The sequence below is a fragment of the Schistocerca americana genome, chromosome 5 (genome assembly GCF_021461395.2).
Source record: "Schistocerca americana isolate TAMUIC-IGC-003095 chromosome 5, iqSchAmer2.1, whole genome shotgun sequence".
Taxonomy (NCBI): Eukaryota; Metazoa; Arthropoda; class Insecta; order Orthoptera; family Acrididae; genus Schistocerca; species Schistocerca americana.
In genome coordinates, this window is record NC_060123.1 from 430,643,305 (window position 1) to 430,787,483 (window position 144,179).

At 43.2% G+C, this 144,179-nt stretch overlaps 2 protein-coding genes across 3 annotated transcripts; one reads left to right on the top strand and one right to left on the bottom strand.

Annotated features, from left to right (window-relative positions):
* Nucleotides 1-23,509: 23,509 nt before the first annotated feature.
* Nucleotides 23,510-75,129, top strand: LOC124615720 (venom toxin OcyC11-like). 2 transcript variants are annotated; one of them, XM_047143785.1, is made up of 3 exons: nucleotides 23,510-23,624; nucleotides 69,608-69,728; nucleotides 74,956-75,129. In XM_047143785.1, exons 1-3 carry the CDS (start codon nucleotides 23,525-23,527, stop codon nucleotides 75,047-75,049), a joined length of 315 nt encoding a protein of 104 aa, XP_046999741.1. In that variant the 5' UTR covers nucleotides 23,510-23,524; the 3' UTR covers nucleotides 75,050-75,129. The 2 variants fall into 2 exon arrangements, with proteins under 2 accessions (XP_046999741.1, XP_046999740.1); XM_047143784.1 differs by lacking the exon at nucleotides 23,510-23,624 and adding an exon at nucleotides 48,097-48,258.
* A 53,385-nt stretch (nucleotides 75,130-128,514) lies between these two features.
* LOC124616413 (piggyBac transposable element-derived protein 4-like) lies at nucleotides 128,515-130,167 on the bottom strand. Its single transcript, XM_047144719.1, has one exon. It carries the CDS (start codon nucleotides 130,165-130,167, stop codon nucleotides 128,515-128,517), a length of 1,653 nt encoding a protein of 550 aa, XP_047000675.1.
* Nucleotides 130,168-144,179: the final 14,012 nt, after the last annotated feature.

Below are 144,179 nucleotides of genomic sequence, written 5' to 3' on the forward strand. Positions count from 1 at the left end.
TTTTTGTTTATCTCGAAGAAAACAAATATTTCGATTATTTGTCTTCATAGAAAGCCCACAGAAATCTATGACTGAATAATGCATGGCGTGCATTATGGTTGTGGTTATTTCGATTATTAGCAAATTACTTAGTGACAGATACAGAGGGTGTACATAAAGTCCAGGAACACTTTCAATTATTTACTGCACAAGAACTAAACATTGTACTTATGTCATACATACTGCATTTTGAAGAGAAACTCGGAAAGTTTTTTAAAAACATTCGATATGCGAAACATGAATGACCCAGCAAACGTCAATACAGTAATCGAATTCTTGCCATACCAGTCCCAGCATGGCATCGTCGACTGTGGCAGTCGCTTCCCGTATTCTCTCCCGAAGCTCTGCTACATTTGTGGTAGAGGCGTGTCCCCACAGAAAAAAGTCACACAGAGTGAGATCTGGGGATTGGGGAGGCCATTTCATGAAACAGCTGTCCCCTTCTGTAGCACGGCCGGTCCATCGGTGGAGCAGCTCCGTGTTCAGATGCCTACGAACTTCATGATGAAAATGGGGTGGAGACCCATCCTGCTGAAAAGATGAACGGAGAGTCCGGTTGCATTTGAGGCATCAGCCATTGCTGCAACATGTCCAAATGGGAATATCCTGTGACAGTGCTCTCAGCGAAAAAGAATGGCCCGTACAGTTTTCGACGTGACAAGGCACAAAAAACATTTACCTTTGGGGAATCACACATATATTCTATGCATTCGTGTGGATGGTTTGTACTTGGTTCTAAACATCCGTTGAACAGCTGTAGCACACTTGTTTTTGTCTAACCCCAACACACGAAAGCTCGCTCCGCAACTGAACTCGCCATGTTTGCGACTAGCGCTGACTATCGGCAAGTTACCAAAGTACGCTACGGCGCAATATGAAAAAAAAAAAAAACTTTCAGAGTTTCTCTTCAAAATATGTATGTTACCTGTACAGTGTTTGGTTCTTGGGCTACAAGTAATTGAAAGTGTTCCCAGACTTTATGTACACCCTGTATTATCGAGAGTCGTGCTTTGTCCACATGTGAAGCCGTACTTACGTGGGACGTGTTCCTCATCGGGAAGCCCGCCAGGTGTGCTGTCTGTCGTGGTTGCTGCACAGTGCCGGCCGAAGTGGCCGTGCGGTTAAAGGCGCTGCAGTCTGGAACCGCAAGACCGCTACGGTCGCAGGTTCGAATCCTGCCTCGGGCATGGATGTTTGTGCTGTCCTTAGGTTAGTTAGGTTTAACTAGTTCTAAGTTCTAGGGGACTAATGACCTCAGCAGTTGAGTCCCATAGTGCTCAGAGCCATTTGAACCATTTTTTTGCTGCACAGTCTAAAATGACCTGCTACATCTCAAGGAACGTCATTTGCGGTCTCAGCGCTCTCCAGCGGCAGCTGACGGTTGTGTCTGGCGCGTAAACCACACAGTTTCTGTGCGACAATGGGCGTTTGTAAAATAGTTGCTTTCTGTTAGCGAAAGTAGAAGAAGAGCGGAGAAAATCACGAAGAGGATTCTGAACCCATCGATGGCTTGAAAAGAGAATTCTTGGTAGAGGAACTCTACATGATATTGTACAACGATCTGAGATACTTACATACTACTAGAAGTTATTCGTTAGTTCGATTATATCTTCGTCTCATTTTCGCTTTTAAATTGTATGTTGTGAAAGAATAGAGTCTAATGTCAATTTGCTCATGCATAATTATCCATTTTCTCGATAGTGCATTGACTACCAACACCTCTGAACTACTTCTTAACACAGATTTCAAGATCGAAATTGTTTCGTAATTTCATTTGAATAGGCGAGGAAGCTGCTCACTATAAGTGAAAAAGGTATCTCCCAGGAATACACAAAAATGAAACAGATCATACAACCAAGAGACAAGTATATATACCTTACACAAAGTTTCATAATAGCAAAAACTTCGAGCATGTAACTTTTATTTACTTTCCGAGATAGACTAGCAGTCACGTTAAGACTCCTTGCCACTGGGGAAACATTTCTATCATTGTATTATGCAGTTAGAGCTGCACTGTTTATGATAATTAACAGCGATTGTTGCATGTAACACGTGTATTAAATTATTAAGACAGACCCAGAACCTTTTAGAAAAGAAAAAGTGAAAAAGAAGTATTGTTAGGGGATGTTCATGTCATCTCTTCATACCTCACGATGCTATCAAATTACATTACGTCTTCGACATGGGAGCGAGGCATCTGTATGCACTGTGTGAAGATGATATTTAATTATGACCAATTGTACCAGAACGACGCGCTTTTGATCGATTTTCATTGCGCCGCAGCACTGAAACGGCGTACTTTGATAGCAGGCAAGTTATGAGACTAAAAACATCAACATGGGAAGCTTTTAGGTACCGATACGTATTTCCTTCTCATTTTATTGTTACAAATCGTATGTAAAACGACGCATTTTCGGGAGATCCTAAATTTGCAGATGCTTCGAAACAGATTATATTTTTATCACGTACTCTGTAATGAAAAGAATATATACGAAATATGAAGGTAAGCTTCATGCAATATGGTGGCTCATAATTTCCGCTTGTGAAGTAAAAACGATGTCGTTTCTCTGCACTAAGCAAAAATCTGACACGCCAAATTCGTCATTCCACGCTTCACAGTGTAGTGGAACATGGAATTCCTCGCTTTGACGCTGCCAGCTCCTCGTACAAGTCTCTTTTCAGTCCATTGAGGACGGCTATGTGTTACTGTAAAATCTTCTCAGATCTTCCGGTGTCTCCGTATCCCTTCCACAGATGCAAAATTCTCCCATGACTCTTATACCAAATTTTCGCAATGAAAAAATTGTGCTGTGGCCATTATTCAACCAGTTGTTGGATGTCCTCCTGAGGGCTATCGTGCCAAAGTCTGTAAAATTGGTGCGTTAGATCGACAAAAGCTGGTCGGAGCTGGTCGGAGGGCCCTACTACGTAACACAGGTGCTCTCCATTCCATCAATTGTGGCGAAGACGATCATGTTCACATTAACAAAGTTCTTGTGGAAAGGAGAATTGTTTCGAGTGCCGGTGAAGACAGCAGTTTTGGATCCAAGTAATGGTGGATTGGGTCTAACCGACATCAAGTCTAAAGCGATGGCACTGTATGTCAAACGAACATGGAGCATAATGTGTAACGATCCAGGGTGCATTACAGCAAAACTATACGACACTGTCAGGCCAGGAAGTGTAGAGCCGATGATAAATATACAAAAAATAAGTTTTAAGCTAAAATACATTAGGGAGTATTATCTTGAACTAAGCTATCTCAGCAAAAAGCTTTTAAACTCCAAAAATGTTACAGCAAAGACGATCTTGGCTGAAAGACGGAAAATAACATAGAAACTAAATATGCTGGAATAGCAAGGAATGTGGTCTAGAAAAACATCAGTAGTGATCTTCTTTCGTCTGACGTGAGAAAAGCGTAGTACAAGGTAGTCAATAGCATCATCAGCACTAATGAGCGTCTCTTTGCCATCGGTTTAAGTGACACCAACCTTTGCAGCAAATGCAACCTCGTTGATAGTGTGCCTCATCGTTACACATGTGGAGATCGGATTATCAACTGGGAGTGGACCAGGGAGAAAATTGCTCAAGCAACAAGAACTTAAGCAAACAATGTACCGACTAACATTTTCTTCAGAGCAGAAGAAAGTTACTACCCTCAGGCAAAAAATAACGCAGCGATTTGGTTAATGGGAAAATATACAAGATACGTTTTTATCAATATTGAGAGCGATGAACATATTGAATACAAGTATCAGAATCACAATAAGAAATATAGTAACATGCTCAGAATTGTCTTCAACAGAATTGGTATAGGTTAGGAACTGGATTCCTCACAGAGAGGGGATGGCTTGGGTCACGTTCCCGTCCCTAACCTCACCTGCAAGTCACACATGAAAAATAAATCAGAAGTACACCAGATACAAGAATATGACGGCAAACATCTGGTGTCTGATATAAAGGAAGACCTTGAACTCCCTAAGGATGCTTGTAGAAGGCTGGAACTGACAAAAAATATGAAGGCAGGAAGGATTTTGCGATGTCATTGTTCGGGACTGCTTTTCTGTCCACGTAATTTACCCTGCAAGGAACACACATCAAGGATTTACTGAATGATTAATTTGGGTCTGGGAAATGATGATGAGGAACCGGCTGCAGAAGAAGAAATGTGCATGCTGAACTGCCACCAGTTGAAGGTGACAGTGGAGGTGCTAAATGTGTGCTGCTGCTACAGACTGAATATGATTCCTCATTATTTGAATGCTGTAATTTATGACTGCAATTATCTGTCACCTTATTTATGTCATTTCATTGTAGCCATTTGTGTTACTGTTTTTGTGGAATAATAATAAAAAAATTGCTCTGTTCTCATTTGGGGAGAGATCCAGAGACCTTGCCGGCAAATGTAGGGTTTGGCAAGCATGACTACAAGTAGTAGAAACTCTCGTGGGGGGAATACGAGCCCAGGACGCCTCATCATGAAGGTCAACAAAACGGCGTGTAGAATTTTATCGACTTACCGCTGTACTGTAAGGGGGCCGCGGAAGACAACCAAAAAGATCCTGCTACGAAAAGAAATGGCACCCCGGACCATCACTCCTGGATGCCGGACTACATGGTGGACGAGAGTCATGTTGGTGTCCCACCACTATTTATGGCATCTGCAGGCACGTCTTCGACGTGGAATTTCATTGACTGGAGGAGAATTGTCTTCAGTGATGAGTCCTACTTCGAACTGAGCCCTGATGTCTAGCAAAGACGAGTCTTGAGTGCCCCAGGACAGTGGTGGCATACAAACCTGACTGTCGCCCGCCGCAGGGACCGACAACCAGAAATGGTCTGGGACGCCATTTTCTTTTTCATAGCGGAAGCCCTTTGGCTGTCATGTGCGGTGCCCATTTTGTTGTCCGTTACGGCAATCCATACTGGGCTTACATTACAGCAAGGCAATGCCCGTCCTTACATGATGTGAGTTTCTACTGGTTGCCTTCGTGCTGGCCGGCCGGAGTGGCCGAGCGGTTCTAGGCGCTACAGTTTGGAAACGCGCGACCGCTACGGTCGCAGGTTCGAATCCTGCCTCGGGCCTGGATGTGTGTGATGTCCTTAGGTTAGCTAGGTTTAAGTAGTTCTAAGTTCTAGGGGACTGATGACCTCAGCAGATAAGTCCCATAGTGCTCAGAGCCATTTGAACCATCTGCACCATTTGTCTTCGTGCTTATCAAATCCTACCTAGCCCACCAAGATTTCTGGATATCTCCCCATCGTTTGGAGCATTATGGGCAGCGCCCTCCAACAAAATCGTGATTTTGACTGTCTATCGTGCCCAATTGGACAGAAGTTTGCTCTAAATCCCTCCACGGGACATTCAACAACTCTCACAATCAATACAAAGCCGAATAATTGGATGCGTAAGTGCCAGAGGTGGATCAACACGTTATTTACTTGCTCAGTTTGTGAAGCTCTTTGTATTGAAAAGATCATTCTGTTTTTCTGAGTTTGTAATCATTTGTTTTCCTGTACGTGTACGTCATGTCTACCGATTTTCGTCGCATTCGGGTAATTCCTTCGTGATGCGTCGCTTCTTTTTGCCTGACAATGTATTTCTGCTGTCATATATTTTTTCCACCTCTTCATCATTTGCAGAGATAGTAAGCATGCATACACGTAATACACAGCTAACCAGGGCTTTGTGTCTCCTCTCTGTTCCCACTTTCCTGTTTGGTTGTGTGTGTGTAGGAGGCTCAACGGCGAAGTTATCAGCGTCTTGTTTTCTTTTTCATTATTTGACATATTAATGCATTACTTCTGCTCAGTTTTGACCTGAACAGAAATCCTGTTTTTCCTGCCACTAATTCCCACTACATACAACTTCTAGCTATCCACTTGTTTTTTGAAGTTCTCCAACCTATCTGCAAGATTAAGGCATGTAGCACTTCACGCCAAATGTTTTCTTCCGAAGACGTCTCCCTGAGCAGTATCCGCAGTGAAAACATCAGACTGACGTCCGCATAATGTGTTGTTTGTGGAAGAGCCTTACGATAAGTGACTAACCTGAGAAACTGGCGCCAAATGGGTAGCGGTCCTCTCCCTTTCGACCGATACCGAACGAGAAGTCAGTGACCGACACTGAGAATCAATAGCAATTCGTGATACAAATGAATATCTCGCGACTAATTAAAATTTGTGCCACAGCGGTACTCGAAACAGTACGTTCTGCTTTACACGCGCGGTAGCGTTAGACGTTGGCAATATCTGAAGGAAGGAAGGAAGATTGGGTTTAACTTCCCCTCGACATTGAGGTCATATGAGTCGGAGCACAAGCTCGGATAGTGACAGGATGGGGAAGCAAATCGGCCGCCCTTTCAAAGAAACCACCTCGGTATTTTCCTAGAGCGATTTACGGAATCAGGGAAAACCTAAATCTGAACGCCGGATGCGAGTTTGAACCATCGTCCTCCCGAAAGCGAGTCCAGTGCGCAATATCTGAGGATGTTTCCAGGCCTTATTTACACTGCTGTTATCACTGAAGTTCAGCATTTTTGACTGGTACTCAGTGATACTTTGCTTTTTTGTCTTCTGTGATTTCATCCCGTTCCAGTCATTCATTTCAGTGAATTACGTTCAAGAGGCTTTTATTCCTTAGGGCATATAACGCCACAGTCTTCCACCACAGTTCATTTCCATGGTTGTGCCATTCTCACACAATTTCTGGGTGATTTTCCCTTTATAATATTCAGAAATCATTGGTGATTATTTCGATACCTTCCATTTTATTTCAGAATCTTCCATTTGAGCGTTGTTTTATATGTCTTATGACTGATTTGATGCAGCGCGTCACGTATTCCTCCTATGCCAGCCTCCTCCAGCTCAGAATAGCATTGAATTATTTGCCAGATGTATTCTAATCTCTGCTTTCTCCTTGCAATGTACACCTTCTACAGTACCCTCATGTATCACGGAAGTTATTCCTAGACGCCTTAAGACATTTACTATCATCCAGTCTCTTCGTCATCTAAATATTTTCCACATGTTCCTCTCCTCATCTATTCCATGTAACAGTCTTTCTTTGGTTTACTCCATGTCCATAGTGTCAGCATATTAGACTGTTCATTCGAATCAGCATGTTCTACCATCTTTCTCGCTTTCACAGAGGATAGCAATGTCACCAGGGAATCATATCATTGGTATATCTTCACCCTGAATTTTAATCCCACTTCTTTTATTTTATTTTTGTCAACCAGTACGTCATTCTTGGTCTTCCGTTGTTATTCTCCCCTCTTGGTTATTGTACACATACAGGATAATTAGTCTGAAAATCTTTTAGGGGTGTTGTTGGATAGGTTGTGCCGAGAAATAACTGCTAAGAAAGAAATCGATAAGCCGTTTCCGAGTTAATTAGTACTGACGTTAGCCAAACAGGTAGTTTCGCGCACAAATTCAAGCAGCCCGCCGGAGACGGTGTCACCAAGTGTCTTCGACTGATTTCATAAAACCGAACAGCAGTCGCGTGCTCTGTCATTTGCACAATGAGAACAGCAGACACTTACTGTATCTGTAGCGTCACTTTAATTTGAGCGCGCAACGACCTGATTGGTTAACTTCAATGCTAATTAACTAGGAAACTGAGCAACGTATCGAATTTTTTTTCTTAAAAATTATTTTTCGAGACTACGTACCCTGCATCACGCTTAAAAGCTCTTCAGACGGTTTCCGACCAACCTGTGTTTTACCCATGTTCCTGCATAGCTTACACCTACTTTCTTGAGAATTTCGAACATCCTGAAGCAAAGACGTAATAAAATGAAAATCAATAAAAGCAAAACCAAATTACATTAGGAAATGAGACGTAAAAGTAATACACCAGTTTTGCTGTTTAGAGAGAAAAATAACTTAAGACGAAAGAAGATGAGAGAATGAAAACTGTAAAATGGCAATAATACGAAAATCTTTTTCGGGAAAGAGAAATATGCCAGCGTAATATGTAAATTTAAGTGCTAGGAAGTGTTTTCCGAACGAAATTGTCTGCAGTGTAACTATATATGGAAGTAGAACGAGGCACGTAAACAGTACGGATAAAAGGGAAACAGAGGCCTTTGAAATGCGGTATTACGGATAAATACTATAGATTAGATGAATAGTCAGTTAAGTAATGAAGAGGTGCTGAATTGAATTGGGGAGAAAACAGCTTATTGACAGAACGGAATATGATGAGAGTTCACATGCTGGTGCATAAATGATGGGATCGCTATCTTTCCCTAAAGTGACGAGTGTATTGAATGGAACACTTCAGCTTTTGGGACTCGTAAAAGCAGAAAAGGCCCCGCTGTTGAACTGGATGCAAACTGATAAATAAATATCATGTGACTAGGGCCTACCGTCGGGTAGACCGTCCGCCGGGTGCAAGACTTTCGATTTGACGCCACTTTGGCGACTTGCGCGTCGATGGGGATGAAATGCTGATGATGATTAGGGCAACACAACACTCAGTCCCTGAGGCAAGAAAATCTCCGATCTAGCCGTGAATCGAATTCAGGCCCTTAGGATTAACATTCTGTCGCGCTGACCACTCAGCTACGAACTACAGCATAGCACTGGGCAATGGAAGGCACGTATGCAGGGTGCATTACAAGGTCCAGGCACATCTTGTGACGTCAACATCCAGTAACTACTCACAGAGACAGCCGATGGGTGGGGGGTGGGAGTATCTGTGGTGGCGGGGGGGGGGGGGGGGAGGAAGCGGGAAACAATGCAGTCGTTGTCATAGAGCGGAAACGGAGCGATTTATCAGACGTCGAAAAAGGGCATGATCATTGGCTTAGGGGTCGAGGGCGGAAGCAGCTATGTTTGTAAACAATTCCCGTGCCGCCGTGATTAAAGTATACCGTGCATGGGAAAATGGTGATATCCAAACTTGTGCTGAGGCCGCTGCGGTGGAAAAAGAGTTTGTACCTCTTTAATTCAGACGAATTTTGCATGAGAACGAGACATGCACTCGACTCCCTCCTTATCTACAACCTAATTAATTATGCGCACAACGGTAACGGAAGAATATGATGGTGGACCCTGCTAGTTGGTAAAATAAGGAGTGCACACTCACAATAATTTAATAAAAATCGTAATCTACTCTGAAAAAAAGAGGACTTTATCATAGTAAACAACAGGAAATGGGAGTCTGCATACATCTACGAAATGATATGCGGATTAAATATTACAATGAGATTTATTATACATCAGAACATAAATGCTGATGATTACCGACACAAACAGTAGGTTAAAGGAAAGGGTATACTGAAATATTATGAGAATAAGAGTTGGGTCGACAACAAGGGGCTCCTACTCTCTGTGATGCAATAGATTGACGATAATGACTTGAGGTCCTAATGAATCAAATATTAATCTCACGACTATACAGCAGTATCGCTATTATGGTGAGAGCTCAAATGTCACCACATGGAGAAATAGGCAAGGTGGACTTTTCAAAGTGAGCGCGCTTTCTGCTGAGGGATTCAGTATAAAATTCATAAGGTCTTACAATGCCGGAGCCGCAAAATACTGTACCAGTACTGAAATCTGCAGCACGTCGTCGGTAGGCAGCGTCCTGATGATGTATGGTTCAAATGTCTCTAAGCTCTATGGGACTTAACATCTGAGGTCATCAGTCCCCTAGAACTTAGAACTACTTAAACCTAACTAACCTAAGGACATCACACACATCCATGCTCGAGGCAGGATTCGAACCTGCGACCGTAGCGGTCGCGCGGTTCCAGACTGAAGCGCCTAGAAGCGCTCGGTCACAACGGCCGGCCCTGATGATCGCTCTGAGCACTATGGGACTGAACATCTGTGGTCATCAGTCCCCTAGAACTCAGAAATACTTAAACCTAACTAACCTAAGGACATCACACACATCCATGCCCGAGGCAGGATTCGAACCTGCGACCGTAGCAGTCGCGCGCCCTGATGATGTAGGCCCCGGCTTCTGCCATGCAGCAACTATGTGTCAACCCCTGGCCTCGAGGGCTGTCCGAGAATTCTAAGTTCTTCCGAAAACGTGCGACTAAGTCGCAAGACTGTACGACTCCGACGTAGGTAAGATCCTGAATTCTCACTCTGTGATGCGATGCAAGAGCGAAGCCAGCATTGCTCAACTCCCTACTCTCCTAGAAAACCGCGATTCAGCATTCAGTTCTGCTTCCAAAATTCCCCCACACTGTCTCAGAACATCATTCGCGCCAATAGCGACCGTTCCCTCCAATTTCCAGCAGGGCTGTATGACGTCAAGTAGCCTCAGTTTAGGCTGACCAATCATGCCTCTGCTATTCAGCTGAGGGGATTGAATTTGCTGTTTGACCGACTACGAAAACGACATGCCTAGAAATTCGGTAAACACATAAACTGCGGTGACACTCAGACGTCTCGCAGGTCGGTTCGCCCTGCATACAATAGCCGAAACTCGACCGACGTCAGTCGTCCTGCCAGGCCCTTAAGCCTATTGTGCGAACCCCTCAGAATTCGGGGAAGTGCAGCGCCCAACCGGAAATGCACTGTGCCGCGTCCTCCGATGCTCGCCTCGCACAGGGCACACAGGGAAGTAACCCAACATGCATATGAATCAAGTGAAAAGTGTTTTTGAGCTCTCAGTGCAAATACTCTCATTACAATAACCTTATACGGTCTGTTACTACCATGCAATGACATAGAACATTAATAAAATTGATGAAAATGAGAGGTGACATGCAAATGAGGGCATCGAACCTCTGAGCAGTTCACCACGGGTCGTAGATGACGGGTTGAAAGATGGCAGCGGAAATGTGTACGGCTGAAGTGCTATTGTTGAGCAGGAAGTGCCTGGTTTATGCACTTACGCTGACTGCTGTTCTTCGGCGTTGAAGACTGGAATTTGCACGCCATTACCGCAGGTGGGTGACAATCGGTGAGTCATATTTTATGCTCCATCGGACAGATGGACTTAGGCGTGTACGGCCCTGTAACAATCGTCGATATTCTCCAACCCAAAGGAGGCAGCGTTTTTGTCTGGGAAATGTTTTCGTGGCATTCCCTGGGTGATCTATTTACACTGTAAGGCCCAATGGATCAAGACAAGTAGCCATCTATCCTTGGTGACCATGTCCACCCCTACATGGATCAACCAGCTGGACAATGCAACGTGTTAGACCGCTCACAGTGTGCGTACGTTGTTCGATGAGCATCAGGACGCGTTTACCGTACATCCCTAGCCACCTAATGTCCTAGATTTAAACCGAATTCAGAGTCTTTCGGACCACCTCGATTGGGATCTTCACTCTATGGATCCTCAACCGAGAAACGTAGGGCAGTTGGCTCTGGCACTGAGGACAACATGACTCCACATTCCTGTCACTCAGTTCCAGAACCTCACCGACTTTCTTCCTTCATGTTCGCACCACAAAATGTGGTTATACGGGCTTTTGCCACGTGATCACATTAAAGTGATTGGATTGCGTGTAATTTATAGTGAAAAGCGACACGGGTGAGAATCTGCTACAAGACCCTTTTGCAAGGTATTTGCGGACTGGGTTTAAAGTCCATGCTCAGTGGTGGGGAATGTGGTGTTTGCGTAATGGGGCATCTGTAAGATGTCAAATGCGTTAAGCAGGACCTGTACCTCGGCCTCCATCAGCACTTGACCTCAATTCTCTGCACTTTTTCGTCTGGGGTCATCTCAAAAGGAAATTCACGATTTAATCACTGGAGCAGATAATTGTAATGTAGTCGAAAAATGGGTCAAATGACTCTGAGCACTATGGGACTCAACTGCTGTGGTCATAAGTCCCCTAGAACTTAGAACTACTTAAACCTAGCTAACCTAAGGACATCACACACATCCATGCCCGAGGCAGGATTCGAACCTGCGACCGTAGCGGTCGTGCGGTTCCAGACTGTAGCGCCTTTAACCGCTCGGCCACTCCGGCCGGCGTAATGTAGTCGAGATACTCAGGATTACCCAAGAGAGTTTACTGGAATTCATAAGTCACTGACAAGTGCTGTGTTGCAACAAATGCGGGGACGACATTCGGAATGCTTCCTTCAACAGATACTTAAAAAATATTGCCGTGACGTTTCTAAATGAAGAGCAAATGGCGCATAGATCAAAGCATAGAAGCAAAATAAACACTGCAACTCTGGAGTGTACAGGATCCAGTGCAAGGACTGTGGTAGGTATTACATAGGACAGACGGGGCGAAATTTCGAAATCAATACAACGAACATTGCAAAAAAAAAAAACCGGTTCAAACATCTATGGTCATCAGCCCCCTAGAACTTAGAACTACTTAAACCTAACTAACCTAAGGACATCACACAACACCCAGTCATCACGAGGCAGAGAAAACGAACATTGCAGACACAGTAATCGGACAGCATCTGGAGCGCATGTGAAGGATTGCAGACAATCGGTTAGCGCATAATGCGAGCAAATGGAAGCGCTACACTGATCTCCGAAAAGTTTTTACCTGCCTGAGGAACTAGAAATTTACGTCCACCAAGTGAAAGACTGAGAGAAACTACGTAATGAGCGACGTGTCTTTATGTGTGGTAACTATTACGGAATTTTCAAAGACTTGTCATAGCACAGCCTTGCTGTAGGATGGGGTGGGGCGTTCTACCAGACATCAGCTGCGGCTCCCCTTAGCACACTGGCGACGCGAATGCGACACGGCACAGGAAACTTCAGCGTGAAGCCGTGTTCGGCTTAGCGCAGTAGCAACTCTACGATCGCCAAATAAGCGGAAAGGAAGAGATGAGAACTTTGGAAATTTCTACATTTCTTTTAAAGTCTAATGATATTAAAGCTCTGATTTTTTATAAGTTATGCTTACGAACATTTTCACGTATGAATAATTTCAGTCCATAGTGAGTTCTCTTGAGCGCTGCTAGCTCTGCGATCGAGAAATGGAAGGAGAAGAACATTTTTTTGAAATGTTTTTAAGTTCTTTTAAAGTTTTAGTAATAACAATGTCGTCATAGATGTTTGATTTGTTACTCGTAGGAACAGCTCTTGAGTATCATGTCTGTCCAGAGAGGGAACTTTTGAGCTCTACAAACTTTGTACAAGTTAGGATCTATATTAAAAAATTAAAAAAAAATAATAGATAAGAGTAGACATTCCGCGCAGGGAACGACAGTTGAAACTAAGGTTTTGAAAACAGCCACAAGCCGCACTTTGTATTTTGTTTTTGACCGGTTTCGCTCTTCAAATAAACACGAGCATCATCAGAATATACTGCTTTTAAAGTTGGCTGACAGACCTTAAGATTAATCTGCCTGTACTGTAGTTAAGTTTAAGTACCAATGCCTTTCGCATAAAACCACCGACCCTGTTGCATGACAGAGGCTTCTAACGGTACACTGAGGTACTTCTAAGAACGTAGTGCATTGTAGCAAACACTTAACAGTGTTCAAAGCAACAGTCGGTGCGCATATTGTGCTACGTGACTGCAGGAGATCCTGTCATGCAGTTTTTTTTATAGTGGTCACATTGAGGAGATAATTAACAGAGGAAGTAAGTAAATCTAAGTTACTATAATATAAATGTGAATTTGTACTACTGCTTTTATGCGTATAATCGAAATGGAATTACTGGGACAGCATGCAGTTATGCTACAAGACTTATTAAATTTTAAGCCTATTTCAGTTTAATATTTAGGACTATGACTTGTTTTAGCTGATATGAGTTCATGGACGTTTCGAGATGTGAGATTTTATTTAGGAAAAATGCGAATTTGCTTTCAAAGACATCACATGAGATGATGGGTATTGAAACCTGTTTGTCCCTGTTGTATCCAAATGAAACCACTTTCTTTAAACAAGCGATTGTTTACGATTTGTCAAATTCTTATTATATTCGTTGCTTAGTATTATCACAAAGATTAATTTCGTGAAAAATTTTACATTTATATTCCAAAGTACAACCACCTGCTTAAAACTACTGATCGTTTACTTCTTGGCATTTTAAAATTATATTTTTTTGAAAGGGTTAAGCCGTCTGTCCCTGAAAACACACGAAATTCACGTGTGTCCCTCTGCACCCAGACTCGCGAGGCAGTCGCATAACACCTCTCCCACGTCTCCTGATTCGTTACTTAAAGAATGCTGGGCTATGCTGCCTCTTGGTACAGTTTCTATAGTGCCCTTGGACTTTAGTCCATCGATTCAACGTGCATGTAGTATCACGTGTAGCGACTGCGTACTGAATGGTGAATCTTAATGATTTACAAAAACAATAAAAAATATTAATTTCTTGGGGTCCACATTACGACTGACATCTGAGATTGTGCAGTGATATCTACATGTGTGTTTTACTACTTCTCTTTCGCTGCAGTTGTCTTCTTACGCTTTTTCTGCAATTAAATATAAATATAGAAAAATTTCTTAGAGACTGACGTCAGTAAATACACATATCAAAAAAAGTTTAGCATCACCTAGGTTCCGAGAGTTCCGGAACCTGTACAGAAGATTGGAACAGAGATCAACATAAACATCATTTCCGCCATTTTTATTGCTCATGAAAATTACACATTGCATGTTGTATCACCATACAGCGAGACCTCCAGAGGCGGTGGTCCAGATTGCTGTACCTCTAATACCCCGTAGCACGTCCTCTTGCATTGATGCATGCCTGTATTCGTCGTGGCATACTATCCACAAGTTCATCAAGGCACTGTTGGTCCAGATTGTCCCACTCCTCAACGGCGATTCGGCGTAGATCCCTCAGAGTGGTTGGTAGGTCACGTCGTCAATAAACAGCCCTTTCCAATCTATCTCCGGCATGTTCGATACGGTTCATGTCTGAAGAACATCCTGGCCACTCTAGTCGAGCGATATTGTTATCCTGAAGGATCTCATTCACAAGATGTGCACGATGGGGGCACGAATTGTCATCCATGAAGACGAATGCCTCTCCAATATGCTGCCGATATGATTGCGCCACCGGTCGGAGGATGGCATTCACGTATCGTGTAGCCTTTACGCCACCTTCCATGACCACCAGCGGCGTTCGTCGGCCCCACATAATGCCACCCCAAAACAGCAGGAAACCTTCACCTTGCTGTACTCGCTGGACAGTGTGTCTAAGACATTCAGCCTGACCGGGTTGCCTCGAAACACGTCTCTAACGATTGTTTTGGTTGAAGGCATATGCGGCACTCATCGGTGACGAGAACGTGATGCCAATCCTGAGCAGACCATTCGGCATGTTGTTGCGCCCATCTGTAGCATGATGCATGGTGTTGTGGTAGCAAAGATGGACCCCTCCATGGACGTCGGGAGTGAAGTTGCGCATCATGCAGCATATTGTTTGAGTCGTAACATCACGTCCTGTGGCTGCACGAAAAGCATTATTGAACATGGTGGCGTTGCTGTCAGGGTACCTCCCAGCCATAATCCGTAGGTATCGGTCATCCACTGCAGTAGTAGCCCTTGGGCGGCCTGTGAGAGGCATGTCAGCGACAGTTCCTGTCTCTCTTTATCTCTTCTCCATGTCCGAACAACATTCACTCCGAGACGCCTGGACTCTTCCCTTGTTGAAAGCCCTTTCTGGCACAAAGTAACAATGCGGCTGCTATCGAGCCGCCGTACTGACTGTCTCGGCATGGTTGAACTACAGACAACACGAGTCGTTTAGGTTCTTCCTGGTAGACTGACTGGAACTGATCGGCTGTCTGACCACCTTCGTCTAATAGGCCCTGCTCATGCATGGTTGTTAACATCTCTGAGCGGGGTTAGTGACATCTCTGAACAGTCAAGGGACTGTGTCTGTAATACAGTATCCACAATCAACACAAATCTTCAGGAGTTTTGGGAATCGCTGTGATGCTTAACTTTTTCTGATGTGTGTAGTATTTTTTGTGCCTCTCCGTACATCTATTTTGCCCCATCTTTGCACAAAAAAAAGTCACAGTCGTAAGCGATCATTCACATGTTTACGTAAAACCACTGCACGATACAAAGATGTTACGTCTGTATTGCATTCCAAAGAGTTTGGAAACAGATGTGTTCCATTTTAGTGGATTACATATTTATATCAAATTGTCATTTATGGTTAAAACTAACGCCAGTGACTATTTAAATTATCATTTATGCTTTCTGTTCCATTATTACAAAAATGGTTCAAATGGCTCTGAGCACTATGGGACTCAACATCTGAGGTCATCAGTCCCCTAGAAGTTAGAATTACTTAAATCTAACCAACCTAAGGACGACACACACATCCATGCCCGAGGCAGGATTCGAACCTACGACCGTAACGGTCGCGCGGTTCCAGACTGAAGCGCCTAGAAACGCTCGGCCACTCCGGCCGGCTCCATTATTACAATCTTTTGTTACTAATATTGGAGGTCAGTGTGAATTCCAAAAATATGAAGAAATTAACTGATTAACCGTTACTGAGACCTTTTTTCTCCTCACTTTTTGTGATGTAAAAATTTCGTAGCTCCTCCGCTAAAACCATTAAATGTGATCTCCGAAAGTGATTTAGTACCTTAAGATCCTCTCTGGTTGGGAATAGGTGTCCAGTGGTTTTTTTGTGTGTTCGCATGCCTGACTTTGAGAACTGGTTGTACGTACAATAGTTGTTCCGTGTGTCTAGTATGAAAGTTCCTGCCCGGCTGTACTGTATAGTAGCTTGGGCAAGTTTTGTATGTGATTTTTCAAATTCATGAAACTATGAACTTATCTCTTTTTGTTGTTTACGGTGTGAACTAACTTCTGTTGAAGTTATTGTTTGTGGATATATCTATTTTTGATTTATGACACCAAAGTATTTTTGCTATTTTTTGGCCATGTTGTTACTCGATTTTGTCTAGGATTGAGTACGGGAAGTAGTTTAGCTAACGCAATTTGCTTTGTGATGTACAACTCCTTCTCCATGCTCCAATTTTTCAAATGAAGTTTATTTACTCTTTATTCCAAAGCTTTATATGAACCCTACTTTTGTGTATTTTAGTGACTTGAAGGGCAACGATAGTAGTCCTGGAATTTGTGTATTTCCTGTATATCTTGAAATCCATAAATATAGGAAACTAATGCTGCTAGTTCCCGCTCTTCATCTGTGAAATTAATTTCTTGTGTATATTATTAAAAAAATCACATAAGTTACTGGTGTCACAGGTGTCTAATAAAAATTACTGTACCAGCTACATATCTTTTCTAGCACACAATGTTTCATAAAGGGGGTTTCAGGCTACTCAACACTTTTTGTTCTAGACTGAGATGACGAAAGTCATGAAATAGGTTCAAATGACTCTGAGCACTATGGGACTTAACATCTGAGGTCATCAGTCCCCTAGAACTTGGAACTACCGAAACCTAACTAACCTAAGGACATCAAACACATCCATTCCCGAGGCAGGATTCGAACGTGCGACCGTAGCGGTCGCGCGGTTCCAGACTGAATCGCCTAGAACCGCGTTCATGAAATAAGATAGGCACAAATAGAGAAGGAAGTAGTATCGTGTAGACACGGTATAAAAGTGCAGTAGATCGGCGGAGCTGTCATTTGCACTCAGGTGGTTTGTGTGTAAAGGTTTCCGCTGTGGTCGTAGCCGCACTGCGGAAATTAACAGACTTTGAACGCAGAATGGTAGTTGAAGCTAGACGTATCGGACATTCCAATTCTGAAATCGATAGGGAATTCAATATTCTGAGATCCACAGAGTCAAGAGTGTGCCAAGAATACAAAAATACCAGATTTTAGCCATTGCCTCTAACAACGGAAAACGCGGCGTTTGCATAGAGTTGTCAGTGCTAACAGACAAGCAACACTGCGTGAGATAACTGTAGAAATCAATGTAGGACGCACGGCGGACGTATTCGTTAGGACAGTCGGCGAAATTTGGCGTGAAAGAGCTGCGGCAGCAGACGTGCTAATAGCACGTGGCCTACAGCGCTTCTCTCGGGCTCGTGATCACATCGGTCGGACCTTAGTCGACTGGAAAATAGCGGTTTGATCAGATGAGTCCCGATTTCCGTTTTCAGGAGCTGATGGCAGGTTTAAAGCGTGGTACAGACCCCATGAAGCCGTAGATCCAAGACACTCTGCAAGCTGGTCATGGCTCCGTAATAGTTTGGGTTGTGTGATCCCCTGGTACAATTGTACCGATCATTGACTGAAAATGATTATGTTCGGCTACTTAGACACCATTAGCAGCCATTCATAGTCTTCATGTTCCCAAGAAACGATGGAATTTTAATGGATGACAATGCGCCATATCACTGCGTGATAATAGTTCGCGATTGGTTTGAAGAATATTCTGGACAGTTGGAGCGGAATGAGTTGGCCACCCAGATCGCTCTCGAAGTGAACTCTGTTAAACATTTTTGGGACATAATCGAGAGGTCAGTTCGTGCACAAAATCCTGTATTGACAACACTTTCGCAATTATGGATTGCTATAGAGGTTACATAGCTCAATATTTCTGCAAGGGACTATCAAGGACTTGTTGCTTCCATGCCACGTCTATTTGCTGCACTACGGCGGGCAAAAAGAGATCAGACACGATAGTAGGAAGTACATCTACATGATTACTCTGCAATTCACATTTAAGTGCTCGGCAGAGGGTTCATCGAACCACAATCATACTGTCTACCATTCCACTCCCGAACAGCGCGCGGGAAAAACGAACACCTACACCTTTCTGTTCGAGCTCTGATTTCTCTTACCTATATAGGTTGGGCTCAACAAAATATTTTGCATTCGGAAGAGAAAGTTGGTGACTGAAATTTCGTAAATAGATCTCGCCGCGACGAAAAACGTCTTTGGTTTAATTACTTCCATCCCAACTCGCGTATCATATCTGCCACACTCTCTCCCCTATTACGTGATAATACAAAACGAGCAGCCCTTTTTTGCACCCTTTCGATGTCCTCCGTCAATCCCACCTGGTAAGGATCCCACACCGCGCAGCAATACTCTAACAGAGGACGAACGAGTGTAGTGTAAGCTGTCTCTTTAGTGGACTTGTTGCATCTTCTAAGTGTCCTGCCAATGAAACACAACCTTTGGCTCGCCTTCCCCACAATATTATCTATGTGGTCTTTCCAACTGAAGTTGTTCGTAGTTTTAACACCCAGGTACTTAGTTGAATTGACAGCCTTGAGAATTGTACTATTTATCGGCAGCTATTGAACGCACTGGGTGTGACCGGCTGCAGATAGTAGCACATGTCGGAACGAATGACGCCTGCCGCTTGGGTTCTGAGGCCATCCTTGGTTCCTTCCGGCGGCTGGCTGATTTGGTGAAGACAACCAGCATCGCACGCGGAGTGCAAGCTGAGCTTAATATCTGCAGCATAGTGCCCAGAGTCGATCGCGGTCCTCTGGTTTGGAGCCGTGTGGAGGGTCTAAACCAGAGGCTCAGACGACTCTGCGACTATAATGGTTGCAAATTCATCGACCTCCGTTATTGGGTGGAGAACTGTAGGGCCCCCCTAGACAGGTCAGGCGTGCACTACACACCGGAAGCAGCTACTAGGGTAGCAGAGTACGTGTGGCGTGCACACGGGGGTTTTTTAGGTTAGAGGGACCCCCCCTTGGGCGAAACGATAAAATACCTGACGGCTTACCAGAGAGGACATTATCATCGTTGATAAAGAACGTCCGTCCTCAGAGACAAAAAACAGGAAAAGTCAACGTAATATTGGTAAACTGCAGGAGTATCCAGGGCAAGGTTCCTGAATTAGTATCTCTTATTGGAGGAAATAGTGCGCATATAGTATTAGGAACGGAAAGTTGGTTAAAACCGGAAGTGAACAGTAACGAAATCCTAGACACAGAATGGAATATATACCGCAAGGATAGGATAAACGCCAATGGTGGAGGAGTATTTATAGCAGTAAAGAATTCAATAATATCCAGTGAAGTTATTAGCGAATGCGAATGTGAAATAATCTGGGTTAAGTTAAGTATCAAAAGTGGGTCAGATATGATAGTCGGATGCTTCTATAGACCACCTGCATCAGCAACCGTAGTAGTTGAGCGCCTCAGAGAGAACCTGCAGAACGTCGTGAAGAAGTGAATAGGGGGAGACTTCAATCTACCAGGTATAGAATGGGATAGTCACACAATCAGAACTGGAGCCAGGGACAGAGACTCTTGTGACATTATCCTGACTGCCTTGTCCGAGAATTACTTCGAGCAGATAGTTAGAGAACCAACTCGTGAAGCTAACGTTTTAGACCTCATAGCAACAAATAGACCGGAACTTTTCGACTCCGTGAATGTAGAAGAGGGTATCAGTGATCATAAGTCAGTGGTTGCATCAATGACTACAAGTGTAATAAGAAATGCCAAGAAAGGAAGGAAAATATATTTGCTTAACAAGAGTGATAGGGCACAAATCGCAGAATATCTGAGTGACCACCATCAAACGTTCATTTCTGAGGAAGAGGATGTGGAACAAAAATGGAAAAAATTCAGGAACATCGTCCAGTACGCCTTAGATAAGTTCGTACCGACTAAGGTCCAAAGCGAGGGGAAAGATCCACCGTGGTATAACAATCATGTACGAAAGGTACTACGGAAACAAAGAAAGCTTCATCATAGGTTTAAGAGTAGTCGAGTCATAGCTGATAAGGAAAAGCTGAACGAAGCGAAAAAGAACGTAAAGAGAGCAATGAGAGAAGCATTCAACGAATTCGAACATAAAACATTGGCAAACAATCTAAACAAGAACCCTAAAAAGTTTTGGTCATATGTAAAATCGGTAAGCGGATCTAAATCCCCTATTCAGTCACTCGTTGACCACGATGGCACCGAAACAGAGGACGACCGAAGAAAGGCAGAAATACTGAATTCAGTGTTCCGAAACTGTTTCACTGCGGAAAATCGTAACACGGTCCCTGACTTCAGCCGTCGCACGGACGCCAAAATGGAAAATATTGAAATAAACGGTATCGGAATTGAAAAACAACTGCTATCACTTAGTAGCGGAAAAGCATCCGGACCAGACGAGATACCCTTAAGATTCTACAGTGATTATGCTAAAGAACTTGCCCCCTTTCTATCAGCTATTTATCGTAGATCGCTGGAAGAACGTAAAGTACCTAGCGACTGGAAGAAAGCGCAGGTCGTTCCCATTTTCAAGAAGGGTCATAAATCAGATGCGAATAATTATAGGCCTATTTCGCTTACGTCAATCTGTTGTAGAATAATGGAACATGTTTTGTGTTCTCGTATTATGACGTTCTTAGATAATACAAATCTCCTTCATCATAACCAACATGGATTCCGCAAACAGAGATCATGTGAAACTCAGCTCGCCCTATTTGCCCAAGAAATTCACAGTGCCGTAGACACTGGCGAGCAGATTGATGCCGTATTCCTGGACTTCAGGAAGGCATTTGATACGGTTCCGCACTTACGTTTAGTGAAAAAAATACGAGCTTACGGAATATCGGACCAGGTTTGTGATTGGATTCAGGATTTCCTAGAAGAAAGAACACAACATGTCATTCTTAACGGTTCAAAATCTGCAGATGTAGAGGTAATTTCGGGAGTACCGCAGGGAAGCGTGATAGGACCTTTATTGTTTACAATATACATAAATGACTTAGTTGACAACATCGGTAGCTCCGTGAGGCTATTTGCAGATGACACGGTTGTCTACAAGAAAGTAGCAACATCAGAAGACTCGTACGTACTCCAGGAGGACCTGCAGAGGATTAATGCATGGTGCGACAGCTGGCAGCTTTCCCTAAACGTAGATAAATGTAATATAATGCGCATACATAGGGGCAGAAATCCATTCCAGTACGATTATGCCATAGGTGGTAAATCATTGGAAGCGGTAACGACCGTAAAATACTTAGGAGTTACTATCCGGAGCGATCTGAAGTGGAATGATCACATAAAACAAATAGTGGGAAAAGCAGGCGCCAGGTTGAGATTCATAGGAAGAATTCTAAGAAAATGTGACTCATCGACGAAAGAAGTAGCTTACAAAACGCTTGTTCGTCCGATTCTTGAGTATTGCTCATCAGTATGGGACCCTTACCAGGTTGGATTAATAGAAGAGATAGACATGATCCAGCGAAAAGCAGCGCGATTCGTCATGGGGACATTTAGTCAGCGCGAGAGCGTTACGGAGATGCTGAACAAGCTCCAGTGGCGGACACTTCAAGAAAGGCGTTACGCAATACGGAGAGGTTTATTATCGAAATTACGAGAGAGCACATTCCGGGAAGAGATGGGCAACATGTTACTACCGCCCACATATATCTCGCGTAATGATCACAACGAAAAGATCCGAGAAATTAGAGCAAATACGGAGACTTACAAGCAGTCGTTCTTCCCACGCACAATTCGTGAATGGAACAGGGAAGGGGGGATCAGATAGTGGTACAATAAGTACCCTCCGCCACACACCGTAAGGTGGCTCGCGGAGTATAGATGTAGATGTAGATGTAGATGTAATCGAGTTCCAATGGATTTCTTTTGGAGCTCATGTGGATCACCTCACACTTTTCGTTATTTAGCGTCAACTGCCAGCTGCCACACCATACAGCAGTCTTTTCTAAATCGCTTTGCAACTGATACTGGTCTTCGGATGACCTTACTAGACGGTAAATTACAGCATCATCTGCAAACAACTAAAGAGAACTGCTCAGATTGTCACCCAGGTCATTTATATAGATCAGGAACAGCAGAGGTCCCAGGACGCTTCCCTGGGGAACACCTGATATCACTTCAGTTTTACTCGATGATTTGCCGTCTATTACTACGAACTGCGACCTTCCTGACAGGAAATCACGAATTCAGTCGCACAACTGAGACGATACCCCATAGGCCCGCAGCTTGATTAGAAGTCGCTTGTGAGGAACGGTGTCAAAAGCTTTCCGGAAATCTAGAAATACGGAATCAACTTGAGATCCCCTGTCGATAGCGGCCATTACTTCGTGCGAATAAAGATCTAGCTGCGTTGCACAAGAACGATGTTTTCTGAAACCATGCTGCTTTGCCTGACCGTGAGCGGCGTTAGCAGCGCGTATCGATATGTTCCCTCTCGTAGTATCTTTGCTTGACTGCTATTACTTCCAGGTCGTTGTCTGTCGTAGGGAGTTCGGATCGAGGGTTCGGGTTGCGAGTTCGTGTGACTTTTGCCCCGTCAGTGTAGGTGGTTAATGAAAAAGTGTGCAATAAATCATATATCTCACACCAGGCTTGGATTTTAATTACCATACATCATATTTCGCTTCAGATCCGTACACTAATCTTTAATCGCATAACAAGCACTTATTATGAACTCGAGCCGGACGTGTTTTCACAGATGCCAGTAACGCTTAAAGTCGTAAGCGGACACAGTATGGCTAGAGAGTACGGTTAGGTGGGGGGAGCGACAGGCAGACAACTCGGCTTATCTGAGGCGGCTATCGCGGGCTGTTACCTCGGAGGGCGTTACGCAGGAGAAAGCGGGCAGCCACTGCGACGCCAGAAGACACGCCAACGCCGCAACATGAGGACCACGACATCGCTACTCACCGCCTTCTGTGTGGCCGTGCTGCTGGTCGCGGTACACGCCGCTGTCAACATCGAGATCGTGACCGAGTCCCCGCGTAAGCAACCACGCTCTTATTCGTGCCGTCCTTACAGCTAAACGGCGCTGCCATGAAGGGGACCCAGGTTCGCTTCTCCTCCAGATCGGTTCTCCTCTCGACGACAGGGTGTTGTGTTGTCCTTATCATTATTTCATCATCTTTGACGTACAAACCTCCAAAATATCAGACGAGCTGTGTGGCTGGACTGAAGAGTATTTATCAAACAGAACACAGCATGTTGTTCTCAATGGAGAGACGTCTACAGACGTTAAAGTAGCCTCTGCCGTGCCACAGGGGAGTGTTATGGGACCATTGCTTTTCACAATATATATATATGACCTAGTAGATAGTGTCGGAAGTTCCATGCTGCTTTTCGCGGATGATGCTGTAGTATACAGAGAAGTTGCAGCATTAGAAAATTGCAGCGAAATGCATGAAGATCTGCAGCGAATAGGCACTTGGTGCAGGGAGTGGCAACTGGCCCTTAACATAGACGAATGTAATGTATTGCGAATACATAGAAAGAAGGATCCTTTATTGTATGATTATATGATAGCGGAACAAACACTGGTAGCAGTTACTTCTGTAAAATATCTGGGAGTATGCGTACGGAACGATTTGAAGTGGAATGATCATATAAAATTAATTTTTGGTAAGGCGGGTGCCAGGTTGAGATTCATTGGGAGAGTCCTTACAAAATGTAGTCCATCAACAAAGGAGGTGGCTTACAAAACACTCGTTCGACCTATACTTGAGTATTACTCATCAGTGTGGGATCCGTACCAGATCGGGTTGACAGAGGAGATAGAGAAGATCCAAAAAAGAGCGGTGCGTTTCGTCACAGGGTTATTTGGAAGCGCGATAGCGTTATGGAGATGTTTAGCAAACTCAAGTGGCAGACTCTGCAAGAGAGGCGCTCTGCATCGCGGTGTAGCTTACTCGCCAGGTTTCGAGAGGGTGCGTTTCTGGATGAGGTATCGAATATATTGCTTCCCCCTATTTATACCTCCCGAGAAGATCACGAATGTAAAATTAGAGAGACTGTAGCGCGCACGGAGGCTTTCCGGCAGTCGTTCTTCCCGCGAACCATACGCGACTGGAACAGGAAAGGGAGGTAATGACAGTGGCACGTAAAGTGCCCTCCGCCACACACCGTCGGGTGGCTTGTGGAGTATAAATGTAGATGTAGATGTAGAAAATGACCTCAAATAAATACATGTGTGAGCCGTGCGTGGCTCGTGTTCCCGCCATCATGTATTTTCCACCCTGGTTTTAACGTACTTCCACCTCACTACGTTAGTTTAAATTACTACTGTCACTGAGTTGCTGCTTTGCCTGACCGTGAGCGGCGTTAGCAACGCGTATCGATATATCCCCTCTCGTAGTATCTTTGATTGACTGCTATTACTTCCCGGTCGTTGCCTGTCGTAGGGAGTTCGGATCGCGAGTTCGGGTTGCGAGTTCGGGTCTGCCAGTCAGTTGGAACGCGTCTGGAGCGCAGTCCGGACCTGCCAGTTGGAGAGTTGGAATGCGGCACTAGTGCAGTCGGGTTGGAGCAGTAGTGAGGTCTGCGTCGACACGGTTCGCCCGACCATTGCCACCACGGATCACTTGACCCGGGCTACGGTCTTGGTGGATCGTCGGTCGGTCGTCCTACTGGACGACGCGTTTTGGCTCGCCGATCGTTCGTGAGTCGGCTGTGGGTGTGTGCATTCTGGCGTTAGGAACTTGCTTATTAATAGTAGTGATGCTGTAACTGTTGGTTGGCAATATTTACTAACAAAATGCAACCTAACGCTAGATTGCGTACTTACGGCTATCCTGTGTCGCCGTTTTTTTAGTATGACTTTAAAAGAAAGAGATCACCGATGCGTCGGTTCTCGATTGTTTTCAGGAGACGTACGGATTGCTTACGCGAATAATTGACCTTTTGAGCCGGATTGCCTTCACGCAATCAGAATCTTCGATGAAAATACCTAAGCGACCTATTTGAACACAAAAATGGAAATGAAAGCAAATTCTTGGAATTTCGAAAGAGAAAGATTAACAGATCGGAAGTTGAACACATTAGTGGTCTCCCAAATACAATCGAGACACCGCGGTAAAGAGCGAACCTGTAACAAAGCTCATATACAATTTGAACATCATTTTTGGTTAGTGAAGAAAAAGAACAAGAAGAAAATTACTGCACTGCAAAATATTAATATAGTTTGCACAAATTGGCTTTAAACTTCTACACATCGACAAATACACAATAAATGCATGACTTAGATCTGATATTTCTTTTGTAAATGGCGCCGTCCAATAATCGCTGCTTTGTCTGTCCGTTCCTTCTTAAAATTAAATGTCCTTGCGTGTGCGTAAGTACATTGTATCCACACCCGAGTCCGTCGTCGTTTCAAATAGTTTTTACACAAAATAAAAATACAACTTGTAGCAATGCTGTGTAGTACGTCTTAACATGTCGTACGTCTTAAAATGTCGGCGACCAAATGTACAAGGCATAATGAAGTCTCTAGAATATTTCTTAACAAAAGATAGATTGTTCTTTCTTCTGTTTCGCAGCTTCTCGCTATCAAGCGCTGCGGCAATGATTTTAAATATCTGCGCCCAGCGGGTCATAGTTTATATTTAGAGTATTTAAACGCTGGACGCGCGTCTTGGTATAGGCGCACATTATAAAAATATTTCGTCTCTTTACTATCGCGCTGTGATGCTTAGCATTTTTACGAACTACAGCACGTTGGCTGTCCTTTTCTTATGACAAATATCTCATATGCAAAGTAGCTGAAATCCAGTAATATTGCATTGCTTCCCGCGTGAGGTGTGATGACTCCGCAAGGATCATCGCGACTCAATCGTAATCGTAATATTATTGCTTTCGTGAATCAAATTAGTATTACTTGCTAAAATTCTTTACAATAGATTTCATATATGACATTAGACAAAGGGGTTGACATAAAGTATAACAGGTAAATATATTCGTACGCCTGAAATTGATGCTAGCTTGTTTATAGGGTAATTGGATGACAATTGAGCTGTACTTTTACTAATGCATTATATAAGATAACAAAAGTTCATTTCTCGATAAGAGACAAGAATTATTTGACTTCGCAGGAAGTCTGGGTGCAGTGTGCACACTTGGAAAAATATATTACAAAGAATCGTCGTTCTTGTTTTACAATGACATATTACAGGAACATTTTTTTTTTTTTTTACCGTGGATTCAATGAAAATTTCTTGTAGTAAACACGTAGCACTTTACCGATATGTGGCTTTCATAACCTGCAAAAAACAGTTTCACTACACTTGGGTAGGTATGACTTGCACTGGGAGTGGTAGAACTTCGGGTATAAATGGTAGCACTGCACTTGAGTGAGGGAAATTGATTGCACCTTCACAGTGGAGGAAAGGTAGGGCATCAATTTTTCTGTGGAGGTTGAAGTGGTTGTCTGGATGTGATGGTGCGTTGGAAATGGGTCTGCGATCAGGAACTGGAAGATTGGTTCTGCAACGTGTTGAGACGTTTGGTGGCGGTCTCTGTTTCACATGGCACATGTTAGAGCTTCCATTCATGTTCTCGTACATGACAAATACAGAGAAAATCTGTACTAGAATGTGCTTACTTACTAATAACTTAGTCTAAAAGAAAAGTGGATTAAGTAAGGATAACAATTGTTTATATACATAAGGTCTCATTCTCTTAGGAGTGCTTAGTTCTCGTTAGTTATTTATTTTTCTGGTTTTATTTAGATCGACACGTTTTCGTCATTACTTGGACTGGTCTATAAATTCGGTAGCAATTGTTAAAGCCGAGTTTAAGACTTTTCAGATTAGTGTCTTAGTGATTTTATAAGGTACGTAAGTGCTTAACTCATGGTTTTATCAGGTTTGATATTGAAAGTATTTCAAACATATTTGGCGCCCGCCCTCGTTGTGCAAAGGGATTTGGATTGTTGAGCGCACAGCGTACTCTGTGTTACGTCCGTTTGTCGTAGTCACGTGATAGTAACATGACGGCTTCACCACGCTAGCAGCAGTGTTCTGCGAGAGGCAGAGCGTTTGGTGTATATTAGCCGTGTCGTGAGTTTTTACAGTTTTTCATCGACTCGGAATTACGGAAGCAGCCACACGTGGCGACTCCCCCAGCTGTGTCGAAGAATGTGTTCGTGGAAAGGTGTACAGTACCGGTTGCGGTAAGTACAACACTTATTCACTAGCATAATTCGGCTTTCTACAACGTGGTTTCGTGGTACAAGTACTTATAACATTACTTCACACGCGGAATTTCACACGTGTCCATAAAGTTATCACCCTTTAGTTCACACGTTATGATTATTTCGTGTCCACATGTATTTGGTCGTCATGTTAAAGTTCACACGTACCACTTTTATACGTGTCCGTTTATTGCTTGTCTATAGTCGGTTTCCCCCCCCATGAACCATGGACCTTGCCGTTGGTGGGGAGGCTTGCGTGCCTCAGTGATACAGATAGCCGTACCGTAGGTGCAACCACAACGGAGGGGTATCTGTTGAGAGGCCAGACAAACGTGTGGTTCCTGAAGAGGGGCAGCAGCCTTTTCAGTAGTTGCAAGGGCAACAGTCTGGATGATTGACTGATCTGGCCTTGTAACAATAACCAAAACGGCCTTGCTGTGCTGGTACTGCGAACGGCTGAAAGCAAGGGGAAACTACAGCCGTAATTTTTCCCGAGGGCATGCAGCTTTACTGTATGATTACATGATGATGGCGTCCTCTTGGGTAAAATATTCCGGAGGTAAAATAGTCCCCCATTCGGATCTCCGGGCGGGGACTACTCAAGAGGATGTCGTTATCAGGAGAAAGAAAACTGGCGTTCTACGGATCGGAGCGTGGAATGTCAGATCCCTTAATCGGGCAGGTAGGTTAGAAAATTTAAAAACGGAAATGGATAGGTTAAAGTTAGATATAGTGGGAATTAGTGAAGTTCGGTGGCAGGAGGAACAAGACTTCTGGTCAGGTGACTACAGGGTTATAAACACAAAATCAAATAGGGGTAATGCAGGATTAGGTTTAATAATGAATAAAAAAATAGGAGTGCGGGTAAGCTACTACAAACAGCATAGTGAACGCATTATTGTGGCCAAGACAGATACGAAGCCCACACCTACTACAGTAGTACAAGTTTATATGCCAACTAGCTCTGCAGATGACGAAGAAATTGAAGAAATGTATGATGAAATAAAAGAAATTATTCAGATTATGAAGGGAGACGAAAATTTAATACACTCCTGGAAATTGAAATAAGAACACCGTGAATTCATTGTCCCAGGAAGCGGAAACTTTATTGACACATTCCTGGGGTCAGATACATCACATGATCACACTGACAGAACCACAGGCACATAGACACAGGCAACAGAGCATGCACAATGTCGGCACTAGTACAGTGTATATCCACCTTTCGCAGCAATGCAGGCTGCTATTCTCCCATGGAGACGATCGTAGAGATGCTGGATGTAGTCCTGTGGAACGGCTTGCCATGCCATTACCAGCTGGCGCCTCAGTTGGACCAGCGTTCGTGCTGGACGTGCAGACCGCGTGAGACGACGCTTCATCCAGTCCCAAACATGCTCAATGGGGGACAGATCCGGAGATCTTGCTGGCCAGGGTAGTTGACTTACACCTTCTAGAGCACGTTGGGTGGCACGGGATACATGCGGACGTGCATTGTCCTGTTGGAACAGCAAGTTCCCTTGCCGGTCTAGGAATGGTAGAACGATGGGTTCGATGACGGTTTGGATGTACCGTGCACTATTCAGTGTCCCCTCGACGATCACCAGTGGTGTACGGCCAGTGTAGGAGATCGCTCCCCACACCATGATGCCGGGTGTTGGCCCTGTGTGCCTCGGTCGTATGCAGTCCTGATTGTGGCGGTCACCTGCACGGCGCCAAACACGCATACGACCATCATTGGCACCAAGGCAGAAGCGACTCTCATCGCTGAAGACGACACGTCTCCATTCGTCCCTCCATTCACGCCTGTCGCGACACCACTGGAGGCGGGCTGCACGATGTTGGGGCGTGAGCGGAAGACGGCCTAACGGTGTGCGGGACCGTAGCCCAGCTTCATGGAGACGGTTGCGAATGGTCCTCGCCGATACCCCAGGAGCAACAGTGTCCCTAATTTGCTGGGAAGTGGCGGTGCGGTCCCCTACGGCACTGCGTAGGATCCTACGGTCTTGGCGCGCATCCGTGCGTCGCTGCGGTCCGGTCCCAGGTCGACGGGCACGTGCACCTTCCGCCGACCACTGGCGACAACATCGATGTACTGTGGAGACCTCACGCCCCACGTGTTGAGCAATTCGGCGGTACGTCCACCCGGCCTCCCGCATGCCCACTATGCGCCCTCGCTCAAAGTCCGTCAACTGCACATACGGTTCACGTCCACGCTGTCGCGGCATGCTACCAGTGTTAAAGACTGCGATGGAGCTCCGTATGCCACGGCAAACTGGCTGACACTGACGGCGGCGGTGCACAAATGCTGCGCAGCTAGCGCCATTCGACGGCCAACACCGCGGTTCCTGGTGTGTCCGCTGTGCCGTGCGCGTGATCATTGCTTATACAGCCCTCTCGCAGTGTCCGGAGCAAGTATGGTGGGTCTGACACACCGGTGTCAATGTGTTCTTTTTTCCATTTCCAGGAGTGTAGTCATGGGTGACTGGAATTCGAGTGTAGGAAAAGGGAGAGAAGGAAACATAGTAGGTGAATATGGATTGGGGCTAAGAAACGAAAGAGGAAGCCGCCTGGTAGAATTTTGCACAGAGCACAACATAATCATAACCAACTCTTGGTTTAAGAATCATGAAAGAAGGTTGTATACATGGAAGAACCCTGGAGATACTAAAAGGTATCCGATAGATTATATAATGGTAAGACAGAGATTTAGGAACCAGGTTTTAAATTGTAAGACATTTCCAGGGGCAGATGTGGACTCTGACCACAATCTATTGGTTATGACCTGTAGATTAAAACTGAAGAAACTGCAAAAAGGTGGGAATTTAAGGAGATGGGACCTGGATAAACTAAAAGAACCAGTGTACAGAGATTCAGGGAGAGCATAAGGGAGCAATTGACAGGGATGGGGTAAATAAATACAGTAGAAGAAGAATGGGTAGCTTTGAGGGATGAAGTAGTGAAGGCAGCAGAGGATCAAGTAGGTAAAAAGACGAGGGCTAGTAGAAATCCTTGGGTAACAGAAGAAATATTGAATTTAATTGATGAAAGGAGAAAATATAAAAATGCAGTAAGTGAAGCAGGCAAAAAGGAATACAAACGTCTCAAAAATGAGATCGACAGGAAGTGCAAAATGGCTAAGCAGGGATGGCTAGAGGACAAATGTAAGGATGTAGAGGCCTATCTCACTAGTGGTAAGATAGATACCGCCTACAGGAAAATTAAAGAGACCTTTGGAGATAAGAGAACGACTTGTATGAATATCAAGAGCTCAGATGGAAACCCAGTTCTAAGCAAAGAAGGGAAAGCAGAAAGGTGGAAGGAGTATATAGAGGGTCTATACAAGGGTGATGTACTTGAGGACAATATTATGGAAATGGAAGAGGATGTAGATGAAGATGAAATGGGAGATATGATACTGCGTGAAGAGTTTGACAGAGCACTGAAAGACCTGAGTCGAAACAAGGCCCCCGGAGTAGACAATATTCCATTGGAACTACTGACGGCCGTGGGAGAGCCAGTCCTGACAAAACTCTACCATCTGGTGAGCAAGATGTATGAAACAGGCGAAATACCCTCAGACTTCAAGAAGAATATAATAATTCCAATCCCAAAGAAAGCAGGTGTTGACAGATGTGAAAATTACCGAACTATCAGTTTAATAAGTCACAGCTGCAAAATACTAACACGAATTCTTTACAGACGAATGGAAAAAAAATTCATGGAGAAGAAATAAAAACTTTGAGGTTCGCCGATGACATTGTAATTCTGTCAGAGACAGCAAAGGACTTGGAAGAGCAGTTGAATGGAATGGACAGTGTCTTGAAAGGAGGATATAAGATGAACATCAACAAAAGCAAAACAAGGATAATGGAATGTAGTCTAATTAAGTCGGGTGATGCTGAGGGAAGATCAGTTTGGATTCCGTAGAAACACTGGAACAGGTGAGGCAATACTGACCTTACGACTTATCTTAGAAGAAAGATTAAGGAAAGGCAAACCTACGTTTCTAGCATTTGTAAACTTAGAGAAAGCTTTTGACAATGTTGACTGGAATACTCTCTTTCAAATTCTAAAGGTGGCAGGGGTAAAATACAGGGAGCGAAAGGCTATTTACAATTTGTACAGAAACCAGATGGCAGTTATAAGAGTCGAGGGACATGAAAGGGAAGCAGTGGTTGGGAAGGGAGTAAGACAGGGTTGTAGCCTCTCCCCGATGTTGTTCAATCTGTATATTGAGCAAGCAGTAAAGGAAACAAAAGAAAAATTCGGAGTAGGTATTAAAATTCATGGAGAAGAAATAAAAACTTTGAGGTTCGCCGATGACATTGTAATTCTGTCAGAGACAGCAAAGGACTTGGAAGAGCAGTTGAATGGAATGGACAGTGTCTTGAAAGGAGGATATAAGATGAACATCAACAAAAGCAAAACAAGGATAATGGAATGTAGTCTAATTAATTCGGGTGATGCTGAGGGAATTAGATTAGGAAATAAGACACGTAAAGTAGTAAAGGAGTTTTGCTATTTGGGGAGCAAAATAACTGATGATGGTCGAAGTAGAGAGGATGTAAAACGTAGGCTGGCAATGGCAAGGAAAGCGTTTCTGAAGAAGAGTAATTTGTTAACATCCAGTATTGATTTAAGTGTCAGGAAGTCATTTCTGAAAGTATTTGTATGGAGTGTAGCCATGTATGGAAGTGAAACATGGACGATAAATAGTTTGGACAAGAAGAGAATAGAAGCTTTCGAAATGTGGTGCTACAGAAGAATGCTGAAGATTAGATGGGTAGATCACATAACTAATGAGGAAGTATTGAACAGGATTGGGGAGAAGAGAAGTTTGTGGCACAACTTGACCAGGAGAAGGGATCGGTTGGTAGGACATGTTCTGAGGCATCAAGGGATCACCAATTTAGTATTGGAGGGCAGCGTGGAGGGTAAAAATCGTATAGGGAGACCAAGAGATGAATACACTAAGCAGATTCAGAAGGATGTAGGTTGCAGTAAGTACTGGGAGATGAAAAAGCTTGCACAGGATAGAGTAGCATGGAGAGCTGCATCAAACCAGTCTCAGGACTGAAGACCACAACAACAGCAACATAGTCGGTTTACACGCAGCACCATATACGTGCCCATAAATTGATGACTGTATTATTACTACAAAGTACAGTTGACATTCGGTATACATATTATGTCTAAAAATTATTTACAAAGAAAAATTAGTAGAAACGTGTCTCTTATTCATAGTTTGTGCTTACAAGGCACTTCAGGTTTACACCTACGTCGAAATCTTGTTATTCTTTTCTTTTTACAGTAATTACTCTTTTCTCAAGTTCAGATCTTTCATTTTCTCTCTGTTAATTATGCCATTAATTTGGAGACATAGTGAATGTGGCTTCGTTTACGTGATGAACAGTTCAAGTTTCTATTAGGGAAATTATGAAGCTTGGTGTTCCCTATCGTACAGCTGCACACGTCCCTCTATAGACTTGCGGTACACGGTTATTAGAAGGGGGGCAAATTCTTTCGCGTACTCTGTGTAGAATCGAATTGGTATCCCGTCAGGTCCAGTGGACTTTCCTCTGTTGAGTGATTTCAGTAGCTTTTCTATTCCTTGGACACTTATTTCGATGTCAGCCATTTTTTTGTTCGTGCGAGGATTTAGAGAAGGAACTGCAGTGCGCTCTTTCTCTGTGAAACAGCTTTGGAAAAAGGTGTATAGTATTTCAGCTTTACGCGTGTCATCCTCTGTTTCAATGCCATTATCATTCCAGAATGTCTGGATATGCTGTTTCGATCCACTTACTGATTTAACGTAAGACCATAACTTCCTAGGATTTTCTGTAAAGTCGGTACATAGAATTTTACTTTCGAATTCATTGAAAGCTTCACGCATAGCCCTCCTTACTCTAACTTTGACATCGTTTAGCTTCTGTTTGTCTGAGAGGTTTTGGCTGCGTTTAAATTTGCAGTGGAGCTCTCTTCGCTTTCGCAGTAGTTTCATAACTTTGTTGTTCAACGACGGTGGGTTTTTCCCGTCCCTCACAGTTTTAATCGTCACGTACCTGTCTGAAGTGCATTTTATGATTGCCTTGAACTTTTTCCATAATCACTCAACATTGTCAGTGTCAGACCAGAAATTTACGTTTTGATCTGTTAGGTAGTCTGAAATCTGCCTCCTGTTACTATTGCTAAACAGATAAACCTTCCTCCCTTTTTTTATATTCCTACTTCCATATTCAGGGATGCTGCAACGGCCTTATGATCACTGATTCCTTGTTCTGCGCTTACAGCGTCGGAAAGTTCGGGTCTGCTTGTTATCAGTAGGTCCAAATGTTATCTCCACGAGTCCGTTCTCTGTTTAATTGCTCGAGGTCATTTTCGGATAGTGCACTCAGTATAATGTCACTCGATGCTCTGTCCCTACCACCCATCCTAAATCTCTGAGTGTCCCAATCTATATCTGGTAAATTGATATCTCCACCGAAGACTATAACATGCCGAGGAAATTTATATGAAATGTATTCCAATATTCTCTCAGTTGTTCTACCACTAATGCTGCTGAGTCGGGAGGTCGGTAAAAGGAGCCAATTATTAACTTAGCTCGGTTGTTGAGTATAACCTCCACCCATAATAATTCACAGGAACTATCCACTTCTATTTCACTACAGGATAAACTACTACTAATAGCGACAAACACGCCACCACCGGTTGCATGCAGTATATCCTTTCTAAACACCGTCTGTGCCTTTGTAAAAATTTCGGCAGAATTTATCTCTGGCTTCAGCCAGCTCTCCGTACCTGTAACGATTTCAGCTTCGGTGCTTTCTATCAGCGCTTGAAGTTCCGGTATATTACCAACGAAGCTTCGACAGTTTACAATTACAATGCCGACTGCTGCTAGGTCCCGCATGTCCTGACTTTGCCCTGCACCCTTTGAGGCTGTTGCCCTTTTTGTACTTGCCCGAGGCCATCTAACCTAAAAAACCTCCCAGTCCACGCCACACAACCCCCGCTACCCGTGTAGCCGCCTGCTGTGTGTAGTGGACTCCTATCCAGCGGAAACCGAAACTCCACCACCCCATGGCGCAAGTCGAGGAATCTGCAGCCCACACGGTCGCAGAACCGTCTCAGCCTCTGATTCAGACCCTCCACTCGGCTCTGCACCAAAGGTCCACTGACAGTCCTGTCGGCGATGCTGCAGATGGTGAGCTCTCCAACTAGTGAGACTGGCAGACTTCACCAAATCAGATAGCCGCTGGAATCCAGAGAGGATTTCCTCTGATCCATAGCGATACACATCATTGGTGCCGACATGAGCGACCACCTGCAGATGGGCGCACCCTGTACCCTTCATGGCATCCGGAAGGACCCTTTACAGATCTGGAATGACTCCCTCCAGTATGCACACAGAGTGCACGTTGGTTTTCGTCCCCTCCCTTGCAGCCATATCCCGAAGGGGCCCCATTACGTGCCTGACATTGGAGCTCCCAACTACCAGTAAGCCCACCCTCTGCGACCGCCCGGATCTTGCAGACTGAGGGGCAACCTCTAGAACAGATCAAGCAGCCATGTCTGGCCGAAGATCAGTATCAGCCAGAGACAGAGCCTGAAACCGGTTCATCAGACAAACTGGAGAGGCCTTCCGTTCAGCCCTCCAGAATGTCTTTCGTCCCCTGCCACACCTCGAGACGACCTCCCACTCTACCATGCCTCAATGTGGACAGTATCCCGGGCAGCCATAGCCGTAGTCCGATCGGGGGATGTGTGGGACGAGCTGGCCGTCCCCGACAAACCCCCGTCCGGACCCCCACAGTGAAGCCCATTGTCAACAGCCTCAATCTGTGTGATCAAAGCCAACAGTATGTGAAGCCGGGAGCGAAGGGATGCCAACTCAGCCCGCATCCGAACACAGCAGTCGCAGTCCCTATCCATGCTAAATACTGTTGTGCAAAGAACGTCTGAACTAATCTACAGAGAGCACAAACAATTCGACACAAAATTTAAACGGTTATTAAAATACAAGATTGCCTAGTAAATGCAGTAATGCTGCTACTTGCGCACTGCTGACACACTGCTCGGCGGCAGAAGGCTAATTGTTCTGTCAGTAACGTACAAAGACTATTTGAAAGAAATAAACAAATGACATACGACTAAGCGACTTCACACGTCACAGATATTAAAATGCAAATCTGCCCCTGCTAATTACGAAACTACACAATGATTTGACGGATTTAACTAAACAAGTGCCCTAAGAACACTCAAACAAATTTTCAGCTTGACTACCACACTTATATGAACGAACGTTAAATAAGCCGCTTACTGGTACTTGCGCAACTGCTGACACACTGCTCGGCGGCAGAAGGCTAACTAATTAATAATCAAGCATGTAATCAGTCTGTAAAATTCAGTTCTCTACTGGGTAGGGTAGGGAGGTAAGGCTATTGATTAGAGGAAAACACAATAGACTTTTATGGAGTGAAGAGATTTGAAAACACAATGTTAATCACCTATGAAATGATGAGCCTAACATAAATTGTGCATTATCACCCTAGTTTTTCATGACAAGTAGTTAGCGTAATGAATAGATACGGTAGTACCAGTATCGTCTGATCCAGCTCTCCAAGCATTTCTCTATGCATGTCTAAAATTACTTACACGATGCATTAGCAGTGAACAGAGCCCGATAGCTATCTTCTGTTCTGAGATAAAAGAAAGAAACAGTCGTCGTATTTCGTGGACCTAAAACAGATGCTTCTGGTACTAAATTAGTTTACCTATAAATGATCTTTGTAAGTATTTCAGCCGCACTGTGGCGTAAAATTCTTATGAACACATACGGTTTTCTCCGTACTGTAATAAAAATAATTGAGTTGCGCACTTCTTTCCGGCTACCTGGTTCGTTAATGATTTACTTGATTCTTATATGCTAAGCTGCTGCCTTTGTCTGCTGCTTTTCACAGGTAGTCTCATAAAAATTGTTGTCAAACACTCCAAACATAACATTTACCTCATAAGAGTAAGTGACCTTAATCAACTTTTATTTACGAGCAATCATTCTGGTCCGAATGATCATTTTAATTAATTTCATTCAAGAGGAGAGAACTTTGCTATACTTAAAACTAGTGGTAGTAGGTGACACTTAGCACGTCCCTTCCTTTCTTTTTCTTTTTATTTTTAACTATGGGACTTAACAGCTGTGGTCATCAGTCCCCTAGAACTTGGAACTACTTAAACCTAACTAACCTAAGGACATCACACACATCCATGCCCGAGGCAGGATTCGAACCTGCGACCGTAGCGGTCGCGCGGTTCCAGACTGTAGCGCCTAGAACCGCTCGGCCACACCGGCCGGCAGCACGTCCCTACTATGTTATTTATTTGTCAGCTCTTTGGCTGTGGCCATTCATGGCTCAATTAACTTAAAACTAACTTACATCTAAGGCAAATCTTGCTCTCGTGCAATAAATGTATTTTATTTCAGATGCTCACATAAATTACTTCTCTTGTGGAGGCAGGTCGACATGCTGTTAATCCTGTGCATTATTCTTATGTATGCGTATACTTCACACATAGTTTTACACCTTATAATTATATACCTATATATTTATTTTTAGCAGCTTAACTTAGCAGATATCTTCAATGGCTGATTCGGTATTTGTTGAAATCTGCGTGATGAAACAATCCTTTTATTCGTCCAGCTACAGGGCCAGCTAATAGATAGCAACCAATGTGCGGTTTTTTTAGTGTAATAAATGGTCCTTCATACAAGTGCTGCCTCTTGCGATTCTTATGATGAATCAAAGATGGTTTGAAGTGGGTTTTTAATAGCATGATAAGACTTTGCTAATGTGTTTGTCATGCGCCCTTTTTCTTAGGTTGGCATGAGTGGTTAAAGATATGAGAGCTTGTCTTATCTCGTCGTCTAAGGCTACTTCAGGGTGTTGTAATTTTGTTCCGCAGCTTCCCCGTGAAGGCATAAAGAAACTGCTAATGGTTTTCCGACTTGGGTGGAGTTGAAATGTCAGTTATTTCTACTTGATTAGTATTTTGTGTCATACTAGGCTGAAAACTTGCGTTTGTATCCTATTCGAACTGTGCACCACTTGATTGCGTGTCATTTTACATTGCGTTTGATGCTTTGTTCGCCTGTGTGTAAAAAATGATCGGGTTTCCTTGACTATTATGACTGGCGGTGTTAAAAAAAAGCATGCGGCGGATTGTCCTGATTATTGTTCCTGAAATGTTGGTTGAGTTGGTGAGAAAATGTCGCATTTTGAAGCTGTAAAGAATTCATTTGATGTGAGGGAGTGAAGTGACTTGACTGATTGGACTGTTGTGGCCCGTTATAATTGTTCCACTTCTTTCCCTTGTGACGATTTCCATTATATTTGCTGTTGTCCGGATACTGGTAATTACCGTTTTGATTTATTGGTGAGTTACCATATTGTCGCTGTGTTTTGATAAATTGGGTTGTATATATTCTGGTTTGGATATTTACTATATGGTTTTCCACTGCGGCGGTTGAAATTATTATGATTGTTGTAAGGCTGAGCGTTTGGTTGTCCCGTGTTTTGTTAGTACGACATTCCGTTGACACAGTCTGCTACGTGCTGTTGCGAAGCGGGCGCTCCGTTATTGTAATTATTTCGCGCACTCGCACGCACATTCTCATAGATCATATCCAAATGGTCAAGAACGGAAAGAAAGGCTTCTTGGTCCTCTTCACTCATATTAACTAATGTTTCCCTTATTGATACAAGGAGTTTTGACTTTAAGATCATGATGACATCTTTGGTTGAAATGGGCGTGTCCCAATACTGAATTTTACGTAGATATTTTTCGAAATAACGCCTCAAACCTCCTCCCTTGGTGTTGAAGGGTTCGGCGTTGCAGATCTTCTTTTGGAGTCTTTGTTGTATACCAGAACTCCAGAATTTACTCAAAAAATGCCTTTCGAAATCTGCGTAGTGTGAAATTTGTCTATTATTTCAATACCCCAAATTGATCCTTCGTCGTGAACATACCTTAATATGAGCTGTATTCGCTGTCTGTCGTTCCATGTTTCTGGAAAAGCACCTGTGAATGATTTTAGAAATGTCATGGGCTATATATTTCGTTTTTCAGGTATAAAAGGCTGGAAAACTCTGTGTTTCATCACACTCTCTTCTCGCATTAGTTCAACGAGTGTCAGTTGATCGGTATGACTATGGGATGTTGAAGCTTTATCACGCGTATTGTTTACAGTTGGTTCAAAAATGATTCAAATGGCTCTGAGCACTATGGTACTTAACTTCTGAGGTCATCAGTCCCCTAGAACTTAGAACTACTTAAACCTAACTAACCTAAGGACATCACACACATCCATGCCCGAGGCAGGATTCGAACCTGTAGCGCCTAGAACTGCTCGGCCACCCCGGCCGGCTGTGGTGCTTATTCCTGCGGTGATATCTTCGATCATTTTGTCAATATTGACATCGGATATTCGCTGAGCAAGGTTTTCTACTCGCTCGGCAATGTGGCTGACACCTTCTGTCAATTGGCCTACTCTTTTTGAAACATCATTCTGATGTTTTAAAGGGTCACTCGCTGTTGATTTACACACATCGACTTGGGTCTGCAAATCTGTAAACTTTCTACCAATGTTGGTATCGGCGGAATCCACCATGGAAAGAACACTGTCTATTTTTGCATGTACGCTTGCGTTTAGCTCGCTTGCGTAAGCAGTGGTAATGGCTTTAATTTTTTCCTCCACGGTGTCATTCGAACTTTTGATTTGTGTTTGGATGTCGGTAATAACAGAATTTATATTGGTCACTCGCACTTGAGTGTCCTCTATCCTCAATTCTAAACTGTTGAACCTGCTGTCTACAGCTCTGTTCTGTTCCTGTAATCTGGTATCAACTTCCGCTATTTGGCTTCTAAGATTACCAATGTGAACTTCAATACTGTCACTTTTGTTTGTTAACTGACTGATCTGCATTTCAATATTGTCACTTTTTTTTGTTAACTGTCCCATGTGTGCTTCAAAACAGGTTTTCATATCAGCAAACAATTTTAGTACATTTGACAACGAGCATTCACGCGGTTGCGACGCGGGCTGTGGCGTCGATACCTCTCGGGTCGCTTCGTCGTCTGTTGTTCCTTCACTGCGAGATTCAAGTTTGTTTACACCTGCGCGCGGTATAAGTTGTATGGGATGCTCATCTGCCATCTTAAATTTAGCGTAGTTACATCACACGAGCCAGAAAAGATAATTTATAATTATGATTTTCACTTGTCAGGCGCGCCAATGATTTCGCGTCGTGATTTCTCAGGTGTTGCTTGCGCGTTTATGAACAACTGAAACTCTAGCACACGAAGATGCCCATATAGCACCTGGAGAGATAAAATAAATGAAAAACACTTATACAGCACTGATACTGGTGTATATAGCGGTCATTTTGATCCATTAAAATTTATAACAATGGAAATTTTGATTAACTATTTCTATTTTAAGCGAAATGATGTGAAAGAGACCTAACTGGAAAAAGGCAACGGAAATTTGGAATTTAGAGAGCGAAAGGAAAAAGAATAAAGCGTAGAGAACGAATTCTCATTAGCCGATTGAATACGTAGTACGCAAAGCTTCAAACTTAATGAAAAGTCGTACTCACTTTTCGTTGCAATTTACGGCTGTTGTGGTTTCGTACTGCGATTTTTTTTTTACTGATTTTTCTGCGACTCACTTCCAAATAACCCCCAGTTGGTTGCGTGACAAGTAAAGAGAACAGATTAGTTTTAGTCATGTCCCTGTTCGGGCGCCACATCTGTGGTTAGGAACTTGCTTATTAATAATAGTGATGCTGTAACTGTTGGTTGGTAATATTTACTGATAAAATGCAACCTAACGCTAGATCGCGTACTTACGGCTATCCTGTGTGGCCGTTTTTTAGTACGACTTGAAAAGAGAGAGAGATTATTAATTGATCACCGATGCGTCGGTTCTTGATTGTGTTCAGGAGACGTACGGATTGATTACGCGAATAATTGATCTTTTGACCAGGATTGCCTTCACGCAATCATAATCTTCGATGAAAATACCTAAGGACCTATTTGAATATAAAAAAGGAAATGAGAGCAAATTAGTGGAATTTCGAAAGAGAAAGATGAACAGATCGGATGTTGAACACATTAGTCGTCTCCCAAATACAATCGAAACACCGCGGTAAAGAGCGAACCTGTAACAAAGCTCATATACAATTTGAACATCATTTTTGGTTAGTGAAACAAAAGAAAAAGAAGAAAATTACTGCACTGCAAAATATTAATATAGTTTGCACAAATTGGCTTCAAACTTCTACTCATTGACAAATACACAATAAATGCATGACTTACATCGGATATTTCTTTTGTGAATGTCGCAGTCCAATAATCGCTGCTTTGTCTGTCCGTTCCTTCTTAAAATTAAATGTCCTTGCGTGTACATTGTATCCACACCCGAGTCCGTCGTCGTTCCACATAGTTTTTACACAAAATAAAAATACAACTTGTAGCAGTGCCATGTAGTACGTCTTAGCATGTCGGCGACCAAAAGTACAGGTGATAATGAGGTCTCTAGAACAGTTCTTAACAAAAGATAGATTGTTCTTTTTTCTGTTTCGCAGCTTCTTGCTATCAAGCGCTGCGGCAGTGATTTTAAATATCTGTGTCCAGCGGGCCATAGTGTTTATTTAGAGAATTTAAACACTGGACGCGCGTCTTGGTATAAGGGCACATTATGAAAATATCCTGCTCTTTACTCTCACGCTGTGATGCTTACTAATTTTTACGAGCTACAACTCGTTGGCTGTCCTTTTCTTTTATAACAAATATCTCATATGCAAAGTAGCTGAAATCGAATAATATTACAGCATCGTCCAGTCGGGTTGGAGCTGTGAGGTCTGCGTCGTCATGGCTCGCCCGACCATTGTCGCCACGCATCACTTGAACCGAGCCACGGTCTTGGTGGGTCGTTGGTCGGTCGTCCTACGGGACGACCCGTTTTGGGTCGCCGATCGTTCATGAGTCGGCTGTGTGTGTGTGTGTGTGTGTGTGTGTGTGTGTGTGTGTGTGTGTGTGCGTGTGTGCGTGTGTGCGCGCGCGCGCTCATCGACTCCCGATTTGTCTTCGTTTGTGCTGAGTTACTGTTGGGTATCGTTCTGGACTTCGTGCAACTGAGGTTGTGTGTGTAGTTGGCGTGATTGCCTTTGACAAGTTATTTTAAATGTTGTTGGCATACTGGCTCTGAGAGGTCGGTCGTCTCATTGGGCGACGTGTATTTGGTTTCTGAACGCTTCTGGCGTCCTTCATTACCATATTGTTGAACTTGGGTCTGTCCTTTCTTGGTGCAGGGATGTTGTTTAGCCAGTGTGCGTATTGCCTCTCCATGGTTGGGTTCGAGCCAGTATTTCTGCCGTCGTGTGTCTGGAAGTGAGTCGGTGACGCACCAGCAGTGCAGTCGTGACGGAGCAGCAGTCGCGGACGGATCAGCAGGCAGTCCGTCGGTTCGTGCGGACCAGGGAGGACATCTCCGTGCGGTGCAGTCGCCTGGGTCTGCTGCCGGGCCCTGCGCAGTGTCGGGGCGCGTGTGGAGCTGTCCGATCGCTACGAGGTTCGTGGTTTACCGAACCAGGACGTCAAAGTTGAGTAGTAGTTTCAACTACCGAAGCCACGTCCATTCATGTCGTGGTGCTTAGTTTCGGTAGTTTGCTGTTGGGGAGGTTTCCCTGTGTTTCTACTGATGAAATTTAGCCGCCATGCGGTGCAATTAACTATTTTGATCGACTATAATTTGAGTGCACCAGTGGAATTTTCTGTCTTGTGGCCGTTAGTGTTCCGGTTACCTGCCCTGGGCACTGACGTAAAATTCAGGCAGTGTTCTTTTGAGTGAAGTTAACTATATTACCGTGTTTCAAATTCAAGTGTACCAGTGGAATTTTTCTGCCTAGAGGCCGTTAGTGTTCCGGTTACCTGCCCCGGGCACTGACGTAATTTCAGGCAGCGTACTTTCCTCACCTGTTGTCGCTGTACAACATGGTGTGTAATTCTGACAGCTAATACGTACTCCATTGCGGATTATCATGGTTGTAACATTTTCTGTTTGAGTTCTCTTGTACCGATTGGTGGCAAGCAAGTCGTTGTGTCGGTCGGTCCGTGGCTGTCCACTGGTTGGGTTCCGACGGATCAAGTGTAGTTGGGCTCACCGCCCGTCTCGCCTAACTGAACGAGGGCAGACTGACCTCCCTGGAGGCTTCTGAGTTGCCACCGGTGTTTAAGTATCTGTTGTCAACTACTTTAAATTCAAAGCTTATAGTTATTGTTCATTTTCATAAAAATTTTGCAAAATTAATTTTTAAATTTATCTGTTGTTGTTGTTGTTGTTGTTGTGGTCTTCAGTCCTGAGGCTGGTTTGATGCAGCTCTTCATGCTACTCTCTCCTGTGCAAGCTTCTTCATCTCCCAGTACCTACTGCAGTCTACATCCTTCTGAATCTGCTTAGTGTATTCATCTCTTGGTCTCCCTCTACGATTTTTACCCTCCACGCTGCCCTCCAATATAAATTGATGATCCCTCGATGTCTCAGAACATGTCCTACCAACCGATCTCTTCTTCTAGTCAAGTTGTGCCACAAGCTCCTCTTCTCCCCAATTCTATCCAATACCTCTTCATTAGTTATGTGATCTACCCATTTAATCTTCAGCATTCTTCTGTAGCATAAATTTATCTATCAAGCTTAAACATTGCGGCCTTCTGCCTTTAAAGGAATATGGTAATATATTTTAAAATTTTGAAACTTAATTGTGGCCTTCAGCCATTGGTATTGCACCTTGCATATGTGTGTTCTATCTGCTTAGCCGTAAGCCTTTCCACGTAGCCGTGATAAGTCTTTTTTTATTTATTTTCTTTACCTCTTTAATTGCATTTTTATCTTGTTGATTTGCTAAGATTTCTTTGGAGACCTTCAGCCGTGAAAGAGTTGCATTCGGTACAAGTCCGGCTATGTGCCGCTATGATTGTAAAGGTTATTAAATTACAATAAATGACAATTAGAAGGAGAAACTGACCTCAACCTTTGGTCCTTTCCACAATCCTATTACCTGCTCTGCCGAGCGGGTTTAGCGGGCGTCTCAATGGGCACTAGGTGGTCAAACTACCTCAGATGAGGCGTGCTGGCCATTAATGCCATACGGTTATTCCATTTGAATGGCTCTGCAATGTACCGTAACTCCAGCTATTCAAGCAAGCCCATTTTTGTTCATCCCTAATATAAATATAGGTCGAAGTAGCTTACACAGGCCATAAAAAACGTAGAGGGTGAATCTTAGTAATGTTTAAAAACCCGTCAACCGACCCAGATGACGCTGACGCAAGTATATTAACATAAGAGACATGGGGGTGTAAATGTTGGGAAATACCCCAAAAGTGGATGACAAGTGTCGAAAATGTGACGTCACTAGATGCTGTATCTCGCCATATGTGCAACATTTGGACTCGCCGACTCTGCCCTCGCCAGTACGGTCAGCAAGCGGATATCTACCAATGTCAGCACTGCTGCCCCATGTTCTGACCATGACCGAGGTGGAATCTTCCTACTCGTCGGTCAGGGGCCATAATGTAGCGTAGTAAACCGCTGAAACTGGTAGCCAAATAAAATAAGCTTGGGTACTAGACAGCTGTAAGGTACACTACTGTCCATTAAAATTGCTACACCACGAAGATGTCGTATTACAGACGCGAAATTTACCCGACAGGAAGAGGATGCTGTGATATGCAAATGAGTAGCTACTCAGAGCATTCACACGAGGTTGGCGCCGGTGGCGGCACCTACAACATGCTGACATGAGGAAAGTTTCCAACCGATTTCTCATACACAAACAACAGTTGACCGGCATTGCCTGGTGAAACGTTGTTGTGATGCCTCGTGTAAGGAGGAGAAATGCGTACCATCACGTTTCCCACTTTATTAAAGGTCGTTTTGTACCCTATCGCGTTTACGGTTTATCGTATCGCGACATTGCTGGTCGCGTTGGTCGAGATCCAATGACTGTTAGCAGAATATGGAATCAGTGGGTACAGGAGGGTAATACGGAACGCCGTGCTGGATCCAAACGGCCTCGTACCACTAGCAGTCTAGAAGACAGGCACCTTATCCGCATGGCTGTAACGGATCGTACAGCCACATCTCGATCCCTGAGTCAACAGATGAGGACGTTTGCAAGACAACAACCATCTACACGAACAGTTCCACGACGTTTGCAGCAGCATGGACTATCAGCTCGGAGACCGTGGCTGCGGTTACCCTTGACGCTGCATCACAGACAGGAGCGCCTTCGATGGTGTACTCTACGACGAACCTGGGTGCACGAATGGCAAAACGTGATTTTTTCGGATGAATCCAGGTTCTGTTTACAGCATAATGATCGTCTCATCCGTGTTTGGCGACAACGCGGTGAACGCACAATGGAAGCGTGTATTCGTCATGGCCATACTGGCGTATTACTGGGCGTGATGGTATGGAGTGCCATTGGTTACACGTCTCGGTCACCTCTTGTTCGCATTGATGGCACTTTGAACAGTGGACGTTACATTTCAGATCTATTACGACCCGTAGCTCTACCATTCATTCGATGCTTGCGAAACCCTACATTTCAGCAGGATAATGCACTACCGCATGTTGCAGGTCCTGTACGGGCCTTTCTGGATACAGAAAATGTTCGACTGCTGCCATGGCCAGCACATTCTCCAGATCTCTCACCAACTGAAAACGTCTGATGAATGGTGGCGGAGTTACTGGCTCGTCACAATACGCCAGTCACTACTCTTGTTGAACTGTGGTTTCGTGTTGAAGTTGCATGGGCAGCTGTACCTGTACACGCCATCCAAGCTCTGTTTGCCCAGGCGTATCAAGGCCGTTATTACGGCCAGAGGTGGTTGTTCTGAGTACTGATTTCTCAGGATCTATGCACCCAAATTGCGTGAGAATATAATGACATGCCCGTTCTAGTATAATATATTTGTCCAATGAATACCCGTTTATCATCTGCATTTCTTCTTGGTGTAGAAATTTTAGTGGCCAGTAGGGTATGACGGGCCAAACCGTCGCTGGAATTATCCAGAGTCTTCTTCAAACCAATCGCTAACGATTGTGACTCGGCCCATGGCGCAATTCATCCATAAAAATTCCGTCATTGTAGCCGAACAGAACCATTTCCAGTTAATGATAGGTTCAGCTCGACCAGAGGACCCAGTCCATTCCATGCAGACACAGCCCACACCATTATGGATCACCACTGGCTTGAGCAGTGTCTTATTGCTAGCTTGGGTCTGTGGTTTTTGGGGGTCTTCACCACACTCGAACCTCATCACCAGCTCTTACCAACTGAAAGCAGGACTCATCTAAGCAGGTCACGGTTTTCCAGTCGTCTGGGGTCCAACTGATTCCGTCACCAGCCCTGGAGAGGCGCTGCAGGCGATGCTGTGCTGTTAGCAAAGGCAGTTGCATTAGTCATCTGCTGCCGTTGCCCAATAACACCACATTTCGCCTACGGTCCTAACGGATACGTTCTCCGTACGTCCCAGATTGATTTCTGCGGTAATTTCACGTAGTATTGCTTCTCTATTACTAATGACAACTCTACGCAAACGCCACTCCTTTCCTTGCCACCATTCACCAGACGTTTTCAATTGGTGAGAGATCTGGAGAATGTGCTGACCAGGGCAGCAGTCGAATATTTCCTGTATCCAGAAAGGCCCGTACACGACCTGCAACATGCGGTCGTGCATTATCCTGGTGAAATGTAGGGTTTCACAGGGATCGAATGAAGGGTAGAGCCACGGATCGTAACACAGCTGAAATGTAACGTCCACTGTTCAAAGCGCCGTCAGTGCGAACAAGAGGTGACCGAGACGTGTAACCAATGGCACCCCATACCATCACGCCCGGTGGTACGCCAGTATGGCCATGACGAATACACGCTTCCAATGTGCGCTCACCGCGTTGTCGCCAAACACGGATGAGACGATCATGATGCTGTAAACAGAACCTGGATTCATCCGAAAAAATGACGTTTTGCCATTCGTGCACCCAGGTTCGTCGTTGAGTACACAATCGCAGGCGCTTCTGTATGTGATGCAGCGTCAAGGGTAACCGCAGCCATGGTCTCCGAGCTGATAGTCCATGCTGCTGCAAACGTCGTGGAACTGTTCGTGCAGATGGTTGTTGTCTTGCTAATGTCCCCATCTGTTGACTCAGGGATCGAGACGTGGCTGCACTATCCGTTACAGCCATGCCGTTAAGATGCCTCTCATTTCGACTGCTAGTGATACGAGGCCGTTGGGATCCAGCACGACGTTCCGTATTACCCTCCTGAACCCACCGATTCCATATTCTGCTAACAGTCATTGGATCTCGACCAACGCGACCAACAATGTCGCGGTAGGATAAACCGCAATCGCAATAGGCAACAATCCGACCTTTATCAAAGTCGGAAACGTGATGGTACGCATTCCTTCTCCTTACACGAGGCATCACTACAACGTTTCACCAGGCAACGCCGGTCAATTGCTGTTTGTGTATGAGAAATCGGTTGGAAACTTTCCTCATGTCAGCTCGTTGTAGGTGTCGCCACCTGCGCCAACCTTGTGTGAATGCTCTGAAAAACTAATCATTTGCATATCACAGCATCTTCTTCCTGTCGGTAATATTTCGCGTCTGTAGCACGTTGTCTTCGTGGTGTGGCAATTTTAATCACCAGTAGAGTAAATCCCATCGAAGATTTGTGGGACTTAATCTATGAGTCAGTTCGAGCACAAGACTACACCGCCAACAGTTTCAGGCATAAGGGCGGCTGCAGAGGCAGAGTGATAAAGTATTTGTGCAGGAAACTTCCAATGACTTTTGAGTCCATGACAAATCGAGTCGCTGCACTACGCCGGGCAAAATGTGGCCTGACAGTGTGTTAGGAGGTATCCCATCACTTTTGCCGCGTTAGTGTAGGTGGTTAATGAAAAAGTGTGCATCGTAGAACTCACGCCAGCCTCGTAGTTTAGCTGCCACAGGCGTCAGGCCCGTACACAGCCCTTTAGTCGCATAATAAGCACTTATTACGAAATCTAGCCAGAAGTGTTATCTCTGCTGCCGATAACCCTTAAAGTCGTAAGCGGAGGTTGTGTGACTGAAGAGTGCAGTGATCGGGGGAAGCTCGGCTTATCTGAGGCGGCTGCCCTTCGTGCTATCTCGGCCTACTGCCACGGAGGGCGTTACGCAGGAAGAAGCGGGCAGCCACTGCGACGCCAGAAGACACGCCAACGCCGCACCATGAGGACCACGACAGCCCTGCTCTCCGCCTTCTGCGCAGCCGTGCTGCTGGCCGCGGTTCACGCCGACGTCAGCATCCAGGTCGTCACCGAGTGTCCGCGTAAGCAACCACGCTCTTATTCGTGCCATCCGTAACATTAAACGACGTTACGTTCGCCTCCGTAACTGGATGCAGGGCACCTGGGATCCATTGCTGTCGGCGTTTGAGATTTTCTCCTCTGAGACTGGGTGTTGTGTCGTTCTTATCATTCTTTCATCATCACTGAAGCTCAAGTCGCCTAAATTACCTCAAATAAAAAGGCTGGCACTATGCGGCCATTAATACTATACGGTTATCTCGTATGAACGGCGCTGCGATATACCATAACTCCAGCTTTTTGAGCAAGCCTATACTCGTTCATCACTAATCTAAATACAGGGTGAAGTAACTTAGACAACTTAAAAACTTTGTGTTCTGCCTTACGGCAGGTCTTGTCATGGGGAAAGCCCATTCAGAGATGTCCACCGCATGAGCGTCTAGGGAAGTGATTCCAGTGGTGGTTTCCCGTTGCCTTCCACTGATGATGATGAAATAATAATGAGGGCAACACAACACAGAGTCCCTGAGCGGAGAAAATCTCCGACCCAGCCGGGAATCGAACGCGGGCCCCTTGGCGTGACAGACCGCCGCGCAGACCACTCAGCTATCGGGACGGACTACTTAGACAACCACACACAACAAAAGAAGATTCTCTCTTTTTTTTTTTTGAGTCATTAGTCTTCTGACAGGTTTGATGCGGCCCGCCACAAATTCCTCTCCTGTGCTAACCTCTTCATCTCAGAGTAGTTCTTGCAAACTACTGCCTCAATTATTTGCTGATGTATTCAATCTGTATCTTCCTCTACAGTTTTTTACCTATACAGTTCCCTCTAGTAACATGGAAGTCATTCCGTGATTTCTTAACAGATGTCGTATTAATCTGTCCCTTCTCCTTGTCAGTTTTTTCCTCATTGTCCTTTCCTCTCCGATTCTGTACAGAACCTCCTCATTCCCCACCTTATCATCTACCTAATTTTCAGCATTCGTTTGTAGCTCTACATCTCAAATGCTTGGATTCCCTTCCGTTCTGGTTTTCCCACAGTCTATATTTCACTACCATACAGTGCTGTGCTCCAAACGTACATTTTCAGAAATTTCTTCCTGGAAGTAACGGTTGATACTAGTGGACCTCTCTTGGCCTGGACTGCTAGTCTGCTTTTGATGTCCTCCTTGCTCCGTCCGTCATTGGTTATTTTGCTGCCTACGTAGCCGAATTCCTTAACTTCATATGCTTCATGAACATCGATCGTAATCTTAATTTTCTCACCGTTCTCATTTCTGTTACTTCTCATTACTTTCTTCTATCTTCAGTTTATTCTCAATCCATATTCTGTACTCATTAGACTGTTCATTCCATTCTGCAGATCATGTAATTCTTCTTCACTTTCATCAGCGAAACGTATAATTGATATCCTTTCACCTTTTGTTCCACTACTGAACCTTTCTCTGACTACTATCACTGCTTTTCGATGAGCACATTGGATAGTTGAATAGTGTGTGTGTGGGGGGGGGGGGGGGAGGGGGGCGGGGGGGGGGGGGGGGGGAATACTAAATCCCGGTCTTAATCCCTTTTTAATCCGGGCATTTCATTCTTGGTCGTCCAGTTTTATTATTCTCTCTTGGCTGTTGTACATATCGTACATTACCCGTCTCCCCCTGCAGCTTACGACTACTTTTCTCAGAATTTCGAACATCTTGCACCGTATTACGTTGTCGAACGCTTTTTCCAGGTCGACAGATCCTATGAACGTGTCTTGATTGTTCTTCAGACTTTCTTCCATTATCAACTGCAACGTCAGAATTGTCTCTCTGGTGCCTTTACTTTTCCTAAAGCCAAACTGATCGTCGTCTAACATATCCTCAGTTTTCTTTTCCATTCTTCTGTATATTATTCTTGTCAGCATCTTGGATGCATGAGCTGTTAAGCTGATTGTGCAATATTTCTCTCACTTGTCAGCTCTTGCAATCTTCGGAATTGTGTGGATGATATTTTTCCGAAACTTATATGGAATGTCGTCAGACTCATACACTCTACACACCAACGTGTAGGTAATTCTTATTAACGTTTAAAAATCCCTGAAGCGACGTAGATGACGCTGGCTCAAATACTTTAATATAAGACACATGGGGTCGCAAATGTCGGGAAATACTCCAAAAGTGGGTGACAAATGTCGAAAACGTGATGTTACTAGAGGGTTTGCCTCGTCATACTTGCTGAATTCTTGCTTGTCCATTCTACCCTCGCTATCAGGGGGCAGTACTACACATTCATTCTTGCATTATCCATTGTGATACGGTAATGCTGGCATATAGCAACAAAGTAGAAATCATTTCATACGTCACATCTTGTCCGATAATTGACCTCGACTTCAGAACACAGCACGTGTGAGGACTGTGTTACATTTCCTGAATATATTTTTTTGCCTTCAGTGTTTACTTAAGTACAGAGTCCCTGTTTCACGCATTGGACGAGTCACGGTTGCAAACCTTATGTGAGAACGTAAAACCCGCTGTGAGAAACGTTCTGCGAAAATGCTGCAAGTAGCACCATAACCCTGATAATCATCTGCAAGCTCATTAAATGTAAATGGAATTTATTGTAGTCTTGTATTACCACTAGCCGGCCGAAGTGGCCGTGTGGTTCTGGGCGCTGCAGTTTGGAACCGCGAGACCGCTACGGTCGCAGGTTCGAGTCCTGCATCGGGCATGGGTGTGTGTGATGTCCTTAGGTTAGTTAGGTTTAAGTAGTTCTAAGTTCTAGGGGACTAATGACCTCAGAAGTTGAGTCCCATAGTGCTCAGAGCCATCTGAACCATTTGTATTACCACTACCGCGAGCACTCGTGTATCACATTGGATAATGCAAAATCGTAAACGGATCAATCTAGCGGAGCACTACCCTCTAGTGGCGAGATTAGGTGCGATAGCTTTCTCCTCCGAATGCGAAAATATTTTGTTGACACCGACCTACATAGGGAGGAACGATCACCAAGATAAAACAAGGGAAATCAGCTCATACGGAAAGATATAAGCGTTCATTCTCTCCACGCGCTATACGAGATTGGAATAATAGAGAATTGTGAAGGTGGTTCGATGAACCCTCTGCCAGAGTATCCATCTAGATGTAGATGTAGATGTAGACAAGCCCAAATGCTGCTGGTTCGAAGAGGTGCGTTATCTGGTGACGTCACATGTTAAACATTTGTCATCCGCGTCTGGGATATTTTTCTACATTTTCGACCCCGTGTGTCTTATACTAAATCACTTGTCTCAGCGTCATCTACGTCGCTTCGGAGGTTTTAAACGTTAATAAGAATAAACCTGTATACAGAAATCAGGCACCACTCTTGGTTTCCAGACTGAAATGGGAAACTCCTCATAGCATCCCATTCAGATCTTGTGGTAAGATGGCCCAGTGGATAGCTTGTCAAAAACTGAAACAGATGAGGCATGAAAACAGGAAGAAGGTGTGCTGAACTGTGAAAAAAGAAGAAAAATAGAAATAGTGAACAGTCCAATTTTAAGATGAGAAACATAATCACAGTGATATTGTACGAAGAGTATTCTCTAAGAAAAGTTTTGGTCAGTAATTAAGTGTCGTGCCTTGTGAGACACTATCGTAATTACTTCCAGGGCGTGACAGCATTCCGAAGAGTACTGTTTCCGTCTATCGCTTGCGTCTTTGTCCCGCAGTCTTCGCAAGGTCGGCGTGGTTACAATCGGCTTTGGCATGGTTACTTTGAAGGGGTGGCCGGATGCCCTTCCTGCCGCCACCCCGTATCCCTCGGGATGAAATTAGTCCATCTGTCTGCATCTAGTGTGCATCATGAAACAGTGCGAACGTGTTGGAAATGTTTGAGCGTCGTGTAACGGAGGCGGGACGTGGGGACCAGCGCGCTACTCACCTAGTGGGATGTCGAAAACCGCCTAAAAACCGCAGTCAGGCTGGCCGGCGCACCGGCCCTCGTCGGTAGTCAGCCAGGTGGATTCGAACCGGGGCCGGCGCGCCTACCCGAGGCCAGGAAGCAGCGCATTAGCGCTCTCGGCTAACCTGGCGGGTCTTGTAACGGGCCGCGCGATATTAGCCGAGCGGTCTCAGGCGCTGCAGTCATGGACTGTGCGGCTGGTCCCGGCGGAGGTTCGAGTCCTCCCTGTGTGAGTTTGTCCTTAGGATAATTTAGGTTAGGTAGTGTGTAAGCTTAGGGACTGATGACCTTAGCAGTTAAATCCCATAAGATTTCACACACTTTTGATTTCTTGTAATGGTACTGTATATCGGGGCTGCCACGCTGACTAGATCTGCGTTCACTTTGCCCTTTTATAGGAGTCGTGTGTTTGGTATTATTATCGTCCTGTCAGATGATCAAAACATCGATTATTCTTTGAAGTGGTCCCTAGATACAACATTGCACCCTGAATTTCACCTGGATTTATCGCACACAGTCTTGTGTTACAAGACTTTTGCTGTCTTCCGGATTCGTCGACTGACGTTTTTAATTTTTACCTACCTCTGTAAGTCCAGAGGCAATAATTCTGGTGAGCGCACACGCCATTTTGTGTTTCCTGAACGACCTATTCAACTATCTCCCAATGTTCTGTTGCGAAGATCTGTATTTATGTGCATCTTCATATTTTCACTCACTCCGAAGACGGCAGGACGGTATTCAGTCGAAATATTAGAAGAAGAAGTCGAATTTATGAGGCTGCCCGCCAGAAATTTTATGGAACCGTTTGTAATTATCTTCAATGCCAAAAAAAAAAAAAAAAAAAACGTGAAGCACTCAGAACTGGAAACCTCACGATTTGCAAGAATATGTGATGCTGTTACAGTGATAACAGTATGGAGTAAAATTTTCAAAAATGTTCAAATGTGTGTGAAATCTTATGGGACTTAACTGCCAAGGTCATCAGTCCCTAAGCTTACACACTACTTAACCTGAATTATCATAAGGACAAAAACACACACATCCACGCACGAGGGAGGACTCGAACCTCCGCCGGGACCAGCCGCACAGTCCATGACTGCAGGGCCTTAGACCGCTGGGCTAATCCTGCGCGGCGTCAAATTTTCAAAGAACTTGTCAGCACGAACTGCCTTACCAGAATGAGACTGCACTCCCGCTGTCCTGGATGCATGCACTGACTCGGTTGGGAACGACGTCATGAAACTGTCGTATTCTCTCCTGAGGCAAGCTGGCAGTGTTGACATTCGAGCTGGTCCTATGCGTCCAGAATGAGATTTTCACTCTGCAGCGGAGAGTGCGCTCATATGAAACTTCCTGGCAGATTAAAACTGTGTGCCGGACCGAGACTCGAACTCGGGACCTTTGCCTTTCGCTGGCAAGTGCTCTACCAGCTGAGCTAGCCAAGCACGACTCACGCCACGTCCTCACAGCTTTACTTCTGCCAGTACCTCGTCTCCTACCTTCAAAACTCTACAGAAGCTCTCCTGCGAACCTTGCAGAACTAGCACTCCTGAAAAAAAGGATATTGCGCAGACATGACTTAGCCACAGCCTGGGGGATATTTCCAGAATGAGATTTTCACTCTGCAGCGGAGTGTGCGCTGGTATGAAACTTCCTGGCAGATTAAAACTGTGTGCCGGACCGAGACTCGAACTCGGGACCTTTGCCTTTCGCGGGAAAGTGCTCTACCAGCTTCTTGGTCCTATGCGTGTTTTCTCGGGGTTATGTCTGACCACGAGAGTTCCGCAACATCACGCAGACAGTTCATAGAGACACATATCATGTACGGATGGGCATTATCCATTTCAAAAGTAGAGGTCACATCGCAGGTAACATGTGAGGATGCAGGATGTCCGTGACGTACCCTGAGTCACTACCAGCCGTGAAATCAAACCCAACAGCATCCCGCGTGGGGCAGTCGTGCGGTCTGAGGCGCCTTGCCTCGGTTTCCGCGGCTCCTCCCGTCGGAGGTCCGAGTCCTCCCTCGGAGACGGGTGTGTGTGTTGTCCTTAGCGTAACTTACATTAAGTTAGATTAAATAGTGTGTAAGCCCAGGGACCAATGACGTCAGTAGTTTGCTCCCGTAGGAATTTGCCACAAATTTCCCAACTGCTTACCGCACCATTTCGCCAGGAGTTACATGGGTCAGGAGTAATACCATTGCGCCTCTCCTAAACGTTGAAACAGCGGAACCTCCGACGATATTCATCCGGGGTAGTGCAGAATCGCGATTCATAGTTGAACACAATGCGACGCCATTCTTCAGCAGGCCATGCTTCCCGGTCAGTCTATGTTGTCGTACTAATGGCAGCATACGCATGGGATGGTAATTCTTTGTGCTATTAGTCTCTGACCAGTGTTGCGGAATGACCCAGAATGTTGCAAGGTGTCCATTACTTGTTCTCGGATGGCAGGCGTGGATGTGTGTGGTCGGTGTGCAATACTACCTTCTCCCCTTCTGGTGATAAAATGCGGTAGACGGGAACCTCGACTATGAATGTGCCTGCCTTGACGTTGCCATGCAGTTCAACATTGGATCACTGTACCATCCGAAAGCCTCACAAACTCGATATTGCACGATTCGATGACCCTGCTAAGTGGAGACCCGCAATGGGGCGCCTCTGCCAGCTGCCGACAATACTGTCCCACACGAGTACGTGGCGTCTCCGTGTCCTTCGCAGCTGTCACTCAAGCCTATCAGGCCTGGTAACAACATTAAACACGAAGAACATCAATGCACTCTCTTAACAAAATGGAACACCTACAGCTGTCCTTATGATGTCATTTACCACGTGGCTAGTAGTTTCGGTGCTTCCGTGCACTATTTTCAGGTCTTAGCTGATGTTGAGGAGGTTAACACCATCTGTATACACGATGCATCAATGGCCAACATCTTAATTGGTTTTCGCAAACTATCTGTAACCACAATTTTGTGTCTTCAACCGTCGATTTGATGGTATTAGCCCCCTCAGTGTGAGTTAAGACCTGAAGATGGACCACTGAAGCACCGAAACTGGTAACCGTGTGGCAAATGACGTCATAAGGACGGCTGTAGCTGTTCCATTTAATTATATAAGTGAACGACCAAAGTCCATCTGTAATATGCCACATCTTATTACGGATATGTTCCACCAAATAAATAATACGTATCTTGTGTGATCTGTGGTGCTGCTTCTTGATGCTGCCGTAGGTTCATCTTGATGTTACTGCATCGCCACGTGGGAGTCTTGTAATGGTGTGAATAAGTTTCAATACTTCTTGTTCACAAAGAATTTTATTTCGCACGCTAGATGTTTGGCGGCGAACTACATGCATAAAACTCATCTGAAGTCTGACTTAAGACTGCCTTCTGGCGGATTACAAATCGCTGCTATTTATATGATTTCAAACAATTACTGGTGCTGTTACATATTGAATTTTGCATATTTAACAATTAAAGTTTTTTTATACATCTTCCCTAATTTCATAGAAAATTACATGGCATAACGTTGAATAATTTCAAGCAAAGACAGGAAAGAATATATTTCTATAAAGACCATAACTTACATGTTTTGTCATTGCAACAATATATTTCACTAATTTGCATACATTATTTTATTAACAAAAAGGAGAGTTATCCTAGCATTTTCAGGTGAACAGAGAGATTAGTTTTATTGAACGAAAGGCCTAGATTTTATTAATTAAATTTTGTAAGAGTAAAATTTTACATTTTCTATATGGTCGTAATTACAGTTTCATTAACTGACACAATTTAGAACATGACCTTGTTTGATCCTGATTGAAAAATCATCATGTCATATTTTTATTCATCATCATCATATTTTTATTAGGGATACAAATTACTTCTGATCTAACAAAACACAAAAATAGGTGTCTCTCGATGACGTGAAATATTGGAACTTTAATCGTTAGTTACGCCATAAATACAGTAGCAATTTTATTCCTACTATGTGCCTGTAGTTTGTATTGTGTGTAAATTGTGATCGGACATTAGTTTTTAACCCAACGTGTTTGCTTCATTCTATATACTAGCGAGGCCCAGCGTAAACAATGTCAGAACAACAGTTTAAATAAGTATAAATTACTAACATTACATATATGCCCTCTTTGGGAGAATGGAGATGAGACAGGAATGGGATACAGGATTCCAATAGGGGTTGTGGTATTGCACCTCAAACCTCCAATCCAAGGATGGACATACTAGAACTAAATGAACTCTGGTGGCCATGTTACACGTCAGATTGCCCCTCTATTCGCTTACGGTCTCTTTTTGTGTAGTCCATGTCCTCTCTCTTTCTCTCTCCTTCCTCTTTTTCCTTGTGGACTAAACGCAGAACGATTAAGATGCGCATGAAGTAAAAAAAAATGTCATACTCCCTTTCCGGTGAAACCAACAGCAGAAGAAACCGTAAGACTAAAGAACTAATGGAATGTTACAAACAGATCCACGGGACGGGTGCGATTATGCCCTTAAATGTGAAGTACACAGATGACAAATTTCTGTTGATCATAATGAGCGAAAGTTTGCCGTCCTAACAAACGATCCTTTTATTGTCATGGCGATAAAGCCCGATTTCTGATTGCACCACACTATGCACCACATGATGGACCCGACTCTATGCCGTAAGAGTACATCTTAGACCTTTGGCCTACGAACTGTCCAATCAGCGAAACATTCGCTTTTTTCATTTAGCCGATAACTTCGTTAGCCGGCTTTGTGACTTACCAGTTATCAGCTTCATATAAAAAAGTGTTGAATACGTCGGAGGGGCACCTTATCGCTTCACATGGGTCGCGGTTTATTACGCGGTCAGTATCCATAGAGAGCATCTTTGCTTCTTCAAATGTAGGTCTTAGCGAGTTCATAGTGAAAACGTTTCTCGCGGAGCTCTAATATGAACGCAACATTAACGGATTTCGATCATTACAGTCCTGTGTTCGTAATTTCCGATGTCTCAAAAAATCTATCACAAAAAATTGTAATTCGATAAAAAATTTGGCTCGGAGAAAAACTTCTGCATCGTTCTCCTACCTCCATCTTTTCCTCTTTCCCACTTCTACCACTAGCTTACCAATCTACTGGCGCGGTGTTTTTGCTCTTTTCGATAGTTTTGCCAAGCTTCGCGTCATTTACTCATTTGAAAACAGTCTTTTTCAAAACTGCACCCCGCTAATAATCTTTAAACGAGTCAAACCTGTATAACCTACCAACCAGCAGCGCTGATTTAAATTTAACGACGCAACGGATTTTTATTACTTCCGTCTCCATTTCGAGAAATTCCTGGAGATACCTAAAGCACACCATTATTTTCAGCCCCCATCGCCGTAAACAGTCTGAGAAGGTTATGTTTCAGAAAAAAATCGCTTTCAGCTATATATGAACTTTTACAGTTACGCGACCAGTTTCGTGATGTCAAATCACATATTGAGGTGTACACACGCCTAATACGTATAAGAGGGGTACTCAACCTTCTCAAGGTAAAATACCATTACCGGCAACAGCAGGGCGTCATAGTTCATACTGACCAGGTCAAAAACTGATATTTCGAGTAGCCTTGCGGTTCTAGGCGCTACAGTCTGGAGCCAGGCGACCGCTACGGTCGCAGGTTCGAATCCTGCCTCGCGCATGGATGTGTGTGATGTCCTTAGGTTAATTAGGTTTAATTAGTTCTAAGTTCTAGGCGACTGATGGCCTCAGAAGTTAAGTCGCATACTGCTCAGAGCAATTTGAACCATCTGAAAAACCGATATTTCATTTCTGAAACATGGTTACTTCAGCTGCGGTTGCTCTCAACAGGAAACCACTTGGAGCCTGAGAAAGGAATCGTTTCTCGTAACTTGGTACTCTGGACATAGTGGCAAATCTTTGTGATCGTCAGGCAAAGTAATAATAAGTCACATCAGGTCCATCTGTGGTTGCCGTTATGTAAGTACTGGTGACTGAAATTCGATACATAGCCTCCTTCAAAAGACGAATATTTCCTACTATTGATGGTTCAAATGGCCCTGAGCACTATGGGACTCAATGTATGAGGTCATTAGTCCCCTAGAACTTAGAACTTGTTAAACCTAACTAAGCTAAGGACATCAAACACATCCATGCCCGAGGCAGGATTCGAACCTGCGACCGTAGCGGTCTCGCGGTTCCACACTGCAGCGCCTAGAACCGCACGGCCACTCCGGCCGGCCCTACTATAGTGTTCACCATTTCACTTATCGCTTATATAAGCGATACGTCTATGAAATATGAGTGCTGAGATTGTCGACATGCCTAATGATGGTTCGAATAGTCTTCTTTTTTCGGGGGCCTAAACGAGTTTTAAGAAACTTATGGAGGCCGACCTTACGATAGTTCATCCCTATTGGTCCTTAACATCACGAAAACATACAAAGCAGAAAAAATGCAAACACTACACGTACTGCATTCACACCAATGAAGATGGAAAATGTTGTTTGGTTAGTGGCGAAGATAACGGATATTTTTCCACCTTCGAGTGCATTGGAATACGTTTTGAGCATGGTGATCCCACCCCTGTCTACAGTGGCTTATGCAACATACACACACACACACACACACACACACATACATACATACACACACAAATTAACCATCACGCAGGGATTATTCGAATGAGACGGAAAATTGTAGATGTGGTGTATAAGTACAGACAACCAAATGGCTACAATTTCAAAAAAAATAGATTATTTCTTCAAGAAAAAGAGCTTCATGAATTGAACAAGTCAAAAACGCGTTGGTCCACCTGTGGCCCTTGGGCAAGGAATTATTCGGCATGGCGTTGACTGGTAGTGCTGCTGGATATCCTCCTGCCAAAGTCTGAACAACTGGCGCGTCAGAGCGTCGAAGTCTCGAGATGGCTAGAGGGCCCCTGCCCATAGTGATTGAAACATTCTCAATTTGGGAGAGATCCGGCGACTTTGCTGGTCAAGGTAGAGTTTGGCAAGCACGAACAAAATCAGTAGAAACTGCCGCTGTGTGTGCGAGGGCATTTTCTTGCTGAAATATAAGCCCAGGATGACTTGTCATGAAGTGCAACAAAACAGGCCGTAGAATAATATCGTCGACTTATCCCTATGCTGCATCCAGAAACTCTGTCAATCAAAGCCAAGCCGAATAAAAGCTTGCTCAAGGGCCAGAGGCAGACCAAAACGTTATTGTGAATTTTAAAATTTTCCCGGCGAATTGACTGTTCAAACAAATTTCGGGCTTGCAGCCGGTCGTCGTTCAATACTTCGCACGATATTTCAACTGGGCACCTGCCAGTCATCTTCAGGTGAGCCGTCGCAGCCCAGTTGAAATATCGTGCGAAGTATTGAACGACGACCGGCTGCAAGCCCGAAATTTGTTTGAACAAAACGTTATTGACTGCCTTAATTCGTGAAACTCTTTCTCTGGAATAAATCATCCAATTTTTTTGAAATTGGAATCATATTTTGTCTGTTGATCGCATCTACTAATTTCCTGTCTATTCAGATAATTCCTTTTTTGATCTTACATGTACCACGTATTGGTTTTCAAGGTGGTGGCTGAATAAACGGAACGATAACAGAACTGAATCCACGTATCGGGCTTCTGACAAAGTTTAAAGCATTCTGGGCGTCTACACTGGGATTATGCACTCTACTTTGTCATCTGTGTTAGCTACTACACGACGTATAAGTTCCGAATGAACAGTAAATCGAGGGAAAATATGGAACCAAGAAATATGTAAAAATCTGAATGGTACAGATGAAGAAGCAAATAAATAGGTTAGGAACTAGAGAATAGATATCCAAAACTATGTATTTAACATAAAGAACAATTTGAAAGTCATCCTCCGCAACTGGATAACTGTGCCTGGAATTGAGTAGCAGTAACTTTAGTCAAAATTTATTCCCATCCATAAATTAGATAACTTTTTCAGAGATATTTTATGTTCATTTGTAAACGTAGTTCATATTGATGCAATTAGTACGTGGTTTTCGAATTCAGTGAAGTGCCTTTTCACATATTACAATTTCAAATAACTGCTGACAGTGGTGTATTTATGTCTGCTGTAGGTTTCATACAGTTCAGAAACAAATATTGCAATACACTCAGAATATCACAATTTGTTTACTGCAATGGATTTTTCAACATTGTGTTCATCACGTAACTTTTTTGGTATTTGTTTATTTATTTTGCTTATTGAACATAGTTGACAACGTATTGAACTAGTCAACGTACATATAGATAAAGATCTTCATTTTTTGGAATGTAATTTGTTTTTAGAAATAATAATAAATTATTTAAAAAAGTCAGTGTGCACGACTGCCATGCTAAGAACCCCACTACCGCCAAGTATTTTTGCCTCATGGTAGGACTGGAACCTCCACCACCTGGCTTGACATAATACAGCACATGCCTTACACGATGAACTACCTGAAAATGCGGAGGTAACGGAGATTTCTTCTCTCGACAACTGTGAATGATTTGTATGAAGCTTCCTGCTGTACATAATGGTTACCGGATTCTATTATACATCGATTTTGAAAGGTGAAAGAGTCCTTCTTGACCGTGATTTGTGTATGTAATGGATTTCGCAAACAGTAGCGATTACACAACTCAGAGAACTGTACTGACATATGAACAATAGCTATTATAAGAAGGAGATGAAGTACCTGGACTTTTCATCTCACGTTATCAAAAATAAATAAATAAATAAATAACATGGTTCAAATGTCTCTAAGCACTTAACATCTCAGGTCATCAGTCCCCTAGACTTAGAACTACTTAAACCTAACTAACCTAAGGACATCACACACATCCATACCCGAGGCAGGATTCGAACCTGCGACCGTAGCAGCAGCGCGGTTCCGCACTGAAGCGCCTAGAATCGCTCGTTCACAGCGCCAGCACGTTGTTAAAAAACACCAACTAACTATTCGAATGCAAATAGTGGGAGTATACATAAAAGTGGAGTGAGCGAAAGAGTGTAAAATGAGGTAGCTGCACGTTTTCATATCTGATATCAGTGAAACCATAACTGAACGTAATAAGCGTACATTAAGTGCCTCACAAAAAGCGTCGCGCATGGTTCTAAATTAAACCGCTATTATCTTTTTTATGGACGTATAACCCCAGAAGATTTAAAGGCTCGGAATTTTTATGAGTTGCCTATCTTAACCATTATGGACACCTCAAAGGGCGTCCTTGATCTTTACGGTCAAATTTATACTGATAATTTAGGAACACAAATTGACTTTTCTGTGATGTGGACCTAATGGCCCCAAATTTAGATATAGTTTTATTATTCATGTAGACAACTTATACCTAAAAGTAACAAAGATTTGTTCAACCAGTCTCACAGTCTCAGTGCTGAGAAGCCAATTTACGACGTTGAACTCTTTGTTCAAAATCATTCTGGAAACTACTTAGCCGGCCGCTGTAGCCGAGCGGTTCTAAGTGCTTCAGTCCGGAATCGCGCGACCGCTACGGTCAGAGGTTAGAATCCTGCCTCGGGCATGGATGTGTGTGATGTTCTTAGGTTAGTTAGGTTTAAGTAGTTCTAAGTTCTAGGGGACTGATGATTCAGATGTTAAGTCCTATAGTGCTCAGAGTCATTTGAACCATTTGGAAACTGCTTCCGGCTGGGGCTATAGCGCTCTCCAACATTCTTTCTTCCGGCAGTGCTACTTCAGCAAGGTATGCAGAAGGTGTGTTACATCTACATCTACATGGATACTCTGCAAATTGCATTTAAGTGCCTGGCAAAGTGTACATCGAACCAGCTTCACAATTCGCTATTATTCCAATCTCGTATAGCGCGCGGAAAGAACGAACACCTATATTTTTCTGTACGGGCTCTGATTTCCCTTATTTTATCATGGTGATCGTTTCTCCATATGTAGGTCGGTGTCAACAAAATGTTCTCACATTCGGAGGAGAAATTTGGTGATTGGAATTTCGTGAAAAGATCACGCCGCAATGAAAAACACCTTTGTTTTAAAGTTGTCCAGCCTAAATCCTGCATCATTTCAGTGGCACTCTCTCCCCAATTTCGCGATAATACAAAACTTGCTGCCCTTCTTTGAAATTTTTCGATGTACTGCGTCAATCCTGTCTGTAAGGATACCACAGCGCGCAGCAGTATTCCAAAAGAGGACGGACAAGTGTAGTATAGGCAGTCTTCTCAGTAGATGTGTTACATTTTTTAAGTGTCCTGCCAATAAAACACAGTCTTTTGTTAGCCTTCCCCGCAACATTATCTATGCGTTCCTCCCAATTTAAGTGGTTCGGAACTGTAATTCCTAGGTATTTAGTTTGGAAAGTATGAGAGAGAGGTGTAGCAGTCAATCTCATGTTTAACTTTTCAGTTACGATTATGTAAACGTGAAGTGACAGACATTCTGTCCTCACTTGCAGTTTCCTCAACGGTTTTTGTCGGTCGTCTCTCAAAATGTCATTAACTACAACGCTGTAGTCTGTTGCAGTCAATGGCCTTTTCTTTTTTGGGCTGTGCTCTGTGCTTACCCGATCTTCACGGAAACGAGAAGACCACTGTGATACTGTGCTACGATCTAGTAGACTATTCCCGCACGCCTCTCTCAAAGCATTGTGAATTTCCGTTGGGTTCTTTCCACATTGGGATTCGACTTAGATGTACGAACGGTGGTCACAGCATTTAACTCGAGCTGACTCGGTTTCAGTCCCCTTTTTAGAACTGAATTACCCACGACACAGCCACGTGAACCAGCAAACACAAATACGACTGTCACGTCTAAAGACTAGCTCACAATTGACATGAATTTCAACTTTATCACACGACCGTAACCTTCGCTCTTGAGTGGTCTGCAATGACTTTCAAAATGATCCTGGCATTTAATCGACGTGATTGTGTCGGGCAGCACAGCACTAATACTTTATTCGAACATTACAGGATTGGTTTTCCTAATTATCTTCACTAAAATTTTTACACATTTAGAGGAAGCTGTTATTCATCAAACCAATGCTATTCTTTGTATACAAGTCATCCTGAATACTACGGCAGCCACTCAAAGACAACATTTTCGACGTTTTCCATTACACTACACCGTCATCATAAACAGTCGCAGCACTGCACTCCTTGCCCACTATGGTAAATTTCTTCCAGCTGGGCTAATACCTCATGCGAAATTTTTCTTTCGTCAGTCATTGGGCTTTGCGGGAAGAACATCCACCCTCAACACGTTTTAATAAATGTGAAAATATCAAGATTGTTAAGTACATCTCCAGTTTATTCTGTACGCTATCTGTTTCGGCCATATAATACGCCATCATCAGGCCCTCTATACTAGAAACTGACTGAATTTTCCATTCACAAAGTTATATATGCCTTATATGAAAATAACCACTAGCAAGCGACAACTCGAACACTTACATACGTGTTACTACAAAGAATAATGCTCCATCTTCTGTAACTAGTCAAGAACTGTGAAGAGAGAGAAGTTCCACCACGTACACATTACAGATGAGTGTGTACTGTTTTTTAAGGTAGCGCCACCAACGTTCATGTGCTAGACAGTTCTTTGTTTAAACAATTTTAGAAACATATGCCTCATAAGCAATGTTCATTCATAATTTTGTACAACCTTCAATACACTCTAAGAAAAAGAAAAAGAAAAAAAAAAATGAAAAAAACCTGCGTACCAAGAAGGAATTATCCAAACGAGACAAAAATCGGCAGATGTGACGTGCATGTACAGACAAGCAAATGATTGCAATTCCAGAAAAACTGAATGATTTATTAAAGACAAAAAGCTTCACAAATTAACAAATGAGTAACGCAGTGGTCCATCTCTGGCCCATATGCAAGCAATTATTCGGCCTGGAAATGATGTGATCCTGAGGGATATTGTACCAAACTCTGCCCAATTGACGCGTCAAATCGTCCAAGATCCGAGATGGTTGCAGGGCACTGCCCATAGTGCGTTCTCAAGTGGGTAGAGATCCGGCGACCTTTCAGGCCAAGTTATGGTTTGGCAAGCAAGAAGACAAGCAGTAGAAACTCTCGCCGTATGTGGAGGGCGTTATCTTGTTGAAATGTAAGCCCAGGATGGCTTGCCATGAGGGGCAACAAAGCCGGGCGTAAAATATCATCGACGTACCGCCGTGCTGTAAAGGTGCCACAGATAATAACCAAAAGACTCCTGCTCAGAAAAGAAATGGCTCCCTAGACCATCAGTCCTGGCTGTCTGGCCGTAAGCCGGCAACAGTGTGGTATCCTATCGCTGTCAGGGGGTTTCTTCAGAGACTCAGTTCAAAGCGGGACTCACCTCTGAAGACAATTCTATTCCAGGCAGTGAGATTCTAGGCCGAAGACGTGTCTTGAGACTCTCCGGATGGCGCTTTTCTTCTATACAGGGTGTTACAAAAAGGTACGGCCAAACTTTCAGGAAACATTCCTCACACACAAATAAAGAAAAGATGTTATGTGTACATGTGTCCGGAAACGCTTAATTTCCATGTTAGAGCTCATTTTAGTTTCGTCAGTATGTACTATACTTCCTCGATTCACCGCCAGTTGGCCCAATTGAAGGACGGTAATGTTGACTTTGGTGCTTGTGTTGACATGCGACTCATTGCTCTACAGTACTAGCATCAAGCACATCAGTACGTAGCATCAACAGGTTAGTGTTCATCACGAACGTGGTTTTGCAGTCGGTGCAATGTTTAGAAATGCGGAGTTGGCAGATGCCCATTTGATGTATGGATTAGCACGGGGCAATAGCCGTGGCGCGGTACGTTTGTATCGAGACAGATTTCCAGAACGACGGTGTCCCGACAGGAAGACGTTCGAAGCAATTGATCGGCGTCTTAGAGAGCACGGAACATTCCAGCCTATGACTCGCGACTGGGAAAGATATAGAATGACGAGGACACCTGCAATGGACGAGGCAATTCTTCGTGCAGTTGACGATAACCCTAATGTCAGCGTCAGAGAAGTTGCTGCTGTACAAGGTAACGTTGAACACGTCACTGTATGGAGAGTGCTACGGGAGAACCAGTTGTTTCCGTACCATGTACAGCGTGTGCAGGCACTATCAGCAGCTGATTGGCCTCCACGGGTACACTTCTGCGAATGGTTCATCCAACAGTGTGTCAATCCTCATTTCAGTGCAGATGTTCTCTTTACGGATGAGGCTTCATTCCAACGTGATCAAATTGTAAATTTTCACAATCAACATGTGTGGGCTGACGAGAATCCGGACGCAATTGTGCAATCACGTTTTCTGTGAACGTTTGGGCAGGCATTGTTGGTGATGTCTTGATTGGGCCCCATGTTCTTCCACCTACGCTCAATGGAGCACGTTATCATGATTTCACACGGGATACTCTACCTGTGCTGCTAGAACATGTGCCTTTACAAGTACGACACAACATGTGGTTCATGCACGATGGAGCTCCTGCACATTTCAGTCGAAGTGTTCGTACGCTTCTCAACAACAGATTCGGTGAGCGATGGATTGGTAGAGGCGGACCAATTCCATGGCCGCCACGTTCTCCTGACCTCAACCCTCTTGACTTTCATTTATGGGGGCATTTGAAAGCTCTTGTCTACACAACCCCGGTACCAAATGTAGAGACTCTTCGTGCTCGTATTGTGGACTGCGATACAATACGCCATTCTCCAGGGCTGCATCAGGGATTCCATGCGACGGAGGGTTGATGCATGTATTCTCGCTAACGGAGGACATTTTGAACATTTCCTGTAACAAAGTGTTTGCAGTCACGCTGGTACGTTCTGTTGCTGTGTGTTTCCATTCCATGATTGATGTGATTTGAAGAGAAGTAATAAAATGAGCTCTAACATGGAAAGTAAGCGTTTCCGGACACATGTCCACATAACATATTTTCTTTCTTTGTGTGTGAGGAATGTTTCCTGAAAGTTTGGCCGTACCTTTTTGTAACACCCTGTAGATTCCCATTTCAGTCTCCCGAACGTCTCTGTCACGTTCAGGAGTGGGCTGTTCCGTCCCGTTACGATGTTAGCGGCGCGCTTCTGTATTCGTTCCATGTCTGCCGTCATGACTAGTTGACAAGGTCAATAAAACGCTGGGGCAATAACTCTTGAATTGGTTGCACCGGCATTTTTATTCTCTTCTGCTTTCACAGGTGCTCTGTACTTTTCCAGAATCAACAAACCTGCCGACCATTCGTATTACCTAATGCACGTTTCATATGTTCGTCCCGTTTCGTATACACTGAGGTGTTAAGTCATGGGATAGCGATATGTACACAAACAGATGGCGGTAGTATCGCATATACTACGTACAAAAGGGCACTTTATTGTCGGTTCTGTCATTCGTACCCAGGTGATTCATGTGAAGAGGTTTCCGAGGTGATACGGCCGCACGACGTGAGTTAACAGAATTTGAACACGGGATAGCGGTTGGGAATGGCCGAATCGGACATTAAATTTTGGACATCTGAAGGGAATTCAATATGCCGAGATCCACAGTGTCAAGAGAGTGCCGAGAATACCAAATTTCAGGCATTAACTCTCACTATGGATAACGTATCGGCCGACGGCATTCACTTAACGACCCAGAGTAACTGCGTTTGTGCAGAGTCGTCAGTGCCAAGAAACAAGCAACACCACATGAAATGACGGCAGAAATGAATGTGGGACTTACGGAGAACGAAGGTGCCAAATTAAACGCCCTTCACCCGTCTTTTGTCGGGCAACCACTTTCATCGTTTTACTACGCCATCTTCAGGCCCCTGACCGACGTATAGGAATAATCCTCGCTTGTGATCGAAACAGCGCCCAGAAATACCAGGAAGGAGGTATACGGCTCGTGTTGTTTGTAGTTCAACCATGTGTAGACGGCCTATACCGCGGTTCGATCGGCGTCCGCATTGTTACTGTGTGCCAGGAAGAGTTGTCAAAAAGGGAAGTGTCCAGGGGTCTCGGAGTGAGCAAAGCGATGTTGTTCGGACGTGGAGGAGATACAGAGAAACAAGAACTGTCGATTGCATGCCTTGCTCTGGCTGCCCAAAGGCTACTACTGCAGTGCATGACCGATACCTATTGATTATGGCTGGGCGGAACCCTGAGAGCAACGCCACCATGTCGAATAATGCTTTTCGTGCAGCCACAGGACGTCGTGTTACAACTTAAACAGTGCGCAATAGGCTGCCTGATGCGCAAATTCACTCCCGACACCCATGGCGGGGTCCATCTTTGCAACCACGTCACCGTGCAGCGCGGTACAGATGGGCCCAACAACATGCCGAATGGCCCACTCGGGATTGGCATTACGTTCTCTTCACCAATGAGTGTCGCACATACCTTCAACCAGACAATCGTCGGAGACGTGTTTGGAGGCAACCCGGTCAGGCTGAACGCCTTAGACACGCTGTCCAGCGAGTGCAGCAAGGTGGAGGTAGCCTGATGTTTTGGGGTGGCATTATGTGGTGCCGACGTACGCCGCTGGTGGTCATGGTAGGCGACGTAACGGGTGTACGATTCGTGAATGCCATCCTCCGACCGATACTGCAAACTTATCGGCAGCATATTGGCGAGGCATTCGTCTTCATGGACGACAATTCGCGCCCCCATTGTGTACATCTTGAGAATGAATTCCTTCAGGATGACGACATCTATCGACTACAGTGGCCAGCATGTTCTCCAGAAACGAACCCTACCGAACATGCCTGGGATAGACTGAAAAGGGCTGTTTATGGACGATGTAACACACCAACCACTCTGAGGAATCTACGCCGAATCACCATTGAGGAGTGGGACAATCTGGATCAACAGTGTCGTGATGAACTTGTGGATGTATCAATGCAAGAGGACGTGCTACTGGATATTAGAGATTGCGGTGTGTACAACAGACTGGACCACCACCTCTGAAGATCTCGCTGTATGGTGGTCCAACATACAGTGTGTGGTTTTCATGAGCAATATAAAGGGCGGAAATGATGTTTATGTTGACCTCTATTCCAGTTTCCTGTACAGGTTCCGGAACTCTCGGAAGAGGTGATGCAAAACTTCTTTTGATGTGTGTGTTAAGAAGAACAGTGAAAGAAGATGAATAGCAGTACTCGACCAGCTATTGAGCAGCGCTGCTGCATGGCAGAAGCAGTAAGCGCAGGCCGCTCTATCGAACGGGCACGTAAAATTCCCGTATGTTTCAGAATGAAATTTTCACTCTGCAGCGGAGTGTGTCCTGATATGAAATTTCCTGGCAGATTAAAACTGTCTGCCGAACAGAGATTCGAACTCTGGACCTTTGCCTTTCGCAGTCAAGTGTTCTACCGTGTGAGCTACCCAAGCACAACTCAGGACCCCTCCTGACAGCTGTATTTCCCCCAGTACCTCGTCTCCTGTCTTCCAAGCTGTGAGGATGGGTCGTGAGTGGTGCTCAGTCTGTAGAGCACCAGCCCGCGAAAGGCGAAGGTCCCGAGTTCGAGTCCGGCACAGGAAGTTTCCGGTATATTGTTGTGTGTCCCAGGTTGAAATGAAGTTAGGAGTGACCTCTCGTGGCAGTGATGGGGCTATAGGCTGGTCATCTACAGAGCAGGCGTTATATGACGGGAAAAGCAGCAACGTAAGCAGTCGTTGCAACTCTAGAGAACAGAGAAGCTCCACCGGAATCTGTACGTTTATACCTATCTTCCATCTATATATTTTGTAAATTAAAGCATGCGCATCCCTATGTCAACAGAAAGCGTCGACTGGTTTCCCGTTACAAACAAAATGATTTTTAAAGCAGAATTTTAAGTGTCCATTTGGTAGAGAGAGCCCAGAATAGTGCAGTTCCATATTTGCTTTATCGGTATGTATTAAAAGCGACAGCAAAACACGAAGAATTCAATCACAACTGGCAGCACCCAAGCACTGCAAGGCACGTGTTGACTGCTACTGCCAAGAATGCTGGAATGCTGTTTATTCTTCGTGTTTCACGTCCCTGTTAACGAACATCTATAAAAATAGTGTCGCACTAGAATAATCTGGTACCGCTCTATCGAATGGGCACGTAAAATTCCGCTTTAAAAATCATTTTGTTTATAACGGGAAACAAACCGACCCTTTCCGTTAACATTTGGCTTCGCATGAAAGACGTGATGAGCACTATTTCTTTGGGTTGACACCAACTCTACAACGCAAAAATGAATTTACGGAAATCTGCTGAAACGTCCGAACAAATGCGTCTGACTACTCTTGCGAGTTATTTATTGCCGTTGCGCAATACAAGGTGTCTGGCCATTTACTTTAGTGCTAACCTTGCGAAGCCGAGGTTCGTCGCCATTTTTTTTAAAGAAATTCCAGTCCTGCGAGAAATATAACCTATTTTTCTAATTTTTACTCTCAGGTTGGATTACATTATTCTAATTTAGAAGATGTGGATTCGTCTTATAGTTACGTCCGTTTGTTGCAGATCATCCAGGACAGTGCTTCGACTCCAACACGGGCAACTTCTATAAGAGTGGCGAGAAATGGCTTGTCCCAGGACAATGTGTGGAGTACAGCTGCTCATTCCCGCACATTAATCGTGTAGGGTAAGTCCTGCAGCACTTCGTACTTAAATTTTTGTGTGCTTACTAAGTTTAGTCACTTACTGTGACTAGAGGCTTCCAGCCGCCTCCCATCTCTTTCTCTCTTTTTTCTCTCTCTCTCTCTCCCTCCCTCTGTGTGTGTGTGTGTGTGTGTGTGTGTGTGTGTGTGTGTGTGTGTGCGCGCGCGCGCGTATGTCTGTGTGTGTCAGAGGGAGGGGGGGGGGGGGGGAGGAAAGGGGTTAAATGGGAAACAATCGAAGGTCCGTGGTCGATTGTTTATGGTCAGAAGACATTTTATCGCCACTGGCAACATAGAGAAGGGAATGAGGTGAAACTAAAATACGCTGTTTGGTCACAAGTATCCGGACGCCTCTATGTAATGCGGAATTAACCACTAGATGTCAGATGAGGCGGGGGGTATTGTGTTGTCGGTAGAGAGGCAGTAACAGTAGAGTGGATCAATCTGGAGATGTCAGTAACTTCGAACGTTGACTATTCATATAAAAAGTACATCAGTGACGGTTCAATCCCCCTAAAGCTGCCCAAGTCGGCTGATGTGAGTGTGAAATGGAAACGCGAAAGAACAATCGTGGCTAAACGGAGATCAGGGGGATATAATTATTTAACGTAGAGGAAGGTGTCAGCGATCATAAGGTTGTGACAGCATCTATGACGACAGGTCGTATAAGGAATGTTAAGAAAGGTAGGAAAATATATTTGCTCAGGAAGTGTGACAGGATACAAATTTCAGAATACCTCAGCAGTCAGCATCAAATATTCGGTGATGAGGACGAAGATGAGAAGAACAAACGGAATAAATTCAAAGGCATCGTTCAATATGCCTTAGACAAGTATGTTCCGAGTAAGGTTTTAACGAATGGGAAAGATCCACCATGGTTAGATAGCCATGTTAGAAAAGCGCTACGTAAACAAAGAGCACTTCATCTCTGATTCAAGAGAGGAAAAAACCTAGCTGACAAACAAAAGCTGAAGGAAGCGAAAGTGAGTGTAAGGAGAGCAATGAGAGAAGCGTTCAATGATTTTGAAAGTAAGATGTTGCCAACCGACGTGAGTAAAAATCCTAAGAGATTTTGGTCGTATGTAAAATCAATAAGTGGGTCAAAATCATCTATTCATTCTCTCGGCCATACTGGCAGCGAAACGGAAGATAACAGAGAGAAGGCCTAAATACTGAATTCGGTGTTCCGAAGTTGTTTCACAGCGGATGGTGGTAGCACTGTCCCTCCTTTCAATCCCGGAATTGAAAAGCAGCTACAATGGCTTAGTAGTGGAAAGCCGTCAGATCCAGATGAGATACCTAAAAGATTCTATAAAGATTATGCGAAAGAACTTGCTCCCCTCCTAGCAGCATTTTATTGTAGATCGCCTGAGCAACGAAAGGTACCTAACGACTGGAAAAAAGAGGTCATTCCCGATTTTAAGAAAGGCAGTAAGACATATCCACTCAATTATAGGCCTATATCGTTGACGTCAATTTGTTGTAGAATTGTGGAACGTGTTTTATGCCAAGAGTAATGACTTTTTTGGAAAATGAACATCTCTTTAAAAATCAACATGGATTTGGCAAACAGAGAACCTGCGAAATTCAGCTCATTCTGTTCCTCCTTGAGATCCACAGCACAGTGGACAACGGCGCTCAGGTTGATACCGTGTTCCTTTATTTCAGTAAGGCATTTGGCACCGTCCCGCATTGCCTTCTAATGAAAAAAATACGAGCTTACGGAGTGTCGCAGCAGATCTGCGATTGGATCCAAGACTTTCTTGCCGATAGGACTCAAAACGTCGCTCAGGACCATTTCTGTTTAAAATGAATATAAATGATCTAGTAGAACGCGTCGGAGGCTCTTTAAGGCTATTCGCAGATGTTACAGTTGTCTATGCCAAAGTAGCAACGCCAGAAGATAGTAAGGATTCGCAGAGCGACCTGAAGAGAATTGATGATTGGTGCAGGCTGTGGCAGTTGACCCTGCACGTAAATAAATGTAACATTTTGCGAATACATAGGAAAAGATATCTACTACTGTACAGTTGCACTATTGATGACAATCAGCTGGAGACAGCGTCTGCCGTAAACTATATAGAGCGACCTTAAGTGGAATGACCATATAAAGCAGATAATGGGAAAAGCAGACACCAGACTCAGATTCATCGGAAGAACCTTAAGGAAATGTAACCCATCCACGAAAGAAGTGGCTTATAAGGAGCTTGTTCACCCGATTCTTGAGTATTGTTCATCTATCTGGGATCCCTATCAGGTAGGGCTGATAAAGGAGATAGAGAAAATCCAACAAAGAGTAGCGCGTTTCGTCACGGGATCGTTTAGCTGGGGAGAGAGCATTACGGAGATGCTAAGCAAACTCCGCTGGCAGACGTTTCAAGAGAAGCGTTGTGCATCACGGAGAGATTGACTGTTGAAATTTCGGGACAGCAAATTTCAGGAGGAATCGGATAACATACACTACTGGCCATTAAAATTGCTACACTACGAAGATGACGTGCTACAGACGCGAAATTTAACCGACAGGAAGAAGATGCTGTGATATGCAAATGATTAGCTTTTTAGGACATTCACACAAGGTTGGCGCCGGTGGCTGACATGGGGAAAGTTTCCAACCGATTTCTCATACACAAACAGCAGTTGACCAGCGTTGCCTGGTGAAACGTTGTTGTGATGCCTCGTGTAAGGAGGAGAAATGCGTACCATCACGTTTCCGACTTTGATAAAGGTTGGATTGTAGCCTATCGCGATTGCGGTTTATCCTATCGCGACATTGCTGCTCGCGTTGGTCGAGATCCAATGACTGTTAGCAGAATATGGAATCGGTGGGTTCAGGAGGGTAATACGGAACGCCGTGCTGGATCCCAACGGCCACGTATTACTAGCAGTCGAGATGACAGGCATCTTATCCGCATGGCTGTAACGGATCGTGCAGCCACGTCTCGATCCCTGAGTCAACAGATGGGGACGTTTGCAAGACAACAACCATCTGCACGAACAGTTCGACGACGTTTGCAGCAGCATGGACTATCAGCTCGGAGACCATGGCTGTGGTCACCGTTGACGCTGCATCACAGACAGGAGCGCCTGCGATGGTGTACTCAACGACGAACCCGGGTGCACGAATGGCAAAACGTCAGTTTTTCGGATGAATTCAGGTTCAGTTTACAGCATCATGATGTTCGCATCCGTGTTTGACGACATCGCGGTGAACGCACATTGGAAGCGTGTATTCGTCATCGCCATATTGGCGTATCACCCGGCGTGATGGTACGGGGTGCCATTGGTTACACGTCTCGGTCACCTCTTGTTCGCATTGACGGCACTTTGAACAGTGGACGTTACATTTCAGATGAGTTACGACCCGTGGCTCTGCCCTTCATTCGATCCCTGCGAAACTCTACACTTCAGCAGAATAATGCACGACCGCATGTTGCAGGTCCTGTACGGGCCTTTCTGGATACAGAAAAAGTTCAATTGCTGCTCTGGCCAGCATATTCTCCAGTCTCTCACCAACTGAAAATGTCTGGTCAAATGTGGCCGAGCAACTGGCTCTTCACAATGCGCCAGTCACTACTCTTGATGAACTTTGGTATCGTGTTGAAGCTGCATGGACAGCTGTACCTGTACACGCCATCCAAGCTCTGTTTGACTCAATGCCCAGTCGTATCAAGGCCGTTATTACGGCCAGAGGTGGTTGTTCTCTGTACTAATTTCTCAGGAGCTATGCACCCAAATTGCTTGTAAATGTAATCACATGTCAGATCTGGTATAATATATTTGTCCAATGAATACCCGTTTATCATATGCATTTCTTCTTGGTGTAGCACTTTTAATGGCCAGTAGTGTATTACTTGATCCCACATACATCTCGCGTATTGACCACGAGGAGAAAATTCGAGAAATTAGAGCCAATACAGAGGCTTACCGACAAATATTCTTTCCACGCACTATTCGGGAGTGGAACAGGGTTGAAGGGACCAGGTAGTGTTACCGAAATTACCCTCCTCCACACACCATTAGGTGGCTTGCGGAGTATGATGTAGATGTAATGTACTGGCGGACAGGAATCGTCAAGCACTAAGGAAGGTGGTTTAAGAAATCGGACAAGCGGAAGGAATCACTCGTGAGTTCCAAAGGGCTACCAGCAGTCCAACTAGCATAGTGGCTGAGGGTAGGGAACTGTAAAGACTGGACCACAACGGTCGAGCGGTTTCTCATAAGCCACGTATTTCCGTTGTCAGTCCTAAACGACGCTTGAGGTGGTGTAAAGAGCCACACTACTGGACAGTGGATGTCTGGAAATGATGGTTCAAATGGCTCTGAGCACTATGGGACTTAATTTCTAAGGTCATCTGTCCCCTAGAACTTAGAACTACTTAAACCTAACTAACCTAAGGACATCACACACATCCATGCACGAGGCAGGATTCGAACCTGCGACCGTAGCGGTCGCGTGGTTCCAGACTGCAGCGGCTAGAACCGTTCGGCCACTCCGGCCGGCTACTGGAAATGATTGGAGTCACGCTATACCCTGTGCCAATCCGGTGGAAGAGATTACATTAGGCCAATGCATGGAGGACTTTAGGCACCAGCGTGTGTTGTGCCAAAAGTAAACTACAGGGGAGGTGGTGTTACGGTGTGAGGGTCTTTTTCTTGGTTAGGATGTGGTCTCCTTTCAGCGCTGAAGAAAACGCCAAATGTGGAAGAATATAAACGCATTTTATAGCCTTGTGTACAGTAGAGGGATAGTTCAGAGACAACACGCCCTGTCATAAAGCAGCACCTGTGAGGCAATGGTTTGTGGACAAGAACTTGCGTGCAACGGGCTGGTGTGCCACGAGTCCCACTTTCAACACAATGGAAACCTTTGGGATGAGTCAGAACCTCTAACCCCGGCGTCCAACACCAGTACCTTCTCTGGTTTCGGCTTTTGAGAAAGAGTGGCTGCTCTTCTTCCACAGAAACGCAGAAGCGGCATTGAAACTGTACCCTGCAGAGTTCATGCTGTCATGAAGGCGAAGGAGGGGGGGGGGGGTAGGGGGGGGGGGGACTCAGCCAAGTTTAATGAACACTAACTGTGGTCCGGAACTTGTGAGCAGATAATGTAAATGGTCAGTGCTGAGTTATGGGTTAGTAAAGAAACGAAACTTATTCCGCAAAAGCGACGATGTGTTACCCGAGAACTAATCCTGGTCTCTAATGTTGCAGGTGCGGTACGGTGGGCACATCACCTCCGTGTGAGGTGGTGAGGGACACGTCCAAGCCGTATCCAGAGTGCTGCCCCACCGTCAAGTGTCCATAGAGGCAGTCTCAGATTCGTCGTCCACATTTAATTACTGTATTCTGCTTCAATAAACCAACTGCATGTACCAGCCACGAAAAGCAACCAACTATTATTGTCAGTGTACCTTGAGCTTTCTTCGACCTGTTCTCCATTCAGTACATTGTCAAGCTCTCTTTGTTCTTGAACTGCGTGTTCTGCACATCTTACGCTTGACACAGCACCGGTGGTTGTAATGTATAGAAAATAACAGAGGTTCTCGTGATCTACTGTTTTACATCAGGGAAATTCTGCACTGAGTACTTGAATATCCAGACAAGCCAATAAAATTTCTGCTGTTACAATAACATCTTTTACAATGTGGTATGATGGGTATGAGACGCTTAAAGTAGTAAATGAGTTTTGCTGTTTGGGGATCAAAATAACTGATGATGGTCGAAGTAGAGAGGATATAAAATGTAGACTGGCAATGGCAAGGAAAGCGTTTCTGAAGAAGAGTACTTTGTTAATATCAAGTATAGATTTAAGTGTCAGGAAGTCGTTTCTGAAAGTATTTGTATGGAGTGTAGCCATGCATGAAAGTGAAACATGGACGATAAATTGTTTAGACAAGAAAAGAATAGAAGCTTTCGAAGTGTGGTGCTACAGAAGAATGCTGAAGATTAGATGGGTAGTTCACATAACTAATGAGGAGGTACTGAATAGAATTGGGGAGAAGAGAAATTTGTGGCACAGCTTGACTAGAAGAAGGGATCGGTTGGTAGGACGTATTCTGAGGTATCAAGGGATCACCAGTTTAGTATTGGAGGGTAGCGTGGAGGGTAAAAATCGTAGAGGGAGACAAAGAGATGAATACACTAAACAGATTCAGAAGGATGTAGGTTGCAGTAGTTACTGGGAGATGAAGAAGCGTGCACAGGATAGAGTAGCATGGAGAGCTGCATCAAACCAGTCTCTGGACTGAAGACCACAACAACAACAACAACAACAGGATGGATATCTGCTGTCTTGAGCGTCAATGCTTTTCGGTAACAGCAGCATCGTTGCACAAGGAAAAAGTTACCGTCTGAAGTGCACTGCCCGACACAAAAAGTGAGGCAACCATAAGATATGTCAGACATCAATGTAAAGGCTTCGGCACACGGACTGTGCATCCGAACGTTGAACGTTGAGCGTGCCGATTTTCTGACGTCTCAGCGTGGAATAGCATGTTCGGAAGTCTTTCCGAACGTGCAGAGGAATATTTAGCATGTCACATATTCTGAGCGTGCGTCTGAGCGTTGACCATTGGGATGGCACAACGCTACCTACGTCACATGCATGCCATCTCCCTTCAGCACAGAGTGCCATATTGGCATTCAGTTCAAGCCTATCCGTATGTATACTGATTCTGAACACCAGCAAATTGAAATTTACTCGAAAACCCGTTGTTAACTTTGTGATTCGTTGCAAGAAAATAATTAGAAACATCATATTCGTGGCAAAAGAATTATTGTAGCTTGCGTATTATGACAGTATGCCATTTGAAGGCAACGACACACTAAGGATTCACCAAAACCGCATTTCTCTTGGTACAATTTAATTTCAATTAGTGACATAGCTACGATTAAATCTTTTAGCAAGTGCTGAGATGCTAGGTGTTGTGACGTAACAAGCTAGTTACGCCACATTGCGAAGTGAGCCGAAAGAAAGGCACGCGTACACACACGCCGAATGGCGTCAAGTCTGGAACAGGATAACTATTGAATGGTAGCAAGAAAAGTACGTAGCTGCTTTATACTTAACTTTTATTCTTTGATGAATACAGCGTTCTTCTTGAGACATTTATACGATAACTCTCAAACTAGGTAAGGCTACTGGCGCCTTGCTAGGTCGTAGCCATGGACTTAGCAGAAAGCTATTCTAACTGTCTCTCGGCTAATGAGAGGAAGGCTTCGTCCGTCTTGTCGCTAGCAATGTCGTCCGTACAACTGGGCGAGTGCTCGTCCGTATCTCGAGACCTGCCTTGTGGTGGCGCTAGGTCTGCGATCACACAGTGGCGACACGCGGGTCCGACATGTACTAAATGGACCGCGGCCGATTTAAGCTACCACCTAGCAAGTGTGGTGTCTGGCGGTGACACCACATTCCTCCCCCGCAAATCGGCGAACGGTCGTGAGATAAGGCTTCTGCCCGCCGTGGGGAGGACCCCATGTTGACGTATTCGATGAGGTGGGGAGCCTAAGAACAGGCGAGGCTGTGCCACCCGCACCCGGCCATTCGGTCCGAGGGGAGCTAGGAAACGCCTGAAAACCTAGTCCAGGGTGAACATCAACATGCGGTGTATGCGCCCGTAAAGAGACAGGAGGGGCCGAAGGGTCGACCTCCATTGCGTCGGGGTATCCGACGCGCGATGACGTCATGTGGTCCGGAGCGGGCAAGAGTTCCATGGCGGGGGACGGCTGGTCACGGGAAGCGATCGGTGGCGCGTGACCCAGGGAGGCGCTGGGCGGCTGCAGCGAAGCGTCGAATGCGGGCGGCGCCGGCGGGAGAACAGGCGGCGGCGGCGGCGGCGGCGGCTGCGGCGGCGGCGCGTCGACATGGGGCAAAATTGAAGGCATCGTCGGTAATACCTGGGGATGAGGCGAGCCAGTAGATGGGTCCCCAGGGCGCTGACCGGACGGCACCGTCGCTGAAAGCAGACGGGGAGCGGCAGAACCCGTGCGACGACAGAGGCGCAGCTGATTGAGATGCCGACGCACCTCACCAGAGGCCCCCAAAACCAAATACATCGCGCGGCGGAGGCAGCGAAGAATGCGCCCTGCGAGCCAACGCCGTGAACTGCGATAGTTGCGATAGAATACAACGTCGCCTGGAGCAAAAGCAGAAGTCTGCCGCTGCACAGGAACCTGATGCGGCGGGTGCAGCAAAGACATCAAGGTTCGATGAGGACGACCGTGGAGCAACTCAGCCGGCGAGCGACCATCCCGGGGCTGAGAGCGATACGAAGACAAAAAGAGCAACAATGCGTCCTCCCGAGAATGCGACTCTTTCAACTTCAACATCTGTGACTTGGAAGTCCGGACCAATCGTTCAGCGGCACCGTTTGACTGAGGCGAAAACGGCGCGGATGTCAGATGTTGAATACCATTTGCCTGGCAGAATGACTGAAATTCTGCGGACATGAATTGTGGGCCATTGTCGGAAACAAGAGTCTGCGGAAGACCTTCAATGCAAAAGATAGCAGACAACGCTTGGATGGTGGCACAGGACGTCGTGGAAGACATCCGGACAACAAAAGGAAAATTACTGAAGGCATCTACCAGAACCAACCATCGAGCATTCCAGAATGGACCAGCAAAATCAATGTGCAAGCGTTGCCAAGAGGAAGTGGCTTTTGGCCATGCAAAGACTTTCCGCGGCAGTGCGGATTGTTGTTCGGCACACGTCATGCAAGAAGAACACATATTCGTAATCGCAGCATCGATTCCGAACCAAGTACAGTGCTGACGAGCAAGTTGTTTCGTTCGCGCTATACCCCAATGTCCTTGGTGAAGAAGCCTTAAAACAGAGGACTGTAACGAACGTGGGACCACGACTCTGGACTGATCATTATCAGAACGCAACAACAAAACACCACGTCGAACAAAAAGTCTCCTTGTGAGCAAAAAATCGGCGAACCAACGGATCCTCGATCCGAGACTTTGACAAAGGCCATTGCGTAGCAACAAAACGCAAAACGGTAGCAAGGACAGGGTCAGCAGCTGTGGCTGTAGCTACACGACGAAAATCAATCGGAAACGATTCGACCACTTCATCTGTTTCCGAATCAATGAACATGCAAGCAAGTTCGGAAGAATCGAATGCTTTATCCTCAGCAACAGGCAAACGGGACAACGCATCGGCGTTTCCGTGCTTAGCAGTGGACCGATACAAGATATCGTAGCGGTACTGTGAGAGGAAAGTAGACCAGCGAATGAATTTCTGCGCTGTACGCGGAGGTACAGGCTTGTTCGGATGAAAAAGCGATGTCAAAGGTTTGTGGTCTGTGATGATGGTAAAGTGACGACCATACAAGAAATCATGGAACTTAGTAACACCAAAGACGAGAGCCAAAGCTTCTTTCTCTATCTGTGAGTAATTTCTTTGCGGAGACGAGAGCAATTTGGACGCAAAGGCAATAGGGCGATCATGCGAGCCAACTTTGTGCGCAAGCACTGCACCGATCCCGAAATCCGACGCAGCAACCATTAACAAAAGGGGTTTCTGGGGATCGAATGGCGTAAGGCAAGTATTAGAAAGCAACGCCGATTTCAACTGGCGAAAGGCGCGTTCACATTCCGTCGTCCAGGCGAACGGAACACCTGTATGGCGTAAGCGATGAAGCAGAGCTGAAAGAGAAGAGGCATTGCGCACATTCACTCACACCTTGTGATGCTAAATCGTTCAATGTTCGTGCGACCTCAGCACGCAATGCGTGGGGAACATTGCGCGCGCTGAAAAATTTCGGTTGCGCGTTTACTTTCAGTTCCAAATGTGCGTCCTAGTTTGTAGCGCAACCTAAGCCCGGTGCAAAAATGTCTGCAAATTCGTCACACAGACGAGAAACACTGTCTGAAGGCACAGTCTGATTCACTGATAGGACCTGATTTACAATAGACATGTTAAACAATTGAAATAAATCTAAACCAAACAAGTTCACTGCAGTAGACGAACGAAGAACGTAAAATGACACAAGTTTTGCTTGTCCCTTGTATGTGGCAAGAAGGCTGCACTGTCCTAACACAGGTATATTCTGTCCTGAATAACTATGTAACTTAACATTTGCGGCACGCAACGGAGGTTTGCCCAGTTGTTTGCACGTGTCGTGATTGAGCAATGAAACTGCAGCTCCGGTATCGAGCTGGAATGATATGACCTTGCCATTAAAGTCCAAATCTACAAAAAGTTTATTGTCCTGCTGACGACAAGAGCGACTGTTTTGGGCAATTTGAACAGACACTTGTACAGAATCACTTGCTAATTGACGTGATTTCCGGCGACGTCGACGCACAGTTTTTGTGGGACGAACACAGTCACTGTTAGAGAAAGTGGCACTGGACGGGGTGGAAGTAACGACATGAATGTCCATGGGCGAAGGTCCACGAGCCTGAGTGTCCTTGGTTCGATTCCGGCGCGAAGCAAAGGGCCTGGAATGGTTGTGATTGTCTGATCTGAGCTTTTTCTGGCAAACACTTTGAACATGTCCTTTCCTATTGCAGAAAAAGCAAATAGTTTGGCGTGACGGGCAATGTTCGCGCGAATGTCTAGTAGCACACCGCGGGCATGATTTCACTGCATTTGTGTGCTGGCGCGGCACACTTGGTTTAGAGCGCGGCGGCAGCTGCGTCGACGTGCGAGAGGGCAGGTTACCGGGCCGCGCAGCGTGTCCGGCGGGCCGGTTTATGTTACACACTGCTGGCGAAGTTTCAAAAGATTCCTGAGCACAGTCAAGTGTGTCTTGTCTATCCAATATGTCTATCACTTGTTGAAGGGAGGGATTAACTAGTTTCAAAATTTGCTCCCGTATGCGAACATCAGAAACGTTCTGTGCAATTGCATCACGCACCATTGTATCTGAATAAGAAAGGCCACAGTCACAGTCAAAGGCACAGTCCCTAGTAAGTCCTTGCAATGTTGCTACCCACTCCCTATTAGTTTGACCGGCCGTACGTTTTGTACGAAAGAAAGTATACCTTTTTGCAACCACATTAACTGTTTCCTTGAAATAGGCATCTAAAGCAGACAAAATTTCTTCGTAGGACAGAGTTGCTACGTCGCGTCGGGGAAACAATTTCACTATCACACGGTAGGTGGACACACCGACACAAGAAAGCAAAAACGGCTGCTGCTCATTACCTTGAATTCTGTAGGCAGCTAGATGAAATGCAAACTGTCGGGACCACTCGGTCCACGACTCGTGCGCCGGGTCGTAGTGCCTAAAAGGCGGTGCAACTGCGAGTTGTGGCTGCGGTAGCGGTGAAGCGGCGGCTGCCGCATCGTGTTGCAGTGCACGTTGACCCTGGACGAGCTGTCCAAGTGCATCCAATAACGCCTGCGTCTGCTGATTCTGCAAGCGATAAAATTCGGACAGTACATCTGGAGATTGTGGCGAAGCCATGACACAAATAAATGTAAGCAATCAGAAAGAACAAGACCCTTTCCGTTGCCTCGTCGCCAATCTGTTGTGACGTAACAAGCTAGTTACGCCACATTGCGAAGTGAGCCGAAAGAAAGGCACGCGTACACACACGCCAACTGGCGTCAAGTCTGGAACTGGATAACTATTGAATGGTAGCAAGAAAAGTACGTGGCTGCTTTATACTTAACTTTTATTCTTTGATGAATACAGCGTTCTTCTTGAGACATTTATACGATAACTCTCAAACTAGGTAAGGCTACTGGCGCCTTGCTAGGTCGTAGCCATGGACTTAGCAGAAAGCTATTCTAACTGTCTCTCGGCTAATGAGAGGAAGGCTTCGTCCGTCTTGTCGCTAGCAATGTCGTCCGTACAACTGGGCGAGTGCTCGTCCGTATCTCGAGACCTGCCTTGTGGTGGCGCTAGGTCTGCGATCACACAGTGGCGACACGCGGGTCCGACATGTACTAAATGGACCGCGGCCGATTTAAGCTACCACCTAGCAAGTGTGGTGTCTGGCGGTGACACCACACTAGGATTCGTCAGTAATGATTTGTCATTGGTTTAGCGTAGCCAGCACGGTAGGTCAGCGTGTTCGGTCAGAGGGTTAGCTACCCTCCCCAATAACAGAACTGAGTGGATGGTGTCATTGGACGTCCATCCCGAACAAATTCAACCAACAAAGTAGATTAAGAAATAGCAAGCTTAGTGAGTAACGTTAACTATTCACAACGAGAAGCGTGACGCCTCTCGCCACGTCATAATTTTTTCCCCTAATAATCGCGTTTTTAATACGTTCTGATGCTTCATTATTAGTTTAATATGTGTATATACTATAATATTTGATATATAATATTTGATGTTATTTAATTATAAGTTCACCTTCTTTTGACGAGTGACTTTGTTCAATTGGCATAATCTACAAAACAGCTTGAGCTACTTCAATAAAATTATTTTGCTCCTTTATCTTTTAACTTTCGTAATTAAAATGTTGCAAAGATTCTGCTACTGGGTAGGAACAGCGATCAGGTAAGAATGACCTTAGGGTTTTACTAAAATTCGGGAATGATGAAATAATGTGGAGAACTACTGCAAATTTATATCACATTGTCTGTAATGGAACTTCTATTAGCCTATGTGCTTATTGATTGGACGTGGTACTTTCCTTTTTGTCTTAAAACATGTACATCGATACTGAAATTTTTATTAGTGTATATAACATATAGAACAACGTGACTAGCATCTGGACTATGGAGGAAATGTGGGTTTTAATAGAACTAACGTGTGAATTTTACGCAGGCCCGTTTAGTAAACGGTGTGACGAACTAGACACATCCCACAACTGCCGCTGGAGTGCGTTGAGATCGCGTATACCACACTGGGGCCCACGTTCCGTATGCACAAGTCGTATCGTTTCTGAGCGTTCAGCAGCACGTTGAACTCGGCACACTCAACGTTGACGTTCGACAGCACGGTCCGTGTGCCAACGGCTTGACTTCCTGCACGTACTAGCTGTTGGCAAGTATAAGCTATGTGATCAAAAGTACCCGGAGACCCCCAAAAACATACGTTTTTCATATCAGGTGCATTGTGCCACCACCTACTGCCAGGTACTGCATATCAGCGACTTCAGGAGTCATTAGACATCGTGAGAGAGCAGAATGGGGCGCTCCGCGGGTTCACGGACTCCGAACGTGGTCATATGATTGGGTGTCACTTGTGTCATACGTCTGTATGCGATATTTCCAAACTCCTTAGCATCCCTAGGTCCACTTTTTCCGATGTGACAGTGAAGCGGAAACGTGAAGGGACACGTACAGTACAAAAGCGTACAGGCCGACCTCGGCTGTTAACTGACAGAGAGCGCCGTCAGTGGCAGAGGGTCGTAATGTGTAATAGGCAGACATCTATCCAGACCATCACACAGGAATTTCAAACTGCATCAGGATCCACTGCAAGTTCTATGACAGTTAGGCGGGAGGTGTGAAAACTTGGATTTCATGGTCGAGCGGCATGTAAATGCCAAACGACGCCTCGCTTGAAGTAATGAGCGTAAACATTAGATGACTGAACAGTGAAAACACGTTGTGTGGGTTGACGAATCACGGTACACAATGTGGCGATCCGATGGCAGGGTGTGGGTGTGGCGAATGCCCGGTGAACGTCATCTGCCAGCGTGTGTAGTTCCAACAGAAAAATTCGAAGGCGGTGGTATTATGGTGTGGTCGTATTTTTGAACGAGGGGGATTGCAACTCTTGTTGTGCGTGGCACTACGACGGCACAGGCCTACATTGATGTTTCAGACACCTTCTTGCTGCGCACTGTTGAAGAGCATTTCAGGGATGGCTATTGCATCTTTCAACACGATCGAGCACCTGTTCATAATGCACGGCCTGTAGCGGAGTGGATACACGACAGTAACATCCCTGTAATGGACTGGACTGCACATAGTCCTGACCTGAATCGTATAGAATAACTTTGGGATGTTTTGGAACACCGACTTCGAGCAGGCCTCACCGACTGACATCGATACCTCTCCTCAGTGCAGCACTCCGTGAAGAATGTGCTGCAATTCCCCAAGAAACCTTCCAGCATCTGATTGAACGTGTGCCTGCGAGAGCGGAAGGTGTCATTAAGGCTAAGGGTGGGCCAACACTATATTGAATTCCAGCGTTACCGATGGAGGGCGCCACGAACTTGCAAGCCATTTCCAGCTATGTTGTTGTTGTTGTTGTTGTTGTTTGTCTTCAGTCCTGAGACTGGTTTGATGCAGCTCTCGATGCTACTCTATCCTGTGCAAGCTTCTTCATCTCCCAGTACTAACTGCAACCTACATCCTTCTGAATCTGTTTAGTGTATTCATCTCTTGGTCTTCCTCTACGATTTTTACCCTCCACGCTGCCCTCCAATACCAAATTTGTGATCCTTGATGCCTCAGAACATGTCCGTCCAACCGGTCCCTCCTTCTTGTCAAGTTGTGCCACAAACTCCTCTTCTCCCCAATTCTATTCAATGCCTCCGCATAGTGTACAAATAATCTGTTGCAATTCTTTGTGTTTTATGTTGTTACCAGGTCTAGTAGGATAAGAGGCGTGAACGGCGGCAGACTGTAGAGTGACCACGGAGATGCCGTGAGACCATTATCAGCAAGTGACGGAGTTTGAAATACGTCTCAATGTCGATGTCCATTTGCTCGGCTGGTCGAATCTTGCAATATCCAGATCTGCAAGTGCAGGTATACTCTTCATCCAGGTTACAGCCGATCATGCGTGACCAACACATAGGAGGGTTGCCAAATTCTGCACTAAGCACACAATAACACCGTTACATTTGCGCCTGACACTCGAGAACAAGGACTGGACTACCTTTGTCTTCTTAAATGTATCGCGTTCTGCACTATTCAGGAGGGCAGCGACCGTGGTATACGTCCCATTCTTTCAGTGTATTGCAGTATTACTCTTGGCGTCATAGTGTGAGAAGCTATCACGTATGACCTCAGGCCATGGCTGGTAGCGACTGAGAAAACTCTGACGGCACAACAGTAAGTCATGGGCATCCTGCGGTCTCCTAATTTCTTATAATTAAAATTTCCCGAGACATTTAAGTCTCATATGTATCTACGATAATGTTGGAAGCTGAAGAAGTGAATTAAAATTTCTGACACGACCGGGACTCGAAACCATGTCTCCTTGTTTAAGAGGCAGAATTGCTGGCCAATACACCACCGCAGCATTATGGTTAACATTGCTGCACGAACTACCTAAGTCAAATGCCCTCTCCAACACAATAGTAGCGTCATTTTTCAGCAAGACAATGCTCGTCCACCCATGCCTCGTGCCTCTGTGAACTATCTGCGTGATGTTGAAGTACTGGTTCAAATGGCTCTGAGCACTATGGGACTTGACATCTTAGGTCATCAGTCTCCTAGAACTTAGAACTACTTAAACCTAAAGACATCACACACATCCATGCCCGAGGCAGGATTCGAACCTGCGACCGTAGCAGTCCCGCGGTTCCCGACTGCAGCGCCTAGAACCGCACGGCCACCGCGGCCGGCCGATGTTGAAGTACTCTCATGGCCACAAATGTCTCTAGATCTCTCCTCAACTGAACATGTGTGGGACCAACTTGGACGTCAACTCCTTCCCAGTGGCAGTATCCAGTATATGAAGCACCAGTTTCAATAGTTCTGGGCCAGCTTACTTCAGGAGAGCGTATAACGGCTTTTCGACAGCCTTCCAAATCTAATCAGTGCATGCATCCAGGGCAGATCTGTGTAACGTATTAGTGATGAATGGGTTCATACTGCCAGGTGTATAAATTTGACTCTATTTTGCAGTCACCGAAATAACATCACGTACCCCTCAACGCGTGAAGTCTCATTTTTTTCTTCCGCCTCTCCTGGGTGCTTCACTTTTTCGTAAAGTAGTGTCTATGAACATTAAAATGACAAGTCGCCATTGTTACATACCATGAATAAAAAGTTTCCTATTTGCGACACTAATGATGAACATTTACTTAATACATGACAACATGTAAAACACGTAGCGATAAGGACATCCCACTATCAACTGATATGGGGGGGGGGGGGGGGGTGTTGTCTGGGAAGTGAAGTAGCAGGGGACAGGAATAATCTTTTATTTAACAGGAACATCAGGTTTCATTGATAATTGTTTTATGATTACAAATTAAGGTATCAGCCCCGAGGCAGTAGTAAAATCCAAAAGAACGCAAAAACGAACGATTGCGTTGACTGCAAAGTAGCACAGCCCCAAAATGGCAGTAATAACTTTTAAGAGGATTTCCTTTTGGTACAAGTAAAATAGTATTCCAGCAACCTCAACTGCGACTTATCTGCTTAAATACTGATGAGTATTCATCGTTAAATTAAGGGAGGAATACAACGCAGCAGCAAAATGACGCTATAAATTTAAATAAAATTCTCCTTTAAAATAGGTTAAATAGCACTTCAGCAACCTCTGCAGCAACTTAAATACTAGTGAGTAGTGACCGTTAAACTAAACTGTGGAATGCAACACAGCAGAAAAATCACGATAATAACTTTTAATAAAATTTTCCTATTGAGAAGTCACCGTGAAATTACAGTCTAATACAACGCAGGAACAGAATGACACAATAACTTTTAATAAAATTCTCCTTAAGGTACGTTAAATAGTACTTCCGTAACCTCAGCAGTGACTCTGATTAAATATTAATGAATAGTCACCGTTAAATTAGATTGTGGACTACACCACACCAGCCAAACGATAATAATAACTTTTAATAAAATTTACCTTATAGCAGATTAAACAGTACTTCGACAACCTCAGCAGTGACTTACAATGAGTAGTCACCATTAAATTAACAAAGGCAGACACAGCTTGAATTGGCAATAATAATTTTTAAACGTTTTTGTTTAAGTGAGTTTCCATTAAATGCGAAATCAGCTGTTTTTAGGAATAATGAATCAGTGTCACTGCTGAATAACTAAAGCTAAACCGCTCAATACGACACGGCACCAAAATGCAAATAACATATTTTTAATAAGGTAAAGGTCCCGAGTTCGAGTCTCGGTCGGGCACACAGTTTTAATCTGCCAGGAAGTTTCATATTTTTAATAATTTTTTTCAAACTTCAGTAAATATAAATCAAGAAATCCTCGGAAAAGACCTTATGGGCTACGGTTACATACTGCCAAATGTTGACTAGCTGATACTGTATCTACTTAGTATCAGAATTAAGATGAGCCATACATAAATACAGACCAACAGCCCCTGAGTGGTTTATATTCTCTCATTACAGCCGGCAGAGGGCGAATTCCCTGGCGGCTGAACCAGCACCTTGCAAAACAAGAACAGTCCTAAGTTCGTTTAACACTGGCCACTAAAGCAACAGATAAATCTGCCATTAGATACAAGGAAAATATTCAATCTTAAACATTAAGAAAACGAAACTTTTGGCGAGCTTATGGATGCATATAGTGCTCTGTGAAGAAGAAACAGAACTCGATAGTGCAAATACAGTGATATTCTTTTGCTATGTTGAAATTCATCCACTGACAAGACACTATGAGCGTTCGTCGTGGCAAAGCGTTCAACGTCAACAGTCACTTCGAGCCACACAGGAAGCGTTGGAACCTACCGGACAGCGGAAATTTGTACTGGGCCGGAACTCGAACGCGGACTTGGAACTTATCGCGAGTGGTCGACTTACCATTTGGCTATCCGAGCACGAGTCACAGCTAACCCAAACTTCCGTACGTCGTCAGTCAAGTGTCTACAACCCTACTCGTACATCCATTATGTATATTCCCGTACAGGGGAGACGTCAAATCTCAAACGATTCAAATTCGCTTGCCCAGTGTCGGCGGGTAAATACGATATTGCAGTGCCTGTGTTATTCCCAATTACGATGCGAAGTTTCTTCGGACATGCATGTATGCATGCATGTTATTCCGAATTAGATGCGAAGTTCCCTCGGACGTGCATGTCCGATGGAACTTCTTCTTCTTCTTATGCTGGTGCGTTGTCCGGCGGTTTCGCAGGGTCGCCACGGTTAGGAACGAATTTGGGAAGGTTAGTTTCAAGGGGTGGCCGGATTCCCTTCCTGCCGCCACCCCATACCCCCTAGGACAGAATTAGTGTACCCCAGCAGTCTGCGTCTAGTGTAATCCATGGAATAGTGCGAACGTGTTCAGATGTCTGCGAGTCGTGTAACTGAGGCGGAATGTGGGGGCCAGCCCGGTATTCACCCAGTGGGGTATGGAAAACCGCCTAAGAACCACATCCAGGCTGGCTGACACACCGGCCGCTGTCGGTAATCCGCCGGGCGGATTCGATCCGGGGCCGGCGCGCCTACCCGAGTCCAGGAAGCAGCGCATTAGCGCTCTCGGCTAACCTGGCGGGTGTGCATCTCCGATCGAACATTCCACTGCAATTCGGAATAACATATGCACTGCAATGTCGTACGTTACTCCAAACATTCCATATACACAGTCGCCACGCCGCCCTTGCTTCCTCGTTCGCGCCACACGAGGAAACAGGGCCAACTAGCTGTAGTACCTTCATCCTAGCTCTCTTGCGGCGACCCACTTTTCAAAAACCCTCGCCCAGCCACCTTTCGGTTGACCAGAGAGATACCCCTTTTTTGTTGAGAGATCAGTCGTCTGATTTGATGCGGCCCTCCACTAATTCCTCTCCCGTGGCAACCTCTTCATCTCAGCGGAGCAATTGCAAACTACGTTGTCAATTATTTGCTGGTTGTAGTCCAATCTCTGTCTTCCTCTACAGTTTTTAACCTCTACAGTTCCCTCTTGTACTATGGAAGCTATTCCCTGATGTCTTAACAGATATCCTACTATCCTGTTCCTTCTTCTTGTCAGTGTTTGACATGTATTCCCTATCTAGCTGATTCTGCGGATAAACTCCTCATTTCTTACCTTATAAGTCCACCCCTGCCACTTCTGTAGCAACGCATCTCAAATGCTTCGGTTATCTTATGTTCCGGTTTTCCCACATTCCATAGCTCACTACCACACAATACTGTGCTCAAAACGTACACCCAAACAAATTTCTTCCTTAGTTTAAGAACTATGTTTCATATCAGCAGACTTCTCTTGATGAGGAATGTCCTTTTTGCCAGTGCTAGTCTGCTTTTTACGTCCTACTTGCTCCGTTCGTCAAAGGTTATTGTGCTGCCTAGGTAGCAAAATTCCTTAACTTCGTCTACTTCGTGATCAAGCCAATTATGATGTTAATCGTCTCGTTGTTATCAGTTCTACTACTTCTCATTACTTTCGTCTTTCTTCGGTTTATTCTCAATCCATATTCTGTAATTATGAGACTGTACATTCCATTCAACAAATCCTGTAATTCTTCTTCACTTTCACTGAGGATAGTAATGTCATTAGCGAACCATACCATTGATATCCTTTCACACTGAATTTTAATACCACACAACAATTTTTCGCTTATTTCTCTCATTGCTTCTTTGACGTACAGACTGAACAGCAGGGGTGAAGGACTACACCTTCGCCTTAGACCCTTTTTAATCTGAGCTTCATTATTGATCTTTTAGTGTTATTGTTCTTCCAGTGTTATTGTTCCCTTCTTGTTTTTGCACATATTGTGTATTAATCGTCTTTCCCTACAACTTACCTCTATTTTTCTCTGAACTTTGAATGTGTTGCACCATTTGACATTGTCGAACGTTTTTTCCAGGTCTACAAATCCAATGAACGTATCACGATTTTTCTTCAGTCTTTCTGCCATTACTAACCTCAAAGTCAGAACTGTCTCTCTGCTGCCTTTACCTTCTCTGACGTCAAACTGCTCCTCATGTAATAGATCCTCAATATTCTTTTCCATTCTTCTGTATGTTGTTCTCCGCAGCAACTTGGATGGATGAGCTGTTAAGCTGATTGTACGACAGTTATCGCACTTGACGGCTCTTGCAATCTTCGGAATTGTGTGGATGACGTTTTTTGGAAAGTCTGATATTATATCGCCAGTCTCATATGTTCTACACATCAACGTGAGTACTCGTTGTTGCCACTTCTCTCCAAAGATTTTAGAATTTCTGATTGTGTGTTATCCATCCCTTCCGCGTTATTTGAGTATAACTCTTCCAAAGCTCTTTTAAATTCTCATTCTAATACTGGACCCCCAATCTCTTCGGTATCGACTTCTGTTTCTTCTTCTATCACGTATCGGAGAAGTCTTCACCCTTCCAGTGTACTTTTTCCACCTATCCGCTCTCTCCTCTGCATTTAATAGTGGAATTCCCGTTGGACTCTTTTAATGTTACCGTCCTTTCTTTTAGTTTCACCAAAGGTTGTTTTGACGTCTCTGTAAGCTGAGTCAGTTCTTCCGACAGTCATTTTGTTTGCGATTGCTTCACATTATTCATGCAGCTATTTCTCCTTAGCTTCCCTACACTTCCTGTTTATTTTGTTCCTAAGTGATTCGTATTTCTGGGTTCCTGAATTTTTCTGAAAATTTTTGTATTTCCTTCTTTCGTCGATCAGCTGAAGTATTTCATCTGTTATCCATGGTTTGTTTGCAGTTGCTTTTCTTCTACATCTACATCCATACTCAGCAAGCCACCTGACGGTGTGTGGCGGAGGGTTCCCTGAGTACCTCTATCGGTTCTCCCTTGTATTCCAGTCTCGTATTGTTCGTGGAAAGAAGAATTGTCGGTATGCTTCTGTGTGGGCTCTAATCTCCCTAATTTTATGCTCATGGTCTCTTTGCGAGATATACGTAGGAGGGAGCAATATACTGCTTGACTCTTCGGTGAAGGTATGTTCTCGAAACTTTAACAAAAGCCCGTACCGAGCTACTGAGCGTCTCTCCTGCAGAGTCTTCCACTGGCGTTTATCTGTCATCTCTGTAACGCTTTCGCGATTACTAAATAATCCTGTAACGAAGCGCACTGCTCTCCGTTGGATCTTCTCTATCTCTTCTATCAACACTATCTGGTACGGATCCCACACTGTTGAGCAGTATTCAAGCAGTGGGCGAACAAGTGTACTGTAACCTACTGCCTTTGTTTTCGGATTGCATTTCCATAGGATTCTTCCAATGAATCTCAGTCTGGCATCTGCTTTGCCGATGATCAACTTTATATGATCATTCCATTTTAAATCACTCCTAATGCGTACTCCCAGATAATTTATGGAATTAACTGCTTCCAGTTGCTGACCTGCTATTTTGTAGCTAAATGATAAGGGAACTATCTTTCTATGTATTCGCAGCACATTACACTTGTCTACATTGAGGTTCAATTGCCATTCCCTGCACCATGCGTCAATTCGCTGCAGATCTTCCTGCATTTCAGTACAGTTTTCCATTGTTACAACCTCTCGATACACCACAGCATCATCTGCAAAAAGCCTCAGTGAACTTCCGATGTCATCCACAAGGTCATTTATGTATATTGTGAATAGCAACGGTCCTATGACACTCCCCTGCGGCACACCTGAAAACACTCTTACTTCGAAAGACTTCTCTCCATTGAGAATGACATGCTGCGTTGTGTTATCTAGGAACTATTCAATCCAATCACACAATTGGTCTGATAGTCCATATGCTCTTCCTTTGTTCATTAAACGACTGTGGGGAACTATATCGAACGCCTTGCGGAACTACCTATGGATTTATTTCTAACTTTCGTGTTGCCTTTCTTGTACCTATGGTTTTATTTCTAACTTCTGTGACTGCCATTCCTCTTCAGCAGAACTCTCTACTGAGCTATTCATTATCGCAGTAGCAATAGCTTCAGAGAACTTCAAGCGTGTCTCTTCATTTCTTAGAACTACCGTATCCCACTTTTTTGCGCACTGATTCTTTCTGACTGGTCTCTTAAGCTCCACGCTACACCTCGTAACTACTAAATTGTGATATGACTCTGTATCTGTTCCTGGTACGCATTACAATCCAATACTTGATTTCGGAATACCTGTCTGACCATGATGTAATCTAACTGAAATCTTCCCGTATCTGCCGGCCTTTTCAAGTATACCTCCTGCTCTTGTGATTCTCGAGCAGAGTATCCGCTATTAATAGCTGAAATTTATTCTGTAACTCAGTTAGCCTTTCCAGTCTCTCGTTCCTGCTAACAACCCCATATTCTGGCGTAATCCTTTCTTCTACTTCTTCCCCTACAACTGCAGTCCAACCTCCCTTGAGTATTAGATTTCTCTTTCCCTTTACGTAATGAATTGCCTGTTCAATATCCTCATATACTCTATCTCTTAATCTACACAACTCATTTCTGTGAAAGACACCATGAGTGTTTTCGATTACTTCATCGTTAATAGAATTGGGAGGGGTGATGGGGGGGGGGGGGGTCGATTCACAAAATTATTCCCAAGAAATAAAAACGTGGGAACTAAATCTAATCAATTATTTTGATAAAAAACAAACACGGATGTACAAAATTCTACTTTCTAGAGAAACCTTTCCAACCTAACATCACTTTGCACGTTTTCGACGGTCACAAAACACAAAAATCAGCAACAAATCAGTGGTTCGGAAGCAAGGAACAGGAAATTCGTTTATTTGTGTATCTAGACAGCATTCACCAAACAGAAATAGTGAAACCAATCAGGGATCCAATTATTAAAAGCCAATACTACCTGGAGACCTTACAGGGGGAATGTCACAAAAAAATCTGGGTTTCAGGATATAATACAATATATGCATAACCAGGAAGTGTACCTATTACATAACTTGTAAGGTCATCAAAATCCGCAGTTTCTTTATCTACTCGTAGTGATAAAGTATTTCAGCAAGCCCCTGAACATGTTCTAATTGCCGTAAGTATACACGCTACTGAACATGCTCTTCTTCAGAGTGCTAAAAATGTACGTTTTGAATCTTTCCATGTAAATGTTATCGATTATTGTTGTACTGCTGAGGAATCTTTAACTATACACAAATTCTTACTCGAATTGCAATTCGGCGAAGATTGGGATGAAATTCATGATTTCATAAGAACTTTATATAAGGTACTTCATAGATCAAATGAAAAAAAAAACCTGTAGAAATTGTAGGAGCCAAATTCACTTAAATCAACATTTACAAGAACAACAGCTGCAGCAACGATCAAACAGGATGGTGTAATAAAAACAACAAATTTCCAATGATTGGACTTCAAGAACATCATCTGTCGTCATTAACGCCCATCTTCGAGCATCCTGGGATCTTTATAAATGCTTAAAACCAAATTCAGCTACAATGTTTTCCAACAGTTCTCCTTTATACATTCTATGCAGCGCATGTAACTTTTGGCCCACGGAAATTTCCAACTTATTTCTATTTGACGTTATTTTACACGCGCAACGAACAGGGACAATGCCGTACTGTAGAATTCACTGTTAACTGACACCTTGCCAAGTATGGAGGTTAGTTGAAATTAAACTCGATGATTCTGGTCGTAGATTGTTGCTCCTATTACTTCCGGGGTATCAAATACTGTATACTTACCGTACGATAAAAAGAAAAAGAAAGCATGCAGGTGAACGGAGATCCAGATTAATGGGGTCATGATAAACGAGGTTCCACTGTATTTACACCTGCAAATTGCTCATCGTGGACGGCAGACGAGCACGAAGCAGCTTGCGAAGGATATACCAAGTTGGGTGTGACACATTTTTCTCTGACGCCTGTAATTGTAAGCGACGAGGACAGAATACGTCTGGCGGCATTCCTCGCATCGCTTGCGCTAATTAGAGCGCCGCACGGGCTCATCAGGGTCGCATAACAAAGAGCTGCCCTCAGCAGCCAGCACCGGGCGCAGACACCTGCCCACTTGCAGACCAGTCTGGGACGCCCACAGCCAGCTGGTGAGGCGGTCTGCTGCTTAGCCCTGCGCACGCCCAGATAACGCCAAAGTGTCTCGCCGCGCTTGACGGCTCTCTATATCTCATTAGTAATGCATTCCAGGAAACATCTGATAAAAGCCCGGCGCTTGATGAGGAAATGGGCAGGTAAAACGAAAGCGAGACATGTTGCGAGAACGAAATAAAAATTACTGTGGTGTAATCTCGTATCCGTATCTAGGTAAGTGAAAACGAAAGAAGGGCACACCTATGCTAATTCGACTACCTGCCTCAAGTAGCATCTCAGCTCGTTAACATCCATCATCGTAATAACACAGCTATTCGAGTCCACTGTTAGACGCCTGTCGTTTCTAAGCATTTCCAAGTGCTCGTGTGTTGACCTTCCTCGGCTCCTTTGTTTTCCGCGGTCCACTTCCTAGATTTTTAGTCGATCACGTCTTTCAGCGTTTCAATGTATTCGGCTGTCGCCATTTGGACATGGCAGTGCGTACTGTGATAGTGTTCTTGAAGGCGTTCCATAGAGCTTCGCATTATCGGCTTATGAACAGAATGTGAGCGTACGGAATATCAGACCAGCTTTATAATTTGACTGAAGAGTTCCTAGCAAATAGAAAACAGCGTGTCTTAAAATTTGCTTTCTTTCATCGGAAAAGTCTGTAATTTGTGGAATAACACAGTAAATAATGAAATTTTCCGTAATAACCAAGCGGCAAAATACTCTCCCCTTTGCGTACTATCATTTGCCAAAATATCATTTCAGTATCTCAAACTGTTTATGAAATATGAGGGCAGTAATTATTTTATTCTGGCTTTATCGCTGGCGCGCGCGATCGCAAATGAGTGATCAACATCCCATCAATTTTTTCGAGATTGGTGACAGGCTGTGCCTCCAACCAAGTCTAAAAAAAATTCATTATGTTAACTATATTTCATACACAGCAACATCTTATGTAATATGCACCGAATGCAAAATCATAGTGATCCCTATTTTTCATTGCAAACTTTTTCAAATTTCGCGTAGTGACTTACTTAAATGCAAATATCACAATAACTATGGTCATTAGCGAAATTGTGGGCACGTCTTCATGAAGCTTACCTTTAAAGCTATATGTAACGCAAAAATGAATTTCTTTTACCGAATAGTTTCTGTAAAATCGATTGAGAAATACTTCAGGGCGTGTACCTCGATTCTATCGTCGCCACGAAGACGGTCATCAAGTCTTAGAAATACACTGAAGAGTCAAGAGAACTGGTACACGTGCCTAATATCGTGTAAGACCCTCGAGCACGCAGATGTGCCGCAACACGACATGGCATGGACTTAACTCTTGTCTGAAGTAGTGCTGGAGGGCACTGACACCAGGAATCCTGCAGGGCTGCCCTTAAATCCGTAAGAGTATGTTGGGATGGAAACCTCTTTTGAACAGTACATTGCTAGGTACCCCAGATATCCTCAATAATGTTCATGTCTGGGGAGTCTGAGGGTACGCGGAAGTGTTTAAACTCAGAATTCTTCGAGCCACTCTGTAGCAATTTTGGAAGTGTGAACTGTCGCATTGTCCTGCTGGAATTGCCCAAGTCCGTCGGAATGCAGGTGATAAGACAGGATGCTTATGGACTTTTCAGCTGTCACAGCCGTATCTAGACGTATCAGGTGTCCCATATCACTCCAACTGCACACGCCCCAAACCATTACAGAGCCCCCACCAGCTTGAACAGTCCCCTGCTGACATGCAGGGTCTGTGGATTTATGAGGTTTTCTCCATATTCGCACACGTCCATCCGCTCAACACAATTTGAAACGAGACTTGTGCGACAAGGCAACATGTTTCCAGTCATCACCAGTCAATGTCGGTGTTGACTGGCCCAGGCGAGGCGTAAAGCTTTGTGTCGTGCCATCATCAGGGGTCCACGAACGTCCTTCGGCTCCGAAAGCCCATATCAATGATGTTTCGTTGAATGGCTCGCACGCTGACACTTGTTGATGGCCCAGTACTGAAGTCTGCAGCACCGGCTGCGGTGACTGAGCGGTTCTAGGCGCTTCAATCCGGAACTGCGCGACTGCTACGGTCGCAGGTTCGAATCCTGCCCCGGGCATGGATGTGTGTGATGTCCTTAGGTTAGTTAGGCTTAAGTAATTCTAAGTTCTAGGGGACCTATGTCCTCAGATGTTAAGTCCCATAGTGCTCAGAGCCATCTGAACCATTTTTTGAAGTCTGCAGCAGTTTGCGGAAGTGTTGCATTCTGTCACGTTGAACGATTCTGTTCAGTTGCTGTTGGTGATCTATTGCCGTATTCCTAATATTCTCGGTACACTTGATATGGTCGTACGGGAAAATCTCCACTTCATCGCTACCTCGGAGACGATGCGTCCCATCGCCCGTGCGCCAACACCACGTTCAAACTCACTTAAATCTTGATAACTCGCCATTGTTGCAATAGTAACCAATCTAACAACTGCGCCAGACACATGTTCTCATATATAGGCGTTGCCAACCGCAGCGCCGTATTGTGCCTGTTTACATATCTCTGTACCTGAATGCCCATGCCTACACCAATTTCTTTGCCGCTTCAGTATATGGGATGTTTCAGTAACCTCCTCCCTGGAAATCGTCCCGCATACAGGCACCTCGCAGTTCGACTCCTGCATAAATGAGATTCGTAGAATAAATATCTTTATTTTCGTCTATGATCACAGAATTTTATGCCCTCAGACTACCAGTTTCGGTCAGCAATGAGAATCTTCAGATCTGGAGCACACTAATGAGAGGAACACTAATATAAATAGTGGATTGTCTATAGCTTAAATCAAATTCCATGATGAAAAGTTTTGACATACATGTGAAAATTACACACTTTAATTATTTTGATGCATACCTGTTTTAAAAATATGTTTTAATATAATGGAGCCATAGTGGCATCATCAAAAGCTAAACACAAAATCAGCTCAGTATCGTTGCACATAAATGGAATATCGTATATACTAGAGTCATTTGGGTAACAGAACTACTGTTCAAAACTAACTGCCGAACAGTAGCCACAAAGTGTTTGTGTCGCAAGCTCGCCAGATGTCGCTACTGCTGGCGTACATGCATTATTCAATCTAATAATCGTGAAATATGATATAAAAAAGAGAATACAATCTGTCTTAGAGTCAGCGTCAAGCTTATCAGTTGTATAAGTCGTAAGAGTAACATTTTGTTCTCTTTATTGTTATTTCATTCCCCGTCGTCCCATGTAATGGGATGAGGCGGAGGAGGGATCGTTTTAAAAACGGTGACAAAAATGTGGACAAAAACGCTTGAGAAACACTTGAACATGAAAACAATTGAAAAAAACACCGGGAAAACACTGAACATGACAGAAGATATTGACCATTAAAAACGAAGCAACGTTTACTTTTACTATAATTAGAAAAGGGCCTGCCCTGGGGCAGTCAACTGTAGAGGAAAAGAAAGGGAGGAGTAAACACGATCGAAGTTAGATTGTTAAAAAGAGAAGCAGTTAAGTGATAATAATTCTGATACGTTCTAGTGGCGAATTTTACATAAAAACGTAGTGGCATACAGAAGAACAAGCTTACGGAGTTCAGAGAACAATATAAAACTGATAAAACAAATTTGGAAAGTGTACCCTGCGACACGCCTTTCCAAGAAAAGAATGATAAAACACCGTGCCAGCCCATTAACAAGATTGTCTAATTAATGAAGTATATTACATAGAAAGAGAAATGACGAGGAAACACAACAGTAATACCCTTAACGTAATAAATCAAAGTAAATGTGTAAAGCACTCTATACTAGGTAAAGGGGAAATATATATAAGAAGCATTCGATAATTGAAGTAGACTATTGTGAAGCAAAACAAAGCAAAGCAAGTATTGGGTATAAAATCGTTCTCTCTCCTGACTACTTTCGTTGGCTTTGTTCTTTTTTTTGTATATAAATTTAAAACTTTTCTAATAAGTAGAGACCACTACATTTCTGCAACTTGTCAAGAATACGCGTATTATTCCCAATGTTCGCTATAGAATGACCAGTTTCTGATAAAGGCAACCATAAAGTAGTTTGCAGCGTGGCAGTTGACGCTCCTTAAACTTTACGTTAAAAAAGCGACCGGTTTGGCCGAGTTAACATTTATCGCAGTTACTACAATCAATCCCGCATGCTCCATAACAATAAGATTCGTCACACTCTATTTTCAGTTTACGTTTTACTCGCAATTTTAGAGTGTTGTTAACTTGAAAGCCACATTTAACAATAGATTTCCTGAAATAGATTTCTCTATTCGTGATCATAAAGGGAAATTAAGAAATTTATTCTACACTTTATGGATCTCTATTCGATTCGCGACCATGTCGCAGCTTGTGAAATGAAATGCATGTCAGGTAACTCGACTAGAGTGTAATCAGCCATCAAGAAGCTGCAAATATCAGTAACAATTTTCATGTAAACACAATTTAACGCAACCAATAATAATGTGATCGTTTATCCAGAGACATGGACGCTCGTAGCAGTAATGAAAACTTACATTTCTCCATAGTAAAATGTAATTAAGCTGTGTTTCAAATTCCAGCGTCAACATGCTACGTATGAAATGGTCAAAGCAGCTGTGAACTTCAGCCTATGAGAAGCCCAGCATCAAAATTACAGACAATCATCTGATGACATCAAAGTTTTATTTGGGATTCCCAAATGAAGTGTGATAGGTCCTCTGCTGTTCTTAACCTACACAAACGATGTAAGAAACAATCTGAGCAATTCTCTTAGATTGTTTGTAGATAATATTGCTGTTTACCGGCTAGTAAATTCATCAAAAGATCAAAAGGAATAAAAAATGATTTACACGAGATACCAGTACACTACGAAAAGTGGCAGTTGACCGTGAACAATAAAAAATGTCAGATTCTTCACATGAGTACTAAAAAAGTCCGTTAAATTTTGGTAGCACAATAAATTACGCAAATTTAAAGATTGTCAATTCAACTAAATACCTTACTTTGGCACTACTTAAATTGTATGCACAACACAAAAAATATGCGGGAAAGCGGAACCAACGACTGCGTTTTATTGGCAGAACACTTAGTAGGTACTACAAATCTATTAAGGAGACTGCTTACACTAAGCCTTTCCATCCTCTCCTGGAGTGTTGCTACGTACCATGGTATATGTACCGAATAGGATTAATGGAGGACGACGAAGAAGTTCAAAGAAGGGCAACTCGTTTTGTTTTATCGCAAAGTGAGGGGGCGTGCTTAATGTATACGATTAACGAGTTGGCAACAACTTCAAAGACAAATTGACCCATTTGTGTTGGGAAATGAGAAGTAGAATAGATAAATATACTGTTCTGCAGCTGGAATGCAAGAAATCTCTGTGAGGAGGACGAGGACCTAAAACTACATGTCGTTAAATGAAATTAAAAGAGGAAAGGTCTAATTATCGTTCGGCAACTTGTCTGAAGCCCTTCAGCCGTTAATGACGTAAACAGAGTTAGAGTAATTAATGAAGAGGAATCTGTGTCACAAAGTAGAGATAATATGATCAATGTCTAAACTGATAACATGTAAGGATATGATCAGCTATTTGACAAACTTGTGTAATCGTAGACATATTAAAATATCAAAGTAACTGGCTAAATACGAGGGCTATTCGGGAAGTAAGGAACGATAGGTAGCGAAATGGAAACCACAGTGAAAATCAAAACTGTTTTATTTCCAGTAGTTAACTACAACTTCCAGCTACTTATCTTGATAGTAGCCGATCCAACTTAGATGTTTGTCGTAGAGTTGTACCAACTTTCCACTTCCTCGCTATAGAAGCCAGCCGCCAGTGCTTTCCGCCAATTCTCTGCGCTGGCCTACAGCTCGTGGTCTGTCCAAAATGTTGTCTCCTTAACCAGCGGTTCATGTGAGCAGAGATGAAACCGAGAGGGAGACAATTACGGGATGTATTGTGGGTAATCAAACATTGTCAATTGAAAACGATGCAGGAGGATCTTCATTGCCCCTGCAGAATGCGTCTGGGAATTGTCTTGAAGAAGAAAACGCACGACAATCTTGGCTGCATAGCCTCAGGCGAAATTTCTCACAAGGCCCTCGTACTTAGCGGGAGACACTACTGTTTTAGGTATCTTTATGTGCTCACTGTGCGATCAGAACCAAAAAGAACGAAGACCGCTATCGACAGGCATACTAGAGACACTGCCCAACACATCTGTGCAAATCTTCGTCGGATTTTCACTGTGGTTTCCATTTCGCGACCGATCGTTCCTTACTTTCCGAATAACCAGTCGAAGCTGAATACCTAGAGTTAATGCAAAAACATACACACATTCTAAATGGACCATGTAGCTATATCCTACCCAGACCAGAAAGAGATCCATGACTTTTAGGGTGGCAGAAGTGTGAATGTTGATTCAGAACACTACCTAATTCGAATCAGATGAAATTTACACTGAAGAAAATCCGTCGGAAAACGCCACACACAGAGAAGTCTGACAAGAAAAACACCATAGAATCCAACGTAAGGTAGGAATCGGAAAGACAACAAGCACACGCATCGGAAGAATTCCATAGAAAGATCATACATAAAGCAAAAGAACTGATGCCACGGGAAAATAACACTAAACGCCATTGAGGGACTCAGAATGTGAAAATACAGTACAAAGATGCAGACAAGCCTTCCAGGAAAAAGTCTCCTGAAAACCTCTATCGCTTTAACGAGTCCAGAAAACAGGCAGAAAAACTCATTAGTCAAACCAAGACAAAGTACTTGGAACAACAGAACACTGTAGAGGAAAATCTCCGCAACCAAAACACGATTCGACAGAACTCTCGCAAGGAGATCCGCGGGTACCTCCAAATTTATGCTTCACCAAATAAGATAGAAAACTCGCATTAACTAATGAAGAGAATTCCCAGGAAACTGACACGTTATTTCTCTGATCTCTATAACTGCCCCGACGAAACAAGATTCCCAACACAGAATTGTACCTCCACTCAGCCAAAATCACTCCCACTGGCACATGAAGAGAGCCACAAACATAAATTAAAAAATAACAAGACATCCAGTGAAGACGGCATCTTTCCAGAGCTACCAAAGAAGCTCGTTCTAAAGTCTTTAAAGGAACTTACACAAATAATCACAACCATCTGGCAAACAGAAAAACTTCCTGAGGGCTGAAATGTGCACTTATCCACCAGCTGCACAAGAAAGGAGAGAGGGCGAATGTGAATAACTACAGAGGAATCTTCCTGCTAGAAGTCACCTACATAATTTTCTTAGCGTGCGTACTCTAGAGAACGCAAGAGCAGTTGGAAAAGCTGCCTGGTGAATACCAGGCAGCTTTCCGTCCCGCTATTTCACGTACAGAAGAAATCTTCACTCTGAAAACAATTTTAAAATACACGCCCATCGGTAATGCTCCCTATCAGTTGCACTTTCACAGATTTCAAGAAGCATGCGATGCTGTTAACTGACAATTCTTATTCAACATCCTAGAAGAACAGGGTCTCGACCCAAAAACTCTGCGACTATATCAATTAGACACTGACGGATTATCCGAACTATTGTTTAGCCTAGTCCTGGACGAAGTAATGAGGAAGTGAGAAAAAGAACGGAAAATCTAAGGACACGACAAGAAAATCCCGGGTCAAGACAAAAGAGAGAGAGAGAGAGAGAAAGTGAGAGAGAGAGAGAAATACTGAAAGAATGTGCAGAAAAATTTGACCTGCAAATTTCTTTCCAAAGTCTGAATTCTTCTGCTCAAAATTAAGCATACAAAAATTAGACAAAAAATATGGCAAGATAAACAGAGGTACACATTTAAAATATCTACCTGAAATCCTCGAACTTTCAGGAGGAGAAAAGATCTCACGGAAGACTCGACTACAAAAAATGCACAGAGCTTACGGTGGAACACAAAACATATGTGATAATAAATGCTTGTCAGTTCTATCAAAGAGCAGACACAATGACACAGTAATCAAACCTGAAATACTGTATGTAAGTGAGACACTAACACATACGAAAAGCGATGTGGAAAACATAGCGAAGGAGCATGGAGATCATCGGTCCAAAGTTGACAGAAGAGGGATTCAGATTACACTTTAGGAAAACCACAGCCGGTGGTTGTCAAACCTAGCGGCAGATGTTAGAAAAAAAAAGAGATTAAAGTTCTGTGATCACATCAGCAGGCTATCATCAACAAGACTCATCAACATAATTCTGACACACATACAAGGGTTCAAATCAACGATACCAAGCATCACACAAGTCAAACTTGACCTAGAAAAAGTTCAAATCTATCCAATAGAAATTCAAGACAGGAACATATGCATAGACAAGATATACACTACGTGATCAAAAGTATTCGGACCTGCCCCCCCCCCCCCCCCCAAACATACGTTTTTCATGTTAGGTGCATTGTGCTGTCACCTACTGCTAGTACTGCATATCAGCGACCTCAGTAGTCATTTGATTTCGTGAGAGAGCAGAATGGGGTGCTCCCCGAATCTCATGGAGATGTTTTCACTCGTAAACATCCCTAGGTCCACCGTTTCCGATGTGATAGTGAAGTGGAAACGTGAAGGGACATGTACAGCACAAAAGCATAGAGACAAACCTCGCCTGTTGACTGACAGAGACCGCCGACAGTTGAAGAGGATCGTAATGCGTAATAGACAGGGCAGACATCCATCCAGACCATCACACAGGAATTCCAGACTCCATTAGGATCCACTGCAAGTACTACGACAGTTGCGCGGGAGGTGAGAAAACTTGGATTTCATGCTCGAGCGGCTGCTCATAAGCCACACATCACTCCTGTAAATGCCAAACGACGCCTCGCTTGGTATAAGGAGCGTAAACGTTGGACGATTGAATGGTGAAAAAACGTTGTGTGGAGTGACGAATCACGGTACACAATGTGGCGATCCGATGGCAGGGTGTGGGTATGGCGAATACCCGGTGAACGTCATCTTCAAAAATGGTTCAGGTGGCTCTGAGCACTGTGGGACTTAACATCTGAGGTCATCAATCCCCTAGAACTTAGAACTACTTAAATCTAACTAACCTAAGGACATCACACACATCCATGCCCAAGGCAGGATTCGAACCTGCGACCGTAGAGGTGAACGTCATCTGCCAGCGCGTGTAGTGCCAACAGTAAAACTGAGAGGCGGTGATGTTACAGTGTGGTCGTGTTTCTCATGGAGGGGGCTTGCACCCCTTGTTGTTTTGCGTGGCACTATGACAGCACAAGCCTACATTGATGTTTTAAGCACCTTCTTGCTTCGCACTGTTGAAAAGCAATTCGGGGATGGCGATTGCATCTTTCAACACGATCGAGCACCTGTTTATAATGCAGGGCCTGTGTCGGAGCGGTTACACGACAGTAACATCCCTGTAACGGACTGGCCTGCACAGAGTCCTGACTTGAATCCTATAGAACACCTTTAGGATGTTTTGGAACACCGACTTGCCGACTTGGTGGCAGGCCTCACCGACCGACATCCACACCTCTCCTCAGTGCAGCAGTCCGTGAAGAATGGGCTGCCATTCCCCAAGAAACCTTGGGGCACGTGACTGAACGTATGTCTGCTAGAGTGGAAGCTGTCATCAAAGCTAAGGGTGGGCCAACACCATACTGAATTCCAGCATTACCGATGGAGGGCGCCACGAACTTGTAAGCCATTTTCAGCCAGGTGTCCGGATACTTTTGATCACATAGTGCACAAGTTGAATGTTAGGTCAGACAATGAAGTCGCAAAGTTGACTGAAGATAGAAAGAGACTCCACGCAGAAAAAATTAGAGAATCGAGAAAGATCAGAAAGAATGCTCACATGAGACAGAATGATTTGTGTGATCGTACTGGGTCTTGAAATATGTAATAATAGTAATAATAATAATAATAATATATCAGTTTTAAAAGTTAGTTACTTTTGTCAAGACCTTTGTATAACAACTTTTACCTCGTATCTCTTGAGTGTACTATTTTTCTGTTCAGAAATGTTATTTTCATTTCTCGATTCTAATAGCATTTCGGCAGGTGGTGTGTTACGCGCTGTATTTTCCAGTTTTTTGGAGTGATTTGCAGTGAAATACGGTTTACCTTATCGTCTTTGAAATACTGAATCATCACCATTCACACCATTCGCATCAGTTGAATGAATTAGACAATTTAGTCTTTCATATTACCGGTAATGGGATTGCTAGCTGGACTGTCAAAAACGTGAGTTGTGATAAATTTAGGATATTACACAAGTGACTTATCGACGGACGTTCTCCGTAAGCACTTCATTTAAAACGCGTAATGTATTAATCAGTCATAATTAATTTGAGAAATCAAGTTTTTAACTACGTTAGCAACATCGACGGCGCTTTACGGCCTTGGCAACAAGTTAATGCATGGTCAGCAAATTGGCCTAATTAAGTTTAGTATTTTTCACCAGCCTAGGACGCACGTTTCGCGGTATTAGGGTCACTGTCCTGATGTAACAAATCGGTTATCATCAACAAGGTCATCAGAATGTGAAGGAGAGTCGTTAGGTGTGTATCCGGAAGACAGTAATAACCTTGTGGATCATTTGTGAACTCATTGTCATTAATCCCTCTAATCTCATGCGGAATGAGGCTGTGGCATTGTCCATTCCGCTTTAAGGCAATCATTTGCAACAATGAGGCCAAAAAATTGTGAAGATACCTTTTTCACACCCTCCTCAGCCAACTTCTGAATGCTTCGATATAACCATGAAACAAAACGATGTGTTCGAATGCTGATCATGTGCCGGCAAGGACCTCAAGTCTACGGTCAATAAAGTCATTTTAGATGCCTAAATGTAAACAAAAGGATACCAAACCTCATACAGTTTACTAGCACTTTTCGAATACGTTGATTATTCTGTAAGAGTTTCCACGTCATCTGCAGGTGTTTGCTTGCGATACTTTTGAGACATTTGTATTTAACATTAAAACACCCCATCCTACAAACAATTAATTCTGATTTATGGGGCTAATAATATTGACATCTACATTCTATGTCTGCAATACCGTCTGCTCAATTTCTTCAGTTTTTTTGTATCTTCCCCACTCATACTTCTATCCCAATAGCACAGCAGACATACTCGTTGTCACCAAAACAAAAATCGTTCTACGCCTCTGTCTTTGAAATCTGTTTCTGCATCTGAAAAGAGATTGTGGAACGATTTTCCCTAAAAATGCAGAGATGTTACTTTCCTTCCCGAATTCAGAAGACAGGAAATGGCCGATCTGTCACAACAGCAATCTTTTCCGAATCAGCTCACGTCCCTCATTCCTCAAATTTTGTCGACAGAACCATCTTATTTTGATTTAAACTTCTCTTCTGTCTAGGCTCTTCGGGTTTCCAATAACACAAACACGGCTTCTTAAATACCTACGTTGTTGCTAATCATTAGGGTATACAGAATGTTTTACTGGTACCGTCTCCTCGGCTGTTACTACTATCGATAATGACAGTTATTACTATTTTCGTAATTGTTTCTCTGTTGAACACGTAAATTTTTCACTAGGACGAACAGAAATCACGGAAGTATCCCCACTGGACTATCATAAAGAAACGCAGAACATATTAGACAGTATTTCCACTTGCTGCACTTAATGAAGCTCTCTAATTGCACATAAATGTAGGGTAACGCTCGTTACGAACAGAAAGACTCCTGTGGCATCTGATAACAAGATTAGTGATGATCACATTGTAAATGTGGAGGGGCCATACGATGTAGGAGTTGAAATGGGACGAGCACATGGAATAAATAGTAAGTGAAACTAATGGAAGTAAAATCATTTGAGAAGATACTGAAAAAGCTGTAATGAAACCGTAGACAAGACGTTGGTGCTAATTATAGCGCAATACTTCGGCTTTTAGATTCATCAAGCAAACATGAAAAAGAAATAGAACGAATTGAGACACGCTAGGGTCGTAACGTACCAACATCCGTCATACCAAAGCGTATCGGAGGTGTTTTTTGTTTTGCTATTTTATACAACATTGTAGTTGATTCTTGCATTCTACCTTCCAAAGTCTCCTATCATTCCAGTCTTCCACCAGCAACTTTCTCTCTGACAGATTTCTTTTTATTCCTTGTCATATTGTTTTTGGGCTTCTTCTTCTTTTTCTTCTTCTTCTTCTGTTAGTTGGATTCTTGGACCATCTGTCCTCACCTTAACTACATACATGCTCATACCATCTCAGTTGCCTTGCATAAATAGTATCCATTACAGTGTTGCCCAGGTTTATTCACGTATGTATTCTTACTTTTGTCCTGTAGTGTCAACCTGTTACGAAATTCCATCTGCACTGACAAAATGTTCCTCTTAATTCCTTAAGTTATTTCCCATTTAGTCAATGCGGTTCGTAATTTCGACTAACCTAATGATGACCCCTAAATATTGTTAAGTGTCCATAGAATTCATTATCTCAAAATCTGTCTGGTCTTACTGCAGTCCTCCGGGAAGCAAATACTCCGTTTCCTTCAAATCAATGATTAAACCTCATTTCTGCCAATGACTGCACAGCTTTCTAACCATGTAGCTCATGTCGTCCTCATCCTCTGCTAAAATGACTTGGCGGTCAGCAAAATGCAAAGTGAAAGCTTGTCTCATTTACAGACAAACGCGTACTACTACAGGAACGTTTCCATAGCTTTGAGGCAGAATTCAGATAAATTTTAAATAATGTAGGTGCTCTTGAACATCCTTGTCATACCATCTTTGGTCACTAGAATCTCTCCAGATATTTTTGTATCTGCATTAAATGTACAAGTTGTGCCATTACAAAAGGTGATTCAGCTATCCCTGACTATGGGTTTTACGCAAGCTGCACGATTTTCATATTCTCTCCTTCACTATGTGTAAACTATTAGTGCTACAGAAAAAATGAACAGAACCTTTTTGTAAGAAATTTAATGTAGCTGAATTTTGTACTGGGATACGTTTTCGCTAGAGGAAGTAGTTTTTGAATTATTCGAAAAAAAAATGTACAAACGTGACATTCAAACGTGTTTTTCTTGAATAACTTCAGAGCCATGGCCTCCAGCAAATTCCTAGTACAAAATTTAACTACATCAAATTTCCTGCAAAAACGTCCTGCTCATTTTTCAACTGGGCTAACAGTTTGCACATAGCGAACGTGAGGATATGAAAATCTCGTTTTTGGTTTTTGAAGGTGTTGCGGGTTGCATAAAACCCATATCTAGGGGCAGCTGAATCACTCTGTATAAAGCTCTGACACAGCGGTGTACATTCTTGGTAGCAATGCAAGGGCGAAACCCTCACTGTGACTACAAAAGGCTGCGTCCACACCGGACGCGCCGTTCCACAAACTCGCGGTGAAAAGTAGTGGAGAACGGCACAGACCAGGGCAGAACTTCGCGAAATAGAGTAGAGTCTTCGTAGGTGCACTGCAATATTTCAGAATGTGCGCACGTACATCAATAAAATGTACGGGTATGGAGACAACCTCTTGAACCCATGGACCCTGCATGGCATCAGGGGACTGTTCAAGCTTGTGGAGGCTCTGTAATGGTATGGATCGTGTGCAGTTGGAGTGATATGGGACCTATGATAGGTCTAGATACGACGCTGACAGGTCACACGGATGTAAGCATCCTGTGTGATATCCTGCATCTATTCCTGCCCATTGCGCATTCCGACAGACTCGGGCAATTCCAGCAGGATATCGCGAACCCCACGCGTCCAGAATTGCTACAGAGTGGCTTTAGAAACACTCTTCTGAGCTTAACCCTTCCACTGGCCACGAAACTCCCCAGACATGAACATCCTTAAGTATATCTGGGATGCCTCGCGACGTGCTTTTCAGAAGATATCTCCACCCCGTCGTACTCTTACGGATTTAAGGATAGCCCTGCAGGATTCATGGTGTCAGTTCCCTCCTGCACTACTGGAGACATTAGTCGGGTCCATGCCACGTCGTGCTGCGGCACTTCTGCGTGCTCGTGGGGGCCCTACACGATATTAGGCCGGTCTACTACTTTCTTTGGCTCTTTAGTGTAAATATTAATGACAGTTAGTCAAAAAACACAATAGGTAAAAAGGAAGCAATACATAATGCGTAAAATAATAATTGTTTGTTATAGGTCAGTGCCATATTTCCCTCGGGGCAGTAGAATTTTTGTCTGACATTAAAATTTATTGACATATCACGGCTCACAAGCTTCGATCAGAGAGACCAATTTTCAATGTAGGCATACACACATCAGGACATTTGCATCAAAAGACATTTTGTAAGCGAACGATCTCTAAATTTGTGAAGCGTATGTGGTAAGGAATGAGTTGAATCACCAAGGAACTTCTAAATATCTCTCCTAGGTATCTCAACTACTAAATAAGACAAACCAAACTGTTTGTCGATGTAACCCATCAGTCCAAAACGTTCTGAGACTGAATTAATAAAACAGAAAAGAGTTAAGGTGTTTTTTTTTAATGCATCATGTGTTTTATGCACCAACGGTCTTGCCGCAGTGGTAACACCGTTTCCCGTCAGGTCACCGAAGTTAAGCGCTGTCAGGCTGGGCTAGCACTTGGATGAGTGACCATCCGGTCTCCTGAGCGCTGTTGGCAACTGGGGGGGGGGGGGGGGGGCACTCAGCCCTTGTGAGGCAAACTGAGGAGCTACTTGACTGATAAGTAAGGGCTCTGGTCTCGGAAACTGACATACGGCTGCGAGAGCGGTGTGCTGACCACAGGACTCTCCATATCCGCATCCGGTGACGTCTGTGGTCTGAGGATGACACGGCGGCCGGTCGGTTCCGTTGAGCCTTCATGGACTATTCGGGCGGAGTTTAGTTTTAGTTTTTATGTGTTTTACGTGGTCGCCCCGCATTTGAGCACAACACATACAGCGTTTATACAACGATGTACTCTGTCGGAGAAGACATTCCTTGGGATGTTGTTCAACTTGCGCGTCATATTGGGTTGAACGTCGGTTATGTCGTCAGAGCATTGGCTCTGTATGTAAATTTCTGCACTATGTCGTTTTGTGGAGGTTCGTTTTGATAACACCAAGTATCGTCTTCCGTCATGATTTTTTCCGGTAAAGAATTGTCGGCGTTCTGCCTTTCAGTTAAGTTGTGGCAGGCCTCCATGCATCGTTGCTTTTGTTCGGGGCTCAAGGTGTGCGGGACAAACTTTGCACACACTTTTTTATTCTTTAAAACATCCTGGAGCTCCAATGCGACTTGTGACAATGACGTTGACGTGCTATGGCTGTATCTCGACTAATTAACATTACCTGCTCGCAACTCACTGCTCGAAAGCGCATCTGTTGTTCACACTTGTTATTTGAAGCTGACATCATAGTTAATGTGCTGAAGTTGCTTGCACGCCAGGAATAAAAAAAGTCTCTGAAGTTTTTGGACAACGATGTTTACATTTAGCACATTCCGACACTTTTCAGGAGCAGTGCTGCTTTTGATGCTCCGTTACTTAGGTGCACACTGTTGATTTCAGAATGACTTCTAAGATGGAAATTGCTCAGTGGTAATGTAAATGTATTCTAAATTGTATCAGAAGATTTACAGTCCCGACATAGGCATGTTTTTAGTCCTTAAGAAGTGCATGTTGTTTGTGGAAGCGAGGGCTAGGAAAATAATTGTTACATCTTACTTACAGGGAACTAGAGTTGATAGTGAATGTAACACAATGAAGGGGTTATAGAGTAGCAATAGACAGCTGGAATGAAGGGAAACTATTATCTACAATAGAAACTAACGTAAGTTACCTTACGCACCCATACAGACTCACGGACTGATAGTCACTACCAGAAGCAGTAAACATCAAGATGACAAAGGTACATAGAACAAAAATGTAGTATTAGGATGAGCTAAATTTGATTTACACCAAAACAACCTGTTAGAAAACCTGGCGAAAATGTGAATTGCTCTGTCAACAACGAAAGCAATCCTAATTGATTGCAGTTGTGAAAATAGCACTTCCCTGCAAGAAGTCAGGTGTTTAAATTTGTACAGTTCTTTAATAATAATATACCTCAGATATAAATCTTTTAAATAGCTAATAATAGTCCCACGCTGTTTCTACCAACACCACGAAGTTGCTGTCAGAATTGGAAAAATAGCTGTAACTATAAACCACCAGGAACCACGAGTCCTGTAAATGTGCTAAACGTTAATGGCAGCCCTACGGTATAGTTGGGAGACTTCAAAAGTCATCATGGACTATGGAAATGCAAACGATGTAAATGGCAACATGCCGATTGATTGGTCTGAAGAACTCAATCTCCATCATGTTTTTGATGCTAAAGATGCTGGAGAACAGATCACAACCCTGATTTATGTTTTGTATCCCCCAGAAAGCAATGGCCTGCAGTTACTAATGTCAAGGAAAGACCTGAACGACTTCCCGTACAGCCAAAATTGCCCAGTGCTTATCGAATTATATCATTTCCCAGACCTAAACGGAACTTTAACAGAGCCGACTGGTCTCCGGCTTCTGAAAATATCCACAAGTGCGTAGGATGGGTCCCTCAAATAACCACAAACTACAAGAGGTTCATTGGAGCTATACTGTCCACAGCAAAGAAATGTATCTCAAAGGGCTTTCGAAAGGAATATATACCTGGATGTATAGGAAAGTGCGAAACTGTAAAACAGTTTTGCGAGAAGAATAACTGTGCAGTGACGAACTTCTGCAAAGGATCGATACAGCTCGTCGTATGCAGTGGGAAAACAGCTGAGGGTTAGACTTTGGCACCTCAAGCAGAAAAGCCACGTCCCTGCCGAGAAATGTTGGAGGTGCCTACCCATCAGAGCGCACGAAAGAGGCTGTTACACCCAACCACCAGCAAATAACGTTGTGATCACCTCTAAATCTGCTAATATTCAGTGACAAACAATTAAAGTGGAGAAGGAAATGAAGACTCTCTAACTTGCCTATTAACTTGAGTCAGACTACCCCAGTAAGGACGGCCGTTGTGGCCGAGCGGTTCGAGGAGCTTCAGTTCGGAACCGCGCTGCTGCTACGGTCGCAGGTTCGAATCCTGCCCCGGGCATGGATGTGTGTGATGTCCTTAGGTTAGTTAGGTTTAAGTAGTTCTAAGTTCTAGGGGACTGATGACCTCAGATATTAAGTCCCATAGTGCTCAGAGCCATTTGAACCATTTTTGAACGACAGTTCTCAAAGCAATGAAAGCGGGGAAGGCATCTGGTTTTGATGGCATCATTAAGAATTCCTAACCCACAGTGGGAAGTGTGTAAAACACTGACTAGCAGCGTTCTTTATTGATCTTCTCCAAACTGGTAACATACCCTCATTAAATGGAAAGAGCAAAAATTACAGCCATCTTAACAGCAGACAAATTAAATGACAAACTGTAAAGCTACCGACCAATTGCTCTACTTCGCACAGTATATGAACTTTTGGAAAGAAAACTGTATAACAGAACCCGCCACAAAATTTTTCAAAACCTGTCTGCTGAACAAGCAGAATTTCGCCCAAATCACAGCTGCGCCGACCTCTCACTGACAACTTTTACTGAACCAGAATTGAAAAAAAACAAAAGACTTCAACCGTGTTTATACACCTAACAGCGCTCAATGCTAATGTGCGGAGGCAAGGGGTTACATTCAAATCATTAGTGACGTACCATGTCTTAAAACTGAAAACCTCATTAATGCTACGTTAGGCAATAAAAAGTTCCTAGTTATAATAGGTAATAAGATGAGCCCCGTAATGAAGCTTAATAATGGCGTTCCACAAGGATCAGTGCTAGCCCGTCTTCTGCTTTCCCTGTATTAGCATACATGCCTAAGAGAACATCAAGGAAATTTGTATATGCTGGCGATTGGGCTCTTGCTGCGACCCACATAAACCTGCGCCTTACTGAGTCTGTCTTCACTAATGATCTACAAGTTGTTAGCAAATACTTCCATAACTGGAGGTTACAGCCAAGTGTTGCCAAAACAGAAATCACCAGCTTCCACCTTAACAACAAGCTCGCAAACAAGGACATAATGGTATATTTTGAAGGGAAACACCTGTGCCTAACCACGTTATTTAGGGGTCACTCTGGATAAAGATGAAGTCAAGAAACTTTGTGGGACGACATGGGGATCATCTGTTCCAACACTAAGAACATTTCCTCTTGGACTGATGTATCCTGTGGCAAGATATTGCGCCGCAGTCTGGATCAACAAATTCATCGACATGCAACTCAACAAACATGCTCTTCATCACAGAAACAATCAGAAACACTCCAACTTTCTGGTTTTCCATTCTCAGTCCTATAGCTCCCTCGTTTCTGCGCCTTGAATCTGCTCTCAGGTGGGAGTTTACAAAAATAGATGTTGATTCTTACCTCCCTATATATGAGGACATTCTTGTACTAAGCAGAAAAGACTTCTCTCCCGTCACCCACCTCTAGAAGTTGCAAATTCTCCGGTGGATAACGGAGCATCTACAGCAGTCCGATGGACAGAAATATGGCAAATTCTCCATTTGCGTGGCCATAGTGTCCGTAGTTGCTTTACAATTATTGAGGGTATTTTTGTTCTGTCATTGCAACTACAAAAACGCGTAATTTTTTTCATCACACGCGTTTCGATTTATTGAGGTAAACCATCATCAGTGGTCTATAATTAAATTATTTGCATTTTGATTTGCTTTTAGACCGAAAAACAGTTTAACGAATTTTTTGCTATCTAAAAGCAAATCAAAATGTAAATAATTTAATTACAGACCAGTGATGATGCTTTACCTCAATAAAGCGAAACCGGGCTGGTGAAAAAAAAATCACTCATTTTTGTAGTTGCAATGACAGAAAAAAATATCCTCAAGAAATATGCCAGAACAACGCTACCCCACTACAGCTGCATCTCGACTAGATCACCACGGATTGAAGAGACTCACAAAATCTGGTCTGCACTCAGTAGAATGAGGCAAACAGTGGAAAATGTGCTGATTCGATGTACAAATGCATATTAACAACATAGCCCAGCTGTGACTGTTGCACAGGACGATGGACTGTTCAGCACATCGTATGTATGTGCCCAAATTGATCCTTTCCTGGCTATCCGAAGGAGTTCCTGTTAGCAGATAAGGCGTCAATTGTATATGCTCAGCAGTTGGACATAAGAATGTGACATTCTGTGCTCTTTAAATGTCGTTAATTTAATCAACTTATAATCATGACTGTCTTTTCTATATGTTAAATAACTGTATACATAGTTTTAGAGAAAAAATAATTTCTTTTCAAGACTTTCTCTATTCTATTCAATTACTGTTCCAGGCATTTGATGTCTTTGACATATTTGCAGCGTGTGTGGCAAACCTTAAAATTGTTGTTTCACCTCACTGATCATTACACCCTTTTCCAACTTTTTTTTGGTTTCCTTTTCTTCTTATTCAATATACAGATGAATAACGTGGGAGGTAGACCACGACGCTGTCCTACTCCCTTGTCAACTACCGCCTATCTTTTGTGCTCTGTGACGTTTATAAGTGCAGTCTGGTTTGTGTTCAAGTGATTCCCTCTATTTTATCCATGCTATCTTTACAGTTTCGATGAGTGTGTTCCAATCAATACTGCCAAAAGATTTCTTTAAATATATAAAATCTAGAAACGTAGATTTGCCTACCTGCTAAGATAAGACATTGGATCAGTATTGCGTCGCATGTTGCTACATTTGTCCGGAACTCGAACTGATGTTCCCCAAGTACATTGTTCAGTCTATCTTGTTTGATAAGTTTTCCTACCTTTCTAAAGAACCAAATCCTATCTTCTCCGAGATTCGTTTCTACCACTCCTTTCAGTCTTAATTTCTGTAGGTACATAACGTGAATGATTCCTAAGAGACTACCGTTCTAGCTGAGTTTTACCTATTTTCTGGACAAAAAGAGAATACAACGAAACTTGTTTCACTCAGTTTATACGGTATCTTCAAGAAGTATGGATCATATGACATCAAGAAATGTCTTTTTTTCAAGAAGATGCTTCGGAAAATATCAACATTTTCAAGAAAAGTTGAAAAACGGGTAGAGACACTCAGAAAATGACTGTGAGATTACCGGATGCAGTTTGAAGCTCAAAGAAAAGTGTGGTTAAAATGACATGGCCCGCAACTGCTCGAAACGAAAGAGGAAAAGAAGGAATACGCAGAAACATTACGAAAAAATTTTAGGGCAATTAGTCCCACACATTATTCTTATTTCATTTGGGCACACCCCCGTTTTCATTATCTACGGAGCTCGTAAACAAAAAGCCTCTGCAATAACAGTATTTATTCCAGCTTCGCAAGCTAATCATCTGCCTCGTTTTTACTATGAAACTTATTTTTTATCTTTCTTTCCAGACTCTTGATTGCTTAAGTTTATCGGGTGTTTTCGGTGCAGGCTATTATTGACACTGATGAGGCTGGCTTGTCCTCTAATTAGTGCAGGCTGAGCCAAAAATCCTGGGCGACATTGTTCGTAATTGTTCATAATTAACGGCGGGCAATCAAGTGTGAGCGGACTCTGCCACTCATAACGGATTTGGCGGATTGGTTGATGGTCATATATTGTCCTCCAGACTTTTTTTTTTTTGAGTTATCAATCTTCTGACTGGTTTGATGCGGCCCGCCACGAATTTCTCTCCTGTGCCAACCTGTTCACCTCAGAATTGCTCTTGCAACCTACGTCCTTATTATGTTCTGGATGTATTCGAATGTCTGTCTCTCTCTCTCTCTCTCTGCAGATTTTGCTCTCTACAACTCCCTCTAGTGCCATGGAAGTCATTTCCTGATGTCTTAACAGATGACATATCATCGTGTCAGTGTTTTCCGCACATTCCTTTTCTCTCTGAGTCTGCGTAGTTCCTCCTCCTTCCGTACCTTACCAATTCACCTAATTTTCAACATTCTTCTATAGCACCACAAATCAAGCGCTTTGCTTTTCTTCTGTTCCGGTTTTCTCGCAGTCCATGTTTCACTACCATACAATACTGTGCTCCAAACGTAAATTCTCAGAAATTTCTTTCTCAAATTAAGGCCGATGTTTGATACTAGTAGACTTCTCTTGGCCAGGAATGCTCTTTTTGCCAGTGCTGGTCTGTTTTTGATATCCTCCTTGCTCCGTCCGCCATTGGTTATTTTGCTGCCTAGGTAGTAGAATTCCATAATTTCATCTCCTTCGTGACCATCCATCCTGATGTCAAGTTTCTCGCTGTTCTCATTTCTCCTGGTTTTCATTACTTTCCTCTTTCTTCGATTTACTCTCAATCCTTATTCTGTACTAATTAGACCGTTCATTCCATTCTGCAGATCATGTAATTGTTCTTCACTTTCATTCAGGATAGCAATGTCATCAGCGAATCGTATCATTAATATCCTTTGACCCTGAATTTTAATCCAATCATGAACGTACCTTTTATTTCCATCACTGTTTGTCCGAAGTACAGATTGAACGGTACGACGAAATGCTACATCCCTATCTTTCGCAGTTTTTAATCCGAGTACTTCGTCCTTGTTGTCCACTCTTATTATTCCCTCTTGGCTCTTGCACTTATTCTATATACCCCGTCTCTCCCTGTAACTTACCCCTATTTATCTCAGAATTTCGAACATCTTGCACCAATTCACATTGTCGAGCACTTTTTCCCGGTCGAAAAATCCTATAACTGCTCTTGATTTTTCTTTAGCCTTGCTTCCATCATCTACCACAATGTCAGAATTACCTCTCTGGTGTCTTTACCTTTCCTAAAGCCAAACTGATAGTCATTTTCGTAATTCCTCAATTTTCTTCTCCATTCTTCTGTATATTATTCATGTGAGCAACTGTTATGCATAAGCTTTTAAGCTTACTGTGTGAGAAATCTCGCACTTCTCAGCTCTTGCAGTCTTCGGAATTGTGTGAACGATATTTTTCCGAAAGTCAAATGGTATGTCCATATGATCCAAATGGCTCTAAGCACTATGGGACTTATCATCTGAGGTCATCAGTCCCATAGACTTAGAACAACTTAAACCTAACTAACCTAAGGACATCACACACATCCATGCCCGAGACAGGATTCGAACCTGTGACCTAGCAGCAGCGCTGTTCCGGACTGAAGCGCCTAGAACCACTCTGCCACAGCGGCCGGCTAAATGGTATATCGGCAGACTCATACATTCTAGTCGCTAACGTGAAAAGTCATTTTGTTGCCACTTCCCTCAATGATTTTAGAAATTCTAATGCAGTGTTATCCATCTCTTCTGGCTTATTTGAACTTCAGTCGTCGAAGGCCCTTTTAAATTCTAATTCTAGTATTGGATCCCCTATCTCTTCTATATTTACTCTTATTGCTTCTTCTATCGTATCAAGCAAATCTTTCCCTTCATAGAGGTCTTCAATATACTCTTTCCGCCCATATGCTCCCACATCTGCATTTAACAGTGGAGTTCCCTTGCACTCTTAATGTTATCACACTTGCTTTTAATCTCACCGAAGGTTGCTTTGATTTTCCTGTATGCTGAGTCAGTTCTTCCGAGAATCATTTCTGTTCCGATTTCTTCACATTTTTCGTGCGACCATTTCTTCTTAGCTTCCTATTTATTTCATTCCTCAGTGACTTGTATATCTGTGTTTCTGAATTTCCCTGAACATTTTTGCACTTCCTTCTTTCATCGATCAACCGAAGTATTTCTTCTATTACCCACGATTTCTTCGCAGTTACCTTCTTAGTACCAACGTTTTGATTTCCAATTTCCGTGATTTCCCTTTTTAGAGATATCCATTCCTCTTCAAATCTTCAACTGTACTGCCTACTGAGCTTTTTCTTATTGGTGTATCTAGAGAACTTCATTCCTGAGAACTTCCGTATCCCACTTCTTTGCCTATTGATTCTTCCTAATTAATAACTTCAGCCTACTCTTCATCACCACTACATTGTGACCTGAGTCGTTATCTGCCTTAGAATCCAGTATCTGATTTCGGAATATCTGACTAACCATGATGTAATCTAACTGAAACCTTCTAGTAACTGAAATTTATTACAGAACAGGACAGTTACAGAGCACATTACACTTTATAGATCGGAGAACTACAAAAGCTGTCTATCTGTTGTCTACTTAATGTGAAATTCTGAAAATCAGTTTTGCATGAAGTAAAGCATAAATTAACACCAAACTGCCCACAAATATTGTAAGTGTTACCTTGAACATGCTTTGAAACACAATACACACATCTTTTCGTCATGTCCCATTTTATCATTCAGTGCTCTGGGCTTTTTGCATTACAACATGTCTGCAACCTTCTTGACGTTTTTACAGCTATCAATAAATTTGTCTGTCGACTTGAATAACTGCCAGTTAGATTTATTGTAATGCGTTTTCCCAGCTCTAGAGATGACAATGTTGATTTCAATCCTACGTCTGTTGCAATTTTGAACAAATTACAGACGCCTTTGAAACTGATTCGTAATTATTTTTAAATTCGTGTATAGTTGTAATTTTTTTTGTTCTGCTGAAAGACGTACGAAAATATGTGACGTTGCATCTCTGACAATAATAGAATTCTGATTGAGAAAAAAAAGAAACAGAAATTAATTGCTCTCCCCACAAATCATAAAGAATTAATTATCAAGTATCTTACTGCAAGTTTTAAAGTATTCTCTAAGAACTCCTAACAGCTGTTCTGCAATGCTCCTGTATACAATGGACAACTTACTTCACCTTGCCGCTACAACTGCGTGATCAGTAACACGGTGAAAATATTTCAAAAGCAATACTGCGATCCATGCAGAGTGCAAGCATGGTCATAATAATTGCAATAACTACTGCCATATTTTTTTATATAGAGAAACTGAATGATCAGGAGGAGTTTGGTCAAGAAGTTTTAAACAGTGTAAAAAAATGAAAGAAACCAGTAGAGTCTGTAATTTACTATATTCTCAAAATAGATTATTTAAATACAAGAAGACTTTACACAGACTTTAATTATTTCACAATGTCTATACTCAATAAACATGTCTCTGGCTACAACAAACGTAGGAATATTACTCTCAAATAATGTATACACAAATCTGACAAAATCGCTCCAGTGCGCAAGCAAGCAACAGTTACGTGCAACAAAAAGGCACATTTCCCAAAATTCTCAACCTTCTCCTACGGCGCCACTAACACGATCACAGTAGGCTGCGACCTCTCACGTCGCGCTGATTCTTTCCACTGCAGGCTGCGTCCGACCACTTCCGAATCCTCTCAACAACTGTTCGTTCGCTACTACTCGGTATAATAATATCTCAGATTCAGAGTTTGTTTATGCATACCACAGCAGAATCATTGGTCAACTTTGCAAAGAAGTATTAAGGTACAACTTTAACATTATTCACACCAATGTCTAGAAGATCAAAGAAAGTTCTCAGGTAATTCTTAATCTTCGTCGTTCTGTCAGCCTTATAGGCCACTTTCCTCTGATACATAAGGTCCACCCCTCACATCCATTTGTTGTACTTTCTCATCATAAAATCACACTGAACACTGATCTTCTCAAACGAATTAGACTGACGCCTCTTCACAGTCGTACAGGGTATAAGAGAAATAAAATTAGTTGGTAGATAAACTGGCTTGTTATCGATCCATTTGAGGTTTCTCAGTCCATTACTACTAAGACTGTGTGAATCGACTTTTATCATTTTGTTTCCTCTATGGAATGTCTTTGGGATGTTTTTATGGTTGGTGCGTGTTCCACAGCATCTATTTTTTTCTAAAGCAAGATAATACTAGAGTTAGAAAAGTTATCTATGTAAATTTCACATCCCAGTAAGGATGCAGATTTTGTCAGTTGTAGAACTACTGATTCACCGAGTCCAATTTCAGGACCTGAGTTTTTTATGCCAGTATACTAATCAAACACAAATAGATGACCAATTTCTGAATCACACCTGCAATACGTTTTGAAACCCCATTTGCTTAGCTTATTTTTGACGTACTGTCTATTATTGCTTTCCTTGAACCTGATCATATGCTCATTTACAGATTGACCTCTAGTTGCACTAAGAGATTCCTGGAAAGGTTTGTTCAAATGGACAACTTCAGGTCTCACTTTATACGCACGGCCTTTCTTTACTGACTGATCTGCATTGTTGGAAAAACTTAAGTACTTTCGAATCTCATCAGATCGGTGTAGTGTCGTAAACTGAGCTACATAACGAACACCTAAATCATGTTCATTTGCCCAATAGCTTCTAAACGCAGGTAAAAATATGGTACCCCATTAACAGGTCCATATCAAGAAATGCATTCATTTCATTTTCATTTGTGCTGAATGCATTGCCCGAGTGTTCTGCAGACCGAATACTTGCAGGAATTAATATTTCGCGCAACAACGCTTTTAGATCCAAAGTGGAAGAAAAAGTGTAAAATGGCTGTAGAATTTCACCATTTCTACTGATACTAAACAACAGCACTTTCCCAAATTCATGATTCATATTACCATTGAGGTGTCTCTGTTCGTTCGTTGAGGTCAATTTAAATTCTGGTAAATCTGGAAGCAATCAGGTACGCAAGAATTTGACTCTGACGTGACTTCTTCTGACTGCCTTCTTTTGCTTAGTGGACTAAGCGTTTCTTTTCCAGGATATTGTATAATAATATGTTCCCTTTCATTTTCCATATCGGCTAGAAAAATTTTATCCTATTCATCTACTAACAGATTATCTTCGACATAGCTATTGCAGACCTTCAAAATCTGTATAACTCTTTCATCAGTGATTAAAAATTCTTTTTTTCTGAAGCACATGGCACAAGCAGACTTGAAATTATACTAGTACAAGTCTTTTTCCGCTTATTTAATGAAACGAAAGATAGTAAATTTCCAACTGAATTTAAAATACTATTACGCTTGGTTTTTTACGTGATAGTAACGATTTCATACCATAACATGATATCCAAATGCATGTATAAAAGTTACCATTCTGGTACACTGGGACAACTACGGCCCACAGAATGAAAATAAAGATTTCCACTGATGAATTACAGTATTTTTCTAAACAAATGGTGCAGAGTAAAAGAGATACTTACATGAATACAGTTTCAAGCTTTGGCGGTAAGGCAGAGACCACAAAACACAGACAATAAGAGGATAAATGTGTATGTGTGCTTGAAGCAAGAATCACCAACAATAACGAACGACTGGTGGCAGTTATGGTAATTTTTACCCCGAAATACGTATGAAATTAAAGAAAACAAGTATCTTTGCTTCAAGTAGATTACCTATAACACATCTATTGCGCCGGCCATTGTGGCCGTGCGGTTCTAGGCGCTTTAGTCTGGAATCGTGTGACCGCTACGGTCACAGGTTCGAATCCTGCCTCGGGCATGGATGTGTGTGCTGTCCTTAGGTTAGTTAGGTTTAAGTAGTTCTAAGTCTAGGGGACCGATGACCACAGATGTTAAGTGCCATAGTGCTCAGAGCCATTTGAGCCATTTGAACCACATCTATTGCGACTACAATTACCAAAGTTATTTATAAGTGGAACAAATGTGTTCCATGTACGTGAAAGGGTTAAAGGCTACCTTCATTATGCTGTTCACATAATTGGTTAGAATGTTATGAGTTCCTAAACATACGTCGTAACGTTTCTTGAGGTATTTTTGCAACATGTCATTAAGTTTCTTCCTGCAATTCGGAAATAATGTGAGAGTGAGCTTTCTTGTTGAGTAGCATCCTTAAGGGGGACAAATGCAAAGCTGCAATAGTTTGAAAAATCTTATAAAATCCAAAATTTTCAAGGCAATGTAACTAAATTTGGCACGGTGGTTATGGAGTGTTATATGGATATATACATAAGTTTTCATGCTTGTCAAAGTAATACGTTTTTAATTTTAAACAACTGAAAGTTTTTCAAGAAGGTGTGCATAAATGTTCCTTTATTGAAAAATCTGTTTGAACGACATCAATGTATTTTTGTACAAAGTTTGATATACCATTAAGAAGAATCTGTGGAACAGAATATTAATATCTTATTTTTCTAGATTTTTACAGCTCTTCAAATTTTTTGTATAAGTATACCCAATCTTAGGGTTTTTCTCATACGTAAATGTCTCATTATTGTCGTAAATAAAACTTCCTTTCACAGAATGTTTCACTACAGTATTGAATAAATGCATGTCAGTTTAAGAAGTATACTGTCAATGGTTTGTGAGGGATAGGTACATAAAGTTGCGAAAATGTAAGTTATGGAAAACCTTAATGAAACATTTGACAGTGTTTGTATTAGGCCTTACCTTATCTGTGTGAACTAGTGCAAACCATATGCACTCTCCTCTTCATCCCCAAGTAGTCTTTTCTTTGCTTGTCCCCTTAGCTTAACCTGATTTTCAAATGAGTAACAATAATGTCAGTCGCATCAATTCTCCTGTCATCGATTTCCTTCAATATCGACAGTGCGAATGCTCCTGGATCAAATACTAGCCTCTAGAGGGTACGTAGTCTGCCAAGATTAACAAAGTTATAAATTGAACAGCCATCATACGCTGCAGTTTCATCAGCAGTTGTGGAAACAAATGTTGTCCTGGGGCACGGCCTTCCCATCAGGTATTTGTAACTTACACACACTTCTGTAGAAGATCTGGATCTGCTAAACAACGAAATGTTCCCGACATTGTGACAGCACAAAACTGAAAAAAAAAAAAAACACAGCGGTAATAAATAAGATGAGGAAGTACAGAACAACCAAGGGGTGTGGCTCCATGCAGGCTTTTGACAATTATTATTTTATCACACTTAGAAGTGCAGTTGGAAAGTAATATTCAGAAACTGAAATTTCGGTACTGTGTAATAAATGCAAACCCGTCAGCAAAATTTTCACAATTATAGTCGCTTTCACTTGTGTACCGCCTAAACGTATCCCAAGAAGAAAAAGTCAGTTGGGGACGAATCAATAGAATGAAGGTGCCACATACCTCTAGGAAAAAATTAGGAAGTCGTGGTATTGTTGGCTCCATGAGCTGTAGCACTGTCTTTCTGCAGTCACAAAGGCTGTAGCAGGTATTTAGGCATAGTGTTGTATCATCTGTCTGTAGCGCCTGATACTCACGGTGTCGTGAAACAGTGTGAAGAACATTCGTATAGGTGACGCTACACACAAAATTCACACTCTTTGTGGGATCCGAGGAGAGTCGTGCAATTGAAGTGCACTTCCGCAGCCCCAACGCTTTAATTACGTGCATTTACATATCCGTCAAGGTGGTGCTAGGCCTCGTCAGACCAAAACAGGAATCGAGCTTCTCCCCATCTGACGTTACAGATGGTATGAAACACTGACAGTACGTTCTACGTTTTCCATCGTCTTCTAGTGCCGATTCACGAGCCGAACAAAAGCTGTACTGATACATCTTTTAATGTCCGCGGATTGTCATCTGGGTACTGCTAACGGGGAGGCCTCAATGGATAGGCAGAAACGTGAGGGACTCACAGATTACAAAGGTTTGCCGTTGATAAACGTTTCTGGTGTGAACATTTTTGGTTTAACAGTTTTGGCTGCACCAGACATGATTGCTGTCTCCTGGAATTCATACGGCCACTTGATATTGGACTTGTCTGTTGCAGCTTTATCTTACATCCCTTTGAAGGAATTCTTAGTCTCGACAGATTTGGTGCTTGTGATGTACTAGGTGAGAGTGAATCCTCTACTATAATGTGTAACCCCTTTTCTTCCTCAATGAAACAAGGAACATACTTGAAATAAAAAAGAAATGGTCTTTCGTAATTGTGCATCATATTTTCAACCCTCTTGGGCTTTAGAAACCTACTAACATAAAACATAAGTGCCGGCCGCGGTGGCCGAGTGGTTCTAGGCGCTTCAGTGCGGAACCACGCGACTGCTACGGTCGCAGGTTCGAATCCTGCCTCGGGCATGGATGTGTATGATGTCCTTAGGTTAGTTAGGTTTAAGTAGTTCTATGTTCTAGGGGACTGATGACCTCTGATGTTAAGTCCTATAGTGCTCAGAGCCATTTGAACCAAAACAGAAGGAAGAAATTTCTGTGCTTGTACGTCTAGAGCTGATCACTGTAATGCAGTGAACCACGGACTACAGGAAAACCGGAAAAGAAGGGAATTGACGCGTGGAGATCTGGTGGTGGAGGAGGATGCTGAAAAATTAAAGTGTACTGATAAAAATAGAATGTGATTTCGCCACAGAAACACACATGGAGGAACATAATGTATGACGTGGACATCGGTCCGTAAACGATTTCCATGTTAGAGATCATTATCTATTTCTTTTCTTAATTACGTTAATCACGGGAAACATAGAGAAACAGAGCGAACCAAAATTACCTCAAACGTTTGCTTACATGAAATGATCAAAATACCCTCTTGGTTACGTTTGGTTAGAATGTTAAGTGAGTTATAATTCTTGGGTTCATCATCAGTGTTTCTTGTTCCAAACGAACAAAGTTAGTCCTGACGTCTCAGTCTCTTCATTACTTGCACTGATAAACGACTAACTTCATTGCTTGTCAGAACGAAATTTTCGCTCTGCAGCGGAGTGTGCGCTGATATGAAACTTCCTGGCTGATTAAAATTGTGTGCCAGACCGAGAGTCGAACTCGAGAACCTTGCCTTTGGCGGGCAAGTGCTCTACCGACTGAACTACCCATAAACGTCTGACGCGCTGTCATCACAGCATTAATTCTGCCAGTATCTCGTCTCTTACCTTCCAAACTTCACAGAAGCTCTTCTTCTAACCTTGGAGAACTAGCACTCTTGGAAGAAGTTTCATATCAGCGCACACTCCGTTGCAGAGAGAAAATTTCATTCTGGAAACGTCCCCCAGGCTGTGGCTAAGCCATGTCACCGCAATAGCCTTTCTTCCAGGGATGGAAGTTCTGCAGGGCTCGCGGAAGAACTTCTGTGAAGTTTGGAAGGTAGGAAACGAGACACTGGCGGAATTAGAGCTCTGAGGACGGGGCGTGAGTCGTGCTTGGGTTGCTCAGCCGGTAGAGCACTCGCCCTCTAAAGGCAAAGATCCCGAGTTCAGGTTTCGGTCCGGCACACAGTTTTAATGTGCCAGCAAGTTTTTTCATTTCTTTTGTTGACATGCGACTAACTTCATTGCTCTACCAGCATCAAACACATTTCATCAACTATTCAGTGTTCATTAAGGACTGTGCAAGCACTTAGCATCATCACTTTCTGGTCCATTATGAACTTGTTTCCGGTACAGTGCAATGGAAGAGTCCTCAGGTGCGGAGTTGGTACTTGCCAACTTGCTGTACGGAATAGCAGATGGTAATGGCCGTGGCACTCAACGTTTGTATCGGAAGAGATTTCCAGAACGGTGGTACCCCGACGGAACGAAGTTTGAAGCCATTGGTCGTCGCCTTTGGAAGCATGGGACGTTTAAGCCTACTACTCGCTTCTTTGGGATGCCTGGAAGAAAGAGGAACCTCATCTGTTTGATGAATAATCGTGCATTTGACGACAACCCCAGCGTTAGTGTAATATAGTTAACTGCAACAAGTAATGTTGACAACCTGACTAAGCTACATGGCAACCTGCTGTATCATTCTATGCTGATACGTTCATTGTCCGTGCGTTTCCCATGATGTTTTGAAAGAGTTGCAGAAACTGAGCTCTAACATGGAAATGAAGCGTTTCCGAACCCATAACCATGTAATATATTTTCTTCCTCTACGTGTGAGGAATGTTGCCTAAAAGTTTGACCATGGTGTATGCATCAAAACTTTATCTATAGTCAGGCATAGTTTATTTCAGGTCAGAGCATCCTGGATTTAACTTACACCAGGAAAAAGAGCAGACCGCTTACAACATTTTTGGTCATGTGAAAAACCAGGCAAATGGCTACCGGTCGACCAAAATTCCTCACAATATGTATCAAATTCCTCGTCATAATAATAATAATAATTATAATAATAATAATAATAGAGTGTGGTATGGAGTTTCTCGTGGTTGAATTATCGGCCCGATGTTCTTCGAAACGACAGTTAATACAAAAGTTTATCTTCGTATTTTAGAGAATTGTCTCATGTACAGAAACATAAATAGGAGGACTGTTTTGTCCTGCAAGATGGAGCCACATGGCACACGTCCTGTTAGTCGTTGTATCCATGAGACCTTTATAGAAGAACGCAGAATAAGCAGAGGTTTGTGAGTGCCTCGCTCGCCGGTCTTATCTACTTGTGACTTTTATCCATAAGGATATTTAAAAGTAAATGTGTACGAAAGTAACCGTAAAACGTTAGACCAAATGAAGGGTAACGTACATCGGACTGCTGAAACGATAATACACTTCTACCTTAAGTAAGTTTGAATGCAATTCCATAAGCCCGAAAATTCATCGAGGTTCATGGTGACCAGGAAAGAAATTTGATTTTTAAAAGTCTGTATATTTAAAAGTATTTTCTGATTTTATTTAAAAATTATGTTTTTATAACAAGATGTGTATTCTGTAGTTTTATGTACAAGCGTTAATCTTCATAATAACACTTGCACTTTGATTACACAGGCCAACGATGGAAAAACGTTTTTGCTGAAAATATCTTATTTTTTTGGAATGGGAAATCCAAATGTGATACTTAAAAAATTGTATTACCCATCATTTCTTCAAAATTTACTGTTAAATTTATTAAATTAAGTGATTTTTAAAGAATTTAACAGCTTATATAGTTAAAATAATTTAAATAGGAGGTGTAATGAATGTAGATGAGGTTGGTACCACTGTTGAAAAACATTTGCTGGCAAAAAAGAGGTCGATTCTATGTTTGTGTTAAGGGATGGTGTTTTGTTTACTCTCAACCTAACCTCACTTTCCCCTTTTCCTGTACATGTGCTCAGTATAATGTCTAATCGTGGTCGTAAATCTCTGCTGGCAGTTTTTGTTATATTTGTGGTGAATTCGTGATTTAAAAACACCAAAGAAACATTACAGACTTTGTGAAAAAGGTTTACCTATCATACTTTGGATGTAAACTTGGTGATCAAGATAAATCTTGGGCGCCGCATAAGGTATATTATGTGTGTGTTCAGAATCTGAGAAAAAGGTCCAAAAAGGAGAAAAGAGCCTTTAGATTTGCTGTTCCTATGATATGGAGGGAACCAAGAACTCATTCCGATGATTGTGTTGATATTACTGGTCATAATTCGAAAAACAAGATGGTAATAAGCTATCCTAACCTTCCGTCCGCGATCCGACCACATGGTGTAGATTTGCTGGTTCCTGAACCACCAGGCTGTTTATTGATTCATCCAAAACTAGTTTAAAGACTGTGCTATTACACAATGGCAACATGTATGCATCTATTCATTCTGTACATATGAAAGGAAGCTATGTAAACCTAGAAATAGTGCTGAATAAAATAAGCTATCCTGCTCATGGTTGGATGATATGTGGCGATCTAAAAGTAACATGCATGCTCCTTGGTCAGCAAGGTGGCTTTACCAAATTTCCATGTTTCTTATGTGAATGGGACAATAGGGCTAGGGATCAACACTGGAGCAAAAAGAACTGGATTGTGAGTGAGTCTTTAAAACCTGGTGAGAAGAACATACTAAGCAAAAACCTTGTAGATCCAAAAAACGTGCTCCTACCACCTCTACATATAAAGTTAGACATAATGAAACAGTTTGTAAAGACTTTCCCTAAAGAAGGACCATATTTTAAGTAACTCTGCCAAAAGTTTGGACACATTTCAGAATCTAAACTAAAAGATGGCGTCTTTGTCTGACCTGACATTAGAAAACTGATGTTTGATGTTAACTTTGAATCCACAATGACGACCTTAAATGAGAAACAAGCATGGGTATCATTCAAGCAAGTTCTTATGACATGAAAAAGACCCAGAACTTATTTCTATTATAGCTACAATGTTAAAGAAGTTTAAAACTTTAGGATGTTTAATAAGCCTGAAAGTTCACTTTTTGAACAGTCACCTTGATTACTTCCCAGACAATATGGGAGATGTTAGTGAGGAACAAGGAGAGCGTTTTTACCAGGACATTAAATTGATGGAAAAGCGCTACCAAGGCCGCTGGAACACCACCATGATGGAGGGCTATTGTTGGTCACTTCACCGAGAAGTTCAGCAAACGACTCATCACAGCAAAAGCTACACAAGAAGCTTCAAAGAAAAAAGAGAAAGAAAATACAAACCAATTCCTGCTCACATGTGAAACCTTTATTAACACATATCATTGTTTTAAGTAGCTCATTGTAAATACAAACCATGCTTGTAAGAAAGCTTTCATTAATTTCCCCGTTTACCGTATGGCATAGGATTTTTATACTATATAATAACGACTATGGGTGATACAAGAAACTAAGGCTAGATTTGGAGTCAGTTCATAAAAATCTATAAAGTTCAGTTATCAAAGTAAAAAATGTTTTTCAAAAGTAATTTTTTCGTTGGCCTGTCTTATTATTGACTCCAAGATCCCCGACACGATAGTAGCATTACGAATGCGTAACACAACCATACTATTAGAAGTCCTGTGATCACAGGAGGAGAAAATGAGAAGTTATTTAATTGTGTTATACGCGCTATTTCATTACACAGTATTATCGTTTTTATGGAACGAAAAATGGTGAACATGTATTGCCGCGGAACAGATATGTTCGAAGGAAACTCTAATAATTACTTCTAATTTAGCAGTTGTGTTTTAGTGTACGCAAACCACAAAGCTGCAACAGCTCAGCTCGCTTCTCTATATGTCAAACGCATTACGGTTCCCAAGTGTTGTAATCTCCGTATGTGGGCAACCCACCAAACACAACTGAAAGGCGGTAAACCTAATTCTGTGATACGCGTGCGTGTAAGATCAAACTGACTCGAACAGGACTTTCATGGTAAGCAAAAAAGAATAATTACAGCTCAACATCTAGTCCACGTCGATGCACTAGCCACAGAGCTCGAGCCCGGACTGGACATGGCTGAGATACGAACTCGAGCTTTGTTTAGTGAGTAATTCCCGATCTTTAGCTCAAGTGCTGCAGGGATACCGCAAAAGCTCTAAATCATTAGGTTGAGAAGCAGAAGATTTTATCCATTACGCCATCTCATTCAACTGCATATCATAAATCGTCAAATGGAAGATGTCCTTTTGTATGTTTTCTCAGAAATTGATATTTCTAAAAAATGTGTAAATTATCAAGATTAGCTAGCTTTACTAGGCATGGTGCCATCAAAGGTGATACGCCCCTATTTGCCATCAACCCTTTAACTGAGTTATCTAACATGTTGTAGGGGGGCATGCAGTTCAGCGTGGCATCCAAACCAAAGAACAACGGGATTTTTTATTTTGACCAAAACTGCTAAGGGGGAAAGAAGTGATCTGTAACAGATTAAAACCCTCGGAATGACCGGGGATCGAATTCGAAAGCTTTGGGTTCATAGTGCTCGCAGATGTTGCTTCTCTATAATTTCAGACAGAAACGAATCATTCAAAATGGAAAAGGTAAGGAAAGAAAATTATTGGGTGTTATAAGTGTACCCTTTCCTGTTTTGATGCCTTTAAGATTTTAAAATAGTAGCTTTCGAATTGAATTTCGTGTTAATATTAACAGTCTGAAATAAAAAATTCCAACTTCGTAATTCCCAAATCTTTACGTAATAAACTATAAGACACTGGTCTTTTACAACTCAAAATTTAAAGTGTCTAGCACTCTCTGTACCAGGCCTATTTTATGCACCCGTCCCTAGAAACCGGGCAATTTTACCAATATTAAAAAAATTACTGCATCAAATCTACTGTTTGGATTGTGGCAAATTTGGTACCATCTTGAAGCTGCACATTTCTACTTTAATTCTGAGTGAAAGAAACTACTTTACAATGCACAGCTTTAAGGTACAGTTATAGAAATCACTTAGATGTTTTAAGAATTTAGAAAAAGTCATACGAATAAGGGAATACAATTGTGATTTATTTTTAACCAAAATTGTGGCACTACATTACATGTTTCTGATAGTATACAGTATTACATATAAATTTCACACAGAATCATATTGTTTTTTAGTGTGGAAAATTTTAAAGCAAGGTTCCAGGCAGAGTGCAACGCCACACTGTTCACATTCGTATCGTGTCTCTTTGCGAGAAGCCTTGCCACTCTGTTTCTTGCTCCTGGAACTGCACACGTGACACACACGAGCAGCATACTTCTTAGTAGTTGCAGGTATGTGCTGCAAAAAATGTCTCTTTGTTAGCCGACCTACAGTTCCTTCATTTCTTGGAATGAATTCAAGTGTGTCGTCTTCAACAAGCTGAACTGCAAGCACTGTTATAAAGTCTGTTATTGTAATTTTCTTCCTGTGCACTGCATTGTACAGCCAAAATGCATTTGATACTCCCATAAGCAGCAAATGGAAATATAATTTTCGCCACCATTTCACAGTTCTGTGCTGGAACGGATTGTACTGCAGGCGTTGGTCTCCAATATCCACTCCAATTTTATTGAGGTTGTAATCAAGTACCTGAAGTGGTTTCAATACTACAGACCCATTTCTCTTAGTATGCGTACCAAATGTTGCTTGATGCCTTGTAGACAATGTATACACATCTCTCTTATCTTTCCACTTCATTGCCAATACATTATCTTTACGCCGAAAAGACATTTCGCCCTTTTTCAGCTTAGCAGATACTAAATCTTTAGGCAATCCTTTCCTGGATTTGTTCACAGTACCAACAGCTCCAGTGCCTTTCTCTGCCAGTTGCTGAAATAGCTCTGGACTGGAATAAAATCGATCTAAATACACAGTGTGGCCTTTGTTCAGCAAGCTGCTGTCAGACAACAATCGCAAAATAACCGCAGACGAAGAATTGTCAACAATATGCTTACCAGCATAAACTTCAAAATTTACAACATAGCCACTACTGGCTTCAGCAACAGCATATACTTTCAGTCCATACTTATGAGGCTTATTTTGCATGTAAACACGGAAACTCACACGACCTCGAAATGGGCAAATTCCTTCATCAATTGTCACTTTTTCTGAGGGACGATATGCCTGGATACATCGCTCCTTCAAATTATTATAATATGGCAAAACTTTGTAAAGTGGATGAAATCCATCTTCGCCTGGTTTTTTCTGATTTGAATTGTCAACAAGATGCAAGCATGACAGTATCTGAGTGAAACGCAAACGGCTCATGACATGGGGACAAAAGTTACAACTAAGAACAGGATTAGTGCTCCAATGGTCCGCAATTTTGGGCTTTTTCGAAACACACATGTGGAAAATAATACCCAAGAAACGCCTCATCTCACTTATAGTCACTGGCTTCCACGAACTCAAAACTGAATGGGGCTTCAGATTATTTCCTCTTCTTTTCTTCTGTATTGTCTGTGATGCATACAAATTTGTCTGTCTCTTGAGTTCATTTACGTCACTGTCAGTAAGGAACACTTTACTGCAATCCAGTACAGAACTCGACTCATCAATATCCACTAGTATCTGCCTGGGTGTCGTGTTGACAGGCAGAGGTCGGTAGGTGTCAACTGCAGTCCACTCACTGTCTTTCGGATACGGCACAGCTGCTGGATTTGAAGCAACACCTTCAACATCATTCTCGTCTTCATCTGAAGACAAACTGTCATCAATCTCGTCTTCTAAAAAGAATATCACATTATGTGTAACTACATACATCGTTTACACATGTTCAACAGATATGTGCGTACTGCACAATTACGTGGAAAATTCGGAAATACGTACCTTCAAACACACCATTGCATTCAGAATCGTCTGAATCACTCTCTACATTATCCAGAGTGTCGCTATGATTGATCAAATCCGCAATTTCTGCGTCTGATAAACCGCGCCGAAACATGATGACAAACAACTGAATGATATACAGACTGAGAACGCAAAGATAAGTTTTAACATGAATTACAGCGCTGCCGTGACATCTATGGACGCATTTTGTTAATAAACATCTGAAAAACGTATAGCGCTGGCCAAACCCGTAGAAATAACGTTGCAGTGTTTTGAATGAAATTAAAAGTAGCGGCCCGTAAATTTTACGGGCTTGGTGATTTTCGCGCGATCCCAGGCCCGTAAATTTTACGGGCTTGGCGCTTAGAGTGCTAGAGCTTCAGCGTACGCTTTGACTTACTTTGCTGTAAAGTATTTGGATTCTTCGGATATGCTTTTGCTTCCATTTTAAGATTAAGATATTTCAATCAATTTTATATCAGTGTGCAGCACATAGTATGTTGCTGATCATTGTAACCTATCTCAGATACTGTATCAAATTAGTACACTACAGGTATAAACATAATAATCAGATGAGAATAATCATTTACAAGAAAACTAATTTTTTCCTTTGGTTCAGTAATTAAAAAATGATATGTATATGTGACAAGCAGACACCTGTAGTGAATCATGGCGGCTGCAGCTCATTTTATCTAGGTCTTCCCTGTGCCTTCTATCACTGGCGCCCAGGTAGGCGGCGTGAATTTAACTTAACAGTTTTCGTAGACGATCGCCGACTCAGGGAGTTTGAAATAGGACGGCATTGGGTTGTGAGGGGATAAACGGAAGGAGGGCCGCAGCGTAAGGTATCTCACGTGCGTTTAGTGGTTTTTCCTGCCTTTGGCTGTGTTTGTGCCGAGATCGACTTGTCGCTCCTTGGGTAGTGGCAATCAAATTGCTATATCGACGGTGTTCTCCTACGGCCATCAGTAGATTTGCACTTCCCTGTTTATCCATGCTGTGTGGACCTGAAAGTTTGCAGTTTTGCCCTCGTCATTTTGGCGTATGCATTATTGCAAAATTTTGAGGTCAGTATTGCATGCGCTCTTATATCTATGCCTCATCTGTTGGTGCCTTAAGGATCGCTGAAACATTTTAATTGATTTTGATTAATCTTGGCTACAACCGTGTTGTACTTTTGCATTTATTACAACGGTGGAAATTTTGGGTGCAAATTAATGACTGTGCTTGCGTTAGCGATTATGTGTACCACTGAGACCTTTACTTGTTGTGGATTACCAAGATCATAAGGCGTGCAGAACTTTAAAATTAAACGGTTTACTCGTGAGACTTACCTCTCACCTCATGTGTATGGCAGTTTGCTGTTTGAGCTTTAGTGTTTAATGAAGATCTTTACTCAGTTTTATTAACATGGTCATGAGCCGCGTGGCATAATTCCTGTTCACTAAGTTTGATATTCTTTAACGTTTTGTAAGGTTTGTAATTTTACCTTTTAATTATTTTAAGGAAAATTCCCTGTATTAATACGTGTGTTTTGGGACTAGGTTCTATAGGGTTGTCAAACCTGAAGATTGATTTAAAGAAATACTCTTGGTAATGCCTAGCCACTAAGTATTCCGTAGGAGGGTAAGCTCAATCATTTATTTGTTCTATCTGTTTGATTCAGGTAGGCAACTGGCCTTGTATTTTTGGTGTAACGTTTACTTAAAGTGTTTGGGGAGACGTTAATTATGATACACACATCAAAAAAAGTTTTTCATCAACCCCGATTCCGAGAGTTCCGGAACCTGTACAGAAAATTGGAGTAGATATGAAGATATACATCATTTCCCCCCTTTTTATTGTTCATGAAAACCACACACTGCATGTTGTACCACCATACAGTGAAACCTTCAGAGGTAGTGTTCCAGATTGCTGTACACATCGGTACCTTTAATACCCAGTAACACGTCCTCTTGCATTGGTGCACGCCTGTATTCGTCGTAGCATACTATCCACAAGTTCATCAACGCAATGTTAGTCACGATTGTTCCACACCTAAACGGCGATTCGGCGTAAATCCCTCAGATTGGTTGGTGGTCATGTCGTCCATAAACAGTCCTTTTCAATCCATGCCACGCATGTTCGATTGAGTTTATGTCTGGAGAACATACTGGCCACTCTATTCGAACGATGTCGTTATCGTGAAGAAAGTCACTCACAAGATGTACACGATGGGGGCGCGAATTGTCGTCCATGAAGACCAATGCCTCGCCAATATGTTGCCGATATGGCTGCTCTGTCGGACAGAGGATGGCATTCACGTATCATACAGCCGTTACGTCGCCTTCCATGACCACCAGCGGCGTATGTCGGCCCCACATAATGCCACCCCAAAACAGCAGGGAACCTCCACCTTACTGCACTCGGTGGACAGTGTGTCTAAGGCGTTCAGCCTGACCGGGTTGCCTCCAAACACGTCTCCGACGATTGTATGGTTGAAGGCATATGCGACACTCATCGGTGAAGAGAATTTGACGCCAATCCTGAGCGGTCCATTCGGCATGTTGTTAGGCCCATCTGTACCGCGCTGCATGGTGTCGTGGTTGCAAATGTGGACCTCGCCATGGACGTTGGGAGTGAAGTTGCACGTCATGCAGCCTATTGCGCACAGTTTTAGTCGTAACACGTCGTCCTTTGGCTGCACGGAAAGTATTATTCAATATGGCGGCGTTGCTCTCAATGTTCCTCCACGCCATAATCCGTAGGTAGCGGTCATCCACTGCAGTAGTAGCCCCTGGCCGGTCAGAGAGAGGCATTTCATCGACAGTTTCTGTCTCTCTGTATCTCCTTCAAGTCCGAACAACATCGCTTTGGTTCACTCCGAGACGCCTGGACACTTCCCTTGTTGAGAGGCCTTCCTGGCACAAAGTAACAATGCGGAAGCGATCGAACCGCGTTACTGACCGTCTAGGCGTGGTTGAACTACAAAACTAACCTTGTATCTCCTCCCTGGTGGAATGACTGGAAATGCACGGCTGACGCACCCCCTCCGTCTAACAGGTGCTACTTATGCATGGTTGTTTACATCTTTGGGCGGGCTTACAGTCAAAGGGACTGTGTCTGTGATAAAATATCCACAGTCAACGTCTATCTTCAGGTGTCCTGGGAACCGGGGTGATGCAAACCTTGTTTTGATGTGTGTAATTTTATACTCCCCTACTAGTGATTCAAGATCTGTTTCCTTTAGGAAGTAATATTTGCTACCTTGTTTTATGACGTATTTTTGGGCTAATAGCCGTGATCTCTTAAGAAGGTGGCGATTGTTGTTAATGTAATTCATATTTCTGCAGCCTGTATATCAAGTATGTGGTGTTTGTTAGTAGCACCTCTTGGCCCTGTGAAGGCGAGCGCGACATTTCGGCGGCTGACTGCCGCAAGTGCCTGTCTCTGTTGTGCCCCTGCGCGTGCCTTCCGGCTGTGTTTGAGAGGTGTCTGCTTTTACTATAGTGGAACTGCTCACCTTGGCGTCTTGCCTTCTTTAAGTTAAGTTCCGCCTTTCCCTTATTAAGGCTCTGATATATTTGTGTTAACATCTTGCTAAAGGCATATATCTGAGCGATGTTGTAATTCAATTTTGAAGTAGTTCATTTGCCTGTTCAAATATTTGCGTGTAAGCTTGGTGTGCTGCGGAAAATTTTAATATCATTTCCGTTCTGATTGCCATCTCATTAGATTTTTGTTTTTAATTATAGTTCACTATTCTTTGTTTGAGCGCCGGCCGCTGTGGCCGAGCGGTTCTAGGCGCTACAGTCTGGAACCGCGCTGCTGCTAGGGTCGCAGGTGTGTGTATGATGTCCTTAGGTTAGTTAGGTTTAAGTAGTTCTACGTCTAGGGGACTGATGACCTCAGATGTTCAGTACCATAGTGCTCAGAGCCGTTTGAACCTTTTCTTCTTTTTTTTTTTTTTGAGATCAAGCTGTCATTGTATCCGTTCTTTGGATGTAAGAAAGTTTGTCAGATCTGCCATGCTTGGGTGTTTATTCTAAATTGTCAGTTCTAAACTTAATAGCTGTGACTGTTTAAGAAGATAGTGTAAGAGTTATCTTTGACTTACTTATAGTTTAAAGTAGATTTTATTATTACTTATTTTTGTTGTTGCTGGCACTAATCTTTTGGGGTACCAAGCATTGAAAGTTCAGTCATATCAATCTGTGGTTAAAATTAAAAAGGCTTATTTTCATTTAACAAACCTTTCATGTTCAGAGATATTTGGTGACTATTGTATTTTATTATGTGCTACCATGTGCATTGTGATTAAATGTAAGCATTCAGAGGACAAATGATGCAAGAATGGTGGACCCACCCTTACATTTGATTATTTTCCTATCCAAAACCTTATCTTGAGGTTACGTGTAGCACACAAAGTTATGATTCGAATTTGAATTTGTGATGAAAAGACCATTTTTACTATTCTCACCTCAACTGACGGTCGTTGGAATAAAAATTTGTAGTATTTTATCCATCTTATTTGTGACAGATGTTTCTATTTCGTTAACTGAATAGAAGATTTCAATTAAAATTTTCCATTTTCCAAATTTTCATACTTTCAAGTCAATACTTTCCCACAGAAAATTAACTTTTTCCTCTTACGTGGAGCTATCCTCTCTCATAGTCTCAAATTTACGGTTTGTCCTATCTTGGTCTCATACGTGTGTGTGATATAATACTGACGCAACTACACTGAAGAGGCAAATTAACAGGTACACGTGTCTAATATTGTGTAGGGCCTCCGCAAGCACACAGAGGCGCCACAATACGACGTGGCATGCGCTCGACTAAGGTCTGGAGTAGTTCTGGAGGGAAATGACACAATGAATCCTGCAGGGATGTCCATAAATCCGTAAGAGTACGACGGGGTGGAGTTTTCTTCCAATCAGCACGTTGCAAGGCGTCCCAGATATGCTCAATAATGTTCATGTCTGGGGAGTTCGGTGGCGAGCGGAAGTGTATAAAGTCAGAAGAGTGTTCCTCGAGCCACTCTGTAGCAATTCTGGAAATTTGGGACGTCGAATTGTCCTCCTGGAATTGCCCAAGTCCGTCGGAATGCACATTGGACATGAATGGATGCAGGTGATCATACAGGATGCTTGCGAGCTTGCTACCTTCTTTTGTAATCAAGACTTTAATAAATATGGCAAAATGGCAAAGGTAATGTTAATCATAACACAGGGAGGAGTTGTGATCTAAATAACAATAGCTTTATTTATTCTTAACATCACAAGACCAAAAAAAGGCTAAAGAAACGTCACACAATTATTTTCATTTGACAAACGCTTTCACTAATGTGGGGTCTATGGTGGACAAAGTGATCAGCTGGGGATCGACACTCGACACTAACCGGAACACGAATCGCTTTATCTGACTTCATACACACGAATCCGGTGTATGGCACAAAAACAACGCCACCATCAAGCATCTATACTCTACTATTCCAAAAAGAAAAATATAGCTCGAAAGAACAGGGTGCTGAAAAACATATATTGGAGCTCTACGCCGTAGCAGCGAATACTTTACCCTTCTGCTGGTCAGGCCGGCCGCAGGTTCGAATTCTGCCTCGGGCATGGAAGTGCATGATGTCCTTAAGTTAGTTAGGTTTCAGTAGTTCTAGGTTATACGGGACTGATGACCTCAGAAGTTAAGTCCCATAGTGCTCGGAGCCATTTTAACCATTTTGACCATCACGAAGCGTTCGGCGACTGAAGTCGTGGACGGCAGCAATCTGTTGTTAACGGCGTGTACCCGAAAAATGGAAGTACGCGGTTTTTGGTTCGGCTAATTCGAAATGCAGATACTTCCCTATGAGCCTTGAAACCATGGTGGATTCCAGTGTGCAGGTGGACCTGTTTGCTGGTCTGCCAAACCAGTTTGAATCCGCCCCACGACTATGCGTGACGGAATGTGTCAAATGTTTAGACAATTAAGTACACCCACGCATCACTCGTTGTGTGCGTGATGTTAGAATCAGTACCTCTGACGGTTCAAAAGGTGACTGGTACAGGCTCTAAGTGGCACCCTAGTAAAGGACTCAAGTCTCACCGTTTAGGTAGAGGCCTGTAGTTCTTTGCTAGCGAAGCGCCACTACAAGAGTGACCACTTCTCTTTCTCTCCATTTCTTCACCAGCTCGGTATCAAAGCACATTTACATCTTAGACTACTCCCACTATAGCGCACTCTAAGCACGAGCTGGACCACCGCATTCCAAGATGGGAGACTACTTTTTGCTCTGCATACACCGATTTGACCAATCAGAGACTTTAAATTCCGTTGGGAGAAAAAAAAGGATTCAGCATCGCGGCCTCTTTCTCACGCGTTTACGCCGTGTCTTTTGCTAACAACATGACCAGGATAAAACCACAGCCCTCCATAAAAGTATTGTTATCTCCCCTGTTCTGTCCATTTTCGCACTTTCCAACGAACGGCCATCAACTCGCTAAAAGCCTCGTGCCTTCAGAAATGTGTATTGTAACACAGTCTGGACGCCTGGACGCCAGTGACTTGTCCCACGGAAGTTTGCAGAAAGCTCACAATCGTCACGTTGGCTTCCGGCCTAACAAGGGCCCATCCTCTGCTTTATTGCCGGTCTTCAAAGCACTGCCCATTGCAACAGCGTCTCCTCGGCGCTAGTCATCCTACCTGGACGCGACTGGTGACCGACCGGCGTCATCCAACATGTCTGCACAATGAGACCACAAAACTCAGCGGTCGAAAAATGTTTTCACTCAGATTCCGCAGAAACAACGCGCTCTCCTCGGCCCTCAGTCGCCGCATGCTTTTACTGCAGTCATTTAAATCGGCACCCTATTCCTTTGAATGCAGGTAAAGCTTACTGCTATCCCTTCACCAGAGCACACAAGCAAGATCGTTAACTACTGCCCACTATTTCCTCATGATGTATGAAGTCAGACCGTAATAAAGATCATATTCCCTAAGAACATAAAGTGGCATGACACCGAATCAGAAGTGAGAGTGCCCTGCAATCTCTCATACTTAAGTACGTGTCACCAGTCGGAGTCATTTATAGACATATCAGAGGTCCCATATCAACACAACTGCACACGCCGCACCATTACAGAGTCTTCACCAGCTTGAACATTCCTCTGCTGAAATGCAGGGTCCATGGATTCATGAGTTTGTCTCCATACCCGTACACGTCCATCTGCTCGATACAATTTGAAACGATACTCGTCCCTCCAGTCCAGTGTCAGTGTTGATGGACCCAGTCGAGGCGTAAAGCTTTGTATCGTGCAGTCATCAAGGGTACACGAGTGTGCCTTCGGCTCCGAAAGCCCGTATAGCTGATGTTTAATTGAATAGTTTGGACACTGACACTCGTTGATGGCCCAACACTGAAATCTGAAGCAATTTGGGTAAGGTTTGCACTTCTGTCACGTTGAACGACTCTCCTCAGTCATCGTTGATGTCTTTATTGCAGGATCGTTTCCTATCCGCAGCGATGTCGGAGATTTGATGTTTTACTGGATTCCTGCTATTCACGGTACACTCGTGCGATGGTCATACGGAAGAATCCCCACTTCATCACTACCTCGAGGGTGTGTCTCCCATCGCTCGTGCACCGACTGTATCACCACGTTCAAGCTCTCTTAAATCTTAATAACCTGCCATTGTACCAGGAGTAAGCAATTTAACAACTGCGCCAGACACTTGTTGTCTTATACAGGCACTGTCGACCGCAGCGCCATATTCTGCCTGTTTTCATATCTCTGTATTTGAATACGCGTGCCTATACCAGTGTGTTTGGGCTCTGTTTGGTGATTCTTCCTTTCTAATTCTCTAAATTATCCAAATTTTCGACACATATTAGAAATTATTTAAAATCTGAAATTATGTTTTTTTCTTTGATTTGTCAGATTGTTTGGATAAACTGATTAACGAAACCATTTAACTTATCTGGTTATTTCCGTTCTATGGGAAATGTAGGTCTTTGCTGACTTTTTTAAGATCTATCTGAATGAAAGAAAGTTGTTGATTACATTTACAGATTCTGTTTTCAGACAGCAGACGCTAGTTCGGTGACATATCTCAGGGTTATGGTTGCCCTGGCTATCTCTGTACAGATACATTTTTAAGTGCCTAATAAAGCTGCACAGGTAGCTCCGAGGGTGTTGCTGAGCTGGGTGGTTTCCATTTCATTCTCATACGTGTCAACGTCATTGTCGCAACCCACCTCCCCAATCCCCTTGCCAACGCCCGTCCCCAGCGATCAGGCATTGGAGGGTGCGAAACAGGTGAGCTGAAAAAGCATGCACGCCCTTTGGTGGTTCAGACGTTCAGATTTCGTTGTATGGTTTTGAAAGGTCCCTAGTGGTTCCACCTTGTGTAATAGAGCAAAATTTGCGGTCAGGTCACAGACGAAAGAAGTATGATCACTTTAAATGTTGTTGCTGGCCCACGATGTCCTTAGAGAAGGGTTGAATCGTCTGGAGGGTGTCAGAAGTTATAAAGGTTGTAAAGAACGTCGTCCTGTGGTCCATCGCACTGCATAATGGCGTTTTTTACTGCTAAATGTGTGGGAATAGCAGTGTGCAGCCATACATCTGCGAAAACTGCCCAACTCCCAGGGCACTTTCATCCTTCCTAATGAGACCGCTTCCTGCCAATAAAGATGACCCAGAGACCACACCGTTAGAACACAACACCTTCCGAGCAAGAAAAACGCAAATCTTTCCTCGTAACAAAGATGCTCAGTATACTGTAAATAAAATTAACCCCAAAATGGTGGAAAAATGTATCATTATCGTGTAGCGATATGTGGAAGTATTGTCGCATAGTCACAATGCAAAACAATGAGAAACTGCGACTAAAAAAATAAAGGACGTATAAAATTTTTAAAAACTTTACTTATTGGTTCCATGACTACTACAGAATGACATCGTCCACATATGGCTATTGTTGCAATTTATAATCCCACTATGCTGCTCGAGGAGGATTGATAATGTGGGAGCTTCAGTAGCTAAATCCTTTGCACACTTATTTCGAGATCGTCTCCTATACATCAGAATATTCGCTCCTCTAACCAGGCTCGAGAACTGTTCTAGGTCTTCCACAATTCCTTGCTCTTGTGGCGAATGATTCCCTGTATGAAAGTCGGTGGAACTATCTTTTGAACTTTTTTTTTCTCTTTCGGGTGGAATGCGGCATCGCGTGTGCCTACCAATCAATGCCATTTACTAAACCACAGCAGAGTACCAGCTACGCCATTCCCAGCAGGTAATAATAGGACTCATTTTCGTTGTTAACATTCTTCACACGTCGCGAAATTACTTATTTGGTTGTGATGCCAACACAACCCCAAAACGATACGTATGGAATAATTCATATGGGAAACAATTGTAAGTGCTATGCCGTACAGTAGCAATCACATAAGACTAACTACAAAGACTACAGAGACCAACGAGAAACATACAATTAGCTGTTATTACGTTTATGTTGTAATTTCATGTACTGACACGTTCCATGACCTTGGAGGTTTGCTCCTCAATTCGGTCCTACGGAACGTGACGTGTAAGTAAAAAAATAAAAAATAATAAAGTCAAAAGGAAGACAGCCTATAACACTGACACTCTATGCTCTCTTACTCAGTTAGTGACTGTATTTAACAGTAGACTTTCTGCTGCAGCAGCTGAAAACACCTATCTTTTCAACAAAGTTTTGTACACAAAGTAAATCCTTGAACTCCTACATCTTCCTTTCCGTTGAACAATAAACAAATAAATGAACAAGTAAGGATATTGCCCCCAGGTAGGGAAATTAAACAACTGTAAGTACATAAAAATTAACCAAAAGCTTTGAAATAATTATGAGTCCTTTGTTAGTTCTGTCACTATTCATTGTGAATAACGCCACATTTGGAATGGTTTCATGAGCTCTAGGCTTGAAATAACATAACCATCACCTGGATTTCGACGATAGGTGCACACATTAAGTCTTCATCTACCACCTTCCGGTTACATAACACACCTCAACCACGTAAACACATCACATCTACATAACACAGGATGTCAGACATTACATAGTACAGGACTAATAAATTTAGCTTATACCACAGGCAGTGATTCACATAACAGGGTATGTAATGCGTGTCCATAATTAAGGTTTCGTACATGTGTTGATTACTATTGATATCCTCATTACTTTAAAAACAAAAAGGACTATATACTTTACCCATTCTGCTACAGTCAATCGTCTTTGACATACACTGTTTTCAAAGGTTAAATCTTCTTCCAAATTCTCGGTGTAACTAAATTATTTTTCATAGTTGTTGGTACAGTCACTAGGACGTATGAATGCCTCCTTAAATATACAAGGAACTTAATCTGATATTTTAAAGTTGTTTTGTTGTTTAGCACCCCATTCCATAGTTTTTCCTCTTAAACATCCAGAAATAACTATAATATTCTTAATTTCAGATCAACTTTTGGGAAACACTCGTTCAAATGAGCTTAGAAATGCAGCTCGGTGTATATTGGCTGCTGGATTATATGTAGCTAATTTACACAATATTACCAGAATGAGATTTTCACTCTGCAGCGGAGTGTGCGCTGATATGAAACTTCCTGGCAGATTAAAACTGTGTGCCCGACCGAGACTCGAACTCGGGACCTTTGCCTTTCGCGGGCAAGTGCTCTACCAACTGAGCTACCGAAGCACGACTCACGTCCGGTACCCACAGCTTTACTTCTGCAACTGAGCTACCGAAGCACGACTCACGTCCGGTACCCACAGCTTTACTTCTGGCAGAAGTAAAGCTGTGGGTACCGGACGTGAGTCGTGCTTCGGTAGCTCAGTTGGTAGAGCACTTGCCCGCGAAAGGCAAAGGTCCCGAGTTCGAGTCTCGGTCGGGCACACAGTTTTAATCTGCCAGGAAGTTTCTTACACAATATTAGTTCTTCATCTTTCGTTCTCTCTTCTCTAACCACAGTTTCTACGAACTTTAGATTACACATGTTATTTCTATGTTTAGACACTACCATTTGGCTTGCTCTTAGCTTTCCTGTATAGTTAAATTGACGTTTGTACACCATCTCCTGTCAAGCATATTGCATATTCTTTACCAAACGTCTAGATTCTGGTTTCAAAGTGCTTAGCGCCTAAGTTTCCATTACTACCTTTCTGTTCACTATGTACTGAGTCTACTTTTGCACTTAATTTGTCGAACTTAGATTTTAATTCATTACAATTAACTCTAATTTATGAGATAAATTCCCCTTTATCACTTTTCAGTTCAGACCTTAATTATCTATTAGGTGACTCTGTTTTAAACAGAAAATACTGTACCCAGCTTGGTAACTTTTCCTGTCATGAATCATTGTTATCTCTGTTAGTTTCCTCCTCTTTTGATTCCATTAACACTTCACCATTCATATCCTTAACTCAGTAACTTCCTGTAGTTTCAGTTTCTGCTACAAAACTGTCTACTTCATCATGTATCCCTGCTAAGTACTTTTCATAATCATCTTTCTCTTCCATGAACACTTAGTTCAATTATTAGGTCTTTAAACTCATCTTAAAAAATAACCATTCAGACGTGCAGTGCAGCTGGCGGGTCGATCAGCCAGCACTTGAGTTGTGTGCTGCTGATGTACTCGCACTGTTGAAGATACAGCCGTGGCCCCTCAGTTGAACAACCGGCAATCATGTTGTTGAGTATGATGCTGCTACATGATGCTGCCACCAGGGACATGTGTTCGCCACTACTGCAGTGAGGCTGAAGGGCAGTAAGTCATACCTGCCTGGTGGGTACTTGACACATCAGATACAGCCAGCGACACTGCTACCAACCTCTCCCCATGCCGACATGAGTTGAGCAGTAGTTATGTGGGAATTGTCGCTGCCAATCACCTATTCGCCTACTACCAATCCAACTTCTCTCAAAACAATAGATTGCTAGAGCTATCCTGACTGGGTCGCCAATGTTGCGGTCTTCCTATCAGGAGATAAATACTGAATGGTGTTATACAGTCTGTCAACTATGCATCTTCTCGACCCTGGATGCTCAAAGAATATTAGTTCTGATCCCAGGTGCGATCACCAACCGTTGGGACCTAAAACAAAATTCTCAGTGAAAGGGCAGGTCATTTCACATGGTTGCTGTGACTACAATGTTCGCCTGACTGCATAATATTAAAAATATTCGTCCTTGCACACAGTCGATAAAATCTGTCGTTATCTAAGGAAGTTTGGCCGTTCCAAAGAATAAGCATTTTTGAGCTATGCGCAATTACCTCTCCACATTGAATTAAATGAAACTGTTCAATATTGAACTTCAATAAATGACAACGACAAAATACTATTATTTAGGGAACACAAGACTGTAAATGCTGTACCTCGGTTTTTCATATGTTCTAAAAACCCAAGATACGACCCATCTGCTGTTTATTTCCCCGCTGTTGTCTAAGTAATTCAGTTCTAGTTAAGATTCAGATCAATAATTCAAGACTAACCTGAATTGAAATACAATATCATGTTAGTTGAAAATGAATACAAAAGCAAGACTGGCTAATAACAATATTTCAAATTATATTTCACATTATGCAGCAGTTGCACCCTGGAGTTCTTTGGCGGCCAGTATTATTGTACTGCTTTCGTTGCTCACACAGCAGTGGCAGGTAATTTTATCTTCCTGAATACTGCATGGCTTGTTACAATTTATGGCTTTCCACGACACATTTTTAGTGGTAACTTCACTTTGCTGCCCAAAAATATTAGTTCATAGCGTCTCCTATCTTTATGACGTACTTGATTAAAATTTCATACTGACGATCGTCATAGGCGAAGAATCATAAAAGGAGAAAAGCAAGTAACACATATTCACCACGAACAGAAGTTGATGCCGAGTAGCAATATAAATAGTTTCTGGCAGCAGGATGGTTTTATAACTTTCATTATTATGTGATCTCAACGATTTGAGGATTCGCCAGAAACGACATATGGTTCGTATTCCACGTTAAGCTGTAGGCGCCTTTACCCCAGTTGGATATCCACAAGAGATTAGGGGCACGCAAGGCGCTGATGTGGAATCGAATTCAGTGACTTGGACCAGGCCAGTCAGCCAAACGAAATCATTATTGTTGTGGGACCGTTTTCGGGAATTCCATTCACATCTTCAGAGGTATATTAAGCACACATATAATCAATTTTGGGTGTTATTTTGCCAATCAGATTAAGGGAAAGCGTGCAAACGTCACGTCCATGATACCACACCAAAACGACATCTCACTGCTAGGCAATGCATGTACATAGCCGACTGTTTACATCGTCTGCTGCCCAGCACTAGTGGCCGGTAATATGTTAGACTCCATGTGTCATCACGAAATGTCCACGTAGGAGGCTGGTCTGCTCTTGTTGTAGAATAGAGGCGCTCTGTGTCACATCTGACGGTAAGTACGACACTGGTGCAGGTACAAGCGTTTCGGAGCACACCTTTCAGTGCTCGCCGATGAACATCGGGCTCCACAGCAAACAGTTTCTATGGGTGTCCATGTTGAACCACCGACATAGACATTTACTACGGCAGTGGTGTGGGGATCGTTGTGATTGGAGCATATAACAATGATCTGATCGAATTTTCTAGTTTCACTAAGTCGATTATAGTGTCTGCTTACGCCATCATCTAGGCGAAGATCTGGTAGGGTGATGCACTACGTCACGGACTGCATAGAACTGAATTTAGGGACTGGGATGATTTTGTTAAGCAGTTTAAACAAAATTATTGGTCAAGAGGAAAACAACAACACTTAACTTTAGAGTTGTTAGACCCTCCTCCATATTCTAAACGCTGGAGAGGTTATAGGAATTATTTCAAATGGCATTTAAACCGTGCTGAATTAGTTGAAGAACCAATTATTGAAAGTCAGCTAATACGAGTCCTAATTAGTAGGTTACCG

What these genes read in the sequence shown, in the direction of transcription:
- LOC124616413 (XM_047144719.1), bottom strand. Translation starts at nt 130,167, where the DNA reads ATGTATGTAGTTACACATAATGTGATATTCTTTTTAGAAGACGAGATT.
- LOC124615720 (XM_047143785.1), top strand. Translation starts at nt 23,525, where the DNA reads ATGAGGACCACGACATCGCTACTCACCGCCTTCTGTGTGGCCGTGCTG. An exon ending in GATCGTGACCGAGTCCCCGC is followed by an intron (nt 23,625 to 69,607) that starts GTAAGCAACCAC and finishes CGTTTGTTGCAG; the next exon opens with ATCATCCAGGACAGTGCTTC. An exon ending in CCGCACATTAATCGTGTAGG is followed by an intron (nt 69,729 to 74,955) that starts GTAAGTCCTGCA and finishes CTAATGTTGCAG; the next exon opens with GTGCGGTACGGTGGGCACAT.